Below are 101,958 nucleotides of genomic sequence, written 5' to 3'. Positions count from 1 at the left end.
TTCCAGGCACTTCTGGCCTCCTAATTAACAGCCAATTTACAAGTGTAAGCCCTAATTATCTTACAGGGACATATAAATGAAAAGCCATGATGTGAGTTCATAGGGGATAACAAGTGTGGCTGTTCTTCAGAGTGAAATTTTTCCTCTGCTAGTTTTTCCATCCAATTCTAATGGACTTTTCTCTTACAGTATAACCTCCTACTCTGACCTTACTGCCTCTCCTGTCAGTTCTACTTTAGGTCCATCCTTGAAGCTCTTCTGCTTGTCATTTGTTGCTCTTCTCCCTTCTCTCTGAAACACCACAGCTTGGATGGTCTCAGAGAAAATTGCCTTCCACCACTGTCCTTTCATACCCTAGGACAGGCTGAACTGAATGCAGAGCCAGCTCGGGCCTAAGGTGACTTTCTGTCGAAAAGCAGACGCAGGCATGAGTGACACTGACATTAAAGAAGTACCCTCCAGCAGTCACCGCAGTGTGCCTCCCTGGGCTCTGCTTGCCAGGCATGGTCCTGCCTGAGCATGGCTCTGCAGCACAGCTGGTCCTGTCTGAGGATGGGACACACCATGTGGGGCAGACCTTGCAGGGTGCCCTGCAGCACCCCGCATCACCCACCCTCCAAGGGACACTGCAGCTGCTGTGCCACCAGCTTGCTGGTGGAAGCCACCCACAGGCACAAGGTGAGTGGAGTTTGCTGAGGGATTTCATTTATTTGAAGGTGGGGAGGGTGAGAGGACAACACAGGGTGTTTATTCTGCAGCAGCACACCCCACATGCTTGCAGCACAGGGAGAATCTGCATGGAGCCCATTGCTTCCACACTTGTGTGCACCAACCCAAAGGGCCATGACCCAGGCAGGGGCAATGGGATGTGATGAGGGAGGGTGGAGCATCAGCTCTTCCTACTTGGATCTTGCAGGGACAGGATGGTTGCTCTATTTATTACTGCAGGTAGAGGGAAAGTGGCGGTACAGGTGGTGAGGGGTGCCCAGCTGGGACTGAGGCCCATGGGGTCTGCATTGGGCTCCTTTGCCTCTGTAGTAGGGCAGCCTGGCCATGGGGAAGGGGCCAGTGGGCTGCTGATCCCACTGTGCCACTGCAGGGTGCTCCAGGCACCACAGCTCCCAGCTCTGCTCCAAGTAATGCCGTTTTCCTGCCTCTTCTCAGGTTTTCCCAATACTGCACTAAGTGCTGCATTAGATACTCATCTTGTCCCTGTCTGCTTCCTGTGTGCTTTCCCTTTCCTTACAGTGCACCCCCATCCCTTCATCTCCTGCCCAGGGAAATGATGTACACACTAGGATGCCTCTGCTCTTTATACTCAGCTTCCTACTTAGTACCTTAGAAGAGAATTTTACAGCTGTTTCCTGCTCTGATTCACAACCCAACTGGTACTGATGCTTTCTTGTTCATACCCTAAGGTAATTTTGTCTCCCTGCCATTTCTGTTTTGGGCTGGGTCTTGTCTGGGATTCATCTATTGTTTATCCCAAGCTAATTGTATTTTGCTACTTAGTTCAAATGACCTGATTCTACATCTGTTAAGATGAATTTGCAGGGTAGTTTATGGGGAAGATGCACCTTCAGAAAGTGTGTATGACCTGGGCAGAAAGCAAGTGCATGAGAGGTGGAAGCACTGCAGCACAGAAAGAGGGTGGATTAGGGTTATAATGAATGTAAAACTGTTAAAAATCAAAATATCATCAACATTGCTCCTTAAAATAATGGATTAATTATTCCAGTGACATTGTGCTATGTTTCCCATGGTAAGAGGGCTTTTATTTCTTTCCTCTGGAGTAAGGAAAGAAAATCATTGCTCAAATCACTATTGACGTAAAGCACGGGAATTCCAGTTTTGTTTTTATGAACAGCCTCTATCATCATGTCTTGTGTGGACTGCCTCATGCTCATTGTACTGTGGGGTTGGACACACTGCCACCATTCCTATAAATAGCCTGCTCAGTTATGAAGGACTATTAGTGTTTCTCTGTGAAGAATAGGACTTTTGACTAATGGCATTTTAGGACACTTTTCTTCAAGCTTTCTAGAGGGGTTAGGGTTTGGAGAGTAGAAAACCTGCTAAAGAAAGCCAGTAATCAAGGTATTGATGTTTAAAACGCAGACACCTGGCGAGCTTGCAGAATTCACAAAGAAAACCGAAGTTAGAACGAGCAGGACGGCGGTGTGGCTGTGAGGAAGGAGGCTCGGCTGCAGGGCTGGCAAGGAGCACAGCAGCTGCCATGGGGAGAAAGAGAAGCTCCCTGTGATCCAGCAGAAAGCTGGGCTGCAGCATGAGGATGGCTGCACCCAGGAAAATGCTCACGTGTACTGGGGAATGGGAGGTAAGGTAACGTGTTTTTCTGTATATGTTTGGAGCAAAGTAGGAAGTAGTTGTGTGTAGAAAATCTTGTGTATCACCTGTTAGGCTGGTAGTATGATCCTTTAAGTGTGGAGAGCACCTGCAGATGCCTCAAGGTTGGTTTTGTAGGGGTGGATGTTTTTAAGCTTGTAGACAGAGTGGGGATCTTTGGCTCTAAGGATATAGGTCATTTAGGCTGTGTGACCCTGTTTCTATGAGTAAATGTGCTGGAGACACCAAAGGGAGCACACGTCCTGCTGGCCACGCAGCCAGGGAGGTTTTACTGCATGCAGTGTGAGAGGTCAAGCACAGGACAGCTTTGAGTGACAGGTAACAAGATTAGGTAGGTGTCTTCTCCTGGTTAGTCAAAGTAACAGATTTCAATATATTTAGGGGTTTTCCTTACAATTAGCAACCAGTGTGGAATTTGGACCCCACCTCCGCATCCTGGGAAGTTTCCAAGGGTGCATTGAATCAACAGCAGCGCCCTTTCTGCAAACAGTGAGTCTGTACATAAGATGATTGCCTTGCTGAAAGGAAAGAGACAGAGCATTAAATTTAGAGATGTGACTAACTTCTTCTGAACGGCGAGAAAAGCACCACACTTGGCAGCTATCTCTTTTGTGCGTTTCCTCAGCTGTGGCTGGGGCCATCTGATGAGTGTTTCCCGGTCACTCGCAGTACAGCTCAGTCTGTCTGCTGTCAGCAGCTAATGGAGTCACTCACAAGACGCCATCCCTGGGGACAAGTACTGCTATCAATAGACCTGTTACTGCATCTCTGGTTGCAAGGCTCTCAGCACTTCTTTTGCTGTGCCACCATCTCTGATGATTGTGTCATTTTTGAACAATGGTCTTTTACTGTAGAGCTGCCTCTGTTCAGGATGCCAAAAACCAATCCTTGTCCTTCTGGAAGACCTCTAGATTTCTGTGAGTGACCTCTGATGTCCTCAGCAACAGACACAGTTTCTGAGGTACCACAGGCTTACCAAAAATGTGCAGAAAGTGAATGAGTAAACTTATTGGAGCAAGTACTTTGAATAATAGTCTGCAATGAATGTCATCATCAGATGCTTCATCAACATACATCCTACTATGAGGAGTTAAAAATAAAGCTGTGGGGAGTTTTGTTTGTTTGTTCTTTGTTTTTTGTTTTGTTTGTTTGTTTGTTTGTTTTTCTCTGAGAACAAAATATTTCCATGCTACTAAAACAGAAATGGAAACTGTTAATCTGATAAGAAGTATTAGAAAATATCACCTATTTGCTCAGCTAAGCTTGCATGTCTATGTATTATTAAGGTAGTGTTTATAGGAGTTATGTGTTGGTCTAGACAGAGGTGAGCTAGAAAAAGAACAGAATTAACAAAAATAAAAACAGATAAAGAATGATAAGCCATGATGACATATTGGCCAAAGTATGCAAGATCTTGTAAATACTTAACACAAGTTGTAGGGCATACAGTCTTTGTTAGTGCCAGTAAAGTCAAGGACTAGTCAATGCAGTAAGTCACCTTAGTGACCGAGTCATGTGGCTGAGATCTAATCCAAAATAATTTTACAGTTAAACACCGTTTTAAGAAACTTTAGCTGAAAATACTAATACATGGTCAAAAAGAGAACTGAGTAAAATAGCACTCAATTTGAACATTGCCTGTTCTCTCTTTGGTAGATGTGGGGGACAACTTTATTTAAAAAGGTGTGTTACTTTGTTGGTCTGGTTTGGTTTTCCTTATGTATACAGATTTATTTTCTTTTACCACACTTGATGGTCTTAACACGCTCCTCCAAATCAAGCTGTCAAAATGTTAGTTGTCAGAAAGCTATGGTGAAGTCTTCAGCAAAATACCAATGTAGATTTTTCTGTATTAGGATCTAAATGTCTGAGCTATTTTTACATGAACAGAGTTAAAGTTGTCTCATGTGAACCTTTGTTCAGGTGCCTCATTATCCTGTTTATATAAGAATGAAAGAAGAAACCCCCTTGTTACTCAGACTTTTCATAGTAATTCTGGATGCCTGAATAAGTTTGAGTGACTCATGACCTATGTTAAAATTTAATGCCAGCCTTTAATGTGTTCAGCCCGAACATGGTGTATCTTATAATATTGATATATTTCATCGACCTAGCAATCTGCATCAGCTTGCTGAAGCATGCCATGAAAGCAAAATGATACAGTAGTCTTTATCTATTTCTCTGTCAAAGCTCTAATTAAAACTTTCACACTATCTGTTAAGAGTGAAGGGGCTTGGGGAAATTCATAAGATGGCTGTCCTGTATTAACAACATTTCATTCTGAAAGTTTAGGAATGCAGGAATATGCCTCTTAAATCAAACTTCTGTGACCTGGTCAGCATCTACATGGTATCTGAAACTCTCATCTGACTTGCTCACTGGTATCCCATATGTAAGAAAACACAAATGAATGCATCGGATTTTCCCTGTACTCTTGCTCAGTACTTTCTCCCAGTAACAACTGAAGCAGCTGAGGTGAGTTCAGCAGACTGGCAGAGTCTTCTTAGGGGTACAGAGGTGCAAATCTAAGGCCAGGTTTCTCCTTTAGGGCTTGTTTCCCATTGCTGGCACCCAGACAGCCCGAAGGCTGTGACAAGGCAATATTTGACCATCTGCAGGCTTGTCGGCTGGAAGGTAGAGTCTGATCAAAATGAGGTTTCATTTAACATTACCTGCCCCTGCAATGAGACCCTGGGAACAGCACTCATATGATCAAACCTCCTGGCTGTGTCTGCAGAAGTGTCTTATTAAGGTCATATAGAGATTGCTTTTTCTTCCCTTAGGAAAACCGTGGAGTGGTTAGGACCACAAATTCTGCTGTCCCTTCTCAGGGCAGAAAACCAACTTGTAATGATGATCTTTATCGTCACCAGAAGATGCTTTTTGCCTCCTTTGATCCCACAGTGCAGCAATTCCTCTCATGCAGTAGCAATGGGTATTAAACCCACAGCCAATACCTCAAATGGCTGTATAAAATCAGCTTCAGCAAGCTTTGCTCCCTCTCTGACCGTTTCCTGGCTTCCATACTTCCTGTGCTTGGCTGTCCTCCACCCAGACTTTCAGGCTCAAATTTGGAAATCCCCTGCTCCTGACATGAGACTGTTATTTTTCTGGCAGTATTTACCTGCTGTCCTTGTAGAACAGAATCAAGGCCTCTGTGATGCCTGTGCTGTTATTCAGAATATTAATAGACATTGTAAACAGAAAGAGGTGGACAAATTTCTCCTACAAGAGCTGCACTAAGGAATTTCTGCAGCCAGAAAGGCTGCCCAGGTTGGAGCTTGAAATGTGCTGTTTCACTCTCAGCCTGGACTGATTCTGGTTGCAAGAGAGGAGCAACTTCTTCCAAGGAACAATATTCCTCAGGCATCACTATAACAGCAGAAGCAGCACAGTACCAGGATCATAAAGAAAATTATATATTATGAAGACTGCAAACTTAGAAGAATATAAGCAGAAGGTCAGGTCTTGAAAGATTTGTTAATATGTAAGTTCAGAAGCATAAGCTAAGTAAAACTATCATTGCTCAACACACAAGGATAGCAAATAAACCTAAGAGGTTGTTGTTGTTGTGGTGGTTTTTTTTAAGCACCAGGGAAAGACAAGAAAAATACTCCTATAAAAGTGGTAAGGATGAATCAGATGGTAATGCATGAGAACAGAAATATCAGTTCAGGATGAAGGAAAAATAGGTTTTATTACTCCACATGAGCAAACTGATGATGAAGGAGACATAGTAAAAATGAGTGTTTTTATCAGTATGTGACTGCAGGCATCATCAGTAGTTGTGTATCAGCACAGTCTGATAAATAACTGCAATGGCTTTGTTTGCTTCTGTATATGTTTGAAACCATAAATATTGACCAACTTTCCAAAAAGGAAACAGAAAATTATGACAATGATAAATATATTTTTTCCACAAGCACTGCTGAGAGTATTTATTGGATAATCTTGCTTGAAATTGTTACCATGATTTTGACTTGTAGGTCATGTACCCATCCCCTTTATCTTCAGGTAAGCATGACACAGGCAGAAGAGGGCGTTTATGTTTTTCCTACATGTAAGAAAGTTCACACACTACAGAGCAAAAGAGTAACTTCCCTAGCTTTGAAGTCCAGAAAGACAGCTGAAAAATGAGCAAATGATATGTTGGACTGATATTTTCCGGTGCAGATTTCTTCTGTGTAAAAGTAAGCACCCGATGTGCTCAAGTTAGGAACCAGTTTGCTCTTGACTGTATCTCTAGAAACTGCAGAGTGAGGCATCTCCTGTGTGTGAGCCCCAGCGCCGTGTTTGCTGTTCCTGGAGGATTGCTCACAAGCACTTTCAGGGCTTGGTGGAGTCTCTGGGTGCGACCAGAGCACCAGTATTTGACTTGTTTGAATTCTTCCTTGGTCTCTCCTGTTGCTCTTAGACATTACTGAGCAAAGTACATCCTCTGATGTAAAAGAACATTCAGATACCTCTTCCAAATTAACATAACTCATTAACCTCTTTAACCTTATGTATATTTTTCATACATTTTTAAAACTTCGTAGCAACCTTATGGTAGTTAGAAACTCAAACCTCCCTCCTTATTAGGGTGGGAAGGGTCTTGCTTTAATTGAGGAAGTCTCACCCACCAGATCAGTATCTTACTGTAAATCAAAAGCAAGAATAATGCTGAAAAGAATCACATCATAACTGACTGAAGTATAATGAATAACTGACAGCTATGACTCAATGTCTGCATTTCTTCCCTAACACAACACTGTATTGTAGACTGGCTTTGAATTGTTTTTTTTACCTATTTCAGGTAATGATTAACTCCCAATGACTAAAATACCTCCAGGAGAACTGATGAGACAGCTCACACAGTTACTCAGATTCAGAAGTATATTAAAGCTTTTACTTTGTCTCTTTCATTCAAAAATACTTTTATTTTAACGGAACGTATTTTAAAACTATCCCATAATTGTAAAGTCAGCAGTACTATTGCAGCATAATTTCAAGCTAAAATGGTTGTATTCCAGGTAGATGCACACATAGTATGTGTGTGCAGGTTTATTATTTATTCCATTTATAGAACAGAAGCCATTTTAGTGTCTGTGGCAATGCAATAAGCTCTGGGGTGAAATATAACTTTGTACCAGCTCACATTGTAGGATAAAAGACTGAAGGAGGACTGAGATGAACACAAAACGGGAAATCGGTGTGAGTAGGTTTGCCCTGAAGAAAAGGCTCTGACTGCAGCGTTTCATTCCTGAAGAGGGTGTGTTAAAGCATGCAAGATAATAAAGAGCAGCAGATGTCTTAAGAATTGATGTTATGAGGAGTGTTGCAAGGCATTTAACTTTTGAGAAAAGGATTTTTCACACAAACTAGATGAACTCCAGTAGAGCAAACGTGGTATTAGTTTTCTGGAACCAAGATTGTTATTATTGGTATCAATATAGTGTAACATACTACAAAATAATACATGATAAAAATATATTTTGATAAATCAGTATAATCAGTATAATAATTGTAAGCTAGGAAATAGAAGTTTGGGGGACACTTATAAGTAACTTCCACGCCTGGTTCTGAAAAGGAGAAAGGAGCAAAATGGACAGGAGCAATTGGTACTGACATGGGTGGGAATGTAATGTGAATGTTCTGGATGTCAGGAATAAAAAGGATGTGAGCAAAGTAATTTTTAAAATTGCACATTATCGTAGAAGATGAGCTGAGGTGTTTGTGTACAAAAATGGTGTGCAAACTGACACGGGCTAGAACTGCAGCACCCAGGCTGGCCCCAAAACTTCCACTAGGAATAAAGTATGGTGGATGAGTGATCTATGACTGAAGTGCAGTCAAATCAACGTGTAGACTGTTAAGAAAGCTAGAAAAAAAACAGAGGCACAGAGGCATTGCTTAGTGACAATGAAGTCGCCTACAGAGGCAGTGAGAGGTGGCATGGGCAGGATGGAATTTGTCAAAGTAAAGATCTTCTGAAGGACCATTAAGGAACTGTTACATATATCCAATCCAGATGACGACAAGCATGAAAGAGAAACTTTCAAGCATTGTCTCATTGCAGGAGATTTTAACTGCTCAGAAATAGAGTATAAAGCAAATGTTACTGATAACGGTGGAGCCAGTTGTTCCAGGGTGTAATAGCTGGAAGATTTCATCATTAAGCACTCATTGGACTACCATGATGCTATTCTAGGTGTTAGGTAGTGATGACATAGAGCAGCTGGTTGTAGAAAATAACCTAGCTAAAGTTATCTCAACTTGATTAAATTGAAAATAATTTAAAAATAAACAAGAATAGGCCTGTTAGTTTATAAAAATTTGTCCTTCCGAAGTGTCGTACCTACAGAAATTAGTTTGCAATGCCAAGTGGATGAAGGTTCCAAATCTGAGTATTATAGTTTCTTTAATTTAAAGAATATTTTTAAAATCTGCATTTTGGACTGCAAGTGGAGAGTGAAGGGTGTTAGTACCTTATTGCATAATAAATCCTTAAAAAAAAATACCTATTAGGAGTAAGCAAAGAGAGTGAAAGTTATAGGGGAAGAAAACCCCACCATATCAGATCATCAATGAAAATTGTATCTTGGGAACCAAGAAACAGAGTTTGCAGTCAGATTTGTCAAGGTTACAGATGTGTGATGTGCAAACAAAATTTGAAAGACTGAAAGTTTCTTCTACCATATGAGTAAATGGGTGTTTGGTATTTGGTAAGGATGGGGTAGAGACTAGAGATTGTACAGATACTGTCCAAACCAAATACATTATGTTTCTTCTTTTTGGTGAAGAGGATGGTATAGAACATGGAGAAAAATAGAACCAGGATGGGAAGAATCTGTAGAAATAAAAATTAGAATTTACAAACTTGAAAAGTAAATCCAGAGTATAGTAGGCCCACAGTGGAATGATGTCTGTTTTCTATCCTAAAATGCTGAAAGAATGAGCAAATTAAATTTCAAGTACAGAAGAAAGTTTTTCTTAAAAGATCTGCCAAAACAAAGGAGAGAGAAGAGCAGAGGAAAAAGTGACATCACATCTACACCTTCGTTAATCTGACCTTGGTAACGTGGAAATTCTGTACGTTTTTGCAAGAAATAATAAATAGGAATGTGGAGACAAAATGGACAGCACAGGATGAAAGCAGTAAATGTTTAGTACAATGTATAAGGGCTGAGAAAATGTATGTATGACACCATCTGTTCTGGTAAGGAAATTATTGGGGTACCTAAAGGCTGGGTAGCGATTCTCAAGCATTACAGTTTCAGCTGGTCTCTGAAAGTATTATTATTTTTCTTGTTTCTGAAACTGGCATGGTCAGATAAGAAAAATATCCATACCATTATATGCACATCGTGGAGGAATTTGAGAGATGGATATGTTGGGTGGAATTTAATAGCACAAGTGCCAGATCATCCACAAACTGAGATGGAAACAATTTCTGTTACAAATTGTGGCTTATCGGTTGGGCAAGAGAAAGCACAAAATGTCTTGGTCAGTTGTAGAAAGGATGCTGAAAGAGCCACGGGAAAGGCAAAAATGGTCCTCATGAGATACGATGCAGGAGACAGAAGAAGGGATGCGTAAGTACAGACACTGTTGCAGGAAGCTCTGGTCAAAGCTCCTCTGCAGTACTGTGAACAGTCTGCCACTCATAATTAGGACAAAGGATTGAAAGAAATGCAGAGAAGTAGTACTGGACAAAACAAAGAATGAGGGCTATACAATTGCTGTCTATAAATACATCAATGGGGTGGGGGGAAAGAAGGGCAGGGCAAATACTGGGAAAGGAAAGAAGTTATTTAAGTTACCAGACAATGTTGTCATTAAAACAAATGGATATAAATTGAAAGTGAGTCCATCCAGGCTGGAGCTGAGGAAATTTCCAGCTATGAGAAGAGTGAAGTCTCTGAAACAGTCTTCTAGTAAGAGTGACAGGAACAAACCACTCTAGGTGAGGGTATCACAGTAAAATGGAACTTATTTGCTTGCAAATTGGATAATAGAGAGCTCATCTAGTTCTTGCAAGTACTACAAAGGTGAGTAGAACCACTTTCTATTTGCCTCTGTGCCAGAGTTGAACACTCTGAGTAGTCTTATGAGTAGTTTTTTTCATCAGTTTATTAACACAGTTAAGTAAGGTGAAAGGACACATCTTCAGGATCTATGAGATCCTTTGCGGTGTTGTGCCTTCTGCTTTGTACCAGTTTTGCAATAGTTTTTTTTTAATTTCTGTTGATTTATTGGTTCAGATAGAAGGCATGGCTATGGCCTCCTGTGACAATGTTAACACATTGTTAAGAATCAATTTTTTTTTAAAAAAGGTTTAAAATTATGGTGATTCTGTGTGCTAAGTGTCCAACAGAAGCACAGCAATGCGCTTGCAAACCTATGAGATAAGAAGCATAAGGTGTCAGTGGATCAAATATTATTGACAGTATTTACGTGATCAATCATTATGAACTCCTGGAAGACATTGTTAAAGAAAATCTGCCCTGCCTTATCCTTTTGGTGTTACTCAGCCAAAATACTTGGAATTGATTTACTTGATTTTATTTTTATTTAGAGATGGTTCTATTTGGATGTTCTTAGTCTTGCACGGTTTTAGTTAGATATATAATATCAACTGTTCTTACCAGTACTTTAAGAAGAATTGTAGAAAGACTAATCATTCTATATGTTTGTTTTCCCAATGTTTCTGTTTACATATGAGCAAATACTGTTGGTTCCAATTTCCTTCCCGTTTCCATAAGAAACACGCACATAACAGTAAGTAAGATTTTCAAAATACAGTTAATAATTTATACTGACAAAGATATTGGAAACAGTTTCTGGCATTACAGAATCACATAGCTGAGCTTATAACAAAAACACTGTTTACTGTGACAGATGAGACAGGAATTAAAAAAAAAAAATCACACTAACAAAAAATTGTAACTGTAATATCACATAAACGATGAAATTGTTGAACAAAGCTATGAACATTTCCAAAGGTTCTTACATATGTAGCAGAGCAAAATATTGCTATAAGGTAATAGGGCTGTTAGTATCTGAACATCTTTTTTCCATAGAACTTTTAAAGTAATAATTTCTTTGCTTCAGAGTAGCCGTAAGATGGCAGCACTTTGCACAAAAGGCTCTGCAAACCCTAAATCCTGTTGTTCTCCCCAGCAGAGTCTGCACCCACTGTAGGGAGTGAGTGGTCTGATTGCTGTGTGTCTGTAAATAGAAACCACACTGGCCGGGTCAGAGTAGCTCCTAGAAAGCTTCAGCAATGCCCTCAGCCTCGCACCAGCACCAAACAGAGGTGCTTGTTCTGGTGCCCCAGCACCAGGTTTTTATAGCTCAGGGAGAACAAAGTCTACCATCTAACTGCGAAAAGCAAACAGAAACTGAGGCCAGTTTTGATAGGCTGTGTGGATGTCCCTGGCATGTTTTGAGTACTGTGAGCTGGCTGGCAGTCCTGCTTGAAAGCTATGTGATTTTCCTATTGGTTCCACCTCAGCCCTTCAGTAGTCTGGACGTTTGATTATTTCACTTTGAGTGTGAGAGTGTGTTTAAATCTGAAAAGCAAACAAATCTTTCACGGTGCTCACCCACGTAAAGGAAACGAAGGACAAAGTTTTGCTCACAGCCTCAGCTGGAACTGGTCAGAGTTGAGAGCGTGGTAAATATCAGTTGAAAACACCCTGGGTTTTCTGCCTGCTGTTCATCGCACAGTTGGGGAGCAATTCCTTCTTCTCCCCCCTCTCCCTCTCTGTTTCTTCAGAGGTGGGTTGTTGGCTTCATTCCCTGACCTCATCTAACAGCAGTGTGCTGCTCCAGAAACGAAAGGAGACCAGAGCATGAATCATGGCCTGAGTCATGGATCCCCAACAAGCCGATTTGCTCAGAACTGGAGGGGAAAAATTCCTTTCTTCTGTGTGGCTTGTTGGTTCCCACAACCTACTGGAAGGAGCTACAGAGACCTCTCATCTCCTCCTAAAGCTGCTTTCTATTGTGCGTAGCTATGCTTGGCAACCACGCCTGAAGAAGGGAGGAAGAGAGGTTTTGCCTCTTGAAACACCTGCCCACATTTTGGGTGGGCTTTGTGTCTTACCCTGTACAGCAGTGTTTTGGTCCTATATTGCAAATGGGACATGATATTGGTACACCCCAAAACATGGGAGCTTGTGTGAAGCAGCTCCGTCACCACATGTTCACATCTTTGCTTACTGCAGGGTCCATGTTGTTAATACAGGACTGAGATGCTTATAGTGGTTTCTTTGAATTGATGCCATTTCTTTTGGAGCAATACCCACCTCTCACCATGCTGATTAACAAAGAAAGAGGTAGCAAATAGTATCACCTGGCATTTAAAATTAATAAATCCAGATGCATTTATTTATTTACACCATGATTTGCTAGGTGATACTATTGTTTTATATCTAGAGAAAAATACAGGTTAAAAAAAAAAAAAAGAGTAAAAAATTACTGATTAATTACATTCGCTGTCATTGTGAATTTCTCCATTAAATATGACTATTCATTGGGGATTGTTGCTTCCTTTTTAAATGTTTTTGCCAGCTCTCCCTAAAGTATTTCTAGGACTTACACTGCAGCAAAGGTAGAGACAGGAGAGTCTTCCCAACATTTTCCCTGTATTTGTCTGTGATTTCTCTCTATTCTGGATTGCCCTGTTTGCAGGACTTTCATTCCACCATGGGGCTACTCAAATCACCTCTATTTCCTTAAGGATAAAATTAAATTTCAAGATTGGAAACTTTTTTTTAAGCTTCCTTGCTTAGCTAATTGACAGGCATTCTCTGAAACATCTGTCATCACTGTTCTTTGGAACTGGGTCTGTCGAGCTGCTGAGGGTTGTATTTCTGGGTAGGCTTTTTCCAAAGAAAATGCCTTCCATTTCTGCTGGCCCAAGAAGCTGGAAGCACATGATTGTGCAGCTACAGAACATCTGTCTTCTTTGGAAGAAAGTATTTTAGCCACTAATTCTGTAGACTTTTTAATATTCTTGAATATTCTCAAAATGCTTGATCTAAACTTTCAAAGTCTACTTTGATTCCCCATTAGGGATTGCCATGAGCTTTCTAGATAGCTTTGATTTGGAAGCCAACCAGGGAGAGAAAAAGAAGTCGTCAGATGATTCAAACACAAAGCAACCTGCCTCTGACCTAATGAGTGTCCCTCTTTGCCTCTTACTTCTGCCCTGAGTTGGTGAATGTCACTGTAGGTGACAGAGAGCAGTGAGACCCCACCTCACTGTTTCCAGTCTTGCAAAACTCCCTGATGAGGGGCAGGAAGAAAGAAATGTTTTCTGAACTGCAGGAGTCGCTTCCTCCCACATTTGTAAATATTCTGAGAACCATCTCAGCCTGTGCAACATTCAGACTTTAAATTGCTCAGTATTTTTCCAGTCTTTCAGGGTGGGAGTGTGTATGAGAAGAGCATTGGGCATTAAGAGCTGGGTTGCGTGTGAGGCCAAAAGATCCCTTACAAGGATTTTTCCTCCATATGGATACCTTTCCAGCTTAAATTTAAGAGAGATTCTCCTGGTTCTGATGAGCTTGGGACATATTCATCTCTTATGTTGACTGATAAGCTTTTACTAGTGCTAACATGCCACCTCTTCCAGGTTTTCTCTAGCACAGAAAGAACTAATTATTGTCTTCTCTTGGGCTGGTGTCCCTATATGTGTAATTACACTACATCAGTTCATACTCTATTTGCAGGAGAGGCTGGTATTTTTTCTAAAATGAAGTCTTTTTAGATTTGAAATAGCCAATGGTGAGGCACGCTTCTGTAGGCAAACACTTCTCATTCTCGAACCTCTACAGACCCATCACCAGGCTAACTTGTAGTTTCAGCTCAGTGTGCCAGAAAAGGCACAGCATTAATCTAGCGGAAAAGAAGCCCACTATTATTAGTGAAATGCAACTTGAGGCTAATATTTTTGTTTTATTTCTTATTCCCTGTTCCCAGCATTATCTGTCTTTCTTTCTGTACCTCAACATTCAATGCTTGTTACTTATCAGTCAGTTTGTTAAATCACAGAATGTTAGGGATTGGAAGGGACCTCAAAAGATCATCTAGTCCAATCCCCCTGCCAGAGCAGGAACACCTAGATGAGGTTACACTGGAATGTGTCCAGGAAGGTTTTGAATGTCTCCAGAGGAGAATCCACAACCCCCCTGGGCAGCCTGTTCCAGTGCTCTATCACCCTCACTGAGAAGTAGTTTCTTCTCATATTTAAGTGGAACCTCTAGCGTTCCAGTTTGTGCCCATTGCCCCTTGTCCTGTCATTGGTTGTCACTGAGAAGAGCCTGGCTCCATCCCTTTACATATTTATAAACATTAATGAAGTCACTCCTCAGTCTCCTCCAGTTGTTGATTGGATGAGCAAAATATCTTTCTGTGCTATCATCATGTGTTGTAAGTGTCAGGTATGGGAGAAAATGCACTAAAGATTTTATCCTATACAAATTTTATTACATTTTAAAGAACCACAGACTTGTGTTGGTCAGCATTGCCCATACTGAAAGATAAAGAGCTATTTTCTTTTCTAATGTTGTTATTATAAAACCATAACACTGTTTTAATTGAGACCAGAATTTTCTCAAAAATTAATATATAGGGGGTGATGAAAACAATAGTAATTATGTTCTGTCTGTACTATAACCTACCTTTTTGTTACATCTCTTTGGATTGATGCTTCTAATGTGGGTGAACAAAACATGACTGTCTTACAAACCTTCTTGAAGAAGGGGAATCTTGCTGTCAAACCAAGCAAGGCCAGGACCCCAAAGGCTTTTACACATCCTCCTCACATCAGCATGGCAACTTGAGATTATGATTCTACTCTTCTAGCGTATGTGATAGTTAAAGCAAAGCATTAAATTAGTAGAGGAATTTCCTAGTCAATTTACCTTTAGATATTACACAAGATATTTGGTGACGTTTCAAAACAAGAATCATCTGTCAACTTCCTGCCTAGGTTTTCTTGCCTTGCCCAAGATCTACTCTTGGTACATGTTGTCTCCCTTCCTGGACCTCTCTTAACCTCCCGTGCCCCTGTCAGTGTGTTTTTTCACTCCCACTGTGTCCAGTCTTGTGAGTTTCTCATTGTGCAAGTTTTTTAAAATCAAAACTGACCTTGATTTTGTCTTTTTTTTTTTTTCTGTGTGTTTTTGTTGTTGTTTGTTCTGCTACTTTCTTTTGCTTCTCTGCTGTCTCTAGACAATCTGAGGAGGTCTATTCTTAATTATTTGCAGTAACTTAGTTATTTTATGCAGGCAAGACTTATTCAGTCTTTGGCAGACATCCCATTCAGAGGCAGGCACTTAGCCTTCAGTTATGCTGTCCTTGCCAAGACCTATATAAAATATTACCACACAAGCAAATGGGGAGCTGATAATATCAAACAGAATTTGTATGTTTAATGCAGGCTGTGTTATTCGTTCTGTTGACACTAAAAAGTTTTATATCTTGAACCTAGGAATAAGCATTTCGTGATTGCCAGCTGTTCAGCTGGCTGCTCCCTAATCTGGAACACTGCTGGTGTCTGGTACCTTTTGGTGGCTGAAAGACTGCCACCAAGTCCTTTGAGCACATGCTTTGAAGTGTTGTTATATTATCAGGGACTAGTGACAGCTACAAAGTGACCTCCTACATTGAAAGGGAAAGCACTGGGTTTTGGAGCTCCACAAGGCTGTAGACATAGCAACAATATTAAAGAATGCATACACAAATGTAAATTAAAAACAGGGAAATAAGATGTGTTGGATGGGATTTACAGGAGGTATGAGATAACATTTTCAGTTGATTTCACTTCTTTTTGACTTTATGTAGTTACGGTGTCCTCACAGAGTTGCATCTTCACCATCTGAGGGAACATAATCTAATCGATGCTTTTTTTCATGCCACGGGAAATTGCTGTAGCTGAACAACTGCCTTACGAAGGGCACTCCAAGGTATAGAAAGCAGTTAAAGAAGACTAAGAAATGTTGTGAATAGAAATGTTAAGATACAGTTCCACAACAGCCTAAGCTGGGCTAAATGAATTATAACATATTCTCACCTTTCCTGCCAACTCTGCCCGTCTTTCCTGCTCTCTCCCTTACCTGGCACTTGCCCGGGACCGGGAAGCCACATCAAGGGACCTGCCCAGGTGAAAAGCACCCACCACCGCCCTCCACGCCCCCCCCCCCGGAAAGGTGACTGTATTTTAATTGGATATCAGCTGCTGTTTGTTTGGATGTGAGTGCTGGTAAGAGTGAAGGGGTGGGAACACAAGGGCAGGGCAAAGGTAGGCTTGGCATAATTCATCTTGAGCTGTTATGAAACTACCCATGGACTGTGTAAATACTAGTAAAATTGGATGTGCCTGGGAATATTTCCAGGCATTAGAGTGAGATTGTCTATGCTATTAAACTGTTAAAATGCTCCCTGGCATGAATTTGACCTCTTCCAATTAACACTCTCTGCAAACAATTTCTGGGCTGAGTTTGGTTGCTAGAATGGTCCCAATAGGCAATTTGCAAGCATAAACTCAAGTCTTTCTCTGCCAGTTGGCCTCAATGCCCAGGAATGTTTAAAGGCATGTTGATTTTAACTAGTATAGACCCATCCCTACCATCACATCCTGCCCCATGACTGCAGCTACCACCAGTTTGAAAAGGGAGTTCTGATCCTGCCAGTTCTCTTGGTGAGAACAACCTACTTATGAGCTAACTTTGGTAGGATTTCTGACCCCAGGAAAAAAAAAAAAGAGGATCTATGTTTTCAGACCAGCAACATAACCAATGAAATTATAATTTTATGTGGCAGTGTGTAGAGTCGGTTGCAAAGCTTTATGATAAGAGAGGGCTGGTCCTGAACAAATAATTTTCAAAACAGAAAATACCAGAGCATAAAAGATGGGAAGAGATGAAATCTACAAATAAGAAATTTCCTTTAATAAGGTTGTAAGAAATGCACATTTTGCTTTCATTCCAGGTGAGAGAAAAAAGAGAGAGCAATAACTTGTCATATTGTCGTATCTGTACTGTGGAGTATTTGGCCACTTATTAAACAGAGTTAAAGCTGACATGGTGTTTTTTTCAAGTCAGTTGCAGAACTGAGAATTCATTTATTCATTTATTATACTACATATTAAAAAAATCCACAATTGTAGCATTTCCTTTTCAGTTTGCAATGCTAGTAAAATGTACTCTGTATCTCGAATTACCAAAGCCAGGTCCTCAGTTCTCATAAATTATTGTTTTGGTTATTTTCCTTTTTTTTCTCTTCTCTCCCCACAGTTGCCTTTACAAGTTTCACTCCACATCAGGAAATCTGAAAAAATGGGATTTTTACACCTCTCCAGGTATACTCACTTGGCAATCCTATGATCCGTCTGCTTATACGCACTCCCTGAGGGAACAATTAAAGGCGTTATTTCAGAGGAGCCTTTTAAAAGCTGCTGTACACACAAAAACTCGCTCTTGTGACTGGGTTGCTCTAGGACCCGGAGCGACTGGGATTGACAGAAATCTTCACCTGAATGAATTTTCCCCTTATACCTTATAAGGAGTCCAGGAAAACAAGGAAGTGATAACCATGTTCGCGTTACTTTATGCACAGCCTGTCCCCTTTACCTGCCCAGGTAGCCCTCATTTTCACTTTTATTCATGGTCTGTCCTGGTGGGATTGAAGTTTCCTCACAACCCAGAGTAGGTGATTTCTGAAAACGCACCCTCTGGGAATGTCTGATTTTTACAGCATTCTGCCTTCACGCAGACAATAATTAACATGCTAATATTTTTTTGTTGCGCAGCCAGCACTGAAAACGAATGGGGATTGAATTGCTTTGCCTCTGTTTCCTATTTCTGCAAAGAAATAACTGTGTGCAAGGTAAGGCTCGGGGGTAAGGAGATCAATTTCAAAACTGTTTTCTCATTGTTTCTTGCTTGAAGTTGATAGGAAATAGCTTTCTGTCTTTTGTATTTAATCATTCCTTTCTGCTGAACGAGTTGGTTTTTTTCTCTCTCCTGACAGACTTCTGTAGGGCTACCCTGCAAATTCATCTAAGATTTATGTGGTCATTACATAGCACAACATGTATGAAAGAGATGAGCATTTGAGCAATTTTGGTTATAGTAAACACTGTTTGATCCACTGAGAAACATGATATTATACATGTGACTGTGTGTTTCACTGGTACTTACACAATATATTAAAATCATAGCAAGTATCTACAGACCTCAGTGAAGCAATTTTAAGTGTGTAGAATGAACATAAATCTTTTATTTTAATATCCCTGGTTATGTGGGCAATGTCTTAGCTGCTCCACACCAGAAACACATGTAACACTTTATCAGGTACACTGGAGAAAACAAGTAAAATGTTCTCAGTGAATGCCAACCATGAAGCATGCACAAGTAAGTATGTTAATTGCCAGCAATTGTGGTTTTTTTTAATAAGTGTTAATCTTTTACCAATACAAATACCTTTTTCAAGGAATTTTATCACTAATCGTAAAGATGGTATATGCATTTTTCACCTCCCACACACTCTAAATGACAAGATTTTTCCTAAATTGAATGATTAAACACCTTATTAATAGTCTTTTATCTTCTTGGATTTAAATTTAGGGACCTGTTCTCAGGAAAGAGCAGTGACTTGTGAAGATTGTTTGCTTTCCGGACCACAATGCGCTTGGTGTTTTCAAGAGGTAGAGTAAACAATATAAAAAAATTTCAAAGAAAGACTTGAAATGTTGTAGTAGCTCTGAGTGATGAAAAATTGACTTAATTGGGTCAGCCTGTGGTTTTGTAATGCATGCAGTGCTTAGTGAAGCCTTCCTGGGGATCAAAAGTGCAATTCAATCTAGACTTTATGGTCTTATTTATAAAAAAAAAAGGGAAAAGACAACCTTCTTCATCTAAGGCAGAAATAAAAGTGCTGTTAGAGGGGCTCAGGTCATCAGCCTTAAGGCTCATTCACCCACAGTGCTGCTGATGAAGCACCAGACATCAAGTCAGAGACCAGACTGCATCTTGCATATTATATACCAAGTGAGACAGTGTAAACAGAAGGCCCTCCAGTCAGTTTGCATATACAAATGATTAATCTGTGGTTGATTTAAAGTATGACGATAGTGTCTGTTTTGTAATTATTATGATATAGGTGTGTTTTGGCTAAAACAATTGGCTTAAAATAATCTAGATTTGCTTCCAGTATATGTATTGCTAGCTTTCTGTGTAATCCCAGGCAAGTCACTTAACATCTCCACTTTTAAAAATTTCACCTGTAAATGATACTAAATAATATCTCCCTACTTCATAGTAAATATTCTAGATCTTAGTTCACTACTGTTAGCAAGATAGTCAGCTATCACAATTAAAAACTTACCAGAAATAATACAGAAAGAAAATAAATATATATTTTTTTAAATTATAGTTTCTGGTTTATACCTTTGCTGTTAAAAGTATTTCTTGCTTTTTTTGAATAGCAATGTAATATCTGGGATGGGACAAATACTACACTGCTTTGTGAAGTAGCTGATAAACACCAAACAACACTTAAAAAAAAAAAAAAAAAAAAGAAGTTTGCTAAAAATAAAATAGCAGTTTGCAAAAAATGTTACCATGGAAAAAAACCCCGAACAACATCCACATTTGCAGTGGTTTTTATGTTTGTACTTAAGAAACAAAATAGGATTTTCCTGAAAATCCTATTAGATCACATAATTTTGACTACTGCCATGTATTTTCAGAAGACAAAAATGAGACACTATTTATTTTTTAACTGTGGAACTATTCAAAACTTGAGTAGTAAATATGACTTTTTGTCTTTGTTCATAGACTGATTCACTTGTTTGCTAGAGAACACATCAAGAGTGCGAAAGACATAGAAGCTTTAGTATCAGAGTAAACAAAACTGCTTCCAAAGAAACCACTGTTTTCTGCAGGATAAAAATGCACTTTGTAATTGTATTTGAATTATGAGCTTGTCATGAAAGTTTACCAACTCAAAGTGTGTAACTAAAGGAGATGATACGTATGTCCCTGTGAAAGTTTTATAATGATACTATAATGAGACATGATTTTTATGTTCCCTGTATTTAAAGCAGTGGTGAGAGGTTTGCCTGAGCAAAGACATCAGATTTGGTCTGAAGACATCAGATTTGGTCTGAAGAATAATGAAACACTATTCCCATCAGATGTCTCAACATTGCTTCCACCAAAATATATAAGATCCCTGATAACTTTCAGTCATGAAGGGTGACCTTTTGGTGGAAAGAAGGGTCCTAGTTCTGATTTTAATAGGTTTAAATAAATTTGTTTTGCTTTGGATGGGAAGTTTTTCAGTGACTGAATTCAGAGAATATTTGTGGCTTAATGGCTGAACCCAGATTGTTTATCCAAGTCCTGGAGAAAAGAGCAGCCCCATGGTAGGGTCCCATGACCACCAGCCAGGAATTCAGTGTTTTGGTACCAGTTCTGCTGGGCATTCCCAAGGTTTTGGTCAAAAGGTTTGCAGGCCAGAATAGTTTCCAGTTCACGAGGCAGCTGACTGGTTTTGAGCATCTAAACTCTAGACACAGCTCTAAGAAATGCTAATAAGGCTCAGAAGCCTCTTTGTAAAACTAACCATTAACTTCACTGCTACGTGGGGATAGTACCTACCCCACAGCAGTGTTGTGGAAAGGAATGCATGTCAAGTGCTTTGAAATGAGTAACAACAATAAACTGCAAGCTATCCAACTGACATCGATAGGCTTGTGATTTCCTCTGGAGATGAGAAGGCCAAGTAGGATGCTGGGCCAAATGTAACCAGATAGAGATGGGGATGCTGGAACCCTGCCAGTGCTGGGGAGTGATGGAGGGAGGGATGCAGGGAGGCTGTGGGGCCTGTTGGCCACCAGGCAGAGCAACAAGGACTTGCTACTTGCTTCAGTGAACACGGCAAATGAGTCTTGAGGAGAAAGAGTAGGTCAGAAAAAAATGGTGAATACTGCATACGACACCATCAGTTTGTCACAACATTTGTAGGAGTTTATCATCTGCAAGACCTCTTCTGTTATTAAATGATGTTGCTTCATCAGCAATTCGAAACAGTTTTGAAAAGACTGATGAATTTCCAGCTTAATCCTAGAAAAAAAGAGGGGCTAGTAGGGGCTTTGTGTTATCATTCCCAGTACAGCAAGAAGCCAGATGCAGTGAGTGGCACAATTCCCATTCCCCCACAATAGAGCACTTTCTCTCAGGTTACACTAATTATACACCTGTGTGACATGATCCATGAAGGGCAAATTCAGATTTCTGTGTCACTTAGATCTCTTTCTGCACTAATTCGTACTAACTTACACCTTTGTTTCTGTTCCCCTGTGCTTGATTGACCTTTTGTCAGCCAGGTGCTGGTGGCTGGTCAGTAAATACATTTAACTCATCCCTTCCTTCTCCTGTTTGCTTTAGAATTACACAGACTCAACTGGATTTCATGGGAGGTGTGATACCCCAAGGAACCTTTTGTCAAAAGGATGCCAGTTGAGTTTGATTGAATTTCCCATTTCAGAAGTAGAAATTCACAGAAACAAGCCTCTAACTGTAGCAACCCAGAACAACAATTCTGATGTCACACAGATTTCTCCTCAAAAATTAAGCCTCTGGCTGCGACCAGGTAAGTCACTCAGTTCATAGATGTGGGGTATTTTTTTTCAGCCAATGTGATAGACTGAAGCTTCTCTGACTGGTCTGAAAAAAAAAAAAAATCTTGATAGAATAAAGATAAAAAATCTGTGTTGAGTCCAAAATTATCTGTTTACACCTCAGATGAAAACTAGGTTCAACTGAGTTCAAAATATTTCCAGTAGTGCTGGGTACCTAATAGAAGTAAAAATATATATTTTTAGTTCTTCTATTCTCTTGCTGTTGAGGTGGCAGTGAGAGAATGGCAACTGCCCCCACCTCCCCAGCCCTGCTCCTGTGCCTTTCCCATGCAGGTCTGGCAAAGGAGCACGTCTCAGAGGCAGCATAAATTGTCGCTTTGAGGATTTACAAGGTACCAGTGACATTTATGGAAATGCCCCAGGTCTACTTTAGAGTCCTTGGGATGTCAATTTTTCCTGGAGAAAACTTGTAATAAAGAAATGTAAGAGTCACCTAGTTTTGTTATATCATAGTGTTGGAACTGAGAATAAAACCTGTGTGTACACTCTGGTTTTGTTAAAAATGTCCCATAAGTGCTACCTTTAGTTTTAATTAGCTCCATCTCTAAAGCTGCATAGTGCTGAAGTGCTGTTCTTGTATTTTTTTCCAAATTATAGCAATCAGTTGTAAATCTGTGCTTATGGCTTTACTGAAGAACAGTTTAGAAAATCACCACTAGAACTGCTTTTAATTTTTCAGAACCAGTTTGAGAATTTTGTTGACTGAGAATTTTTGAAGTTTTTTTTATTAGTTCTGCTGGTGATTTAAAATACTAGATATTTTTCACCATATATATAACTTTACAAAGAAAATGGCATTGCTCGTAACTCTTGTGTAGTATTGCTAATATGTGTCCCATTCTCCCATGACCTTAACAGGACATGAAGAAACAATACAGATCAAGGTTCGGCAAACTGAAGATTATCCAATTGATCTCTATTACCTCATGGATCTTTCAGCCTCCATGGATGATGATCTGAATACAATCAAAGAACTGGGTTCAACTCTTTCCAAAGAAATGTCAAAACTGACAAGTAACTTCAGACTGGGCTTTGGATCTTTTGTTGAAAAACCAGTTTCACCATTTATCAAAACTACAGCTGAAGAAATAAACAACCCTTGTAGGTAGGCAAGGAAAATATCTATCTCTGTTTGCATGCCAGCATTAAGTCATAATATTAATATTTAGAGTAAAATTCAGTTCAACAGTCTCATTGGAATCTCTTCCAGCTGTAACTGAGTCAGTTCGGGAAACAAGATTTGTTTCTTTTGCACTCTGGTCATTTTTCTGTTGAGTCTTATGTTATTTGGAGAGAGTAATCTGGGACTGATTCTGCTTTTTAGCTTTTGTGACAAGTTATAAACGTACTTAATGGGTTAACAAACAGGTATACAGAATAATTACGTATTTTTCTTTGACTTGCTTGAAAATATATATATATATATATATATATATAATGACATATACCAAGCAGGTGCAAACTCAAACCCAACACAGAATAGCAGTTTCATGTACCCATCAATGCTGTTTTCCCAGGTTTTTTCCCTTTAGGTCTCACAGTACCGTTCAGCCCTTTCCTGCCCTCTGCAGAGAAGCAGTCATGCTCTGCAGCCTGACCCGGGACTGCAGCAGCCTGGTGGTGCTCTCTGAATGTCATCAAGGGACTGCAGATCCTAATGTGCTTCTGAGTGTGAAAACAAGGCACAGCAAGGACTGCACCTTGTGAACTGACTGAATCACTTGGCTCTCAGAGCCATTTCCCAGGGTTTATGCAAATCTGTTTGCATTGCCCACCTCACTGGATGCTCCTACATTTATCACTAGATGTCTCAGACGTGGAGGTGCATGGCCAAAACCAAATCCAGACAGGCCTGTGAAATAGTCATTGTAGTGATTCTTTCCTCTGTATTATCCATAAGTTATCTCACTTATCTTTTAGAAGTGTGCCATATGAGTGCTTACCCACCTTTGGATACAAACATGTTTTGCCACTGACAAATGATGCTGAAAAATTCAATGAAATTGTGAAAGGACAGCGAATATCTGCTAATATAGACACTCCAGAGGGAGGATTTGATGCAATTATGCAGGCAGCTGTTTGCAAGGTAATTGAAACTTCTAGGTATAATATTAATTATTCTGTATATTGCCACTTCTAGTATTACGTGGTTGCATTTCAAAGAAGCAAATCATTATTTTCCAAGATATTTTTAGTGCAGTTGAAGAGCCTCATTAGATTTGTGTGAAAACACTTTTGGCAGTACCAAGTAAAACATGCATATTGCACTATTTTAGTGTTTCTTTTTAATCACCAGGGGTTAAAACAAACAAACAAAAACCAAAACAACAACAAAAAAACCCCAACCCAAACTCAACAATTACTGGGTCTGTTTTCTTAGTTGTTTTTTCTTTAAATATTTTTTATTAACTATACTTAGAGTACTAAGCAGATTGACATGAACATGGCCAGTCCGTGTTATTAAACACAAGAACAAGGAGACAAAATGATAGCAAAAGACAATGGAATGAATATCGTATCTTAAGAGATGTTGTGATGTTTTTGACGCTCCCTTTAAAGTGATTCCCTTTACTTTTTTTTTTTTTTGAGAGGCCATTCTGCAACTGTTTTGCTGCTTTCCTATATTATGGGTGCAATACAGCCTGCTAAACTGATCTATTTTAAATGACAGGAAAAAATTGGATGGAGGAATGATTCTCTACACTTGCTGGTGTTTGTGAGTGATGCTGATTCCCATTTTGGGATGGACAGTAAACTGGCAGGGATTGTTATTCCTAATGATGGGAACTGTCATTTGGACCACAACAATGAATATTCCATGTCAACTGTTCTGGTAATTTACTATGAATTTTGTACAACTCTTGTATTCGGGAAAATTAAAGCCTAACATGAGCAACTTAAAAAATTAATGAAAGTATACCTTTCTCACTGAAACGTGTAAAAGTTGAGGAATCCAGATATTTAATGTAATCTATTTTATTTGTAATTGCACATTTCAGTAAAAAGAGGACAGTTAGGATAGATTATAACCAGGAAAAAAGAAAGCATAAATCTTATCTCTGCTAACCCAGAAAACACAGGGAACTGCACTGAGGAGTATTTCCTTCTGCAAGGAACGCAAAATTTGCATTAATTATGTTCCCTGTAAGGGTGTTAATTCAGGAGGAGTTCAGGAAATTGTAGGACACTGTTCACATATGAGAATTTACCAGCTTAAGATTTGGTGTTGAAAAATATTGAATATATACACTACAGTGTTCAGTGGAGGACAAATTCCATGTTGCTCTGGTGCAGTGTTATTCTTTAGATTATATATATCACAGTGCTACTGAGCAAGTGTTCTGGTATGGGTGCTGGCGCTGTATTTTTCTCAGAGGGGTTTTCTTAAAAACGAGGCAAGGAAATTATATACACTATATTATATGTTGTATACTTGTAGTGACTAATTACAGCTTATACTATACAGAAAATACAGTGTTATTTACGGTCATTTGAATGTGTATTTCATGGAAGAGAATTAACAACTGTACACACGTGAAAAATTGATTGATGTGGCTCTCTTCTGTTTGTTTGCAGGAGTATCCCACAATTGGACAATTAATTGACAAACTTGTGAAAAACAATGTTTTATTAATTTTTGCTGTAACAAATGAGCAAGTTCACATATATGAGGTGAGCAACTAATATGTTCAGTTCTCCGATATTTGTTCACCCTTTTATGGTTCACCCTTTCACAGCCGACATAGTATTTCTAGTATTAAGAACCGAATTGTGTAAGATATTTCTATAATAGAAATAGCTAAGAAATTATTTCATAGAATGGCTGTTTTACTTAGAAAGTGCTTCTTCATGTATTGATTTTGATGTTTTTAGCTAACTTTTAAACTGGATTTCAAGTTGAATCACACTAATTTTTAAGTCAAAGATTTTTAGACTAAGCATTGCTGAAATATTCAGTGTGATCATTATGATTAGCCTTTTGTATTTTATTAAGACTGCAGTCTTGACAAGGGAGGAATCATTCTGCATCTTGGAGCAGATTTGAATATTGAATATTGAATTATATATTATATATTATATATTATATATATATTATATATTTTTATATATATTATATATATTATATATATAATATATATTATATATATATTATATATATTTTATATAATATATATATTATATATATTATACATATTATATATATTAATATTTAATTGAGCTGAAGTCAATTTAGATTGACCAGCAACAACAGAAGTTAATCACTTAAAAATCCAGTAGGATTCAATAGTTGTGACATAGATTAGTTAAAATCTGGACATTAAAGAACTTTTGCTAAATGTTATTATTGCTCAACTATTTCTGAATAAGGGCAAATTAATTACAAGTGAAATATTTTTCTTGATTTAGTAGGAGCTGTTTGAATAAGATCTGTTCTAGGAGGCAGTTTGGAAGTATCTCTTTAATTTACAGAGCCTTATTTTGTCCGAATAAACTTTTCTTTTACTGATGGCATTGTATTTTCCCTTGAAAACTGCTGGTGGTCACCCTCAGAGTTGACCAACAGTGTTCTTATCCAGGGGTTTCTATTTCAGTATTCCTGTGTCAGTGTTATACCAGTACCAAAGTTATCAAGTGGCACCCTTTCTTCACTGGGAATACAAAATGAAGACTTATAGCTAATGAAAAATGCAAGCCACTGTCAACCCAACTGTGGAATGGTTTGTTCTTGTTACTTTCTTTGTTAGGAAAAAAAGTGTGACTGTCTTCTATCTTGTAGGGTATATAGTAAGCCCTTCCAATATATTCTATTTGCTGCTTTCATCTTTTCAATACTGCTTCCTGTCACTTATTTGGATAGCTATAGATGTTTTAGTCTGCTTTCTGTCCTGCAGGTGATGTGGAAAATCAGTCAAAGCAAGTACAAGAAAATCAGATATGAGGCTCACTGCAGTTTTTCCACACTACAGTATAGTTTCAAGGGTATACATAGGACCTGGAAACAGGACAACAGTGTCATGTTTTCATCTGCATTATTCAGATTTCTAATATAAATAACCAGCTATCCATGCTTAAGAATGTAAAAAGAACAAAGCAAGACAATGAGAGTTATTCTTGTGTTAAGGAAACTGCTCAGGCAACCTGGAAGAGCTGGGAGAGGACCCAAAACTGACACTGGGCACCACTATTAAACCACTTTGTCGTGGTGTTTTACTTCTTTTTAAAAACCTGAGAGATGGAGATCCTGCAATCTCTCTCAGAAAACCCTCGCAAACTTAATTATCCTTTGAGGTGGGAACCCTCTCCCCAAATACCTCAGCTCAAACCTACTTGAACTCAGCACCTAATTATATCAGACCCCAAAACTAACCATTGCTATTTATAATGCAGTTCTTTGGGACAAATGTACATTAAAATGGCTGTGAGGACCTAGAAAGCACCTCTTTAAATAGACTTGATAGATTCCGTTAGTCTTAAGTGCAGCATGCAGACTACCAAATATAGACTTTATATTTCTAGCCTTTATAATCTCCAACAATTTAGCCCAAAATAATTTAGTCTTTTAATATTCTTGATCCAGGTCAACTGATTTTTCAATTTATCCACATGTATGTTTATCATTATCTAACACACAAATATTATGGGTTGCACAAGCACAGAATATGTATGCTTGTAACATAGCTGGTTTTAGTTTTAATCCTGCCATGTAACCAAAGAGCTACTGCACAGCAATCTAAACAGGGGGAAGGTTTCAGTCTGATGCTCTCCCTGACCACAAGAACTTTAAAAGCAGTCATGTGGAAACATTTACAAGCCTACTCAAAATTAAATGCAAGAGTGGGGAGGAAATTCCTTACACTGGGCCCTGACACTTTGAGATTGTTTATAAAAAACCCTATTTTTCCCCCAAAAAAGGGTCTTTTAAAATATATTTGTACATGTCTAAGTTTTTGCACCATTAGTCTCAGCTGACTCTTACCAAAGCAGCAGGGGATGTTTTTATTCTGTAAAAGCTATCCACCCAAAAAGCATTTGTGAATATTGCAATAATAATGGTATTTTGACAAACTGTGTAGATCCTATTTTGGTGTAAAAGAAAACACCATTATTTAAGGTTTCATGAAACAGTTGTTATTAGTTGATATTATTTGTTTTCAAGCAGAATTCTTTAAAAATTTATTCAAACTTAGACGCAGAAAAAGATTCCCTCTTTAGTCCTGACTAAGCAGCATTTCTTTTGAAAAAGAAATTGTTTCATTTTGAACAATTATTTCTTTTTACATCACAGGAGAATGTGGCTCGCAAATTGTTTATTTCACACTGCATTTCACTGCTCAAAATCAAACTAAAAATACTCCAGTCTCCACACTTGTATATAATTTCAAATTATTTTTATGAATTTGGCGTGACATTCTATTTATGATGAAAATTTGCACTACTAAAAGTTAGATATAAAGCCACTGAACTCAAATATGTAATTGTCAAATTTCACTAGCATGAATTAGTGTATCTCTTTGAAAAGGCAGGTCATCTTTTAAGGAATATTTGCTAAAAGACTAAATTGCATTATATCCTTTGGATAGTTTGATGATAGCAGCACTCCAAAAGCATCTGTCTGACTCACCTTGTTAATGATTAAACAGAAACATGTGCTAAAATGCAGGGTTTAACCAAGGGACTGGAGATACACACTTAGTCTGGGCTTGCAACGTCATCCTTGTATCGCCATGCAGAAAATTTTTGTTCAAAGAGGAAAGATAAACCAAAGTCTTCAGAACAGTATATGCCTGCTGTTTGTTTTGCATACCACAGATTAAATTGTGCTATACTTTGAATTCTATGTTTATCAACTTTTCTTATAATTATCTCCCGAAAGGTCCACGTGTATAAAATGCAGTTTCTGTATTCTGAGAATCCTAGTCACAGGAGGAGTGAGGAATGCAAAGTCACCAGCTGTAACACAAAATGCAGTTAATCCCACTGATTTACAATAGCACTTTAGAAATCTAATGAATGATAAGTATTCCATACATAATATATAAAGTAATAACAGGGCTTTTGGAGATGTAAAGTGTAAGAAGGATATAAGAGTATCAAATTATCCATTTTATTAATAGTGCTCTGGAATTTTTTAAAATTAGAATAACAGCATTTATATGATAAATTGCAAAGGAAAATGAATAGTATGATGTGTGTTTCTAATGATGAACACTTATTTTCAAAAGGCATGGGCACAAATGAGAAGTTCATGTAGTTAACAATCAGGCAAGATAAATTTTAATCAAGCATATTTAAAAACTAGCTGCTAGATGGCATATTAGTGTCACAGTGCAATTTAATGCAAAAATAAGTTAAAACTTGTCACTGAAATTAATTATTAAATTGGCACTATATTATTTTCATAAAGTCAACATACAATCAATCACAAAAACAGACCACTAGGATACATGTGGGGTGTTACATCAATCACAAACTAGCAGCAGTTTCCTAAGGGCATTTGTTTGAAGTTCTTGTAGCCCTTAGTTTAACTTTCTTCTGTGTCCTCACTAACCACAATTCAGGGTGCTCAGTTGTTTGCAAAAATAAAAAAGTGATTGTTGTTATTCAATGCAAGGTCCAAGACACTCAAATAGTAGAGCAACAGTAGCAGCTGAATCTGTTTTTTGGTTATTTTTATTAGAGAAAAACACAACTGTTGATAGAATATATCTTCATTCTAAGTTTGAAAAATTATAGCTTAAAATTACTATAGTATCAAACTTCCAAGTACACAGAGGTGATTTAGCAATATGTGTCCAATTAATTTTCAATGAAACTACCTCTTCTCCACAGGAATTTTTCAATAGGGTGTGTGTTATTGAGTCTGCAAGGGTCCTAGAAAATGTCACTATTATTTATTTTAGTTGGGACCAATATATTTTGTTCTTTTCCAGGTGGTAGCTTCTTGTCAACTACTCTTTTTTTATGCCTTTTTTTTCCCCCAGAACTATGCAAAGCTTATTCCTGGAGCTACTGTTGGACGGCTACAGAAGGATTCTGGAAATATTCTCCAGCTGATCATCGGTGCATATCAGGTAAGAAGTTTTCTTCCTGCATGTCTGTATTTTCAAAATGAGATTGCAGTTTGGTAAGAACAAGTGTCTTTGATTATTGCTCTGCACTGATTACAATAAGATATTTTTTTACACTTAGATGCTGACCTTAACAGGACAAGTTTTGTTCTCTCTGAGGATTAAGTGAGCACAGAAACAAAATTCCTATAACCTTCTGTTGTTCCTCAGTTATGCTGGAGTGCTGAATTCACATCAGTGTCTCATCTGTCCTGCCTTCTTCATAGTCCTGTATTTCACACCTGCTCTTAAGCCTTTTCTAATATAGTTATTCAAGTCTACTGGTTCAAAACTTCTATGGGGACTCCACTCTCCCCCCATCAGTAGCTGTCACCTGAGCAGATGTACAGTCACTCTGTAGGAGTATCTGGTGAAAAAAGCACTATCCTGTGCTCAGTGCTCTTCTCTGCTTTAGCAATTTGATGCTGCCCCTGTGAGGCTGTTCTGAGGTTTTTAAGAAGCAGAACACAGGATATTAATTTGGTGTGTTTAGATACCACCAAGACTTGAACAGGTTTGTTTAGATAATACCAAGAAATGTTGTAAAGATGAGAGGAACTTAAACACAGTGCTGCTGTTCAGAGCTCTGTTTGCAAAATGCATCCTAGCTGACTGGTTCTCTTCTTCAGGGGAATGTTTTAGACAGTTTTACATGTCTTTACACAGATATATTAATTTACATCTTTGCTGATATCCCATAGATTTCTCTCTTTCATCTCAGCCCCTTTTTATTAAAAACCTGCTCTACCAGTTGCCTACAATAAGTAACTCTTTGCAAATAGCTTCTGTTTCTCTCCTTACCTTTGGTTTTGCTTTGTTTTTTCTTCTTTTCTGTCCTTCCTTCTATCACCTGAATGAGATGATCATTATTATGCCCAAAATTATTTTGGTCTTGATGACAGGAAGACAAACCAGTTCTTACAATTCTTATAACTCTTATAAAAGCAATACAATAGGTGAGTCATGGATTTGTTTGTTTGTTTGTTTGTTTTTAATGAAATACAAAATACCACAAGGTTCTCTGTCCTATGGAAAATTAAATAACCAAAGAACTTCAAGTTTAACATTGGGAGTCTACACATTGTAATAAATACAGAGGGAAATCTTTAAATAAACAAAGCTATTACTAAACACCCAGTGGCACCAGGATTTCATTTCTGGAGTCCAACCTGTTGTTAGTTCTGGTTTCTATCAGGATTTCTTGAGGCTGGCATTTTAACATATAGGAAGAGGTTCCCACATTTAACAGCTGAAATACCACTTTGTTGTCCAGTGAGTAATGGAAAAACATAAAATAATTGTCCCAGTGCTGTGTTCTGGTGCCTTTGCTGTAACACTGTGTTGAGTGCAGAATGGTGCTTCCTCTAGTTGCAGTATCACAGCATCTTTCTTGCTGGAACACTGGAAAGGTGGAGAGTGTATCCCAGTCTCTTCCCTTTAGTGTCTGCTTAGGTACCTATTGTCCATTTTTTTCCTGCTCTCCTTTTTGAACCTGCTGATACTTTCAGTCTCCATTGTGTTTTGAGGCAAAAAGGATTTCAGTTGAACTGTGTCAGGATAGATTTTTCTTTTTCCCATTTTAAACTACTCCCTATGCTTTACCAAGTGCTCCTGAGTTCAGGTATTACAGGGTTTGGTGAATAACAGCTCTGCATTCACCCTATCTTCATGTCTTCATTATTTCATAGTATTTTATCATGTAGACACTGTTCATCCCTGCAATCTTGTCTCCAGATTGGACAATCCAAGTCTTTTGAGTCTCTCCTTGGCTGCTTCATCCCCTTTCTGAGATGCGGAGACCAGAAGAGCTTGTAGTATGCGAGACAGGTTATGCTAAGGTTTAGACAGAGGCTGTCTTCTCAGCATCCTTGCTTGTGACACCCAGGACATTGTCGGCTTTTGATTGGTGCATGCTTTGAGCAGTTCATCTCCCAGAGCTGTCAGTGGTGACCCTAGTGCAGCTCCTGAGTTGTTTTTTGGCCGGTCCTGGGTTCAGCCGTGCTGTGGGCAGGGTCTGGAGGAGGGTTCCAACTCCTCGCTCCCCTCCCGTAGCAGCAGGAGGGCGGCTGCAGGGACGGTGCTCCTGCCTGCCGGCCAAAACTTGTCATGTCCTCATTCAGGTACAGCATGTACCATGTGCTGGAGTTGCTCATAGGTTCTTAAAATTCCACATACATTTCAAAACGTACAAAGTGTACAAGTAGTAACATGTCACACTCAAAATTTCCCAGAGCCCATTTTATTACACTTAATCTTAAATTTAACAGCCTTATTGCTTCATGATTGAAAATATTCCTAGTAGGAAACACTAAAAACCACCTTAATAAATGAAGGCATCTGAATTTCTTTGGATTGGAAAGGAAGAAATGAGAGTTAAAACTCACATGCAAGACGGAAGATCTAATTCCATTTTGTAACAGCCATCTCAGTGTAATTCAACACCCACTGTCTCTGCTTCTTCATCCACAAAAAAAGAATAAATAACTATTTTCTCCAAAAGAGCAGAGTTAGGCTAAATCTTTTAATGATTTTAAAGTGCTTTTGAGTCTTTGCTTGCTGTACAAACACCAGGTTTGCTAATACCATTCATTATGTGTTGCTATCTAAAAGCTTCAGAGAGGAAGTAAGCAAGTTAAGAAAGTCTGAGCTGTCAAAATATTTGTTATAAGCAGTTCCCGTGTTCTTTCCAAGTATGATTCATTTTCTTTTGTAAGCATATTTCTGCCTGCTTTGTTCAACACTGAATTCTGCATAACTTTATACTGCAGAGCTGTAGGCTAAATTGCCTTGTGACAGATATCAGGCTGTTTGTTATTCCAGGATTTTAAAATCTCAGAAAAATTCCACTTTTTTTTTTTTTTTTCCCAGTGTTTGGTTCCTTTTTCATTTACAGGAAAATAAGACGAAAGAAAAAATATATTAAAACAGGACAGGTAACATAAGGAAACAAGTTTGTAACTGTTTTGTCTGTTGTTTCATTCAGAAAAAAATTGGAACCACAAGTGTTTCTCTGTGAATGGCTTAAAACTCACTAAACTGACCACTATATTTCCCCAAACTATGGCCAGACAGCTTAGAAGATTTAAAATCCCATTAGAAGTCCTCACACGTATTAAGATCGAAGAAACTGGAGTGTGTCAGTTTATGTGTTCATTTTCAGTGGTGTAAGGTACATATTTTGACCTCTCACAACGGCAAGGCATATTCATAATGACCCATACAGACACCTGGATTCAAAGTATTATGACTTGGTGTTCAGCGGCATTGAATTTCCTCTCACAGTTGCCCTCTATTTGAGCCACATAGTTTTACAGCTGGTGGAAGAAGGACTTTTTGGTGGTATTTCCTGTAACATTAGCACATAAAAATATTCCCAGTTTTATCCAGAGGTTTGCTATATTTTGTCCTTTTGTGAGAGCCCAGCTATTGCAAACGAATTATTGTCTAGGAATCTCTGCATTGTTTCAATAGCAACATAAGCACCTACCTCTGAAACACATGTCAAGGGAAAATCGGGTACTACTAAGGTTAGCAACCTGATGCCCGATGCAGTTTTACTGCTCTGGCTGTGTGCTGGAAAGAGCTCTGGGCATTACATGAATGCCTCTTGCACAACATGTTGCTATCCTTTAGTAAAATGCTTTGGTTCACTGACAAGTCTTTCCAAAAGCAAAAACATTTTAAAAACCCTACCAAACAGAACCCTGGGACAAGTTTCCAGGGAACCCAGGACATGTGCAAAGGACCAGGGAGCCTATGCAGGTTTATACCTATTCTACTTTTAGTTTGTTTTACCCCACCAGACCTTTCCTTCAGTGAGTCATCCTTTACTAGAATGACTCGCTGTAGTAAGGTCAGTGAGCTCCTCATGCTCTGATTGAAGGACAGGGGGTATTTTGTAAAGCAGTTAAACTTGCAAGAGCACAAAGCCAAGTTCAGTGAGACTTTGCTCTGCAATTGCTAAGGTACTTTTGAAAAATTTCCATTTACTGTATCCACAGTCCAATTAAGTCATAGGGAATTTCCCCGTGGTCTTCTATAGGCTTTGGATTAAGGCTAAGTTGTGTAAGCAAAGTTGCTATAAAATATTTTGAAGAGTTACATATCAAAACCTGCTATGAGAGAGCTCAGGAAGTTTTTCACTTAAGAAATGAAAGTTTGATTGAACAACTCAGTTTAATAAATGACAATGTTGTTGAATATAACTTGAAATAGCACTGAGAGCTCATGAAGCAGGAAATTCCATCAGAAGAAAGGAAGGGAGTGAGCCCCTCACCTGAGGGAGCTCACCATGGGTCTGGGCTCTGGCTCTGGCCCTGGAAACATCAGGCCAACTCATGGAGGGCTCTCACTGAGGCAAAACTGAGCTTGGAGCCTGCCCTGCTGTGAGAGAGATTGTGAGGTTTGATTCTACCAGGAGAGATAAGCGGGAAGCAATATTGACATAGGCTGGCTAATCAGGAAAAACCCGGTGCTAGCAGTGCAATCAGGAACACAAATCTGTTCCTCGGTAAGACCAGAGCTAAAGGAAAACGTGTATCAGCCAGCTGAGCACTTAGTGATGAAAGATGATTTAATAAAAGACTGAATTCATTATCCTGCAAGGGCAGGAAATAAGCCCCGTGATAACGGATATTAAACTGATACTACACTGCTCCCAACTGAAAGCTGGTTCTGTCGGCTCTTGCTTTGTTTTGCTTGTTCCCCATTTTACTTGAAACAGAGAAGTCTGTAAATAAAGTGCCCAACCCATAAATTCACTCCTGTGTAGGTCACGGTAGGTTACAGTCCACGTTACAAAGACGTGGAGCATTATCAGCACTTGGCAATGTTATCATTTCATTCATCTCACGCCTTTTTCCTTTAAGGAGCTGAGATCCGAGGTAGAGCTGGAGGTTTTAGGGGATACAGAAGGGCTCAATCTCTCCTTCACAGCCATCTGTAACAATGGGACCTTTTCTCCACATCAGAGGAAATGCTCTAATGTGAAGGTGGGAGACACAGTAAGTAAAAACGAATTCTCAAAATACATGAAGTCCAGGGAATTTAGGACACTGAAACAGAAAGTGTGCACTTTATCAGATAATTTTCCTCCACACAAGTTACAAAAAATCCTGGCGGTATCTAAGACCCTCTTGTTCTGTCCTCTGCATGTGCTTCCAGACCACCCTGCAGAGCTACACGTGCTGCAGCTCTGAACAGCCACGGATTTCTCTTCCAGGTCTCTTTCAATGTGACAGTCAGCCTCTCCTCTTGCAAAAAAAACAGAAAGCATATTGTGATAAAACCAGTGGGGCTGAGTGACACACTGGAAATGGAGATTAATCCCCAATGCAGCTGCAACTGCCAGGCAAAGGCCGAGATGAACAGCCCAAAATGCAACCAAGGGAGAGGCTCGTTCGAGTGCGGGGTGTGTATCTGCAGCCCGGGGTACGTGGGGCCCCGCTGCGAATGTGACGAGAGCTCCCTGGGCACCAGCTCCTGCAAGGGCTCGGCTGAGCAGAGCCAGAGCTCCTGCGGTGGGAGAGGCGACTGCTACTGTGGGCGCTGCGTCTGCCACCCGTCCCCCTATGGCAAAGTGTACGGGCCACGCTGCGAGTGTGACGACTTCTCCTGCGTCAGACACAGAGGGCTCCAGTGTAGCGGTATGGTCCTTTTGCTGCTCGTTGTAGCTTCTGCATGTTAGAGCTTTATTGTCTTGCTCTCAGCTATGAGCTTGGGAATCTATATTTTCTTCATATATTCAGTTGCAATCAATTCTGTATGAAGTCTGATTTACCGTTTCTGAATGATCTTTAGACTTAAAACAAGAAACAACTTTCCACACTGTTTTCAAATTTAAAAACGGGACACCTTTCACCAATCCATCACTAGCTTAAGTTAGCATGACTTTACTGGTGCATATCTGCTACCATCACACTGTGTCAGACTTTTAATGGCTGTAGATAAGTGTAGCTCCAAGGAAGTTTAGGTAAGTATATTAACATACATTGGTGATAGCCACTGTACAATTTCACTCTGACATAGTTATCACTAATAGTAATCACTAGCATACTAATCTCAATTCATAACTTTTAGGATAATTCTGATATCTGCATAATTTTAACCCAGTAACCTCCTTCATTCTTTGTCCTAGTAAGATAGAGTCAGAATTTGGGAACTTGTATTTATATATATATTTTTTTTTTTTTTTTCCTGTGATGTACCATTATAAATCATAAGTTATTCTATTGAAAGAATGGAAATAGCATTAAACTGGCAGGAACTAGCAATGAGATTTTGCTGAATAGATAGGCTGAAATTATGCTGCTTTAAATGAAGGAGGATTTACCCATTAGGTTGCGCGCTGTCAAGGAATAAGATCTATGTGGAGGACTCTGATGAAGTGAATGAAGCTGCACTGGTTCACAGCCAATCTAAGCAAAAATTTCATCTTCTGGCTTAAAAGCGAAAACACTGTGGGAGGACTAGGGATGTTTAAGAATGAGAAGAGTTGGAGAGGGGAAAATATCTGCTATGAAGAATGATTTTAAAGGCCATAATTCAGATTTTTATTAAGAAAATTATTTGAAATATAATACATGTTTTTTCCAGGCAATGGTGACTGTGATTGTGGGGAATGCATCTGCCACAGTGGATGGACTGGTGAATACTGTAATTGCACAACAGACACCAGCGCCTGCATTGCTGAGGATGGGACACTGTGCAGTGGGAGAGGCGAATGCATCTGTGGGTCCTGTACTTGCACCCATCCAGGGGCTTCAGGCCAAACATGTGAAAAATGCCCTCTCTGTGGTGACCCCTGCAGTTCCAGGAGGTAATGCGCTGGTTTTATGCCGCTGTTTGTATGGTCCAGGTGTCTATTTCCCATCCTGCCTCAGCAGCGTGCTTACTGCTGCTACTGTAGTTTGGATTTACAGATCAGAACCCAAGAGCTTCTTTGCCCTTTGGGAAGGGTAGGTGTAACTTGTACATCAACCATTTATCAGCATTACTCTTGTACAAAAGAACTTTATGGAAAAGAATTTAATCACCTCAAGTAACACAAGTAAAACATCACACTTCCACTGCTGTCCTTGGCTGTACAACTAATCAGAATGGTAGTCTTTTCTTATCACATTGGACAAAACCAGATGAACCTCCTTCCAGTACACAGTAGAGAATTAAAACATCCCAGCATAGCTGCTACAGCAAAAATGAGGACTCACAGAAAAGCTTTGCATTTGTATTACTGTTCTCAGGCATACAAATTAATAAGGTCATGCTGTCTGCTCAAGCTTTACACATCTGCAAATTCACAGGCCAAATTCAGTTAAGCTTGACTGAATTAAAGAGCCCCCACTATGATAAACTAGGTCAAAGTCTGGAGATTAAATCAGTGAGTAGCTGTATGTCATGTATAAGTTGATGATAAATTGATTGTAAATGGTAAAGTGTCTTCTGTTCACCAAACACACAAAATTTGTGCAGCCTTCTGGCTGTAATGCATGGTGTATGCTACGGTGCCTGATAGGAAAAGCAACCAAAAATACATGTGACACAAAGGTGACCAGTCTAAGTACACCCATGCTTATGCTTGTGTTACACAAGCTTTTGCATGGCTAAAATCAGTTCAAAATGAGCAGGCTTCAGTAGAAATGTAAGCTAGAAGTTGAACTGGGCTTTGCAGAATACATGTCATTAACTACTTGGGTTTTGCTTGCTGAGCATTAGGTTAGTGTATGTTGCATTAATGTTTCATGACAACGTCACATCTACTTATTCAGAGTTGAGGCCCATTTCTTTTCCATACCAGCTCTCCACCACTCTGTTTTCATACCTGTCATTGCAGTTTGCACTATATTTGAGATGAGAAGCTCTTCTGTGGCATGTGATTTAATCATCATGTATGTTAGTGCTAAATTTGACCTACAAACCCAAGCTAAACAGTTTATTCAAAACTTTAAGTAAAGTATACAACTGTTCTAAACATGAAGGACAATGTTGCTGCTTTGCTCTGCCCAGTTTGGCAGAGAATAAGAAATATGAAGTCACACGTTGGGCACTAAATTAGCCTATTTAAACGTGTATATTGTATGCGGTGTTGGGTCTTTTATTTCTGTTGCGGTCACTTCCCTTGTTGAAATGCAGGCAGGAAATGCTAAAAGAGGGAGAACATTGGGAATACCGGGGTAGAGTAATAGAAAGAGCTGAAATACCAGGTCAGAGGGGATTGAGATGAATGGCTAGGCAGCTGAGAAAGAGTGGTAGTGTGAGAAACATGGCAAATATGACAAAAACCACCAACAACACTGAACTTGCCTCCATGAGATAGAGGCTATCCCATTACCCACTTGCTTTTACTATTCACCATCTCCAGAGTGAGTGATAAGGTCATCTCCATCTTGTGAAGATAATCTCAGCAGCCTCAGCATATTCCCATGGATATATGTAACTCAGTGCAAGAGGAGATGGCCAGGGGTTTTTTTGATGTCTTGTTGAAGTTCTCTTTTCTTTAAACAGTCAGTCCTTCAGGCTGCTTCTCAGAATCTCGGCCCCTCAATCTGGCTGAAGCTATTTGTGAAGTGTAAGCAATATACATCTTGCGTTGAAAATTTTCGTTTATGAATTCTATTTGTTTTTTCCTCTTTCCATGAATAAACTCTGGATTTATTAAAATCTTCATTGAATTTCTGGGAAGATTTTCAGGGCCTTCTAAAGGAATGGGTTTAGACTCTGTTTTAAATAATATTTTCCAATAAATTGCATTAGTATAATTAGGATCTAAGTAAGTAATTCCTGAGACAGGTAATCACATTCAAGAGACATCTGTTGAGACACCTGAATAGTGCTCATCTGATAGGCATTCCTTTGGCTTGTATTTAGTGTGAGCTTAGTTCAGAATATGAACTTTTGAAAATGAATGTTTTGTGTGAGTAACCCCATGTCTTTGATAGACCTACATGAATAATGTTGCCTGGGGTTCTGTCTGGTAGCTAATAAGCTGTAAATGAAGAGAGGACAAGAGAGAGCTTATCCACAATACCTTTATTCAGGTGGGGTGGATGGTTTGGGTTGTTTTTTGTTTTTTTTTTTTTTTATGGCAATACCTATCATATTTCTGAGAACTACAGTATCCATAGCACAAGGCCTTTTGTTAAGCTTCTTTTTAAAATGCAGATGCATGCATACCGGCTTTTGTATTGGTGCTTTGTGACAGGCAGAGATTGATGAGCTGCTGAATTATTTTCCACAGGAGCTGTGTGGAGTGTCACTTGGCTTCTGATGACAAGTCACCGAGAGAATGCAGTGAAAAATGCAAATTGGTTGATGCAACTGTCAGCACTGCAGAGGGTTTGTAGACTCAATCTTCCTTTTCTGTGTGTGTGATTAGTGATAGTTCCCACTTTCTGTAATTTTGCATTTGAAAGTAGCCTGCCGTGGAATTATATTAGGGATCGTAAGGCAATTGCTGTCTATGGTTCCTCTATGGTAAGTAGGAAATGTAGATCAGGGCTGGTATTATCCCTCTGGGTTAATTAGCTCAATGGATCATGTCTACTTTATAAGCAGTTTATGTGAGAAAGGATAGAAGTTAATAAATACCAGTCCCTGTAAATCAGAGGCTGGTGAAAGCCGCTGAGGTTAAGTCAGCCTGCACCAGGAGTTCCAGTGTGGCTTCTTTTACCATAAAATGCAAATCCTGACTCCAGTCCTTATACAGACTCCTGATTACAGTCAGCAACTGACACAGCCCTTTTACCTGTGCCAAAGACATTCTGCTTCTTCTCATGTTTTATTGAGACATTCCTGGTATCCTAAAGGCTAAGTACATCTTTCAGTTGCTTGTAATTCAAAACTGCACTCCATCAATAGGAATTTCTGGAATAGGAATTAACCTTGAACAAAATAGTACTCACGTAAAACAAAAATAACTTTAAATGAAATACTGCATCAAAGTCTTTTTCTTTTCTGCAGAGGAATGTGCTTGCCTGTACAGTAGGCAGTCTGTATTTATTCTAATGGCAACTCTAACCCCAATCCTATGGCAAAATGCAATTCTTAGGTGAGGCAGCACATGGACACATTATAGCTGCACCACGTATGTAAAAATCAGCATTAAATCAGATAAATGTAAAAGTTAGGATGACAATGCAGAACGCTGTATGCGCATCTAAGGATTGTGCCTGCAAACTTTTGGAAGCCCATCCAGAGCTGCACACATGCAGAAATTTCACTGATACACATCTTTCCAACAAAGCTACACCTTTTGTTTTTGATTACATTACTCCATAATGTAGAGCTCAAAAGTTGCAAATATTGCCCTTGTAAGGAAAACTAATTTTAATTTTGTATTTTTATTACAATTATTATTATGCTTTGCCTTTCTAGACATCAGTATTTACTTATAAATATTAAAAAATATTTTGCAAGCTCAAAAACCATAAGGGCGCTTTTATGGTATCTCTGTAGTTACTAAAGTTTTCAGGTTCCTATTGCCAGATGGCAGGTATTTGTAGCTAGGAATAGATAAGACATTCTGCTTTCAAATATAATGAAAACTAATCAGGAGCAGGAACAGTCACTTATATGGCTCTGTTCATACACACAGAGGTCACAGGAACAGGAGAATGACAATGTCATCTCCTGTTCCTGCTTATTTCATTTTTTTCATGTCTTGTACTTCCTTGATTGGGACTGTTAGCTACTTCTTTGGATTTAAAAGTTATTTTCAGCAGTTACAGCAACTGCTGTAGTGAAGGCTGAATGACTCTTCCCACCCCAACCCTTCCAGGAAAAAAAAAAGGCTGTTCCAAACGCTTGTGTAATAGCACAAGAGCTCGGTTTTGGCATGGAGGCAGCTTCATTAAGAAGTCCCGAGGGAAAAAAAAAATCTTGAAAACATTAATTTAAAAAAATTCCAAAATTTTTGAAAGTTGTATAACTAGACCACCACATAACATTTAAGATAGATTATTAAGCAACTTCATATGGCAGCATACTGTTTATTTAATGCTCCAATGCTTTTTGAAAACTAGAAATAGCTCTAGGTTAAATAAAATATACGCACTTAAAGATTTACTTTCTCTCTTACATGCATGTGTTGCAACACAATGACTGGAACTGTGGAGCAATAAAAAAGCGCAGGCTTCACATTTCCCTGTTTCCTGGGAATACCTGTTTTAGCCTCTGAGCTGTTGCCTTTCCCCTCCTGGTCTTCGGTTCCGTGGGTGCCGGGATTCTCCCGCTGCTCCCACCAGTTGCCTTGCCAGGGATCAAGGAGGGTAGGGTTGGCATCTCAGCGCTGGGGGTGCTGATGGCTTCACATTTACTGGGCTCATCCCCACACAGGCATCACCTTTGTATATTTACTTTCATCCATTTTGAATATTAAATTAGGCTAATCCCCGCTTTGCCAGATGGGTGTAACAGGAGCCCTTGCTGCTCCACTCACTACCCAGGAGGAACAATTTGCGATTCCTGAAGAGCGGCTCGTGCCACCACCCGGGCCAGAGGGCACCAGGCTGTTCCTGCCACAAGCCCAACAGGGACAGTTACACTGTTCTTGCAGAAACACGGTGTTCTTCCTACCCCATAGTGTCGACACCACACAGATTCCTAGTGCAGCCACTAAGTGGATGCTGGGGCCCAAAAAAACTCTATATCAGTGCTGCTCTGTTGTTCTGACTCAAAGTGAGATGGAACTGTTCAAAGAAAGAATTTCATTGCGCAAAAGACAAACAAGAAAGGGCATAATGTCATTTATGTATTTTTTTGTTGAACGTTTTATCTAAGTATCTGTTAGGAAACAGTCTTTCACACTTCAAGGCTCCAGCTTGCCATGGTTACCCAATTTTTCTTCCAGTGTGACTCCAGTGATTTCAAATACCATTGAAATTAATGTAATTAGACTGCAGGCAGAAGTGGGAAAAGTAAAATGATCCACTGCAGAATGCAGAAAATTACAGACGTGTAAATTATAGAAGTTTACTTACCTAAGCAAATTTTTGTGCTGATGAACTGAAAATAATCCATGCAGTAGTCTTTCTTAGCAATCTGTCATCCTAAAAATAACATCAGAGAAATAAAAATACTAAGAGTAAGCTGGGTTCTGAATAGCTTGAACTAGCATCTTTGCTTTCATTTCTACATCCTTGCACATAATCAGATTTCTGTTCCACTTGGTCTCAAATTGTGACATTAAACTACAAAATAGAATTTTAAAATAACTAATATATTTGTAGTTATTGCCTTCTGGATGTTATTTGAAATACGCCTGCAAGTTTTTCTCTGCCTTCAGGATTACTAGCAGCTACCATTTTCTTAAAAAAAAAAAAAAAAAAAAAAGCAAAGTAGTATTCTTTGGATCTGCTTACTTAAAAGAGTTGGGAAACAGCAAATATTGCAGAACTTGTCAGAGCGTTACTGGAATTGTGACCTGGCAATGAGTTCCATTCATTCAGAACACTAAATCTGCACTTTGTGGCCCTTCTAACTAAATCAAATCCTGTTAAATCAGCAAGCCTTGTCTGCCTGTCACCTTAGTGGATGACACATTGCTCTGCCACCAAGGACAGATAACAAGTTATATGCAAGATTATCACAAATCAAGAGCACATTTCCATTAAAATCCAACCAGATGTGACTCTCTTTTCATAACAAGCAAAGCAAAGGACTGTAGGGTACTCAACTATTTATACTTTCATATTTTCTATGGTGTTTCATACTGTTTTCTTTAAAACTAAACCTTATTATAATAAGCAATATGAAAAAACGAGCATTTATTTCTTTATGTACCATAAGTTTCTTTAAAATCCATATTCCTGTCTGATTCCTGCTTTATATTTCATTAATATTAAAGTTTGAGAACTTAGTATTATAAGCACAGTTGCTTATGAAATTTCAGTAAGAGTTTTGAATGGGTAAGAAATAATGAAGAGTGACAATATATTTTTAAAGAGATGTTTGAGAAGCTTACTGTTTTTCCTTACCTCTAAAAATAAAACCTAAGAAGTTTTTCTAAAAATGTATTGAAACGCATACCTAGATTTCCAATGTTATTCAAATCATGGGTTACATGGAAACATAGTAAGTGTTCAGTCCCAGAGGTATTATTGCACACAGTTATGAGGTCAGATATTTTGGCTCTGCAAAAGTATTGTTTTGTGCAGATCTATATTTAATGGAAAGACAAACAATGGGGACAGACTGTCAGGTCACTTTTTAACCGCTTCCCCTTGAATAATATTATGAAGATTCCAGAATTGCAATTTTCTATTATTAATCTATATTTACTGTTGCAACACTGGACACACTAATATTTGTGAGGGCTATTGTGGAATAAATAAATGGCAGCCCTTTTAATAGTATCCGTTGCTGTGTATGTATACCTACTTCTGAAATATAATTGAGACATGGCAGGAGTAGCTGTAAACCAAAGAGAACATGCTGTTTACTTTGTCCTGCAATCAGGGGCTATTACATTTCCTGGGCAGCTGATGGTTAAGCATCTTGGAAACACTTCCAATTAATTGAAATTCACAGTACACCAGATAAATAAGGTACACTAGACCATCAGTGCAGATTGACAACACCTGGATCTGTTATTCAGAAAAATCAAAAACAAAGCTTGGGTTGGAAAAAAGTCATTAAATTCTGAGGGTATTTCTGCTTTCATCATTCACTCCTTACCATCCACAGATGAGGTTGTGACAAACATGATGCCAGCAGTCTCTTTTGTGATTACATGTTAAATTTCATTTGATCTGATGAACGACTTTTTTCCCTCCTTCTTCAGCTTATGCAGAGGATAAATCCATTCCCTGCTCTTTGCAGGGGGAAAATGAATGTATAACCACATTTCTACTGGCTATGGATGAACAGGGAAGGACAATCATTCATAGCATAGAACAGAAAGGTAAGCAGTGAATATTGCTTTTTTTATATGAAATCTGATTTAAAAACACAGGCAGGGTGAGCTACCTAGAAGCTGAGGTCTTTTAAGCAGCACTGGAACTCCTTGTGTTTGCAGCTCTCCTCTGCCCAACCAGAAGAGCACCTCCTCTAGTACTTATTTGATGTGGTAGTAAAATAAATACTTGGCATTTCAGGAAAGATGGGCAGAACGATTCCTGGGCTGCAAGAGTAAGTTAATTTTTCTAAAGCTCTGTGCAATTCTAAGGTGATGATACCAAATGTTATTTTCATTTAATGAGAAACCTATAATTCACTTTGAAATTACATCTATTTCACAGATGGACAAATATCCAAAAGACTATCTGATTGGGTATACCTGATGAAATTCCAAAATATAATTGTGTTTAATGCTGCAGTATCATTAAGTTCTGTATGTTTTGCATAGCTAAAAGATATTCAACAGTACAGATTTTTCATTAAAGTTCCTAATTATGTAGGGCAGGAGAGCACAGAGATGCCACTTTTCAGCTGTCATTTAGTTTCCAGGAAATAAAAATATTTGGTGTGGTTTTGTTTGTTTGTTTGGGGTTTTTTTGTTGTTCATTTGTTTGGTTTTTGTTTTGACACACCCAGTGTCTCAGTGCAAAGTGTTAGTTATGTTTTAGGGAAAGCCATGCAGATTCGTAACCTCATTCTGTTGGCACAAAAGGCATTTATTTTGTTAACCCTTTGTGTAACCTTTCTCTAGCATACATGTGAAAATGGAAGTGATTTCACTGTGCAAAAGAAGCACCTTCTACCATAAGAGCAGTAGTCTGGTTTTGTATAGGTTACTCTTACAGCAAACATGGTTGTAACAAAGCTAGTACTAAAGAAGTAGATCTCTTTGTAAACTACACTCCTGAGACTCAATAATTTAAGGGTAGGATTTTCTCTTTATTAAATAGATTTATTATGCATTTAAAAAAAAAAAAGATGAAAGAATTATCTTGAGGAAAGCACGTTTCATTAAACGCTATGCAGTGAGTGGCCCTCCCACAACTCTACAATAACCAGCTGTCACCCGCTGTTCTGCTCCTGGCCTTTGAAACTATCGTGCTGTGGTGGCTGTGATGCATGTGAATGTAACTGATATAAGAACAGGAAAACTGCTCAAAAAATTGACTTCATTTATGGAACTGAAGTTAAGACAGCAGCAGTAGCCCGGTCATTAACCCACTGCTCAAACCAGACCCCTCAGAATTAGTTAAATGATGACATCAAGAAAAAAGTAACGTGAAATACAATCACGTAAGCCAAATAAGACTGAAATGAATTTTTCAATGTCCTTAAGCCACAAATGAGCAGAAAATTTTCTAAAATAGTCCATTCACTAACTTTCATGAGCAATACTTTTTAATATTAAAATAATAAAACTTCTTAGTGTTTTGGCAAAGTAAAAACTTCCATTTTAATTTTGACTCACTGAAATATTGTATGATAAAATTTATTGCAGAACTTGAAATGCAAAATTCCTTCAAATGGTTCAGTCCAGTGTTTTCAACAAGTCTAATGGATTTTTCCTCATTGTTTTCATGAATGAAATGCAGTTTCTTATATTTTCTCAATATCATTGGTGACTGTACCCTGGTATAGACCTCACTAGAATCTTTTCTTCTGCAATACACTGAATCTCAGATAATTGAAGTGGAGCTTCAGCCATAACGTTGTAAAATTCATATTCTTGTCAACTCAGCCCTGTTTTTCAGAATTAGATTGACACAGATCTGAAAATAATTTTCTAACTTTTCTCCTCAGAATCCTGGTGTGTATCCAGTAGCTGCTAATTGACATGGTAATAGAGAAATGGAAGAAGTTGACAATTTGTTTTTAATACTGTCATGTAACGTTCTTCAGCCAGTTTCACAAACGCCTTAGCAAGCTAGAAGGAGAAAATAGCATGGACATGAAGGAAAAGACATTTGCAGCTCACAGCAAATGAGAAGCCCAACATGCCTCCTGACTGGTTTTAATTGCCTAAAATTTATTGATTAGATATCCACAGTCATGATTGCTTTTGTTTCCACAGATTGCCCACAGCTTCCAAATATCCCAATGATAATGGTGGGTGTCACCCTTGCTATCCTTCTCATTGGCATTGTTTTACTTTGTATTTGGAAATTACTGGTGTCAGTTCAAGACCGAAAAGAGGTGGCCAAGTTTGAAGCAGAAAAGTCAAAAGTTAAATGGCAAACGGTACGTGAAATGCATTGATTTTTATATGAGATTCTTCAATTTGGTTGCATGATGCAAACTGCCTTTAAAATTCTGTGTCTTGGTTTTGTTCTTTTAAACTGATAGATTTTACTGGTAGGTTTTCGCTACATTTAGTATTCTATGAAGGAAAATTATGGGATGTAAAATAGCTAGAGTTCAATTTCCTGGTTTAATTTCTTCCACATGTAAAAGCATATAGATAACATTTTTTTCATTGGTTGTTTTTAATTATTATCTTGCCTTTGATTAATCTTAGCAAAGTTGTTCACTATGTAATTGTCAGTGGTGTACCTCTCTTCCCTTCCCTGTTTTGGGAAAGAGATATTATTGATGACCTCTGTCATTATGAGAATTCACACACAGATGAGCAGTGAATGTCCAAAACGTAGGTAAAAGGACAGAGAAGTTCAGGCCTTATCTTCTATCTATAGCTTGCAGATGTCTATGCAAGCTTATACCACATGTTCCCTTTTCTTCTTTCCTTTCTGCTCCTGGCTTTTTTGCTGTCCTGCAAAAAATTTACAACTTCTGAGGCTCTTTGAAAAAAAGCATGTTGAGTAAGCATCTCTGGTGGGTGTCGGATGGACGGGTGATATGCTGTTGTTCACCCAGCTCTGTTCTCGTACAAAGCCCTGTGACTGCGACATTTCTGCAATAATGATCACTGCTGGCCTTTCAGCTTTATAGATGGGAAAAATAAGTTACTTACAGCAAGGCCCCTTGAGAATGTTTTCTTAATCCTTTGGGAGAGCTTCATATGAGAAGAGGGAAGGGAAGGATACACTTGATAGAAGCATTTTGATTTTCTTTTCTGTCACAAGAGGAAATGATAGGAAGTGAATGATGAGAGGCCAGGATTAAAAGCCCAAGGTGGGACTTGCCATTTTCCCAACACATGGCAGTCTGTGTGGCTGAAGCAAGAGGACCATAACAAGTCACATCTCACTGCTGAGACACTACCTGTGCTTTCAAAATGGTCCAACCACAACATATGATACACAAATTATATTGGACGTATTTGATAGAGCATTATTCGACAATGTGCATTACCTTAATCTGGAAGGCAGGTGTGAAGGGAAGTGTGTTCCTGACCCTAGACTCGTTTGTGCTGCTTTGTATAGACCAGTCTGAATTTCAGTGGTTTGGGATATAAGTGGGCTGCTGAAGGCTATTCTAAAATGATCAAAGGTATAAAACTACTGTACAAAGAATATACCAAAAGTCCTCTCTAGGGAAAAGAAAGAGTGGGAGGGTAGGTTACTGGTCTATAAATTATGCCTGGGGAAATTTAAGATGGGATGTTTGTTTATTGACTTGTCCCATCCAAGCACAGTGAGACAGCAGGCTCCAAAGAAGCCAAAAGACATCATCACACAATGGTTGCCTGAGGCTTGCAATATATCCAAAGATATTTTGGATCATAAAAGTTTGCATGGATTCAGAATGCCTATAGACAAATCCATAGGAATAGGTCATCCCCTCTGACTTGGGAGATTTGTGAAATCTGTGTCAGCTTTTCCAGAGACATCCTGCATCACCCACTGTTGCGAACACGTTACTGGCCCAAGTATCTCATGAAGTAGAGCACAAATTATCTTCTGCACACAGGGGAGCGGAGTGGTACTAGCTGGTGCACGTACAAGGCAGTGGTGTGCAGCTGCATCTGCTTGCAGATGATGCAATAGCAAGATGAGTTAAACATTGCATGACTCCCATTTCTTCTTTTTTTTTTTTTCTTTTTTTTTTTTTTTTTTTTAGGAAACAAATCCACTGTACAGAGGCTCAACAACCACTTTTAAAAATGTAACTTACAAGAATCAAGAAAAGCAAAATGGGACCATGGCTGCAGATTTCTATTAACACATCTGACACTACAAACTTAATTTTACTGGCAGCAGGAAATCTGAAACCACTTGTTTCTTCTCAGCTAATTTTGTGACATTTGTTTGCACATTGCAGTGGTATAATCATTCTGTTAGGGAAAATATATCTTGTGTTGGAAAAACTATAGAAAACATGTTAGTGGTAAAGTTTAGTAGTTTTTAAAAAATCCTTTAATATTAAAGCCCCTCATCTTGAAAAATATTTTTTATTTTCTAATACTAAGGATTAAAAAATACCATATGTAAGCCTATTTTTTGTGAAAATAGGTATATGCAATGAGCTGTATACTACTTTGTTCATGCAATTCTATGTATTTGTGTTTAGGAATGTATTTGTACCAGTCTATTTGGTGGGCTTTTTTAAATTTTAAATGACAAGTTTTCATGAATGCTGCTTAAACTACTGAGGTTAGAGGTTCCTCGTGTTACCTGTGTGACTGAATAGTTTTTCTTAAATTGTAATGCCATTATCATTTGTAGCACTAGGAAAAAAAAAAAAAAAAGCCTCAGCAAAATCAGCTAACATGCTGGCATAAAAAATTACAACATTACAACATTAATATCACTTTTCCTCTGCATTTTTTAGTACTCTGGAATAGATGGTCAAAATGTACCTATGAATGTACTTACAAAAGGAGACTTAGAAATCAAAGGTCACAGTCACAGACAATTACATACATTCCCTATGGTAAATTGTATACTTGATCTAAAACACTCATTGTCTGCTTTGTAAATATTTATTACAAAGTCTGTGCAACTTCAGTCTCTGCAACCTCTACAACTCCTGGATGTGAGACTGATATATTAGCTCGTTCTAACCCACGCCTGTTTTAGGGCCTGGTCCAGAGCCTGCTGGAATCACTGGCTACAGATGAGGATTTAGTTTCACTGGAACTATTTGTTTAAACAAAACAATCTTTGTAAACCAAAACTAACTGGTTAACACTGTCTGTTAGTGGTTTAGAGCCTATAGTATATATTTCTGTACAAAGAGAAATAAACAGTATCACATGCCTTTGGAAAGAAGGAAATACTATAACCACGTATTAAACACAAAGTTATTGCAGTGTGAAGGAAACGCTGGTTGTCATTAAACCGGAACAGTCTGATTACAGGTTCACATCTGTACGCTTCAGTATTCCTGCATATCTCATAGTGGAAACAGTGCACAAAGGCTTATGTGTGCAGCCCTTCCAGCCGCTAGACTCTCACAGATGTCAGTGCAAGTTACACATGGGACTAAATCCTGCTTCCCTGGCACATGAATAAACCCACAGGAGGCAAAGCTGGCCCCTGGATTCTCTCTCTGGTTCCACTTGGGTCAGGATTGCCTGAGGGACTAGGGAAATCTGGACTTAGTCCATGTAAATTATCTGTTACTGTTTAGTTTTTCATGTAGAAGTCATCAAATGAGAAACCTTCTCTGAAAGAAATGAAAATATTTGTATTACTTTTAAAGTAGTAAGAAATCTACTCTGTTTATTAAATACCTTTTAACTTCTTTTTCTGAGATGGCTGATTTTGCTGCTCAATACTAGGGTTGAAAGCCTTTCTTCGGTAGGTCGCCCATTTCAATATTGAAATACCTTTCTGTATTTAAGCATTACTAGCAAAGTGGTGTTCGCATTTCATATCAAGCAATTGGTGGTCTACGTTCCTTGCTCCTACAGGAGATTTCATTTCACAAATCTACCTGTTCTCTTCCCATCATCCTCTTCTGCTCATCAGCAAAGATCCAATTAGGAAGGCAGGCGATGTTTACAGTCCAATGACTCCTAGTAATCTCTCTCCAAATTATCAAAGATATACAGAAATCAGGCAGGATGTTTTGCAATTTCCTTGCTGTGACTGACTGTGCTGTAAATGCTCTATGCATCTTCAACATCGTCAGGTTGGAAATCACTCAGATAATTAAGAATCCATCACAAGAGAGAAAATAGAAGGACTTGGTGAGGAAGGTCTCTGTTATTGAGGAATATCCAAGAACTAGGCTCATTCACATGAGCCGTTCTTTTAACAGCATGAATTTAGATTATAAATTTTGACTGAAGTCCCAGATTTCAAGAACTTTCAAGATCTTACTTGGCATTCACCCTAGAAATAAGAGTGGTGTTCATCTTGTTTTTTATTAACTGTATTATTTTTATCTTGTAGCATTTGTACCAAAGTTCATGTTTTTCTTCTTCTTCTTTTTTTTTTTTCTTCACCAAATTATGAGTGGTTTTATTTGTGGTGAATAGGATGAGAAAGTCTTTCTGCTCTCCTCATGAACACTGTTTTGGCCTGAGGCTGGACCTTGAGAGTGGCCAAAACATTTTTAATAATAATGCTTCTGTTCACTGAAGACCTAAACTAAATAAAAGAATAATCATTAGCAAATTCATGGTATTTGTGTACCTGTAGAACAGTAATTTCAGTAGTGTATGTTAAATGGATAATTTTTCATTTGATTTATATAAGTTTCATGTTAACCTGTATTGTGTATGTTCAGACTGCATTCAGCTTTGTTTTATAATATAACTAGTGGGTAATGAGTCTGGGATAGAAGGCTCAGATGTCAAGTGCAATTATCTCCATATCTTGTCTACCATTGTACATATACCCAAGTTTGTTTTGCACTGGGTGTAAGGGAATTATTACCCCATAAATCTTATCACACGCAACCTGAAACCAAAAAAAAGAAAGGATAATTTTTATCTGAGTCTTATTTGACACAACTTGTTTCTCTAGAAACAGATTTACTTAACTTTGAATAAAAATTGTAATGTTGAATGCATGTTAAAATATGCTTTTATTGTTCTTAATTTTCCATTTCAGCATGTGCTTTTATAATGTTTTTCACATGATTTCATTAATCCTAGTAAATTTCTCATGCTTTGGCATAACCTAGAGCTTATTTTATAACTCCTCTCCCCTGCTTTTTTAAGATAGCACCTGGGCTTTAACAGGTCTGGATTTTCTTCTGTTCATGATGCTTTTACTTTTCAAGGAAATTAGTTAATGGATGAATGCTGTAAACAACACATTTTGGGATCTCTGATTGGTTACATATGGTATACAGTGATCTCTAAATTGCACAAGTTGCTTGAAGCTAATAATCCACTCATTTTGTAAGTGTTACAGCAGTAATGTATTTTTGGAACTACATGGCAAAGTGCTTATTTTTTGTGTAATCTGCAAGTTGCCTCTTCTTTTTTTCCTCTAATGAAAAGTCACATATTCTGATGTCTGCTAATTTCCTGCTCTGGGAAACAGAACATTCCTCTGCCACCTTGACAGAACTGTAGTTCAAGCCAGTCATATTCTCCAGGTATACAATAAGATCATGTCTTCTTGCATTTCACAGTGGATTGTGAATACTGAAACTGATACAGTTGCTTAATGTATACTCAAGGCATGTAATTTAGAATGTATTCTACCCCAAAAGTCAATACATTTATTTGTTTTTAGGCATGGTTCATGCTTAGAAACTTTTTTCCTGTGTTTTCACTGATGTGCGTATCAGCTTATATTGACAGAAACAAAAGCACAACAATGGCAGGTAGTGAAGAAAAATACAAAGGCTTTTGCTTTTCAAAGACCTTGGTAGAAGAGAATTTTGTTTCTTGTAGCTGGATCAGTCACTCTCTTCTTCCAGCCATCACGCAAAAGCAGAGAAAACAAAACCAGAATTCTGTTGCAACCTCTCCCTTCCTCATGCTATTTACACTACAGTTTAGATTTATTTTTAATCAACTCAGATAATTTAAAATAGTCTCAAGACATTTCTGTATTCAGAGAGATGAAGTTCTTATGGCACGATGTATTTTTTTACATACCTTTTTCCACAGGGTAACTTTTCTCGACAGAGTGGTTTTTCATTACTGTTTCCACATTTAGAACAGGTAGGAGTGTAAATAAAACCAAGATATTTATGTATGAAGAAACAGGAAAATTCTCTTTAGTGTTCAGCAGCTGGATGTTACCTGTATTTGGAAAAGTGTGTACCACCAGCTTCCGTCTTCAAAGTTAGTAACTCTAGTTCAGAGGCAAATTGCATCTCCTGTTGATCTTCTTAGGTGAGAGGTTAAAACTTGCTTTCTCTATAACTCTCAATTGACCTATCAGACCTATAATTATAGCATAACGACCATGTAACAAACTCCCAGTTCTTCTATTTTAGGTCCAGTTGATTTGAAAAATGAGAGATATTGGAAAAAAGGTAAACAACAAAAACCCCATCCCAATCCAAACAGGAAAAAAAAACAACTAAACAAAAGATCCAAATAATCTCAAAAATTATGGGGAAATTAAGCTTGAAAATATATTAAACTAGGGAAAAACAGTTCAGGCTAAGATTCCTAGAAATCTTCGAAATCAATGAATTGTTACAAAACCCTTTGACACATTTCCCCCTTCTCCCCTCCCCCCAGTGTCTGCAAAGAGCAAAAGTTCTTTGGTCCTTTGGGACAATGTGTCCATGACCCAACACACAAAATGACAATCAAAAGAAACATGTACAAGCAAAAGAATTTGACTTTTTAGGAATACGGTGCTCTGTACCTCTTGTGTTCCTCCTGTCTGGGACAGCAGCTGAAAGAAACCAGTTCAACATCTCCCTCCCATAGACTACAGATTTGGATTCCCATTCCGATGCACTCTGAACCTGGCAGGTATGGGGCTTGATCAGATAGAGTGATCAGATAGAGGCTTCTCACTGAACCCAGTGTTTCCTGTAGGTGAGGAGTCAGCATCCCAGAGCTTGTGGAAAGACTGTCCCTTAGGGTTTGTCCACTAGAGGTGCTCAGGAAATTCCTTCCAAAATACCTGTAGGAATTCATTGTGGGCTGGATTAATCCACATGAAAACTGTGTGCACAATGTTCACTTCGAATTGGACTGGTCTTTATCTAGTTAATCTTTCTTCCAAAGTAAGGACACAAGTGTCTGAACATGTTTAATTCAGTTTATGTGATTTGCTGTACCATCCCCAATTTAATTAATTTAGGTTAAATTTGAGTTCTTCCATGTTGAGATTCTAAGGAGATAATGGAGAAGAAAGATTAATATCTGGGAATTTTCCTGCCTTTCTCCATATCAAAGGCCAAGATACCTGGCTTGACTGGTTTAATAGCATCCGTGGCAAGACATTCCCTCTGGTTAGAAAGTCATTAGAGCCTTTCAGTGACTCATAGTCAGTGCATCTACTCTATTGCAATTAAAGCATTTAAGTTTTTTGACTGCACATTTGCATCTGATGATAAACTCAACTTCATAATAGTAATCAGAATTTCCCTGCAGAGAAATTAATTCTTGCAGATGTCTCTGGTTCTTTCACAGGAACAATCCACCAGCACATGCAACTCTCCTACCTGAAACGAACAATAAGTGACTAAAGATCATTGGATTTTATCTATCTAATTTCATTTCTCGTGCTTGTTAAGAAATTTTCTATTTGAGCCTGGAAGGATGCAAAGGAAAAATATTTTTGATTGTTCCATTGTCTTGCCAGCATAAAATTCAGAGAAGAGAGCAGAAATTTTAGCAAGTGGTACCTACTCATATGCGTCTGTGTGTGTGTGTGTGTGTGTGTGTGTATTATATAACTTATAATACAACTTATAGTCTATATTCTATATAGTATAAAAAATATATAATATTATGTATATTACATAACTTATAATTATGTAAGCAATGAAGACAGTTCCTAACACTATGTGAAGCCAATGTGAGCTCCGGCTTGCGGACTTTCTTAATTTCTGGTTCTTCAGTCCTCACATATGAGACTGTGTATCTGATTTGCCACAAAACAAAATATTGAAAATAACAAAAAATAAAAGTTTATTTTTTTTATTGAATGCAAAGTAAGGTATCTAATGCAAAAATTGTTCCACCTGGGAAAGTAAAATTGCTTTGGATTTCTCTGTGTGCATATCTCTAATGAGGAGAGTAAATGTTTCCATTAGCTGCGGGATTTCTGAGTCTAAATGTGTGTGCACAACTGGAAAAAAAAGGTCAGCTCTCCTGTGCAGGAGTGTACAAGGTGCACAGGCACACCCTCTGCCAGCCTGTGCAGTCATGTCAGCACCGGGTATACATCATGCCCTAGAATTCCTGCAAGTGCGTATCCTTTTTCGGAGTTTTACACCCAGGCAAGTTTTCTTTTACCAACTAAATTGATGGTAGGTTATCAGTGGTTGTCCTTCCTAAGTTTTTCTTAGTAAATGACAAAACTTAAGGCCATACCCAACCCTCACTTCTGCCCACTCCAGTTTATAGCAAAGCCAAGCTCAGCTCACAGACACACTCTTGCTTCAGTCAGCATTAAATCAACAGGATGCACACAGAGGCAATGGGACCCGGCAAGAGGGGGTTTGGTGGTGGCCACTGGAGACCAGCAGCAGCAGGTTTGGATTCCCACTTTGCTGCCTTGCAGCTCTGATGCCAAAACTGCCAGTGCTGGCTGGGGGGACAGTGCGGACACACCGGCATGGAGGGGACACACTGACTGAAGGACTTGGACTTGAAAGCATCATTTTCCCTGGAGCCGATAAAAAGTGTCCAAGATGCTTCTTTGTCAGAATCATGGTCCACTCCCATTTTTTTATAGTGGAATCTGTTTATTCCCTATTACCCTGATTTATGAAGCCTCATTCTAATAATGAAGAAGGCTTGTGCTTAAGGAATTGGTTAACACAGTGTACAAATCAGGAATGGCTTCCCCTACAAACCTGTTTGCATACAATTGAGAAACACAGAGAAAACTGTCAGTCTCTCAGGTGCGTTTAAACTCTTAACAAAAGTTGTGAAAGTTTTATGCGATTTATACTTATTCTAAAATGTCTGCTAAGTAATTAAATTATTGTTTTATTGGTTTGTTTAAAAAGTATAACATTTGTTGATCACAGTATGTGTAACTTCTGGTATTAAATACAATGCATCATAGGTTTGTTCAGTAAACAAACCTACAATCTCATATTATTATCTTTTCTTGGGAACACACTAAATACTTTTTTGTAGCAAATCTTTGCAAAAATTGGCCGTCTTATTCTACTGTTGATTTCACTATAATAGTACTTGATGGCAGCCATGTGTGTTTTAAAGCAAGCTGACTCCAAGTTAGCAAAGTACTTATGGGTCTCAGTTACCGCAGAGATGTGGGTGGGCGTACACAAAGGCTTGAAGTCATTAGAAGCATATAAATGCTTAAAATTTAAGCAACGAATTAGCTTATTTGCCAGAGCTGAAGATTTAAATTAAATACTGAGGTCAGTTACATGATGAATTCTTTAAATGCTTTAACCGGTGGATCAGCTACATGTTACGGCTCTCAGCTCTGTAAACCTGCGCCAGTTAACAGGGACAGGAATAATCTGGAAAACATGTCTAGGCATAGGCTGTCTAGGCCATTGAATTCAGACGTGGGGCAGCTGAGAGCAGAAGTAGTTAAAAGCTGAATGAACACTGCAGACAAAAATAGAGTTGTACTGACTATTTGCTCTGCATGTAATTTCCCTTTCTATGGTGTCAGTGTGATTTACTTTTGCTTTACTAATCCAAAGTTCTGACTTAACACTTGCTTTTCTCAGAGGTTCAGTAAATGGCAATCAAGGGAAAATCCAAGACTGTTTCCTGCACAACATGATCACGTCCCTACCCTCAAGGAGTACAAGAGAGGATGTTCAATAGGTAACACTGAGCCACAGCCACTTCCCTGTTTTCTCGGTGTTCCCTGTGGAGATGCTGACAGAATGTTTGGGATGCTGCAAAGAGCTCTTCACCCTCTGTTTTACCCATATCCTTCCAGCCCCACTGCTAAGGAGCATTTGGAACTGCAGTGTATGTAACTTATAAGCATATGTGTATTTTTGCTTTAACTGTAGGTAGCTAAAATTATGAAAAATGCATGGCATTGGTGTGTATATATATTAGTGAAACGAGGATTTGCTTAAAAGCCTTGAATATGGGAAAAATACAGGTAAGGAAGGCAGACTTTGTATTGGGTAAGTATAGAACAGGAACCCTTGTGACAAAAGGAGAAGAACAGCAAAAAAATGACTGTTACAGGGAAGGATGAATGACATACCAGGTATGGCTGTGCCAAGGATTTCAAAGAGAAAGGATAAGGCGAAGACAGGCTTTGAGAAATTAATGTGGATGGGCCACAGGCTGTTCTGGCCCCATTACCCAGCTTTGGTTTATTGCAAGTATTGCAGTATTTGATTTTTTCCTTTAATGCTGCATTGGATGGATTACATAAATGTCTGACTGCTATTGAACCTGATACTATGCCAATGAACAGCCAGTTTGACATGCTAGATTTATAGTAACAGTAAAATGTTTATCCAATAGTAAAGCATCTATATTCTAACAAACCATTCTGTATTTGTGTCACGTCAGCATTTACTGAAAGAGGAAGGACTGAGGGTTTGGAAAAGTGAGGATTCATTGGGGGGTGGCTCCTGTGGCACAGTAACAGCCATGTAGGCAGTTACTCTTTCCATTTCATGTGCAGGCAGTAACAGTAGCTATCTAGCAGAGTTTTAGAACCACAAGGCTGTTTTAATGCTCTTGGTGCCACCCTTATAAGGGAATTTTTCATTTTTGAAAAAGCTGTTTCCAGCCTAAAGCTATGAACAGCTAGCTAATAAAACTTAAGAGTCACATTTGGGAAAACACATTCTGACTGATGAACATTAAACTGGCAGTTTGCAGCTAGGGTTTTCAGTTAACCTGAAACTGGCCAGTGTAAGCTGTCCTGTAGGGTCGTCTGACCTGCTGTGGGCTGACGGGACCGAAACTGCAGAGCCAGCAGCAGTCACCCAGCAGCACGGGAGGACAGAGTGGTGTGACAGGAACGTGCAGGTGGAGCTGCCGAAAGGAAAAGGGGTGTTGCTGGGCATGGCTGAGGTGTGTCAGACGAGGTAGGGATGGTGTAAGCAGTGCCTGTAGTGCCTGTAGCCAGGTCTAACTGGAGTGGCAGAACTGATAATGAGTGTAGTTTTGAGTCTGCGGTAATGGGGAAACTTGTAAGCGAATGGAAGATGAATACAAACTTGAGAGTTGACCTGAGATGCCTGGTAACTTTCATTTTTTGGAGCCAAACTCTGAAAAAGACAGAATTGTTGCTTGCTGGGCATGGCCACTGAAAGCAATTTTGGTCCTGACTCCTCTTCCTAGCTATTCTCTGGTTTGGTATTCCCATTCTGGTTGGTAGGAAAAAAACATAGGGGACCTGGCCTCAGATTTCGAATTAGGAACAGAAATTACTGCATGAGAGGATGCTGAGCACATGGCACACTGGATCTGTGCGTGTGTGTCTTGGAAAAGCAATGGGTTTGTAAGAAAGGGGAATTAATGGAATTAGTGTGAATTTGATGAGGGCTTGTAGTTGTGACTGAAGGCCATACATGTGCACTGGGTTAGTATCTATGTATGGGCCTCCTAAAGAAGGCTGAGAACCTCTAAGCAAAGACAGGAGGCAGTTTTGAAAATCTGTGCAGAGTACCTAAATAGCAAAGGCAGATGAGCTCAGACAACTGCATAGATCATCAACCAAGACAGGAAGAGAAAAATATTTGCAGAAAGTGGGCTCCAGACAGAAGGTAAAGGAGCCAAATCACTACAGCAAATTCCTTGAAGGAAGTTAGGTAAAGCTACAAATCAATCAAATTGTTAAGTTATGCAATTTAATTTGCAAGATAATATAAACTGTGTTATCAAGTTTACTTCAGAAAATGTTGCCAACCATGTTGGTTTTGCAAGTCACTATGCTAGCAAGGGAGTCTTACTATTGCAATTAAGTAGAATCGCAGAATCATAGAATACTGGGTTGGAAGGGACCAAAAAGATCATCTTGTCCAACCTTTGTTGGCAAAAGCATGGTCTAGATAGTATGGCCCAACACCCTGCCCAGCTGAATCTTTAAAGTGCCCAATGTTGAAGAATCCACCACTTCCCTGGGGAAGTTCTCATTGTGAAAAACTTCACTAGGTACAGCTTGGCTGGAAATACCCAGGCCAGTATAACTGCAGCTGCACTAGAAGCAATTTACTACTTTAGTAAAAACTGTTCAGTCAAAGAGGAAAATCTGAGTATCAAAGAAAAAACAGAAGGAAAACTATTCAGAATTACTATGTTGTTAATTAGCATTTAGCAAAATATTAACAATAACATTGTTGATACATTCATTATTGGGAATCCATAATCAGAACGTGCTTATTTTGATCTTACTGAAATGAGCAGAAAAATCCACCTGAGGTGGGACTCCTTCCCTCATCCCAGACCAGCCCCATTTTTGCTCAGTGGCACCTTTCTTTTTAAATGTGGTACCACAAACACAGTGTGATTTGCTCAGTGTGACCCAGGAGCAGGTTTTGGAGCAAGAGAGCCCTTTTTCCAAAGCTCGATATTCAAAGCAGAGGCCAAATACTCCTGAAGAGATTTAGATTTTTCCAAGTTGCCAGATTTCCATAAATGGCTCAGTAACATACTTCTCTCAAAATCTGAAATTCTCTGAAAGTTGCAGCTTTCCTGAGAAATACATTACAGCTCCTTGAGAGTTACAACCCTTCTGTCTTGCAAAATCAGGTCACTTCTAGAACAGCTTGTTCAGCAATGTTTCCTGCTGTTTGTTCTTCTCTGCCAGACATATTTATCATCTGTTAAACTGGGAGAAATCCCTCCAGTTATCAGCTTCTTTCTGTTTGGCTTCCCTTGCTTCTCAGTCCCTTCTTATACCAAACCACCAGTGAGAAGCTTCCCACAAGCCCAGAGGTTTAGGTGTCCATCCTTACACTACAACTGAGGCGGACATGGAGGAACAGAGGCTAATGGTGTTACGGACGTTTCAGTTATGTTCCAACACTGTACATTCATTTTGATACATTTATGTATAAATAAACATATTTGTCCACTACACGTGAAGAATAATGCAGAAATACGCTTAGTCAGATTTAAAAGGAACTGTCCTGCTGATTCTGGTAAAACTCCTCTTATCTTTAACTCAGAGGTTCTGCTTTTGACCTTCCCTCTGCTATTCGTAGCTTTCGGAGGACTGAAACTCGAGCCATGTGTGGCAGCTCCCATAAATATTCAGCTGAATGACAGAGATTAACAGAATGGAAGAAGGCAATTATTTTTCTCCATGCCAAAATGTAAAATTCGATTTGACAAACTGACCTGGCTAAAAAACGATTTCTGAGTGGGGTCTGTAAAAGTGGGAATGCTCAGGGACACGGCAGCATACCTGTGAACATGGACAGTGTTATCAGTGGTCTCCTACCTCCGGTGACTGTAATTTTCTAGTTCTTTTCGTGATAGAAGTACCTGATACATAGGCACGAGAATGTAAGTGTTTTCAAAGGGAAAATAAGATTAGTAACAGAGTTTTTTGTACGCTTGAACTCACAACTGTGACCTGGGCAGAGGGCCCGAGCTGCATGAGTGGCGTTTCCACGAACGGTCTCCGGCGGCGTCGCCCCTGCCGGGGTTGCCGGCGGCCGCTCCCGGGGACGCGGGCGGGAGGGAGGGACACGCTCGGAGGGCGGCTCCAGCGGGACTGCCCCGCGCCCCTCCCGCGGCCGCACGGAAGGAGCCCGCGGGCCGCCCGTCTGGGCCGCTCCTCCTCCCGCCGCGGGGCGTCTCCGGGGTGGGATCGCTACTCTGCCCTCCCCGGGGCAGGGCTGGGCAGGGCTCGGCGGGGCTGGTCCCCTGGCGTGGAGCGAAGCGGGTGGGCGCAGTGCCGCTGCTATGCTGGCCATGCGGTTGCGGCTCCTGGCGTGCTGCCTGCTCCTTGCCGGCCGCGGCCCGGCGCGGGGCGCCGCCGCCCTCAGCCGGGACGAGGTGCCCTCCCTTCGGAGTGAGTGACGCCTCGGGGGCGGCCCGGGGAGGGAGAAGGTGGGAGGGAGACGGGGGCGGCGCGGGGCGCGGAGCCGGGGACTCCGCGGCGGGTCGGGGGCGCCTTTGGTCGGGCAGCGGCGGCGTCCCCGCTCCGCACCGGGCTGACTCGTTCGCCCCCGGGCCGCTCCCCAGCTCCGTCCCTCCGTGCGGGGCTTGCAGCGGGGAGGAAGCCCGTTGGCCTCCCGCTTCGGAGTGCTGTCCGTGCTCTCTGCTGAACCCCGGCGGCTCTGGGCACTGCGGGCGGCCGGGCCCTGTCAAGGCGCGGCCGAGTTTCTTACCGGGGTTAGCTCGACCGCAGCCAGGGGATTTGGATAGGGTGAAGGTCTCGTTCTGCACAGGAGTGAGGAGTTTGGGAGGCGTGACTGGCCGGGACGGGCACTGAACCCATGTGAACCTGCCCCTCTGGCTGTGCCTTGCTCCCTTTTTGTCCTCCCCACTTGTTATTTCCCTGCCTAGTGCTTTCATTGCACCCAGAGGGAATGGAGATTTTTTTTTTTTTCCAAATAAATTCCAGTTATTTTCTTTATTACTGCATAAGCAATTCTCACTGGTTTTGAGGGGGAAGGAAGTGGGAGGTGAGGAGGAAGGAAATGAAGATATCTTGTTCCCCTAGTTTTGTTACAGCCATTTATTCATTATTGGAAGTGTTGAACCTAAGTAAACAGGAACTTGGAGGTACTGGTCAGTTCTTCATCTGTGGCTTCACATCAGCTGGAGGCTTTGCTTCTGGGTCCTTGTTTCTTGTCACCTTGTCCTTGTATGGAGGGGCCTGGATATGAGAAGTGAGATGTTTCCAAAGGGATAGTTCCTAAAGCATATGATAACTCCCTTTCTCTGTGGGTCTTCTGCAGCTTGCAGGTCTTCAGCTGCAGGATTTTGAGCACAGGAATATTCCCTGACCTCAGGAACTTTGGAATAAAACCCTTCTATGAGAACACCTCTAAAATGGATGGTATAGCTTCACAAGCTGAGAGGAGTCCTAAAAGCATTCCTAGGGCTTGGTGTTGTTCCAGTTGTCTCCTTGCCCACTTGAGAGGGCTGAGCTGGGGTCTGTGGAGCTGTCACTCAGCCTGCCAGCTCTGTGTCTTACCTCTGCCTCAAGCTGGCAGTTACCTGGCAGCCCTTAGGCAGCACAGCTGTCTTGCCAATTGCATTTTGTAGTTGGGGAGCGGAAACCACACTGTGAAGCAGGCTGTGTGGCTCAAGAATTAGAGTCTGGCTGTTCTTGGGATAAGTTGTTGCAGAATGAAACGGGAAACACTGTTATTCACACAGATCCTCCAGCTGGGTTGTTTGTACAGACTGTATAAGACCCTTATCTTTTCTTAGCAGTCATTGCAACTCCTAAGAGCCTTACAGATAAAGGCATTCAAAGGTTGAGAATCCTTCATCTTTGGGTTGTGGTGTTGCCCACCCTCAGGAACTTGCTGTATGGGAGCTCCTGTGGGGTGTTGAGGTCAAGATAGACTGGGAATTTGCATAAGAACTTTAAGTGTGAATCCTAGTATCATGGTGAATTAACCTTAATAATCACTGTTTACTGGTGCTAACAACATCCCAGCTTCCACCTATCTAGCAAATAACTGTGTATTTTCTTGGTCAACCAAGATAAGACCACTGTGGGAAAGATAAGCCTTAGCATGAGTGGCAAAACCCCTTTCTGGCCACGCAGATAGAGACAGCTGTGTCACCCATGGAGGACTGGGTTGGATAAGAAGAATGAAACCAGCACAAACTGCACAGAAAACTCAAAAGCAAAGGGACAAGCTGGGTATCTGTCACAGGGTGTTATCTGATGGTTTTTCAGTGAGTTCAGACACTTGAGTGCAATAGAAATACAGTGAATAAAAGGAACCTTGCTTGTTTGGCCCCAAACTGTTAAGGACTTAACATAGGACAGCTGCTGGGTACTTGGGAGATGCAATTACATGTAACAGGCTGGTTCTCACCTGCTGCCAGTCAGAAGGGCTGTCCCCGGCTCCTGCACCATCACAAGCTACCAGTGCCTATAGACATGTGGAAAACAGCCTGTTACCAGTGATGCAATCTACAGCGTGACTCCATCCACTCTGTAAGCCAGACTGCTTGATGCACTCTGTAGAATCTGTAACCAATAGCCTCTCCATAACATATATCCTCTCTGTCCTGCCTTTTGTGTGCATGTTACATTGGTAGAGCTGGTCATCTGTCTGTTACACAGTACTGTCCCACTGCTGCTTGAAAAACCTTTATTTTCTAGAGCTATGCCTAAACTGTATGTGCTAAACCCAGGCACAGCACCTGGCTGCGTCTCTGCATCTCATACTTTAGAAGTGGCCTATGTCAGTTTGCGAGGTGTTTTGTGACTGGTTCAGATTGTTAAGGGTAGTGAATTATACCAGCTAGAAAGCACACGTGGCAGAAATCATCACTGTAAAATTTCAAGGCAAAATGGAAGTGCTGCTCAAGTTTTCAATGTATTATCTCCTGAGGCATAAAATAAATGTCTTGCCTATAACATGAGAGGAACTCCATGGGTTAATTACCATTGGATTTCAGAATGAATGAAATAGCTGAGCTGTTATAGGTTCATGTTTTCCTGATTTCCAGTTCCTCAGCTGGCCTCATTTTTTTAGTCTATATGCTCAGTTAAACATTTGTTCCCAAGATGTTAAACAGCTGACTTTTTTTCACATACTTATAATATGATGTCACATAGTTCAGTGAATTTCTACATGATTCCAAGAAAACTGGGATGTCAGGCTAACCCCACAACATCTGTTGTGGTCCAGGGTAGTTATGTATGGTTGAACAATATGCATCCAACAGGGAAGGCAAGCTCTAACCCTTGGCCACCAGCTCTCATGGTATAGATAAATCCTGCCCTTTCTGCATCCTATTTACAATGCAAAATATTTTCTTTCTGCTTCTGTAGTTGCAGAGAGTGAAAAATGAATATGGCAATGTCAGCCTTAAACTTTTTAGCTTTTACTTTAATTGCGCTCTCCATTCCTCACAGACAATTATTTTACAATGTAGAGTATGACTTCTTGTAACACTTAAAGTTATACTCTATTCCTGGGGATTTCTTGGTGACTAGTGTGTTTTTTTAATTCAAGCATGACTGATGTTTTTGGGCATCCCTTTTTTTTTTTTTTTGGCTATCCAACTTGAGAAATATTACCCAGCCTTATTTTTGTGAGCTTTAAAATGGTCCACATGTTAAAAACTGAGTTTGCGGTAAATTTAGAATAGTACCTTATTTTTTTAATGTGCCAGTTATTCTGACGGATATTTTCAATTTTCTTCATAAATAGCTCCAGCTAAAACATTCTTATTTTGATACTATTTGATCAGTTGCAGTATTCTATAGACTGAAACTACTTATTTTGTTTTCCTTTTTTCTTTTTCCATATAGATAAAGGAATATTTATTATCCAAAGTAAAGACTCCAACTTGTGCATTAAAGTGGACAGAGTTGGCCTTGTTCTGGAAGACTGCAGTCAACTCTCAAAAGACATGTTATGGAAATGGGTATCCAATCGCCGTCTTTTCAACATAGGCAGAAGTACCTGCCTAGGACTGAACATCAGTGGACCAGAGCAGCCGTTAAGTATGCTTGAATGTGACTCAACCCAATACTCTTTGTGGTGGAACTGTGATGAAAAAGCATTAGTTGGTGTATCAGAGTACAGATTAGCTGTTGAAAATGACAGACATGTTGTGGCCAAAAAAAATTCTACATATCAATGGAAACAGTACATGTCCTATGATGAGGACCTTTGTGAACACCCATTTCAAGGTAAAAATACATTTTTGTCTTAAAGGTGTATGTGGGGAAGGTTTTCAGAAGTTCCTTTGAAGCAAGGTCACATGTTTATGATCTCTTCTAGCCTGTATTATGATCTGGGACTCAAAGCTGTGGGTTTTGGTGTTTTGTTTGTTTGATTGATTGATTTGTTTGGGTCTTTTGTTTGTTTGTTTGGGGTTTTTTGTTTTGTTTCTTGGTAGTGTTTTTTTGTGGTTTTGTTTGATTTTTTTGTTGTTTTGTGGTTTTTTGTTTTGTCTGTTTTTATGCAATGATTGAGGTGAGCATATAGCACAATTTATTTTTCTCCTCATCTGTTATATGAACTCAAAAAAACCACTGGTATCCTTGCAAACCAGGAAACGCTAATTTCAAATCCTCTATAAAATAAAAAGGGGAACTAAGGATTTGCTGTTGCCTGTTCTGCAGCTTTCATTATCAGATAAGCCCAAAGAGTTATAACGAAGGATTTGGAGTTCCAGTCACTGAAACTTGGTCTGGGATCGCAGTGTGCATGAACTGAATGTTTGCAACGTTCAGCACCTGGACTCTGAACGTGCCAAACTTTGGAGCAGAGATCAGACTGTTGATTAATTCTGCTGTACAGCTACCAAAGATGTAGGAATGTATGTCAAGACCCAGGTCTGCAGACCTGAACAGTTTTCCAGATATAAGGAATAAGATGAACCCATTTACCATGAACAGCTACGGACAAATTGTACCTTGACTCCATCCTCAGCCTCTTGGCTTTGAAAGACCTAATGTTTGCACAGCGTGTCTCAGACTGAAGCTGTTGATTCTCCTCATTTGAACTGAGTGTTTGGGCTGCAGATCTCTGGTCTCAGTGGTTTCCTCTGTAGGTGCAGCTGGGCTTGGCTTCTGCTCTCACCAGAGTCCTTCCTTTGGGAACTGTGGTAACTGCGCAAGTGCTACGGCATCCAATTGCTTCTTTAAAACCTAGTGGAGTTTATACTTAAGACCAGGGAGAAAATACTTAAGCCCACAAAAAGTCTTGCCCATTTACTGTGTAAACATAGCAAGATGAAAGCAGACCTGGTAGTCCTAGTACTGGAACATCTAGGAGGAGAGGATCAGCCTTAGACAGGCACTTCTAGCCTAGTTTCAGGGCAAAGTCATTAATTGTGTTGGCAAAAGCTCTTTCACCCCCAGTTTTATTTTCCTCCTTCTACTTTAGCATATGCACAGGCAGATACAAGCCCCCCAGCTTGGAGGGCATCTGTACCTTTAAAGAAAAAGTGTAATTATCTATGATGAGAGGACTATACCTGTTGAAGTTGGTTTCTTGCCAGGACTGAGGTACTCCCTTGCACCTCCGTAGCTAACAGCACGGCAGCAGGCAGGCAGAGAAGTAAACCCGATTTTTTAATTTTTTTTTTTTTAACCTACGTTCTTTGTATCATCTGTTCATATCAGACGGCTTTAAAGAAGATTTACAGTGTGTAAACTGCTTTTTTGTATGTGTGCAGCCAGCCATTAACTCTGTAAACCTCCAGGAACCTGGCAATACGTACTGATTTCTGAAGTTGAAGGACTTTGATCTTTAGGTTATCAACATGGGATCTTTGACAAACGATTTCATTCTGAGTCTGATTGTGATTCTTTGACCTTTTGTAGAAACTCTGAGGTTAAGGAGACATTCACTGAGGTAAAGCTTTTACAGCTTTCAGTACACTGAATTTTCTCAATATTTTGGTACTCAGAAGTACAAGAGGAAAATATTTTAAATCATAAGGCATTATTGATTGTGATAGCAGATGTATGTAGCATCAATTCTTTAGCTAAGTTATTATTCCCCATGGTATAAACACTTATTTTTTAAAAGTTTATTTTGTGCTCCTTTGTCTTTCACATTTCCTTTCCCATAGAGTGGCAAAGAGAATGGAAAAAACATTAGAAAACCATTTTATAAAGAGTTGGAGGAGCAGGGGATATCATGCTAAGTTGCTTGTCTGTCAGAGACTAACATATAAAAAATAAGTTTTGTTTGCTTCTGAGTATGTGCTGATTCTTCTAACAATTGTTTTAGGTAGTTGCTCTGAAATATAAGTGCAGTTTTTATATTGTTCAGGGTTTTTTTTTTTTTAATTGTGGTAAGTTATGAGAACGTGCATTGTTTCATGGTGACAAATTTCAGAAACGATTATTTCCAAATGCTGTTCACTGAAACTATGCTGCACATACTTATAATAATGCTGTTATCAATTACAAATTCAAATTAGAAAATAACTGTAGACATTTTGATTTTATTATTGTTGTTAGAAACAGGAATAATGAAGTACGAAGGCAAAGAAATGTCTGTGGTCTGCATTCTTTTAATCTCTGTGTTTTGTTTATTCCAGAAACATACACCTTGCTGGGAAATTCTTTTGGTTTCCCATGCATTTTTCCATTTAAATATAACAAAAAGTGGTATTATGAGTGTACCAGAGACGGAAAGGAATTTGACTGGTGTGCCACAACAAGTCACTATGAACAAGATGAAAAATGGGGGTTTTGCCCAAAGGCTGGTAAGATGTTGCTTGTCTTTTCTCTCCTTCCACCCCCAAGAGTGTCTTTGCTCTTTATTAGTAATTCTAGGATGCACTCTGGTTTGGATGACTTCCCTTCTGTTAGAAGAGAATGTCTCTTTCAAAAACTCAAAAGAAGAGTTGAGCAAATTTTATCGTAATTTACCATGTTTGACCTTTGGAGACCCCTGTCCTCATCCCGAAAGCAAAACTACAGGGTGTGAGCAAAAGGATGTTATTCTGTGCAGCCCATTGACCCTCCCTGCTGGTAAACCTCTCACTCCTCTGTCCAGGAGCTTCTCTGAAGCATGTAAAGGGTTGCTCCTGCAAAGTCACGTTCTGCTTTTGACTGCATTATGTCTTGCATATTCCCGTCTGTGCACTACTCACTCATGACTTCGGCCTAAAACACTTAGAAGCAACAGCTTTAAAAGCACTTGCTGTCTGAAAGATTTTTGATGTATAAGCTTCATGAATATTGTAGCTTCGTGGATAAATAAGAAAAGTAGTATATTGTATCAGCAGAAGTGGTTTGGAAAAGCTCTCCCTGCTCAAGCTACATTTTGAATCTCTGTTCCAAAGCCTCTTAAGAACAGCTGTAAACGTGTCTTTGTAATGGGGATTTCTGGGTAACCAGTATAATAGATGGTATTTTCAGCCTTGCTTCTACTTTGTAATTACAGTAAGTTTATTCTCTTGAGTACAAGATAGAAGGAGATCCACGTGACTGTTCCTTCACAAGCTGGGTGTGGTGTTCATAGCCTAAATATTTTAACATTCAGTTTTAGGAAAAAATGATCAGCTGGTATAAATTAAAATGTAGCTTTGTTGGCTTAATGAGAGCTGTGAAAATCACCACCAGCTGCAGATAAGCTCCCCAGTATTCTATCAACCATATGAAATATGGAGCAACATTTTATTCCATTAGTGCCCTGTTTCCATGTGTTATTTAACAAAGGAATGTTCATAATAATGCTTCCATTGGGATGCTGCTGTCATTAATTAGCTTAATTGTTAAAGGTGTTACATTTTGGATTAGTTTGTAGTCTTGGGCTGTTGGTGATAAATCTGTTTTGAGCAGAGAGTGGCTGTGACGTTTTTTGGAAGAAGAATCCTGACACGCACCTTTGCTACCAGTTCAACCTGGGGTCTGTGCTGCCCTGGCGTGAGGCACGGGCCACCTGTCAGCTGCAAGGAGGAGACCTGCTGAGCATCGCTGACCCTGAAGAGCAGAACTACATAAGTAACTTAAGCAGTGAGTAGACATTTTTCTGGGGACTTTGTAGGAAGCCCGTAGTTAGATTTCCACTTCACCTGTGAAAAAGGAGTGAGCTTTGGAGCTTAATGTTCTGTGTGATGTCTCTCCCGTTGCTGCTTGTGAGGTTTCATTGCAGAACAAACCTTGGTAGAGCTGTTTGAAAAAGCAAGGGTGAAGGTAAGTTACAACCTTAATAAACTGAGTGCAAAAATGAGAGTATGTGTTATGTGAGGGTGTAATTGTCTTAATTCTCGCTTCCCACAGCGAATCCTGTTCGTTCTTGCAACTTTGCTTATGGGCCATGATTGTTTGCTCTGGAGAATTATACAAATATTTACTTTCTCTGCAATATAGCCTGGTGCCCCTTTCTCCTGTTAAGTTTTTTTGCAAGCTGGACTTCACTGAATGCGAATGATGAGCATAATTCAGGAGGCTCGAAGTAAATGTCCTGCATGGGAAAAGATGCCAACTCTGTTTTCATAAGCAGATGGTATTCCTCCTTTGCTAAGCTTTTTGCTTTCCCCCGTGCAGCAAGAATCTCAGACAAATTTTGTAGAGCCTTCACACAGCATGGCTTTCATGGGTATTTTAATGTTTATGGGGAGGACCAAGCGGAGGAATGGGTGGTAGACGGGCTGCCTCAGGGTTCTTTCCCGTTGCTTCCCATTATTGCTGATTTTTCAATTGCAGGATATAAGCTAGCAGGAAGTTTTTAAAATTATTTCATTAGCTTTTTGATATGCCTGCAGGCTCTAAAGGGAGTGGAAGTTGTTTGGTTTATAGAAAGCTGAAGCATGCTGGCATTTATGTAGCTGCTTGTCCTGGATTTAACTTCTAAGGTCAGCAACAGCTTCTGCAGGAAGGGTTTTCAGGATGAGTAGCTTTTGAAGGGTGCAGACTTTTGAGTTCATTCCTTTTCATCTCTAAGTTGATTAACAAAGTAATAGACCTTTTCTAAGGATAGAGAAAAACAGCCTGAGCTTTTTGGAGACTGATTTGGAGTTTTGTTATATTCCTGTTGTAACAAGACAGGACAGCAGATCTATACCTGTAGATATTTTAAAACATGGGGAAAGCGTGAAGTATTACTTTGTTTATTTTTTTTCTCTTTCAGGGCAGTTAAACACCATGGACTTGATGCTGTGGACAGGCCTGAATCGTCTGGAGGAAGATGCTGGCTGGCAGTGGTCAGATGGAGCACCGCTAGCGTTTGTGAACTGGAGAGCAAGTACTTGATGTTTCTCTTGGATATGTTATATCAGTGTAATTATATGCTCTCTGTAACTGCAGCTTGATACAAGAGTGCTGTTCCAACAGCTATGATTGAAAAGTGAATCAAGTGAACCAGCGTACCTCTTGGTGTTTTTGTTCTTGTTTTTGGGGTTTTTTTTTAAAGAAATATTTATTTATACTGATGAACTAAAAGCCACTTCTAGGGAATGTAGCATCAATGGAGATGGGTTTGTTCAAACCATTAGTGATCTAGCTCTTTCATCATTTACTTTGAAAAGTGTTTTTAAGATTCCAGTTGCATATTTAAAACCTGATTTGCTACATTTTCAAGTTCTGTCCACCAGCAGATACAGCATAGACAGTAGAGCTTATTTCAGCCTCTCGCCTGATAGCGGCAGCCAAGGAGGGATTGCCACACCTGTATAAATCATGCTCAGTTGTTTGTAGTATTGGTGTAATATTACTCCTGAATATGAGAAACTTCTTTACTTTGAGGATGCCAGAGCACTGGAACAGGCTGCCCAGTCTCCATCTCTGGAGACATTCAAAACCCACTTGGACACATTGCTGCGCAATCTGCTCTGGTGAACCTGCTTTAGCAGGTGGGTTGGACAAGATGATCTCCAGAGGTCCCTTTCAACCCCAACCATTCTGTGATTCTGTGAAGTTTGAGTGCAGGGATGTTTATACATTAATTCAATAAGATGTAAAGAGCCTTACAACACCACTTTGCAAGTAAGAACTGAATTTTTGTAATTTTGTGCTTCTCAAAAATGTGTTTGCAGATGTCTCTAATAACAGTTTTAGAGAAAATCATTGTGCAGTGATTAATTCAAAAATGAAGTACGGCTGGCAAAGTTATTTATGTGAATCTGGATTGCCTTTTGTATGCAAAAAATATTTAAATAAGACAGAGTATGAAACATTAGGTAAGTATCTCATTGTTACTGTGTCCTATTTGTGGGTGTGGTGGGAGGACAAGAGGAAGCCACATGAATATGAAGTCAGCAGAACAGTCTCTTAGCTGGACTAAATGTTCACTAGTTTAAGTTGAATACAGTTTATCTTCACTGAAGTAGTAACACTTCTGTTTAAATGCAATCCTGGAAAACATGTTGAAAGTCTTAAAACTAAAAAATAATTTTAGTATACATACCATTTAATGGGTTCCTTACATGATCAGAGGCTTACACAGTGCTCATCATATTACAATAGAGCCATGCTTTTGAGTTTAAAAATAGGTTTTCAGCTGCAAACACAATTAACCAGTGACCCACAGAGAAGCAAGTTGTGTAAACACAGCTCAAAATTTGCAGTTATTTTAATGGCATACTGTACTTTTGATTAAAAAATATATGTATAATGGTTTTTATTTTTTAAGTGTTTATATAATGAGTATAGGATATATAATACATAGAATGCATCAGACTCCCATTCTGTGGGAAACATAAACACAGAGCTGAGTTTATTAGACCATTAGGACTCGATGATCTTAAAGGTCTTTTCCAACCAAAACGATTATATGAATCTATGAATTTTTGTTTTGATAAGAACACATTATATAGGTTCAACATCTTACTGACAACGTAGTTTTCCCTGCTTGTTTCAGATAATGAGGTAATGCACCTGAAAAAGTTTTAGCTGGTTTTGAATCAGGTTCAGAGGTAATAACAGAGATATAACATGTTTTAAACTAAATAACAGATCAATTATTGTGTTTGCACTAGTCCAGCAACCCAAATGGTTGAATCATAAGATAAAGTGGAAGAAATTTCACTTTGCTTGGTAGGTGATGTTCCATAGAGCTTGTGTTTTGGCCTCCTTAAGTACTCTTGGATGACTGTTTTCAGTGTTTGAAGATTAAAAAGATAGCTCTGAATGCATTATAAATATAGCATAACCTTGGCAATTTTATCTAATATATGCAAACTTTGTATGCTTAATTAAAAGATACATGGAGGTATTATGCTACTCGTTGTGATGCTGGCTGGTACTCACACAATCGCAACTGCTACAGGCTTCATACAGAGGAGAAGAGCTGGAACGAGGCTTTTATCTCATGCCAAAGTGACAAGAGCGGGCTCATTAGTATATCCTCCATGGCAGATGCAGAGCTGCTCCTTAACTTACTTGAAAGTGGTGAGTTTTGGGAGTTAAAGTGTGCAGTGTTTGTTGAAGTTTTTCATGATGCTCTTTTGTGCAGCCATTTAACATTGCTAGCCACTTACGCACTATGTTACATGGTACACCCACATGATGTTTACCAAAAAAGCAAGCATGATGCGTGCTCCTTCTAGGAGTCTTATAAATGTATAGCATCACCTTCTCCAATCATCATACTTAAATAAATGAATCAACAAAGTAAACTTAGTGAGGCCACAGTAAACACAGTAGCTTTTGTCCTTTCCTGTTCTTGGCTGGTTCCTTGCAAACTGTTGCAAAATATTCAGTGATCATCCTTATGCAAGAATTGTGCTTAGAAGCAGCAACAATTCAGAGTATCTTTTGCTTTCAAGCTGGCCATGTTCACCCTGCAAAGCTGCTGCTGGTCTGTTGGCAGGGTCCCCTTGATGGCAGCAGACTGTATCAAAGGAGTTCTGTTAGTCCGTGTCCTAAGTGGGAGCATAATTACACAAGGAACTTAATGAACAAAAGCTATTAGGTGCAGCAATGCCAAGGCTTTTGTTATCATAACAGCAGCAATGAAAAGTGAATGTTTTGTGCCTCCAGCTGGCATCAGTATGCTGGCAGAGCTGCACAGTTTGGCCATGGGTTTAAGCTTCCAAGAGCTGGGGCACAGTGACATATTTATATTTAATCAACTCTGTCGCATCAGCTGTGGTTGTAGAACAGTGCGTTATGCTTGATTTACTGGACATCTCCTGTTATCATCTCTCCTGCCACCCATCCTGCCCTGGAAGATTATAAAAAGAAATCTTTCCTTCCATGGCATGTTTTCTGCCCTGTGCACTTCAAAAGAGTGAGTATGCTCCTGATTTGTATTTTTCAGCATTTCAAAGCAGGTTATCATGTATGTTCATCTATTTTTGAAACAATCAAGTCTTCAAGGGCAACATAACATTATCTCATCAGTGAGATTTTATGCAGCTTTTTTTTTTCCCAAAAGAAGGTAATTCTTATGAAAGTCGGATGAGTGATTTTTAATAGTGGTGTCAATGTTACGGGAACAACAGGCATTATTTCGTCACCGTTAAAACCTGACCTCCCTTATTCTTTTACAGAAAATGTAACTGAAACATGGATTGGGTTATACAGTAATAACACCCCAGTTGTTTTTGAGTGGTCAGACGGCACCCCAGTAAAATTCTCTAACTGGCACAGGCAAGAACCTAACACCTATCAAAGAACAGGACAACTCTGTGTTTCAGCTCAAGGACCTGTAAGTTTCCTTTTATTTTGGAAAGAATTTTACACTTATTTTGGCTCATAACAATTTATTTTCTCAGTGTGCGTACTTTTTAAAACCATGACCTGTAGACTTTGTCTTTTGATTCCCACTATATTAATGTTATGATAAGTGCAATGTAGCCTTTAGAAACCAATATATTTCACAGTGCTGGTGTACAGAAAATTAATCACAGATTTTGAGCTTATGGTCAATAAAAATGTTACATACGTAAAGCTTGCTAAATAGAGAACAAATACGAGTAGGTATTTTGATAAAGACAAAGTAATTTAAAATCCAGGTAGTGTGTATTATAATTTATGATGCATCAGTCCCTGTCTTGAAAGCTTCAAATTAATGTTTTGAAAAACTGTAAGTGGCACCTATTTTATCTTGCTGTCAATATTTATAAATTTTATGTAGTATCTCTCAAAAACAGATAGCAGTCTGTATCTACTTAAAATTGTAGAAGTTGACTGCGGTAAGACTGACTCCAAATCAGTCAGGTGTTGTAAAACTGCAAGTACTGTTCAAGTAACACTATGTCCTGTCAAATCACAACTCATGGCATTGTCAATTTTTTAATAATTTGGACATAAATTTGCTTTACTTTTACAATTAACAATACTTAAATTCATTAATACATTACTTACATAAGTGGCACAATATTTTTTTTAAAGTATATTTTGTTGAAGCGTGAAAACTGTATCAAAAAGAGTTTCTGTTGTCTCTACAGTAGTGGGTCCAGGTTGCAATCTTCAACTAATGTGAAATTCAAGACAATTACAGTGACCTGGAAAAGTGGAAGTGGAAAGTAGGACTTCAGTAACATTTTTAGGATTAAGTTACACAAAACCATATTTTACTCAGTTTGCAGGTGTAAACAAACAAATGAAAATGTAAAATACAGAGGAAAAGGAGGTTCAAGATATAATTCTTCAAGCGTTATTTTTGGTACATGTCCAGTATGTCAAGATGTCTGAAAATCATATAATACAAAATTTGTAATATCTTCACTAAGGACCGTTCAAATATAAAGATCGATCTTACAGAGAACTATAATAGATAGGTAGAAAGTTCCTATCCATTCTGAAAAGTGTTCTGGCATGGCCATAGTGTTAGCTAATTAAAATGCATTGCATCCTTAAAAGTGATTCAAAGAGGCAAAGTCTTTTGTATGATTGATTTGAAAAGTCCTGCTGACAGTGTTGGTAGAAATAAATGATCCATCTATGGATAAATAAACGGAGTGAGAAAAATTACTTGATTTTACTGAAAAGTTAAAATACGTGTGTGTATAGATATGCATGAGAGTATGAATCGGTACAGAGGATACTTCTTTTTTCCCTTAGGCGGGACATTGGAAAGTTAAAAAATGTGAAGACAGATCTTTCTACATTTGCAAAAAGGCAGGGGAATTTAATCATGTGTCTCCTGAGCTGGAATCAGGTTGTCCAGAGGTAAGGGGTTTTGTGGTTTTTGTTTGGTTTAGAGCCTTACTAATAAGATAGAATTACATAGGAAACCTCAAAATACAGCTATAGAACACATGTATGTAAATAGAGAAATAATTTTAGTTTTATATTAATGATCTGCATGTTTTGCTAGGAACAATCTCATTGTTTGCCTTAAAAGTATGTAAACTACATTTTAATGTAAGATTAAAAGCTTTCCCAAGGTACCTTTCATGGCTCATTGTTTTGTCAGCAGTTGTGACCCAAGTTCCTATTTCTTTCTAGATCAGAAGTGAAAACCCTTTTTTCCGCCATCTGTGCAAATAATGGCTGTTATATGATGCCTCATCCCACACATGGTTTTCATACACTGAAATGGAATGTTAGGGCGGAAAACAATCAGTTTCATTGACACAGAGTGAACTCTTCAACTACGTTAGCATTCCTTTTGCTTTCAAACACAAATGGGAAGGATCCCAGCTATCTAAATAGGACATTGCAGCAGATTTTAGGCTCTGCATTCTGGTAGTAAAGGTAATGTGTTAAAGTATGATTTTATTTGTCATTTGTTCCTTTTCATAGTGTGAAAAGGACAAACTTGTAGGCTTTGTGTTAAAATTTTAGTCATAACTCTGGAGGAGTTTTGTGAACGTTTTATCATCAAACATCTCACTTCTCTAGTTTGCTTTATATTTTAGCTTACAATTATCTTTTAGTGTTACAATTTCTTGTCCTTTTACTTGAAAAGTCAAGAAACATGACCAATTCAGTTGAATTACAAGAAGGTTGGAGCTGAACTGTTTGGGCTGGGATAGTCTTTCCCTAGATGTACAATGGTCAAGTCCAGCATTCTGGTCATACCATTATGGAGGCAGTTTCTGCTTGGTTCCAGTTTAACGTTTCCAGAAGTTTAGGGTAACTTCATTTTATGTGAACCAATGTATTTCATCACTCAAGAATTCTGTGTGTTATTAGTGTAAGAAAGGTTTGTCACAGTCCTGACCAAGTGAAAAATGTGCAGAGCATCAAGACTTCAGTTGTAGTCAGGAGCTTGGCAGCACTTCAGCTCTGGGTACCTCACGGTATTCAGACTCAAGAGATTGAGTCACTGGTCATAGGTAGCTTGGTCTGCTCTGGCAAACTTCCCACTCAGGATAATTTTCTGCTCATTGATGTTTTAAACCCTATGAAAACATATACTGAATCTGTTATAGTCCCTTGGTTTTGATCCTTTTCTTTCAAATGTGGCACAAGTTATATTCATTTAAGTCGGTTTTATGCTTACTCAAAGCTATGTTTGATTTCAGACATTTTGTCTTGACAACTTGCTTTCTTTTAACTTTCAATATATATCTTGTTGCTAGTTATTGGCCTAATTTTCCAGGGCTAAGTCTTTATTTCACCGAGATTTACCATTTTTTCCCCACTTTTCTATTGCTGACCTACCTTACATGTACAGAATATGTATTGGCGTTTCTCACATTTGATCTTTTGCTTTGTTAACCTCATACTGCCATTCATATTGGATTGCTAGTGGATTCTCAGGGAGCTTTGGCCTCCAGCACAGTTGTTTTCTTTTCTAAAGCTTTATAGATTTATGTGTTATTACCAAGCTTTCATCTCATGTTGATTTTTTATGACTTGCACATCAGATGAATGAGCCTTTAATGTTTTCTGTGGTTCAGCTGATTGGAGTTTTTTGCAATATGTCCATATCAAGTTACTGCATAAACCTGAGTTTTTTTTTTCCAACACTTCTGTCATCCTAAGATATAAAAAGTGATAAACACTTTCTTCCCTTAGCAGGTAAACTATTCTTTTTTCCTAGTCAGCAGGCTATTACTGAGAATAAATATTTTATTGCAAAGGTCAGATTCTCTGGACAGTTTTCCCTAACACTGAAATAACAGTTCTAAAGATTTTCTTTCAACCAGCTTTTGAAATGGGTTGTAGAGCTGTCAGCCACTTGATAATTGAGTTGGAGGTTTCTGTGTGCAGAACTGACTGTGTTTGTACTGGTGACTTTCTTCGATCCTCTACACTTTTATAGTGCATCAAAAGATAACAGTATAGTACTAAATCAAGCGTTTGTTTTTATGGCTGTTGTAACAGGACAGAATTTCACTTTTAAGAAGAGAATTGCTATTAAGGCCACAAAACCTCATAAAGAGCAGAAGGACAGCTGCTCAAAATAAGGGTCCATTTGGCTTTGTGTTCTGCTTCCCACAGGTAGCTGCCACTGATGTTTGGGGAAGAGCAGGACAGGGCAAACACAGATAAAGCTTCCCCCAGTTTTCCCTTGACCCCCAACTATTCAGGGGATTTCCTGAGCCTTTTAAGATTTGTGTATTTAACAGCCTGCATTGGGTTTCCCCTCCAAGTTCTTGATGATTTCCTCCAGTCTTTAGACATCCAGAAGTCTTTAAGAGGAAGATTATACAGTGCCATTTGGTCCAGATAAAAATTTCTGAGAGACTAGGATGATGGTGTTTGCCTCATTCAAACCAGTGCATTTATCATTCAAGAATTTCAGTTGAAGGAAACCAGACATTTGCTGTTTCTTACCTGTCCCCCCATAGAGGGTTATTCAGTTAGTACTGAGCCCTCTTCCAGTCCCTACTCCCTGAGTTTAGGTGCACATTGGAGCAAAAGCAGAATTATTGTGTCCCCATGGGTCTGCCGAGAACCTGCAGGGTCCTGGGTGCTGCAGAGCCCTTGGCACCTGCCAACGCACCTTTCCCGTGGGGAAGCCCCAGCTCATTGGTATGGAGACAGGGAAAAGCCTCAACCCCCGCCAACGTCTTGCACAGCCAACGTCTAAGTAGGGTGTTTGTGTTGTTCTCAGGTGAAACCACAGAAATTGGTGCTACAGCTCGTCTTGCTTTCGTGCCATACGAAGGGCTGTCCCCAGCCATCTTCCAAGCACTGAAGGGCGCTGATAGCAAAAGGAGGCAGAGCTGTCAGTACCCTGCCAGCAAACACACTCCCCACTAGAAGGTGATATCTGCCTCCCCAGATTCATCAGGGTTTAAAGATGTGCAAAATATTTGATTGCTGTCCTGAATAGGGCAGCAGCAGCATCTTGTGCATTTTATTGTACCTGAGGACAGATAGCAGAAAAAGAGCTTATCTGGTTCTCCTTTTCTCCTTCTGCTGCTAACATCACCATCAAGCAGGATTTGGTGGTGCCCAGTGGGCTGCTGTACCTGCTACTGGCTGTGCTGCTTTGTGAGGTTCCCTACAAGCAGCTCCTCCTGCATGGGAGAGGCAAAGCGAGATTGGCCAGTTCTCCTGCCTGTGTGTGGCTTCAAGTTTAGACAGAGGTGGTTTATGATCTCTTTGCTCTCTTGATCATTTAAGACACTGAAGGAGAAAGCCCAGGCAGGTATGCTGCGTGAACTCACACAGGCAGAACTCATACCAGTCCTTGTAACATCTTCTGGGCACTGAGAGATGAAGAATAATAAAGTAAAAGTTCGATAGTAAGAACTGAGGCAGGCTGACCACTGACTCATTTTTCTGGCTCACTTGATAAACTGTTAAAATGTGACATTTTAATTCTGCATTATTAGAGTAGGATGATTGTTAACTCAATTTTTTTTTAAGTTCTATTTGAAAATATGGAAGGGACCTGAGAAAAGGTAGATAACCAGAATGAATTGATATATGAAAGGCTAATAATTGCTGGAATAAATATATTTGTTTACACTTGAAGACAAAGGGCAGCTCTAATCCTTTTTTATAAGCATTTAACTGAATCTGACATGACAGTGTTGACTCTGCACTTCAGGTATTAGGTATCAGCAATGAGTTACCACAGATGGAAACCAACAAGTGCTACTACACACTTCATGCAAAGAGATGGGCTTGGCATACCTCCCTAGAGCATAGTCAGTAAAACAATATTCGAAGTATAAAATTGAAAGAAAAATAGTATGTGAGGAAAGTGCCTTAAGTGCTGTCCACATTTTTGTCATACTCATTAAAGGTGTTATCATGTGTTTATATGTTAAGCCAGGTTTTGCATAATTTAAGGATGCAGAATTTAAACTTTTGTTAAATTTACCCATATTTTTGGTGACCTTGAAGGGTAACTACTCTTGAACCATGGTAGAAAAGAAATGCACTATAGGGACATCAGTGGTGATCAAACAGAAAGTACCAAAGGGGACTGAGTTTTTAACAACTATATAATAATTAATAATCTATAAAATAATGTTCGTTTCTTTTAAGGGATGGGAAAGACATGGTGGATATTGTTACAAAATCGACAGTACCCCTCGAAGTTTTGAACAAGCTTCCAGTGGTTATTTCTGCCCATCTGCACTTGTATCAGTAACAAACAGGTAGTTAATCCTATTAGACAGCGTGAAGATACCTCTAACAAGAGCTATTCTAACATTATAAAGCATTGCATGGCAAAAGATATTACCCTTATGAAATAATATTTGCGTGAGAAGTGAGCATAATTACTAACATTGGCTAAAACAAAAGGTAAACTTTGTTTTATTTTTTTAATTGAAAATAAATTTAGTAAAAAGTAATTGTTAGGCTAATAAACACTTACAGTAATGTGCGCACATGTGAGCATGCAGGAATCTAAACAAAATGCTTTCTACCGAGGTATGCAACGTATTTAAGAAACTTTATTAGCATACTTGGAAACTATACTGAAAATGAAAATACATTTAATTTTTATGATCAGAATATATCAAATTTTAAACCAAATCAATTAATGTTTTCTAACATTTCTATTTATGTATTTTACATGAGTTGTCAGCAAATAAGGTGAGAGAGTAAATGTCTGAAAGCATTTGAGGTCTGTCTTCCCTTGCTTAGTTTCTATTTACCAGTATTCCAGCTTCAGCAAAGGCTTTCTCCTCTGCAGATGTCCAGATGCTTGGGTTTTCTGTGTTCTCTTTGTCATTTACCCTATGTTTTAGATTTCCATTAAAATTTATGACATTCTAATAGATATATTACATACATACTTTAACCTCCACATACTTATCATATTAAAAAAAAAAAAAAAAAAAGAGGAGGAAATCTGCCCTCCTTTTAGGATGGGGGAAGTACTGTAACCACCAGCAATCAGATGAATGATAGCTAGAACTTTTAGGAAAACACAGGCTGCCCCACATAAGGATTTACATATGTGGGAATTTGCCCTGCCAGGGGGTTCAGGACAGGGCACAGCGCACACAGCGCTGTGCTGCAGTGCGGCAAGAATCCCTGTGGGGAGGACAAAGGACAAATTCTTACAGCTGAGCATGTGCAGCTCAAAAGTCACAGGGAGCTGATGGCACGCTGCATATCACTGGAAGCAAGTCATCTGTCTTTGTCTGCTTATTTCTTTTCATTTGATTTTTTTACTGGGTGTAGCCAGCACTGTTTATTATGTTAGTTCCCCGTTCCAATGTTGGAGTGGCCAAAAAAGCTCATTGTTCGTTTAGTGGGTTTTTAATTTTATTTTTTAATTATTGCAGAGGTTTGTTGTTCTGGTATGAAAAATGCAAAAACTCTTCATTGTTTTGTTCCTAAAATATTAATTTAAAAGTAGGTTGTAGAGGACGGAGGGTTGATATACGAAGACAACGTGCAGAGGAAGTAAAAATTAAAGTTCTCATTTGCTCTCAGTGTTACAGATGCATTCAGTTTTTTACATTAATGTAATTTTTATGGTATTTAGCCATTCTTTTCACAATATGTGAAACCAAGAAGTTGTGGAAGTCTCTATCAAACTGTGAATCTACTTTGCTGCATATATTTTCTTAGGAAGCTGAGTAAATGGGCTCATAAAGTATAACACTTTTTGCTTTACCAATTTTATCTGAATAAATTACATTGAAGTGACAAATGGGTTACTATATGCAACAATTACTTGCAAAAAGGTGTAAATCTCTCACATAACTTTAATGAGAAAATTAAAGTAGTAAAAACTTATTCCTTTTGTAGTCAGATCAGCTGGTGCTTTGAGCCCCTCAGCTCTGGTTTCTCAGTGCTGTTTGATGTGTCTGGTTCTAATAGGATACTTCTGTGCAGAGCTTTTTCTTTTCTTGCTTCTGTAGCTTTTTCAGACCCTGCTATTTTTTCTCTTTCATACAAGGAGGGTCTTATTCTTAGCTCTGCGTCATTAGTATATTCTGTCTTTGCATCTTCTAGTATAAGCATTGAGCTTGTAAAATCTTAATATACTGTTTTTCCTGTGTGCCCAGATGCTGAGGTGGGGGGTGAGGGGGGAAGGGAAAAATTACGGTTTATACTACAGACTTGTGCCTGAAGTTCCCCACAGTATTCTACAAAGAAAATTAAGTGCCTCTTATGTATTTTTCTCTGCTCACATAATTTAAGTCATTTCATGAGAGCTATTCACTGAAGTACCAGTTGACCTATTTTATTCTAATAAGTTTTTTTGTCTGGATTATTTTATTAAGGTTTGAACAAGCTTTTATCAACAGCATGATCCATAGCATGGTAAAATCTGAGAGAACTTATTTTTGGATAGGATTACAAGACCTTAACAACACAGGAGAATACTTTTGGCTAAGTGCAGCAGGGAAGAATCGCTCTGTGAGCTACACAAACTGGAACAAGTACCAGCCACGTGAGTAACATGCTGATAAAAAAATAAATGGCTCAGAGAGGGGCAATGCGCTCTCATCCCCTGCCACCAGTGATTGCAGAGTCCCTGTCCTTCCCTCCCTGCCTGGTCAAGAGACCAGAGGGATAAATGTACATTTTCTGTTGACGATGTAACTTCCCACCATGGAGTTAGATCAGTTGGATGTTTTGGAAAAGCCAGAGGTTCCTGCCCCACTTCCTACCCAGGTGCCTTTACTGCAGGTTCCCTGCTTGTGGCAGGATGCTGGATGTGGCTCTTCACACCTCCCAGTACAGTGGGGGGAAAATTAACATTTTCTCCATCATCTATCAGGGAGACAAAGTAATATGAAAACTTGAGAGTTAGAGGTGATCTCCCTTTCAGCAGCAGTTACTAGGAAAACACTGGATCCGGGAAAAAAAAGTACTTTCTTTTTCTGGAGATGTTTTTCATACATTTCTTTATGATCTTTTCAAGGAGGCCATCAGGGCTTCTTGAGACTCGCAGCAAAGATCGCATATAAGTCAGGAATTTTATTCAGTAACAGTCACAGCTTGTAATTTTGCATTTTATATGAAACAAGAGGGGCGAATATGTCTTAGATACGTTTCTGGCAATAAAAATGCCACGTGGAAATTTTTTCTTCTTCCCCTTTAGTTTGTTGATACTTGGTTTGCTTGTTTGATTTTGTTTGTTTTATAGTTATCCAAATAAAAACATTCCAAGAAAACAAGAAAATGAAGTAGATATTCATCCTTTGAAACAGAAACCTCTTAGCAATACCTGAGAACAGACACAGAAAAAGAGAGATGCTCCATTTCACTAATTACTTCTGTGTTTCGGACTCTTTACATTTATTGCTTTACTACTGCAGTTTGCAAAAGTAGTATTTTAAAATGCATTTCATCTCCTGCATTTTGTGAGAGGAATCCTTCATCATGGTTCATTTTACAAGCTCAAGTCAGCCAAGAGAAGCCTGTATGCTAGTTGCGGACCAGAGAATTTGCTGCTTAAGTTCATGGAGGTTTCATCCACAACCTGATGCCAATAAGACAGTCACTTCACCAAATATTCACAAAATTCAAATGTTTTATTCTCATACTCAACACTTATTCCTGTGTCTAGGTCACTCTGGAGGATGTGTGGCTATGCGGGGGCAGCACCCTGTTGGTTACTGGGAGGTGAAAAGCTGTAAGAACTTTAAAGCAATGTCACTGTGCAAGCAAAAAATCAGTTCTTATGAAGAACCTGAACTTACTTTTCAAAAACATTTGAGTTCCTGCTATTTTGGATGGGAGTCAGAAGCTAATTTGCTCAGCTGCTACAAGGTATGTGACAAACTTGCTTTGACTTTTTCGGGTTTCATCAGCTTAGGGATACATGGTTTGTAAAATATTTTTTAAACCATTATTTCTTTCACACAACAAACAAAAATTCTTACCATCCTTCACTGCATTTGAAAGTGAGTGGAAGTCTGAAGACTTAAATCAGAACTATACTTGGAATATGTATGGCTTTATTGTAGGAAAAACTGCAGCTAATATTTTATTTTTGTGGGTTTTTGAAAAAAACTGCTCTCCAAAATCAACTACATTTAAGGCAGTGTTTATTTTATTACAGATATTTCACAATGAGAAAGTTCTGATGAGAAGAACATGGGATGAAGCAGAAGCATTATGCCAGGATTTTGGAGCACATCTTGCTAGTTTTAGCCATATCTATGAAGAGACTTTTTTGAACAATTTATTATATACAATTTTTGATAGGTAACTATCTTTTTTTAACACCAACAAGATTTATCTTAATCATACTCATATGTAACAATAATCTACAATTTAGGTTCTTCCATCCTCATTACTAGTGGCTGAAGAATTCTCTCTTCTTGACTAGCATGAGCTTAGAACTGGGTGAAAAGCATATTAGCAACACTACAATGTGATTCTTTTAGAAGATGATCTTTGTAGTAGATGTTGAGCAACTGTTAATGTCAAGATGATATTCTTGTGAGTTAACAGTTCCCATTCAAATGAAGGTTCAACAATTTTAATCTTATTTTAAATGTTTTCATCTTTAAAAATATAATTTAACATTTTAGTAGGAAAACCAGAGTTTACTTCAAGGATACTAAAAGGTTAATAAATGTATTACAAAGTGATATATTGTATTCAATGAGAAAGTAAATGGGTATTTGCATGATTTAAAAAATAACTTTTGAAATAGCTAAGAAAAAAGTGTATGAAAAACGTTATTTTCTTTGTTTCTATCCTAGGACAGAAGAAAGACAATTCTGGATTGGATTTAATAAAAAAAACCCGCTTTCTGGAGGGACATGGCAGTGGTCTGACAGAACACCTGTAAATATCTATATACTATATATTTCAGTAACCTTTCAAGTCATATCTGAGCATAAGTTCACAAAAATAAGCCTTGTGAGCAAACTTAGCCCAGGAAGCTGTTTGGTTTTCATGCCCACATACTGCACTTGAAGTAATTGTTATAATAGGATGAATAGTACACTACTGTTAAAATAGCAGCTTGTATAAAAAGTTGCAACTGCAAAATTAGGTAAGATTATAAAGGTGTGCAGATGTGTGCTTTCCGGCTAAGCATGCTGTGTTTAGCTTAGGACCACGCATATGTAAAGTGAACACGTACATATATGTACACACAAATATATGTGTGTGTGTGTGTATATATATACATACACACATTGGAAAGCCTCAAAGCTGTGCTTACATACTTTATTTGTTCTATGACTGTTAGGTTGGTGCCTGTATTCAGAGCTAAGTTCTTTTTTTAATACCACTTTTGATTTTTCATCCTTCGAAGATGCTGGTGCTACGTGCCACACTAATGGTTACTTCCTGGGATTTAAACATTGAACAACTGAAGAAAGGTCTGTTTTTAAACTGCAATTGGTTTTCAGCCTTACAGAGCAGTGTCAGCTCTGCCATCGTTATTTAAGTAATTTCAGAATGTCAGTGCAAAGTTCAGTCATGCAACATGTTGAACCAAAGCAAAGGCTTTAAGTTGTGGGTAACCACTGCTAATCATGTAAAAAAATTGTTGGGTTTCATAGCTATTCAATTATTTTTACAAAAAAAAAGGAGTCTGAGATAAGATGGGAAAGTTGAACAGGACACTGTGAGAACGTGATTATGGACCTTATTTTTTTTTTTTAATTTTACCACCATAATTTAGGTGGTCCTACAGTTATTACTTACGATGTTTTTAACATACACACATCTCCAAATCCTTCCTTTTTCTCCATAATGAGATTTTGACTGCTTCATCTTGTATTATTGGTGAAAGATAATGAATGTGCCATTTTCAGGTTGTATCTTCATTTCTGGAGAGCAAATATGTTGAAGATGACTCAAGACACTGTGGTGTGTTCAAAGTAAACAGAACAGTCTTTCCAGCACACTGCAATGAAAAACGTGAATGGATATGCAAAATACCAAAAGGTGAAATTCTAATTAACATACCTTGTATGTTATACCCATTACTTGTAATTCAGGAGAGAAAAGGAACTAAAATATCTAAGAGCCTGCTTTTTAGGCCCATCTGGAGTTCTCTTCATTGCTCTTATGTATGAAATCATGGCAAAGCGGTACGTAGCCATAAGGGTTTGTTGGCCAGTTAACAAGGTCTAATATGTGCAGTCAGTTTAAAAATGGATAGCAATGATTAGCACTTAGCTAGCAGTAGTTAATCAAAGCTCTTATTTTTAAAGGTTGCTACAAAATGCTTAGTAGTTGTGGTAATTGTTTTTAGTCCATGTTTAACTCTTTTTTTTTTTTTTTTTTGTCCCTGAACGAGAATAGCAATATTCATGATTTCGATTGAATTTTCACCATACAGAGAAAGCAATTTCAATGAAATCACTTTCCATTCTTAATCAGCAATGTTTTAATTTATTTATGTATTTTGCAGGTGTTAAACCAAAGAATCCAAGTTGGTACATATCTGGTATGAAAACATTTTCTTCTTTCACATCTTGAAATGCTATAGTCTAGAAATATAATTTAAGCCATTGGTTAATAAGAAAGAACTAAAATGTTCGGAGTTAAAAATTTCCATTAAGGAACTCTGTAGCAACGTGTTGCTACAGATCAAAATCTGTCACTCTTCTGTTCAGGAACACTGAAACATCAGGTACAACTTTGTGAGGGTAAAGGAATGTTGCCGGTAATACACACAGGGAGTTTGATAACCTTTCCATTACATTAAAACTGCCTTTTTGCAAAGGCTAAACAACTGTCTTAATGTTACTGGAATATCACAGGATAGAATATATATTTAAAAAATTAATCTTAGTGTGTTTTTTCATCATATGGTCCTGCTGTTAGCTGTGGTATATTTGCTCTCTGATGTGTGGCTGAAAGCAGGACACTTGGAACGAGTTTTTACCCCTACACAAGTACTGACTCTTTTGTTCGTTTTCTAGAACTGCCATGGTCGTATTATCAAGGAGCAGAATATCTCTTCCATGTCAGTCCTACGGACTGGGAAACCTATGAGTTTGTCTGTAGCTGGCTTCACAGTGGAATGGCATCAATAAATTCTTCTGGTGAACAAGCCTTTATTCAAAATAAAATTAAGAAGGTAACAAAAACGACACATTTTTCACTATTTCTTTAAAAAACGTAATGTGTAGGCTGAGTGCTGTGATTAGAAAACATCACATAGCATTGCTGAGTGTCTTCAACAGAAATGTCTATTTTCTTTATATGATATTGCTATATAGCTGTAAGCTGGTGCAATGCTAACTATAGCTCCAAGAACAGCACAGCTGCCACAACTCAGCCCGCACTTCAGTTCTTTCTGGAAAAAAATAAAAATGCTTCTCAGAGACATGGTGGCTTTTCCAGTGTCCTGTACATTCAGAACATTTTCTTTTCCTTTGTTGGCTCTTTCCCAAAGACCCCAAATCTGTAATTATTGAGTGGCTAGCCTTGAAAATGAGGCCTATTCATAGTTTAAGGCAGAATCAAGTCAGCACAGCAATAATCAGTGGCTGTTTGAATAACATTATTTTTCTGTGACTTATCCATAATACTTGATCCTTTAGGAGTGGAAGTCTAGAACCTTTCATGAGAACAACAACCAGTCTGGAAAGCATCTCTAGGAATCTCTTGTATGAGCTATGTGAAGTCAGTAAATGTTCATAGAAAACATTTTGGAAACATTAAGAACCAGCAGTATATTAGTGCCAAAAGAAAATATTTGCTGTTGACTATTTTTAGTAGTTTGGGAAAAACAAATTCTGAACTAAGACTACAGTCCTTTTCAAGCCAGATAGGCTGTAAATTCCTAAAATGGTAAATTCCTAGTTTACAGAAGATACATCAGCATCCATCGGAAACTGAGGGCTAAATCATGCTCTACTTATGTGAATAACCTTGCTGAAGTGACATAAATTAACACAGGCAGAATTTAGCACCTGTTCTTCCCGTTGGAACCCAATGGAGATGCTATTCATCTGAACACAAACAGAGCCTGATTTTAGGGGTTTGTTAATGCTTAATAAAAGGGCAACAACAGCTAAACATATGGCAAAACATTTTTTTTTTTTTTTTTTTATAGCTATCGGATAGCGATGTTCACTGGTGGATTGGACTGCATGCAGAAAACCTCAGCGATGAATTTCGGTAAGAATACCTACACTTCAGCTGCTCTGAGTTGTACTTGGCACAGTTACAAGCTGCTGTTCAGTCTGATGGGCTAAAATGGTTTGATGACTGAGTGGGATATTCAAGAAAGAAATTAAGTTCTCATGTAAATATCATTCTGAAAATATTACCCTTATTTTACCTCCATGTTACAGTATTTCCAAAGATATGAATATCAACCTTGTTGTTGTTTGTCTTTTTCTAAAACTTGGTCAATAAAAGGGTGCTTTCTACAAACACTTTGAATGGAGGTGGTGTTTCTAAGTAACAATGGGAAAAAGTATAACTACACTCTTAAACTTTCTGTGCAGCTGGAGAGATGAATCACCAGTAACATACCAGAACTGGAATGAAGGGAGAGAGAGACATCTGCAGAAACCAGGGAGACGATGTGGCTTCATTTCATCACAAACAGGTTTATTTTATGTTTTCTTTTATTGCAGGAGTTATGACTGGATTCCATTGTTGGCCAAATGGGTTATTTTTTTTTTTTAGTTTCTTTCAAGAATTGCAATCCATATTACATGGTCCTGTATTACATAGTCCTGCTACATGGGTATAATTTGCATAACTGCTTTTATGGTTAAGAAAATAATATTAAAATATCATGAATATGGTCAGAGACTAGGTTATAGAATTTAAAAGTATATTAATAGTTTCAGTACTGTAATGTCAAAATATAAAGATTCCAGTGATACTGAATCTTTAGTTTTACTTGTTATGTGGCACAGCAAAAACATGAATACATCGCTGGTTTTCAGAGTCAGTTTTCTTATAACCAAATGAGTCAAATGGATGAGCAATATTTTTTCCTACATTAACGAACTATTTTAATTCCTACATTAATGAACTATCAGCACACAACTTTAAATACTCAGGTTTCTACCTAATTTTTGATTCTATAGCCAATCTGCTGACAGATTTTTCGGAACCATGGTTTTGTCACTAACCTTTACATCATCATATAGCTTGATAGTTTGCTAGAGTAATTTAAAAAAATGTACAGTGCTGCTGGTTTCAGTGATTTCTATCATCCCAGTCTCTGTTTTCTGAAGATCTGCAAGTCATATGATAAATTATACATGTCAGGCTCTATGGAGAAGAAAATATTCAGCTTTGTGAGGACTGCCAAAAAACAAAATCCAGTTGTACTCTTGTAATCCCAGCCGCAAGTGCCCAAACTGAAAAAATGTAAAACCTTCTTTTTTTCCCACACATCATCTTGGGCTTTTGATTCATGACTTTTGAATGCTTTTGAATGCATTACTATAGTTAGTATCACATAAAAGGAAGGGCTGCCCACCCTTCCCCATCAGCTGGCCGGCAGATGAAAGCTGGTCAACAACTTGAGTGCACTGTGTTCCACTGAAAAATGTATTTTCAAGTCAGAGTGTATTCAGCAGGTCAGTGTTTTCTGTCAGCACCTGGATCTTGCCAACAATTTTCAATGTAAGGGAGTCAAACTATTTTATCTGGAAGGCATAATTTCTATACCTTTCCTTCTTTCTACATAACTAGCATTTTTAAAAATACATGATGATATAGGCATATGTTATATGACTCAGTGTAGAGGAATTCATTTAACTTAATAAAATCAAACTGGAATAAAAGTATGAGTCTCATGCATGATAAAATCCATTGTAATGCAATATATCCACATGTATTTGATGCAGAATCTCGTTTTACTCAACCACGAAAGGATACCCTGTTTAACAATATCTAAGCTAGCTAAGAAAAAAAAACCCTTTCCAGTTCTCAAGGAAGTATTGAACTTTGATTTTTCTTTTTACACAGGCCGCTGGGGTGACGAAAACTGTACCGTCTCTCTTCCCTGTATTTGTAAGCGTAATTTTGCAGTGAAAATAGAGAAAGAGATTCCAAAAGACCAAAACCAACACGGAACATGTCCCAAAGGCTGGTTGCAATTTGGATTCAAAGTAACACATTCTTTTTTACTGTTCAATAATTCAAAATGCATTCCATACTTGTGACAGAAATTTGATTTCTTAAGGAGTATTCAATATTTGAAGATTTTCTTCTTTTTTGAAAGCAGGGCCCTTAGGTTTATAACTACTGACAGTGATGCAAAGGTTTATACCTATTAAGTAGCTTTGCACACAGGAGTTGTCTTAACAAGGTGTCAACATTTTTACTTTACTTGAAGGAAACGAATACTCATATATGCAAAAGTTATCCAAGTGTATTTGTACTTTTGCTGTAAAAAGCCTGTTCCATCCTCTCTTTTCCAATTAAGACAATTCCAAGAGTCTTTCATGGTCTCAAAACAGATCTCTGATCCCTTGTTGTACTAAATGGTCCCAAACTGCTGCATTCTCTGAAAGATGCTGTTTCAAATAGGGTTTGTCAAAGGTAATTATAAATCAAAGTCTATTTGTAATTGAAAGTTGCAAGGCAATTATTTCATCAGGCTTCTTTTAAATACATATGTTCCATAGTAGCAATATGCACTGAGGTAGTTGGTTTTATCCCAGTGCTAAACCCTAGTGACTACAAGGATAAATTTAACCCAGATTGTGTTTGCCTTTAAACAACTGATTTGAATCCAAGCCTGATCGCAGCTGAAAACTGAGACCAAGTATGTTGGAAAGGTCCATTGCAAGACAGAAACTAATGAAACATGTAGTTTTCAATAACAGCATGTGACATGTTTTAGTGATCACTCCTAGTGATGGACAAATAGCTTTTAAACTGGAGAAAAAAGAAACAACACTTTTTTTTTTTCCTTCTGTTTTTGAAACAGTGCTTTTTGATACAAATTCCAAAGGCTCCAGAGCATCTGAGAAGCTGGTACTCTGCACAAGAGTTGTGCAGCAGCTATGATGGGTCACTTGCTTCCCCCAGAGATGAACTGGAACAAGGTGGAGTACTGAAAATATTGTTAAATACATCAAATTTCATCTTAGTAAAGTTTCATCTTGGATACAGGTTTAGGAAAAAAAGATTGCTCAGATCTTACTTATGGTCTCACTTCTTTAAACAAATTAGTGTTTCTCTTTCCCCATTTCCCAAAACATAAAAATTCAAATATCCACTGAGTTATGGCAGTTATGTTTTGAGGAGTCACTATACTTTCTTTTGTGCTTATTACCATGCACTAGAACTTTAAAAAAAAAATGGAATACCCATTTAAAAATTTGTTGTGTAAAATTTTTGTCTTATGAATGCAATGTCACACTGTTGTAAAAGTAATCTTATTTTTGTCCTTTGGTAGTACTTAAAATATGATCTACAGAGGAGCACATAAGCGTAGCACTAGGCTTGAACTGTCAGAGAAATAAATGCCAGTGCATTAAAAAAAAATTTATAATCCATATTCATTAAAAACTGTGGTTGAATTTCATAGATTTGTAAAACTGCTTATTTGGAGGTGGGAAGAATTTCACTGGCTATTTTTAATTGAGAAATCTTATTTTCAACTAAAACTGAGAAAGGCTTTTTCATTGGGACAGTACTCTGAGCTAATACTAAAGTTGCTCAAGTTGCTGTGAACATTTCTGGAAGACTTAGTTAATGGATGAGATCCTAACCCACCTGAAGTTAATTTAACTGAATTTACAGTTAGATGACACCGAAATGCTGCTTGTATTCTTGCTTCCTAGTAACTATGTGAAGTCGTCGATTAGTAATTACATTTTTCAGTGCTTTGGTTTGTTGGAAGAGACTTCATCCATCCCTAAATACTTACCAGTTTAATCTGTTTTATTTGTGTGTTATTTTCCAGCTTTCATAACAATGAATCTATTTGGACAGAAAACCAGTGTTTGGATAGGTTTACAGAGTGATGATTATGAAAAATGGCTGAATGAAAAACCTTCGGTGTATTCCAACTGGTCTCCAGTTGAAGTAGTGGATGTGAGTATTTCCAGGGGGTTTAAGGACAGTGGGAACTTGTTTTACCCATAAAAATCACAGCTACCTCAAAGACAAGGCCTAATCGTTACAGCAACTTAGTCTTCTCCTAATTTTTGCAAGTTCGAACAACTGTGGGCACAGATTTATGGCCATACCTAGAGGTAGCAAAAAAAAGCACTATTGAGACAGCTATTTATGTAATTTGTGGTTACAGTCACATGCTCTTGCATTTACTTTTAAGCACCAAAGTTTGGATTATATTATTAGTATCATAAACTGGGTCTGAGCAAAGTTAAGGAATAAGATTATGAATTTCATATTTTAATATATTGTTTTACACCGTGTTAGTCCAGGTTGGGCTTAGCATTTTAGTTTGTCCAGTGAAAGCTTGTGACTTTTTTATTACGAGGTTATTGTTTCAGATTGTATTTACGGTAGCGTTCATTGTTCTACCTAAATATTTATAACAGTTATTCTTCTAAATTTAATGTAATAATTATGCTTTGTTTTTACACAGTGTCTTTATTAATAAAGTTCTATGTTAATTGCAGAGACAGCGTTATAACAGTGCAAACATTGATGAACAACTTCCACTATGCACATTGCTATCAAATAACCGTAATTTTTATTTTACGGGAAAATGGTACTTAGAAAACTGTGAGAAAAATTATGGGTTTGTCTGCCAAAAGCCTCAGGGTAAGATTTTGTTCTGTTTTGCTTTGCTGCTATTCTTTTCTTATACTGAATTAATCTTATTTTAATTTCAACTAGAAGCAGCTTGTTATAGGTGCCTATAAAACCAGGAATATCAAAGATTTCTAAGATAGTTCTACTCTGATATTTAGACAGACTAGCTCCACACTATTTAATAAATCAATAGCTGTGATGTAGAAGTAATTTCTGAAAAAAATATTTTGTTATTAAATTTTCTTCCTGACTTTGAGCTTTCTGTTGCATATCTTAGATTTGGAAATAGAAATGAAATTTAATGTTTTCATGGCAGGCAGAATAACAGCATGAAATTACAAAAGGCAAAACGGAAGGTAATTTTGAGCAAAATAAGGTGGTTTTTGTTTTGTTTTGTTTTTTGTTTGTTTGTTGGTTTGTTTTTGGGGTTTTGTTTGTTTGTTTGGGGTTTTTGTTTTGGTTTGTTTTTTTTAGACCAGAATAGCCTCTAGACAATGTATTTCTGCAAGCAGTGCAGGCTGACTGGCCGATCAAACAGTTTGGCTTTTCTTTTCACACTTCTCTAATTCTGTCACCATCAAGTTCCCTTTCCAGAAGCACGAAGCCGTTAGGGCAACGCGGGTTGTTTGGTTTCCTCAAGCCTCGTTCCCCGGGGGCGGCTGCCAGAGCCCGGTACTAAAATAGAGCAGCAGCAAAAGATTAACCCTAAAGCAGAAGGAGGGCTGTAATGTGAGCCCGTAAGGAGTGTCCTTGGATGCTGTGCTTACTGTGGGGGTGGCTTTCCATGGCTCAACTTTATACATCGCCTCTTAGTCGAGCCCTGGCTCTGAGGAGGCAGTCTTGTCCTGCGGGGTGCCTGGGAGGCGAGGGAGCAGAATAAACAGAAGCTTTGGGCAGTGTTCACGTGTGGCTCTGGCAAACCGTAGCTGTATTTGACATCATTTATTATGAGCTACAGTTGAAGGGAGTGCTGGAGTAATCCTGCACTTAGTGTAGAAAAAAAACCAAACAAGCGTTTTCCTGCTGGTTTGATTCGTTTATCTCCCGAATGTTTGTATGTTAACCCCTTGCTGCTGCTTCAGGCAGATGGAAAAGGTGTCAAAAGGCGAGAAAGAAAACTGCTGCCTTGGGATGGCCGGCCTGCTGGATGCTGGGCAGGGGACCCAGACGTGCAGTGGGATGCTCAGGACCCTCTCCTGGTTTCTTGGCTGGGTGAACATGAGAGTGGCCTGTGGGCTCAGTGCTGCCCACCCCACGCACAGCAGAGTGCTCCTGGGGGTGAAGGGACCGTCCTCCCTCCCCAGTGACACCCAAGGCACTCTTCCCTAACCATCAGGCAGTTCAGTTTGCTAAGTCAGCAGAAACTTCCCTCTTCCTCCCGCCCACCCCTCCCCTTTTTTTCTTTGTGTATGGGAATATGCAGCTGGAAGAGCAGAGAAGCAAGGAAAGGAGGAGTGAAACAGCCTCTTGCTGGCAGTAGTGAACTGTTAAATTTGCTCAAATGTCCAAACAAATGTGCCAGTTCCTGGAAAGAGGAGCCGATGCTTTGCTTCTGCCATCCTGTCCACGTCCTGTCTCCCTTTTTTCAAATTATTTTTGTTAGGAGACTAAAATGAAATAAACCAGCAGGAGATCTGAACTGGGCTCTGGGCTCTTAGTGATGCTTGAGTTAGGATTGTGTCAGCATTTTATTGCATTTCCTGCCTTTTTTTTAAAACAGTGGCACACACCGAAAGCTGGAACAAAATAGAGTACTTCAGTTAGCTCAAGAGCAGAACTTATTCTTGCTTAGAAATCTACAATTTTAAATTATTTATGAAGGACAAATAAATTAATTTACTATTTTAAAATACTTGTTAACACTCCTCCTCTCTTAGTCATAAAATGAACCAAGTCTAAAAAACACTCCATTTTGTAATCACAGAGAATTTTTACAGGCAGAAGTTATTAATCCAAACTGACAGATGGGATTAAAACTGAGGCATTGCTTTATTTTAATAGTCTTATTTAAAGTATACAGCAGGCATTCATACACGTTAGAAAAGGCATTTGCCTTGTGTAGAAAAGTGAGTGCAGCAGCATCACAGACTGGGCTGGTGTGGAGATGGTCTCTCTCTCCTGATTTTTTCCTCATGGGAGACTCTCTCTGTTTATTTCTTAAATCTAAAAAGTCTGCTTCTTCCTTCCATTTTTTGCAACAGTGCTGTGATAGTTTACCACCAAAAAGAACATAAAGTCTCCAGGCACAGTGGATTTAAGTGCCAGTACTGTAATCTTCCCTACACTGGCATAAACATGAGCTGAAGACGCTCCTAAGCACTTACTTGTGCCAGTTTGTCGTCCTCTCGGTTGTGCCAGTACAGTTATTTGTGAGGCCAGGCTTTGTGCTGTAAACTGATTTTGGAAATCATTAAAAATAATGAGTCAAAAAAAGAGATAATCTAAATTACATGCGAGGTATCTGGGATAAGAGCACTCTGCAGCCCACTGTTATTGGGCATTTGGATGTGCTCACATCGCAGGTGATTTCTTACTGACCTTCAAAGAAACAGTGGAACTAACTCCATCCAGGTTTTCTTTTTTCTTGTTATACACTAAAATCATTCACTCTTGTGATGAGTTCTGTGCTGTGATGGAATTTCAGATACTCTTCTAGTAGTCACTGTCTTTTTAAAATTCGCAGTGCCTTCCTGAAACCAAAGAGTTTATAATTTTTAGATTTGTTTTTAAGGATATTCTGATTTTTAGGAGCTGTTCTGCTGTGTTCAAGCTGTCTGTTTAAAAATAAATAAATAAATAAATAATTTCTTTCTGTTTATAACAGACACATCCAGATATGTCATCAATGCATCAGAAATGTACCCTGTGCCAGATAATTTAGAATATGGAAACAGAACGTATAAACTAATACGTGGGAATTTTACATGGCCTTCAGCTTTAAAAACCTGCATGGCAAATGGTGCGGAGTTGGTCAGCATTGCAGACCAGTATCACCAGGCTTTCCTCACGGTCATTGTGAACCGGCTGGGGTATGACCACTGGATCGGGCTCTTCACTGCGGACGTACGTAGTGGACTCCCTGGCTATAAATATGATGTTGCAAAGGAGATTTTCTGGTAACAAGCTAATGAGCTGTGGTATTTATTTGAAGTCACAGGAAGTTTGTGTCTGGAAATGAAACCCTGGAATGCTTGAGCCTTAACCATTTTATTGCAACATAATGTATAATTCTAACGAGAGCCAGTTTGGTGCAATGAGTATAGAAAACTTAAAGCCATATAAAACGTTTAAAAACAGACAAAAAAAATCTCTTGTAGTGTCAACACTGAAACTATGTAGTTTCTTTTGTAGTTGCTCAATGACCCAAATAACTACTTGCTCAAAACAGCAGGTTAGATGTAGTTTGTGGTCTCCCAGAAGTAAACTGGAAGAGGATCCATGGATCTGTCTTTTGTAGGTCCTTCTGGATCTACCCAGCCTTCAGAAACATAAAAGACATTCTGTAATATCTGGTGAGGATGCCACCAGGAGAAGATGAACTTCTGTGGTGCTGAAGCACATCTAAAAGATAATCTGAAATTTATTTTGGCAGAATGGTCTCAGCTTTGAATGGTCAGATGGAACTAGGTCTTTGTTTACCTCCTGGGAAGACGACGAGTCCCAGGCCTTTGGCAGCTGTGTGTACATGGACACTTCAGGGCACTGGAGAAGTGCCAGCTGCGAGCGACTTCTGCAAGGAGCAGTTTGCCATGTGCCACCGAGTAAGTCAGAGCAAAGTTTTATATGAAATCTTTGCAGCTGCAAATGTGCATATTGATAGCGGAAGTATATGAAAGGAAATTAATTGGGTCGAGGCTAAGAGGTTATAATAGTATTATTCAAAACTGAAGTATATTCCTGGCATTTCCCTGCTCTATCTCCTATTTGTGAAACTATTTTTTCCCCCATAAAATATTGACCATCACGTCTGATCCCTAGGAGAATGGAGAGAGAACTTTCATAATAGAAAAAAAAAAAAAAAACAGGAAAATTACTTACTCTGTCTCTTTGGTGAGCACAATATCTGAGAGAAATGATGATTGCTAATAACCTAGCTTGAAGGGAAATAAAGTCAGTTTGCTGCAATTAACTGTGGGATGGGAGAAGGGAAGCATTTAGAGCAAAATGAAAAATTAGAGTCATATCTTCCCTGATTGCACATAAAAGATTTTGCAAATTTTTTTGTAATGATAATATTTTCCTGTGTCCTAAAATATCTTCTATTTCCTGTGACACTCTGTCAATTACCTGGGCTTCATCAGAATCCAGAATTCAGATCTGGAGCTCCATTTAGGATAGGACTGCAGAGTCTGTGGCAGCGTTCCGTTCTTGAAATAGTTCTTGTTTGGTGGTATTGATCAATAGGGGTTTGCCTACAGCTTATTATAGCTTTTGGATCTGTTGAGAAGAAAGCTGTGTTGGAATCCTTCAAGACAGGAATTATTCTTTAGCATGGTTTTTGTAATGAAACTGACTGATTTTCAGACTTGTTTGTCAAGTTTTGTAATCGTATATAGCCTAAAGCTTACTTAAATTTTTAAACATGTTTTGCAGCAAATTAGGAGGCATGTGAGGCTATAGGTGACGTAGCTGAATGTACAGCGCTGACAAAAAGTGAGGCTGGGCATTGTGAAGTGAGCTTGTAGAGTTGTCCTCAAGCAGAGGGACACGGGGCATGCCCGAGAGGCCGGCTGCTGCTTTCTGGCAGGCGATCCCCCTCTGTGCCGTGGTATTTGGCACAAGTTCTCTGTGCAGCTTTGTGGAGAGAAGCTCTGCGGTGCTGGGCAATCCTTAGCCCTCTGAGGGACGCTGCGCAGCCCAGAGTGCTCTGCTGTGCCCATGGTTTTCTCATAGCTCCCTCTGCACGTCAGTACCCATCACACGGCCCTGATGTTGATGTTGCAAACCAGCAATGGTTTTGATCAGAAATAAAACCGGCTTTACTCTTCTAATACAAATATATACATCCACTAGGTTTTCACGTTGAAAAACAGAGGCATAACACAATGACGTGGTTACTAGTGTTAATCCAAAGCAGTGTGTGAAATAATGTATGCTGTTGTGCCAATAAAGCAGTACTGTTATTTCTATCACAGAAAAGAAACTCACTGCCTATAAAGACTTGTGTTCAGAGAAAACTGTTCCCTGGATCAAATTCAAAAACAGTTGCTACAGCTTTTCCACAGTTCTGCAGGGCACAAGTTTTGATACTGCATATGAAGTCTGCAAAAATCAAAGTAAGTGATTATTTTGTAGCTACGAAATGTTATCACGATATGTTAGAAAAAAACTATGTATTTTGTGAATGACTGAAATCATAGCATGTGTTTTCTGTAGTTCAAGAGAATAATAGTGGAGCTCGTAAGCCATCTATGAAGTTGGAAGCAACATACATCCAAAAATGTTCCTTTCAGTGTGAAAGTATTGATTTCTGGAATAACACATAAAATTATGAGAGAACAGTTTTATATCAGCCTGAGCATTTTCACATTAAGTTCAAATTAAAGAACTTACAATATATAACCAGACTTTTCAAACTTTTCAATTAAGTCTCATAACATTAACTTTTTGAAATGCAGTGTTACATTTTAATGGCATGGTTTGTTTGAAAATTTGTCCTGCGTTTAATTTGTAGGATCAAATCTTCTAACTATTCAAGATGAAGAAGAAAATGCCTTCATTTTGGAAGAATTGCACGGTTTTGGTTATTCTATACAAACGGTTTGGTTGAACATCCTGCTTGTTACAGACAGTAAGTTTGGGGTGGAAGAAAACTACTTGTAAGAATCTGTTTTGGTTTTTGTTTATTTTAATAATATCATAAACATCATCCAAAACACTGTTATCTTTTGAGATTTTTTTTCTGCTTATTATCTGTTTATAATGTAGTAAAACCAGTCAAGATTGCTGTAATTGTTACTTATTAATATTCTGAATACTCAATATGTACACATGCATGTGAATGCCTTTACCTTCTTCTTAAAGAAGCGCTACAGGCAGGCTGTATTCTGTATCAGCTGCATAGAACGTTTTTTAAAGCCTTCAAGAAAAAAAAAGTAATATGGTGGCCAAACTGACAAAATCCTGGCATTCCATTATACAGTGGGTTTTTTTTGTGAGGATAAGTCCAACTGAAACAGAGAGATTTATCAAAATACTGTGATATTTTATAATGATTTATAACTTCTGCCCTTAGATCAGACAGTCTCCTGGTTTGATGGTTCCCCTTTTATTTATTCTAACTGGGGCATCAGGGAGCCTGAATTTGATCATCTCAAAGGGAATTTCTGTGTCAGCCTGAGGACCGCAGATGGAGTCTGGCAATTATCTCCATGCAGAGAAAAAAAGGGATTTGTGTGTAAAATGGACGCAGGTATGTGCTTCCTTAAAATAAGACAGTTGCGTCCTTATAACCATTGTTTTACATGTTCCTTGTTGCTTGCTTACTTGCTCTTAGTTTTCATTTAAATAATTCTGTCCCTTGGTATTAGGAAAAAAATACCTGTGAAAAAAAGAACCAGCCATGGTAACCTCCTTTTGAGGAACCTGGGCAGCCGTTGCATTATTGCCAATGGCGGTGGACTTTCTGTTGCGTGGGTGAGCCATGGGCAGAGCATCAGGCTGAGCCCCACAGACCCCATGGGATGGGCAGGTGCAGCCCAGCATCACTGTACAGACACCACGTCTATAGCAGGCGTGTCAAAATCATTTTCACTGGGGGCCACATCAGCCTTATGGTTGCCTTCAAAGGGCCAAATGTAATTTTAGGACTGAATAAATGTAACAACTCTAGTGTAAATGTAACTACTCAAGGCTGATGTGGCCTGTGGTGAAAATGATTTTGACACCCCTGGTCTAAAGAAACATGGGTCTGTGAGAGCTGAAGTGTTCCCGGAGCCCACTCAAAATCCTCAAGTAGCTGTTGGGCCCAGTACCTAGATTAATCTACTGCTGCCCAGTTCCGCTCATGCCTTTGTACTTCAAAAAGTGGATAAATACTGCTGTTTGTCCTTGCACAAATGTCAATTAATATATTCTGCCACATTTAATGGGTTTTACATAACATATTAGGTCATGTCTAACTTGACCAGTTGGAATATGAGCCAGATTAGAAAAAGAACAGCCTGCACTTGTATGGTTTTAGGTAGATTGTTTTCTCAGTATCAGTTTTACACTGAGTATATATAGTAACTTTTGTTAGCTTTGTGGGTAATTTTGTGACAGTTCTGGATTCTATTTCAGATATCAATGCTACAGAACCCTCTGAAAATGGTAAGTTCCTTCTGTACTTTTTATTTTTTTAATAAGGAATAATAACACATTTTGACCTGATATTTTGTGAGGTAACACTTCTCACTGTTAAACCTGTAATTTAAAACGTGTGACATATAAGTAGTAATAATATGTTTTCCATAAAGCATGTATATGTTTATATTTAGAGTTATATATAATTGTAGCTATATTTGCTTAATAACAATTTCTGTCCTTCCCTTTCAGCATCATACCAAGGGCTTGTAGCTCTGGCAGTTCTCGTGACATTGGTGATGCTCGCTGCCATTTCCCTTTTTCTGTGGTGTCTGTACAAACAGAATAACCAACTCTTCCACAGGATACTATGGGTCAGAAATGCCTATTTACCACAGATTAACTCTGATGGTCCTGCTTTGGAAGAAAGCATCCTCATTTCTGATTTTGAGAGAAGTGACAACAATTAATTGATCCAAAATAGCAAGTGGTCACATCTTCCATGTGAAACTCCACAACCTACAGTAGTTTCTCCTTCTTGGCAGTCATCTGGGGTACCCATATCCAGAGGAACCCTCGCAGCCGTGGGTATGAATGCCATAGGGGCTCCCTGCCTTGGAGGACTTTTTCTCTGTGCAGGATGAGATGGGAATGCAAGGCAGAACCATGGAGAAATTGGCTCCTTTGGGACAAGCCAGGAACTGAACATACTCCCGCACCATAAACCTTCAACTGCTCGCATGGAGCAGTCATGCCCAAGGCCCCAGAGCAGCAGAAATTTTCATGCAGATTTTTAATCTGGGAACATTTGTGCTTTTGTGTTTTGTTTTTATACATTGCCAAATCTGCTGATGAGCCAGCATTAAAATGTAGCCTTGAATTTAGGAACTCTGAAATGTATTCCAAGGATTATGAGGTAGATTTTTTTTTTTTTGATTCCTTCTGCAAAATGAACAGTTATTTTTCAGACAGTGGATTCTTGCTGGGTGGATTTCCAACCTTGAAAAGAGATGAAGTCACTTTTGACTTAGGAGTGCCAGAGCTTTGGTAGTTTAGCCCATGATGCCTAGTTTATGTTGTAAAATAAATTAGTCTAGAGATAGAATATCATGTGGGCTTTGTCATCCTGAAGTTAATATATTCATTTGAGATGCATCCAGCGTCCTGTTAAAGATTTAACCATGTGAAGTCTCACCTAGGTTATTTCAGAAATGGAATCCTATCAACCTCTTTTAAAGACTTTTGGGCAATGTTCATTTGAAGAAAAAAAGCATGTTATAAATCTAGCTGAAGTTATGGTGATAAATTGCTTTACTGTTCACTTAGAGTATTTCTGCAAGCAGTATTCATGTATGCTTTTCTGACACCCTGCTCTCAAAAGCCAAGGACAATACATGGGAGAGCCACACTGCTCTTCCCAAAGGGTGCTATAGTCCTATAACCCCACATAGCAGACCCTCAGAAGGTCGTTTTTCACTTCCAGTGTTTGTATTATGGTGCTAACAAAGGAGGTAAATTTTGCTGACCAGTTGGTCTGCAGGCTGATGGTTGTGAAGGACCCAGCTCAGGTCTCTGTGCTACCTCAGTTATGGTGGCCCAGGACAGCAACGCTTACTCTCCATGGGACTCCTACTACCCTAACCAGTCCTCCACCCATGTCTCTAAAAATACCTGGAAGATTTTCAGGGATTTTATTTTTTATTTTTCTTGCAGTGTGGAAAAACAAATGGTTAGTCTGACAAGTTACTTCAGAATGGACTTACTGTGTCTTCAGTCTCTAAAAGCTGCTGCAAAGGGCTACATTTATTGTTGGGTTTGTTGGTTTGCTTGTTTTAAGATGACTCATTCTAACGATTTTGCAAGAGCCCTAAGATGGAGGTATGTTCCTCAGAATTAAGCAAGCAGCTAAGGCCAAGTGAAATGTTTTTACACAGTATTTGTGCACATGCAAAGGAATGTATGACTGCCCTTTAGTTAGATTTCACATGGCCAATTCTAGAAACTAAAATTGCCTGTTCCTGTTGTAATTATGTATAGGGCTATTTTTGAAAATTATTTCGTACATAGAATATTTCTCTGCTGGTTTACAGAACCATTCAAAAATGTTTTCAGAGAGGCCGCAGATGCTTTTGATCCCAATGTAACTTTCATCTTAATGTTTTTCATAACTTCTGTGGGTGTAGCTATCACAACTTCATAATCTGAGAATTTTCTGTCATATAAAATATAAATATATTTTCTGAATAGACTTTCTAATGGTTTCACCCCATGCATTAGTCTTCGGTGATGGCTTAAAAATTTTGGTTTAGTCCTCTAGATTTTTCTATGGGACTGTTTTGTATGACATCCACTACTAGATTTTGTGGGCTGTGACTTTTGAGTACAATTGGCAGATAATCTGCTTTTTATATGTATGAACTGTGATAGTTTCTTTACCACCAAGAAAAAAGACTGTGACTATCTCTCCCTTTCCCATGAGAATGTCATCTATTTAAGATGGAGTAGGAGGAACTTAAACCAACAAATCCCCTTATCACATTCACTGACAAGGGTGTAAATGCTGCCTTCTTACAGTACAGCAAGCAGAGGAGCTTGCAGGAAGTTTTTTGTAGGCGGGAGTAAGCTGTGTTGTCTCTGAGAACATGTATTTATCAGGCTACAATGCTGTTACTGGTTATGCAGACTCTTGTCAGATTTTGATGTGGTTAATGAAATTTTATTTTTTTCCGCAAAACTTGACACAGGCATTTTATCACATTTTCTTTGTGTGTTGTAATCATTTAAATGTATTTGAAGGGTAATGGTATAATAAATAACTCTAACCTCAAAACAGTGATTGTTGCTTAACATTGACACTGATTTAGATGGTCTTGCATTAAGGGAAAAATAGTTCAAGCAGTATTTTCTTCCCATTTTGAAATGGTTTATAGGGAACAGACCCTTAAATATTTATTTTAAAATCTTTCACCATTTAACTTTTACAATTGCACTCAATAATGTAATAGTTGATTTTTTTTTCCAGTCTTCACTCTGGAATTTGTTACCCATAGCTTTCAATTGTTTTCCCTTAATCAGAGGTCTCCTTCACTGTTCCTGATCCAAGTATGTGGTGACTATATTTTTACTGCTGACCTTGATGATATTGGCAATGAGATTCACTGTATTATTTCAACTGGAAAATTAAAGTGTGAATAATAATTCTCTGTGCTGTAATTTTTCTTGAATCTTTCCCCATCTTTAATTAGCTGCTGGACTTCAGTGTCTCATAAGAGCAGTCCCCAGTTTTTGCAAGTTGTCCTGGCAGGAGAGGGACGGCTTGCACCAGCCTCCTTTATAGCTTCATGACTGGACCTAGACATGGGCACTGCAGAACATCTCCATACACATGGTGGCGCCAGTGTTTCCCAGGCGGACAGACAAGGATGCCCTATGATGTGCACAGGAGGTGCTGGGAGCAGGAAGGAGCCACAGCACCATCAGTAAGGATGATGGATTGGAGCATGGCACTGATGCATGGGTATTCTCTCAGCCTGCTGCCCGTTCCCTGTAGCCCTGGGGCCAGCAGGGATGAGTGATGGGCTGAAGGAATTTTCCTACTAGACTGTGGAGGCTGTGTTGTATGGGAGTCTATTCATTTCTGCCACAAATGAGGTGGAGATACATGGACTGCAGAGCAGTAACTTCCACGGTAGTACAGAGGTAATTCCTGTGTTCAAGAACTGGGCTGACAAGAGCCTGAGCAGGCAAATGGATGTAGGGTTTTCCTCTGCTGCGCCAACTCCTTTGAATGTGTTCACTGAAAGGAAAATGTTAGATGTTTTCATGCCATTCCTTTGCTTGGGGGATGGAAGGGTATCCCCACCAGGGATAGATATATTCAGACCAACACATGACAAATCTTGTCTAGCAGGTATTAGGGTTTAGGAAAAAAAAAAAGTCTGTGTGCTTGTTTTTGCAGATTGTGTTCCAGGAGAAAATCTACCTCCTGGTCCCTTTAGCAGTCCTTGCAGCATGTCTCTGAGGGACAGAGATGCCTGATGCAGCTGTCACATCCCAGCTGGACAGGAGTCTGCTGTGGGAACAT

The 101,958-nt window shown here is 38.8% G+C and overlaps 2 protein-coding genes and 2 long non-coding RNA genes across 12 annotated transcripts; 2 read left to right on the top strand and 2 right to left on the bottom strand.

Annotated features, from left to right (window-relative positions):
* Positions 1–1,263: 1,263 nt before the first annotated feature.
* On the top strand, positions 1,264–56,565 carry ITGB6 (integrin subunit beta 6). Of its 8 annotated transcripts, XM_065069634.1 has the most exons (18): positions 1,264–1,418; positions 2,119–2,338; positions 17,655–17,719; positions 18,170–18,246; positions 18,987–19,066; positions 21,813–22,017; positions 22,925–23,171; positions 23,987–24,152; positions 24,738–24,899; positions 25,643–25,738; positions 30,049–30,138; positions 35,043–35,177; positions 35,396–35,819; positions 36,769–36,991; positions 39,410–39,507; positions 43,952–44,071; positions 46,139–46,305; positions 55,777–56,565. In XM_065069634.1, the coding sequence occupies exons 4-18, from the start codon at positions 18,186–18,188 to the stop codon at positions 56,032–56,034; spliced, it is 2,532 nt and encodes an 843-aa protein (XP_064925706.1). In that variant the 5' UTR covers positions 1,264–1,418; positions 2,119–2,338; positions 17,655–17,719; positions 18,170–18,185; the 3' UTR covers positions 56,035–56,565. The 8 variants fall into 8 exon arrangements, with proteins under 8 accessions (XP_064925706.1, XP_005498673.2, XP_064925707.1 ...); XM_005498616.3 differs by lacking the exons at positions 1,264–1,418; positions 55,777–56,565 and adding an exon at positions 48,085–50,985 and having other exon boundaries at positions 2,039–2,338; XM_065069635.1 differs by lacking the exon at positions 1,264–1,418 and having other exon boundaries at positions 2,063–2,338.
* On the bottom strand, positions 31,143–43,066 carry LOC135579906 (uncharacterized). The gene is made up of 2 exons (XR_010473834.1): positions 42,150–43,066; positions 31,143–42,065 (listed from the first exon to the last, which is right to left on the bottom strand). It is a non-coding gene; the product is annotated as an uncharacterized LOC135579906 (long non-coding RNA).
* Positions 48,597–54,096, bottom strand: LOC135579908 (uncharacterized). The gene is made up of 2 exons (XR_010473836.1): positions 52,752–54,096; positions 48,597–52,318 (listed from the first exon to the last, which is right to left on the bottom strand). It is a non-coding gene; the product is annotated as an uncharacterized LOC135579908 (long non-coding RNA).
* A 3,356-nt stretch (positions 56,566–59,921) lies between the features above and the next one.
* On the top strand, positions 59,922–101,072 carry PLA2R1 (phospholipase A2 receptor 1). 2 transcript variants are annotated; one of them, XM_065069631.1, is made up of 30 exons: positions 59,922–60,047; positions 63,486–63,869; positions 66,236–66,403; positions 67,485–67,658; positions 68,776–68,889; positions 69,680–69,823; positions 70,845–71,033; positions 72,137–72,294; positions 73,653–73,760; positions 77,988–78,100; positions 80,189–80,358; positions 81,481–81,683; positions 81,976–82,121; positions 82,625–82,709; positions 83,690–83,822; positions 84,292–84,327; positions 84,806–84,963; positions 85,945–86,009; positions 86,342–86,445; positions 87,825–87,967; positions 88,792–88,909; positions 89,773–89,903; positions 90,455–90,599; positions 93,415–93,653; positions 94,183–94,351; positions 95,726–95,866; positions 96,265–96,381; positions 96,826–97,002; positions 97,872–97,901; positions 98,127–101,072. In XM_065069631.1, the coding sequence occupies exons 1-30, from the start codon at positions 59,939–59,941 to the stop codon at positions 98,342–98,344; spliced, it is 4,389 nt and encodes a 1,462-aa protein (XP_064925703.1). In that variant the 5' UTR covers positions 59,922–59,938; the 3' UTR covers positions 98,345–101,072. The 2 variants fall into 2 exon arrangements, with proteins under 2 accessions (XP_064925703.1, XP_005498672.1); XM_005498615.3 differs by lacking the exon at positions 59,922–60,047 and adding an exon at positions 60,118–62,159.
* The last annotated feature ends 886 nt before the right edge of the window (positions 101,073–101,958 follow it).

The sequence above is a fragment of the Columba livia genome, chromosome 7 (assembly GCF_036013475.1).
Source record: "Columba livia isolate bColLiv1 breed racing homer chromosome 7, bColLiv1.pat.W.v2, whole genome shotgun sequence".
Classification (NCBI taxonomy): domain Eukaryota; kingdom Metazoa; phylum Chordata; class Aves; order Columbiformes; family Columbidae; genus Columba; species Columba livia.
Note: the sequence above shows the minus strand (reverse complement) of the source record. Positions and strands in the feature narration are given on the sequence as shown.

Coding starts and splice junctions, on each gene's coding strand:
- ITGB6 (XM_065069634.1), top strand. CDS start 18,186: ATGGGGATTGAATTGCTTTGCCTCTGTTTCCTATTTCTGCAAAGAAAT. Junction 36,992..39,409: donor GACCCCTGCAGTTCCAGGAG/GTAATGCGCTGG, acceptor TATTTTCCACAG/GAGCTGTGTGGAGTGTCACT. Junction 39,508..43,951: donor AACTGTCAGCACTGCAGAGG/GTTTGTAGACTC, acceptor CTCCTTCTTCAG/CTTATGCAGAGGATAAATCC.
- PLA2R1 (XM_065069631.1), top strand. CDS start 59,939: ATGCTGGCCATGCGGTTGCGGCTCCTGGCGTGCTGCCTGCTCCTTGCC. Junction 73,761..77,987: donor TGGAATCAGGTTGTCCAGAG/GTAAGGGGTTTT, acceptor GTTTCTTTTAAG/GGATGGGAAAGACATGGTGG. Junction 96,382..96,825: donor CATCCTGCTTGTTACAGACA/GTAAGTTTGGGG, acceptor TTCTGCCCTTAG/ATCAGACAGTCTCCTGGTTT.